At 38.4% G+C, this 144179-nt stretch overlaps 4 protein-coding genes across 6 annotated transcripts in view; 2 read left to right on the plus strand and 2 right to left on the minus strand.

Annotated features, from left to right (window-relative positions):
* Window positions 1-27844: 27844 nt before the first annotated feature.
* Window positions 27845-42337, minus strand: LOC133517112 (protein MAK16 homolog A). The gene is made up of 8 exons (XM_061850273.1): window positions 42187-42337; window positions 42058-42104; window positions 41832-41975; window positions 35117-35299; window positions 34016-34145; window positions 33125-33325; window positions 31746-31817; window positions 27845-27952 (listed from the first exon to the last, which is right to left on the minus strand). The coding sequence occupies exons 1-8, from the start codon at window positions 42199-42201 to the stop codon at window positions 27854-27856; spliced, it is 891 nt and encodes a 296-aa protein (XP_061706257.1). The 5' UTR covers window positions 42202-42337; the 3' UTR covers window positions 27845-27853.
* A 72-nt stretch (window positions 42338-42409) lies between these two features.
* Window positions 42410-90973, plus strand: LOC133517106 (kinesin-related protein 4-like). 3 transcript variants are annotated; one of them, XM_061850258.1, is made up of 28 exons: window positions 42410-42974; window positions 43049-43283; window positions 44853-45009; window positions 45282-45356; window positions 46662-46867; window positions 48067-48192; window positions 48379-48514; window positions 48636-48838; window positions 51413-51555; window positions 53969-54028; window positions 54375-54487; window positions 57517-57684; window positions 57877-58030; window positions 58106-64337; window positions 64413-64587; window positions 68044-68179; window positions 68461-68566; window positions 69393-69423; window positions 71026-71122; window positions 74166-74217; window positions 75278-75443; window positions 76729-76834; window positions 78245-78425; window positions 81503-81668; window positions 82913-83063; window positions 84060-84136; window positions 88513-88608; window positions 89282-90973. In XM_061850258.1, exons 1-28 carry the CDS (start codon window positions 42824-42826, stop codon window positions 89420-89422), a joined length of 9840 nt encoding a protein of 3279 aa, XP_061706242.1. In that variant the 5' UTR covers window positions 42410-42823; the 3' UTR covers window positions 89423-90973. The 3 variants fall into 3 exon arrangements, with proteins under 3 accessions (XP_061706242.1, XP_061706244.1, XP_061706243.1); XM_061850260.1 differs by lacking the exons at window positions 42410-42974; window positions 43049-43283; window positions 44853-45009; ... (3 more) ...; window positions 48379-48514; window positions 48636-48838 and adding an exon at window positions 49824-49918; XM_061850259.1 differs by lacking the exons at window positions 42410-42974; window positions 43049-43283; window positions 44853-45009; ... (3 more) ...; window positions 48379-48514; window positions 48636-48838 and adding an exon at window positions 49999-50098.
* Window positions 90974-95493: 4520 nt separating this feature from the next.
* LOC133517107 (gem-associated protein 5-like) lies at window positions 95494-135231 on the minus strand. The gene is made up of 19 exons (XM_061850261.1): window positions 134744-135231; window positions 134479-134638; window positions 134011-134227; window positions 132929-133616; window positions 132014-132187; window positions 130104-130328; window positions 129119-129305; window positions 120389-120545; window positions 119577-119733; window positions 115729-115868; window positions 115098-115222; window positions 113823-113997; window positions 110981-111316; window positions 110155-110302; window positions 107526-107605; window positions 106212-106344; window positions 105614-105700; window positions 99333-99463; window positions 95494-98049 (listed from the first exon to the last, which is right to left on the minus strand). Exons 1-19 carry the CDS (start codon window positions 134941-134943, stop codon window positions 97910-97912), a joined length of 3660 nt encoding a protein of 1219 aa, XP_061706245.1. The 5' UTR covers window positions 134944-135231; the 3' UTR covers window positions 95494-97909.
* Window positions 135232-137191: 1960 nt separating this feature from the next.
* Window positions 137192-144179, plus strand: part of LOC133517110 (protein FAM50 homolog) — a 10492-nt gene continuing 3504 nt past the window's right edge. The window contains exons 1-4 of the mRNA XM_061850270.1: window positions 137192-137718; window positions 139154-139270; window positions 143267-143471; window positions 143591-143745. Of these exons, the coding sequence (XP_061706254.1) occupies window positions 137374-137718; window positions 139154-139270; window positions 143267-143471; window positions 143591-143745 (822 nt within the window). The 5' untranslated portion in view covers window positions 137192-137373. The remainder of the gene's footprint in view (window positions 137719-139153; window positions 139271-143266; window positions 143472-143590; window positions 143746-144179) is intronic.

Here is a 144179-nt window from a genome sequence, read left to right on the forward strand (position 1 = left end):
ACCTAAGCAAAGTTTTAGATCGATACGGCTATATAAAAAGTAGGTAATACGGAATGGAGAGATCTAATTATATTGTTACTACGAAACTTCCGATATAAGTAATTTAACGGTCACGGTTAGTTTCACTAGACTTAAATTGACCGGGATATAAACCATGATTACCTTTTATATTGTTTTAAAAATAATATAAAACCGGTCAATTAAAGTCTAATTCAACCGTCTCCTAGCCTAGACGGTATTGAGCCTGCTTACAAAGCAAGAGGTCCCAGGTTGGGCAATTATTTGTGTGTTCATCACGAATATTTGTTCCCGAGTTATGGATGTTATCTATGCACCTAAGTATGAATTTATCTATACAAGTCTGTGTATCGTCGCCTAATACCCCAAGCACAAGTTTTTTCTGAATTTGGGACTAGGTCGACCTGTGTGAGATTTTTATGGACTCACGAGCTCTCACCACGTACCAGCCTCATTCCTATCGAACACGTCTGTCAAATGGGACTATAAGAACAGTAAAGTTCGTAAGCATGATCCTGCACCACCCATCCACGAGGACTTAAAACGGGTTTGCTGAAGGAATGTGTCATCGTGTCACATAATAATTTCTAGAATGTAATAAATTCAATGAAATAGGTACCAATTCACATGTGTCAGAAGGTCAGAGGTTGGCAGTTTTTTAAAAGACAAGGAATTTTGAATATAAAGGATATACCTATTTTTTTCAAATGATTTTTGTCAAACAGTGTCTAATAAGAAAAATAAAAATATGTTTTACGGTTAGCTTTCATTTGATACCATTTTCTTCAGAGTGGCATGAAAATTGGAAAAGTTATTGAGTGAAGAACCAAATATGTGAAGTATTTAAGAAGATAAAGTGCTTGCTGTTTCAATGCTAAACAAGAGATACTTGAATTTGTGTAGAATGCTTCTGAGATTTTCGGGCAGTAATCTACACAGAAAACTATTTTTCGCCTGTACAAAGTTTAATATCTAAAAATATCAAAAAGTAAGCTCTGCTTAAACTGAATATTATCGCCCTTAGTACAATGGCATGAACATATGATATATTTTAGACGAAATACCTACAAATTACGTTTTCTTGCTCTCCTCAAAAATTGGTTAAAACCGAGATACAGCAGCACTCCTCTCTGACAGCAGCAAATGCGACATGCCGTGGCCTCGTACGTCTGAACTTTTTCTTACTGCACGTTAAATGGGCACGTTGACCGGTCGAAGTATTTTACAGATGGCGCCAGCATAGGTTTTGTCAGTCCTAACGAATAGTATCAGATTCTTGATTTTATTGTACTTTAAAACACTTTAAGCCAAATTTCAGAACAAAACTAGAGACAATTTAATAGTAAATATTTCATAAATGTTAGAAAATGTAAAAAATGGAATTGCCACCTGAGGGCGAAACTCCAAACGCAACATTTCACTCGACAACTCTCGAGTGACTAATTTAACTATTGAGTTTAGGTTTCGAAACGTTTACGAATGTCATATTTGAATTTACACTCGCCCGCAGTCAGCGCGTTTGAAAACGGATACATAATATTCTTGTTCAGGGGTCGGCAACAGGCGGCCAGCGAACCTTCCTGGTTATTTTGTATATAAAATTTATATCAGGTCTACGTCTCTCAAGTCGGCGCGTTCGGAACGCAAATGATCATGACATAACATGACATGACAGGGACAACATGATTCGTGGCCTCGCGCTTACAAACATCGATTTTGTTCGTAGTACTACATATAGTAAACACCCCTATAATGGAACAGGCACTAGTAATGGAATGGTATAGACAAATCCTGTAAAACAAGTATTTACCATCAGTTTTTAATCGCTGGCAACATTTTATCATAAACAAGAGCCAAAGAGCTGCTTAAGTTTAATTTTTCATTGATACTTGTTATTTTGAAAATTAATGGCGCCACAAAAAACCACAGTTTTTATTGGTAAATAATATTGAAACCAATTGCAGTAGCTTTCATTAAATACATAGAAAACATAAAGGACGAATTGGACATTCAACTTTTAAAGCGTAAAGCGGTAGAAATTTTACAGGTGTCGGTGAAATTACAAAAACACTCCAAATTTTCTCTTAAATGTTCCATGATTGGTGCCGTTAACATATTATAATTGTACCTTCTGTACCTAATCTATGGTCTATTCAGATTTACTATATAAGTATCGCGAACCACGAAGAAAGGGTGCATATTTTTAAACAGCTTGATTGTAGATTTTCAATATCGAAAAGTATTACTATCAAGTAAAAGGCAAGCGCAAGCCCGTGCGGCATTTGAACTTGAGAGTACTACCGCTGTCGGGAACTTTTTTTGTATCCTTTAAAATAGGTATTTGTTGACAATTGTTGTCGTTGTCAGTCGTCGTTGACATTGTCGAGTGCTCTTTGCATAATAATAAATTATCAGATATAGTGATAAAGTTGCAAATTATAAACAAAGTGCATTGGCTGCTTAAAGGCTGCCGACCACTGCATTTATTCAACGGAAATATAACGCGAACCAATTAAGTGGTGATCTTAATACGCTCAAAGATCCCACATGGGCTGTACTTCGTAATTTGGCCACCTATAACACCCAGTTCTACCAACATACGAAAAAGGTAAATTACTGTCAAAATGAGCTATCTTTCGTAAAGGACGAGTTTGAGGTTGCATATCACACTCGCATGTTAACTAAAAAGTATAGGTTTTTAGTTTCCGAGTAGTTTTCTCACCTAACGTCATCGAATAGTTAACGAATATTTTGCTTTCATGTTACACTAGACCTTCTGTGCATCGTTCGTCCTCAAATATAAATTGTATAAAAATTTAAGCAGGTAACTATATTATTTCGGCCGGGTTTGACGGGTATCCTAAAAATATTGCAAGGTATTGTGTGCGCTTTCTAACGAGTATTTTATCAATTCCGACTATCGGCCCCATCAGAAGTATAACGAACTAGAAAAATGTGACCAGTCGATTGTAAAATAAGAGTAGAGCGGACCGCGTCAAGCCAAAAGGTCGCTGCACTCGCTGCGGTCAGTCGAGAGACTCGAGAGTGGATGGTTAACTCAAACTGTTTTATGATTTGTGTAGGTACATTAAAATAATGTATCTTTTCATGTCTTAAAGTGATGAGGACGCCAATCTGATGGTGCTCGTCCGCGACTGGCTATACCTATATGTAAATAATTTACCATAACTAGCAACCGTCTTGAAAACAAACATACCGTGAAAATAACTTCGGTACAAAATTTGGCTCGCAAGTTTCCATATAAAATATATAGGTAAGTGTTGTACCCTCATCATATTAAAATGTAGAAAAGTGTGAGGGTCGGGTCCAGGGAATTGTGTTAGCACGATAACGCGCCGAATAGCATTATGTCACTTGAAGACCGGCGTAATGTTTGTTTCTTTCATTAAGTATCTTTGTGTAGCGCCAAGTCTCTGCAAATTCCTAAAGCCTTTTATAATGGAATTCGATGACGGTTATTAGGTACGTCTACGAAATAATGAAAGGCGTCTTGAGTTTCAAGAGGAAAAGTGCGCACGAAGGAGGCATAATACTTGTCTAAAATTTGATCTGTAAAGACGAATTAATCGATTTTACTTAACTTCAGCGGCAAAATTATAGATGACACTTTTATAAAAATACAGCGTAATAATAGATAGTCTACATCAGCACCCTAATAATCTTAGTGCTCTTTATAGCGGGCCTATGATGCTCACTAATCTCATTTGTCATACTAGTTTTTAACTATAGCTATTTTAAGGAAACAAAACAAAGAAACCCGATAGTGGACAAACTATTTACTGGGCGGTCTAATTAAAGTTAATCTAAGTATTTACCTATATAGGTACTTAACAGCTATTTTAACAGGAACAATTTATTAGTTGGGCTAATTGAGCTTAAACTGTGTATACTCAATTCCTATTTAAAAGGATTCAAATTGGTTACACTTAGTCGATTGCGCAATGGTAAATTTATTCAATGAGAGGTAAAAAGTAAGAGGCAAGTAGTTTAAATTTAAGTTTAGATAAAGGTGAAAGGCTTAGCTGCTCAGTAGCGGCAGTCAACGACGGCTAACCGGAAGTTCTAATACTTCTAATAGGTCCGCCTCGGACGGAGCCAGCTGTACAGGTTGACTGATACGAGATGTGGCCTACCAAAGGCCGCACCCCTAGTAAATCGGTGTACACTGCATTTAAAGCACAATATTTCAGATATTTCGCTAAAAGAAAGGCCATACAATTTTAGGTCACGGTAGAATGCGCAAGGAGAGCAGCAATTCGCGAAGAGTGGCTTGAAAGGCCTTGGAAGGCATCGTTGCGACCAAACACGACCACTTGCGCCAATAGTAGATAAGGTATGCCAATAGCTATTCCTCCAAAGAGGAAGTGGTTTCCGAAATTAAATAAAAAAAAGCACCTACAAAGGTTACAACTACACAATATCAAGGATGGCGCCCTATTGATTCTACGAGAAAATACGCCGATTATCGTTTCGCCGACAACGATTCGCAGAGGGTTCTTTGGCCGAGTAACGATTGGAAGAAAGTCATTACGCATAATAGTCGTTTGCACGAGTAGTCAATACGCAGAACATTGATACACTTATTTAATTTTCATCGAATAATTATTTAACTGAGAAACTATTGGTTAAAACACCATAGGTCGAATGAACATTTGGCATTAATATTGATTAGCAATACTTCCCTCTTTTTATGGCTAGACTAGGCCATGATCATGACTAGTTTTCGGGGGGCGAACAATCGATCTAGCTAGGTCGAAACATTACACACCATAAACATTAAATACACCTTTTTTCAAATAAAAAATCTATTTTTGAGATCGGTTTACATGCTAGGGAATTTATCCTCGATAAACCAATATACGTGCATAATTACATCGCACAAGTTAGAAAATTTGCCGATAGATGACGCTGTACACGTTATACTTAGTATAGGTACTTCTGGTCTTCTGGTCTTTCGCCTTTATAGTTACACGAGATAATTCAAAGTTTGTACGGAACCCTCGGTGCGCGAGTAAAACGAACTTGCACCTGACCGGTTTTTTTTAAGTCGGTTTTCTTTTTTATATAAAAAGTTTTTATTTAGAAAACAACTATGTATTCAATGTGAAATGTTATTCAACTAAACATTCCTTAAAGGAAATGATTACTCTGCCAAATGAAAATCGTCCAATAATAGTTCTGCTAATTTACACAGAAGCGAACTGAACTGTATGTGAAACAAGAGTCTGCGTAACGTCAGTCGACCAAAAGTTACAGATATTACTTTTGTAGATACAAATAAATCACTCTGCAAAACGATGTTCGGCGAATCGTTGTCCGCGAATCGATAATCTGCGAAATAATTGTCGCAGAATCATCAGGTACCCATCAAGGATTGCGACTAAAGCACAAAGCTGGGTTATTGTTGAAGCGTTATATTTTTTTACACAAAGGGGAGCTGCTAGGGCACTGTGCCAAAGTCAAGTGTTTTTATTAAAGCCTAACAAGATTTTATTTGCCTTTCGACATATTGCGGATTTTCAGTGGTAGGTACTAATTTATTTTACTGGCAAGGAGTAAGTATTCTTTGACAATTACCGTTGACAATGACGCCAAGCTCCAATTAGAGCGTCAGCGTTGTCAGATCCAAATATAATTGTCAGCGCTGCAGCGTACAGTCCACGGCAGAGAAAAACTACCCGCCCACCCCCTGCCTATAAATTTGTACACACAGATGCTAAGCAATTAGTACTGCTGACTGTACATACTGCTGCAGCATTGAGGCGACCGATTTCACTGTCAATCTCCTTGATAAGTATAATAATAAGTACCCACTAACCAATGCACGTAGTACGAGTATGCAGATCCCTTTTGCCTTAAGTATATTTTGTAAAAAAATAATACGGTTTTGACTTTAAATATTTTCTTATTTGTGCAAAAACGCTTGGACTTATTTGCTTTTAGTTATACGCGAAGCACCCATAGAGGACTGAAATTTAGGAGTATTTGTCAATTTAGTTAATTGTACTGACAACAAATTTACATTAATAATTTGGTCACGTTGAAACACCTACAAAGAACCCTTAATAATAGAATGGGCAATCAAATAATTATTCCGAAAACATTTATGCGTCGCGACAAAACTCAATTTTCGGCGGTCTGCCAATGAAATTTTCTCGTCAAGTCTTCGGAATTCCGACCGTGATACAATTAATTACCAATGTATTCAAGAATCGTTGATAAAATTAAAACTAAGTACCTAAATCAAAATTGATGTTTACGCCGAGGATCCATCCCAAAAAACACCATAGCAGCAAAAGAGCGACCCATCGCTTTTTTGAAAAATGATCGTATTCAGAATAATTTTCATGGAAAGTATTTATTAAGTTTTGTTTTGTAAAAAATTAGGAAAATTGTTTTGCATGCTCGGTTCAAAAGTCAGAGGGGGAGGGGGAGACACCATATTTTAGAGGTTCGGAGCGATTATTTCCAAAAGTATACACTGAATCAAGAGCTGTATGATGGTTATATGTCAGTGCGCGCATATAGTAGAACAAAATCGCAGCGATTTTAAAATTGTAAACTGTCCCATTTCCCCGCGTGCACTGCGTTAATTAAATTAAATTAAATTAAAATTCGTTTATTTCGAGTAACATAATGACTCATACATATTAATTTGGAACACTAGACTTAAACACTATACTACAAATACGAGTACACATGCATTAATACCTACAATAAAATTATACAAAGAAAATTAAAGTTTTTTTAACACATTGACAGTTATCACCTATCTCAATGTGTTAACCACAGCGCTGCTGGGCGCATGGAGTCCACAGCAAAATGTCATGTACGGGCAAAACTTGTCCGCAATCATTGCCAGGACGCTGTTGGAGCTGGCGCGCACGCGTCGCACCAGAGATGCGGCTCGCAAGCGCATGGTAGCTTTAAAACACGCCACCTGCGCCTCCGCAAACATCCCTGATGCGCTGCAGTATCGCGGCAGCCCCATCAGTGCCCTGAACGCGTTATTATATTGTACTTGTAGGGCCCTATACGATCTCAAGGTGTACCTTCTCCATAGACTGCAAGTGTAGAATGTTGTGCAAAAAGCTCTGAATAAAGTCACCTTACTTTCTTTTGAGCATCGAGAAAATCTGCGTGCAATCATGTTAGCTCTGACCGATAAGGCCCTACGTTCCCGTTCTATATCAGCATCGTCCTTGAGGTCGGTAGTAACGATATGACCTAGATACTTGAACTGGTATACCCTTTGCAGGGCAACCGTGTTAAGTTTGATAGGTGGTATTACAGATGGTATTTTAGACTCGACCCCAAAAACCATATACTGACTTTTATCAACATTATACTTGAGTCCGTGCGTGTGTGCGTAATCCTCACATACTTTAAGCAACCTTCTGATGCCGCAGACTGACGCACTCAACAGCACCATGTCGTCGGCATAGCTCACATTGTTCATATTAACCCCGTCTATGTGACAGCCCGCATGCATGCTGCTGAGCGCGACAATAAGCTCATTCATATATAGGTTGAAAAGCGATGGTGAGCTCAACCCCCCCTGCCTCACCCCACATTGCAACCCATAGGTACGTCTCAGACAATGTACCTGCCCATCTCACGTTGTTGATCTGGTTTTCATACCAATATCTAAATATACCTATCAAATCGGGCGCTAAGTTAATTCCCTCAAGTTTCTTCCAAAGTATATCGTAGGAAACCAGATCAAACGCTTTTGATAAATCTAGGTAACAGGCATAAACTGGCGTATTTCTATCAACATAATATGCTGCGGTATGCTTAAGGCACAGGATAGCACTTTCAGTTGACAGCCCGGGCCTAAACCCGAACTGGTTGTCATGCAATGAAAGGTTTTTATTCAACTGCGCATTAAGCACACCGTCCAGTACCTTTGCCATAACAGTAGCGAGCGATATCGGTCTATAGTTATTTTTACTAGTTAGGTCTCCTGTCTTGTTTTTCGCCACTGGTATGACCAAGGTTTTTATTAAGTCGAGGGGCAGGTAAGAATGGGATATGCACAGAGAATAAAACATTGCAAGTACACGCAGGATATGACGACCAGCAAACCGTAGATGCTCCACACTGAGACCATCGTGACCAGGCGACTTGCCACCAGACATGGATTTAATGGCTTTGGCTATCTCTGAGACTGATATCCTTGTGTAATAAAATCGCACCCCGGAGATGCTGCTGCTGTTCGCAGTAAGCCCTCTGACATGTTTTGGCTGTTGCTATAATATCGGCACCACAAAATTGACAAATGTCATCGAAAAATACCGTAAAAGTAGTAAGTATAATCAAAGATACATTGATTGAGTAAGATGCGTAAAATTTAAGACAATTTCTTGCTTCGACTTTGATAGATAAACGAGATGGCGCTGAACAGCTCTATACAGTTTGCGGTAACTCTGATTGTCTGATGTATAAGAAGACGTTTGAAAATTCAGTGACCGCAAAACAGTGCAGTACCATCTGTGTTGGATGTCAAACTAAGGGACACGTTTCTTTCTTAAGCGAAGCGTAAACTAGCAAGAACTTGCATGCAATTTACGTTAAATTACCGACTTAGTAGTAGGTAACTGCATTTAAAAGTTAGATTAGATACCGCAATGTAACTAATGAAAATTGCATGCAAGTTCTTGCTAATCTAAACCTCGCTTTAGACTTTAATTACCTCTCTATTTCAATCAATTGTCTTTGGTATAATATAAAAAAAGAGAGCCCTCTTGAAGCATTTCATGGGAAATCATTTGACAGCGCCATCTCTGATTTTTTTAGTATTTAGTATAATTTATTTACTAATTATTTAGTACTTGGGAGGTTTACAAGTATTTTTTATTTATTTCATTTCTTGCAAATTATAAAAGATTTTTATTCGCAAGATTCAAACAAACAAATACCTACTTGTAAACTGTCCCAGTAGACCTAACCTAATGATATTATACAGAAAAGTTTTAAATAATAGAATGAAAATAACAAAACGTAATAGCAAAGTATTTTTATTGCTTTCAATTTGGTTTACAAAGATAGTATAAGAGGAGGCAAGTAACAAGAAGCTTGAATCCAGCGCTTACACGACTTCTGCTGACTATGTCCATTTTGTCCATAAATTAATATTGTAGGACATTATTACACAAATTGATTAAGTCCCACAGTAAGCACAATAAGCCTTGGGTTGTGGGTACAGTCAAGATATTAAATATCGGCACGGACAAAGTGCCAAAAATATGTATACACGGCCTTATTGTCTTATTATAAAACACACAGTGTATATAATATACTTACTTACATCACACAAATAAATGCCCTTACCAGGATTTGAACCCGGAACCATCGGTTTCATAGGCAGGGTCACAACCCCTAGGCCAGACAGGTCGTAAAATTATGTAGAATTATTATGATGAAAGATAAATAAAAATACATTTGTATTTTTTATTAAAGATATACATAAAAAATCCATCAACTGAAATAGATCAAATTTTTTTTGTAGTACAGAAATAGAACAGAATCCCTCTTCTCCCGCTGGAATAGGTATAAGTACCTCGGCGGATATTCTCTGATCAGATCAAATCGTGGAAATCCCGAAGAAAGGCCAGGTCAAGCAAGAGCACCCTACACGAAAGTGAAGGAAGCGAAAGTGGTACGCCAGGATCGTAGCAAGTGTAAATCCGTGGCTAATACACCTTCGGGAAATAGGCGTGATTATATATATATATATATATGTATGTGCGTGTATACATGTACTGTTTCTTGAATTGAGCCTTAATTCTTATGTAACTTCCACATGCATATCTTCGAACGATCTTCTATATGCGCTGGATGCCATCTGGGTATAAAAGGATATTTTGTTTTCAATCATACTGAGAAAGAAAAAACTGATCGTAATGTGATCTTCGCAAATGTAAATAAATAGGAGAAACGGGAAATCATGACCTCAAACCTCATACTCAGATTTATTTACCTTTGTATCAAATCAGCCTTTTTCGAGCTACTGATTGATTTCTCCCTAAAATATTTGCTTGAACTTCACGTACTGTTATAGATTAATAAATATTACGTTGAGAATTTGCTAGGATAATTGTCAAAATTCTGTGAAGACATGACATGAATTTAGACGTTATTGACGGAGTGAAGTGCGCTGTCAGTGATTTGAGAATTTTCATCAAAGTCAAAAATTATTTAAGGAATTTTGATGGACACTTTTCATAGACATAGATTGTTCTCCTTACTTCTACCCTCCATAGTAATGAGATTTTACTATTGACACTAGAATAATTCTGGCTCAGCTTTCTTTATATAGTTAGAAAGAGAGCGCTTTAGGTGTAAAGTTAGGCACGTATCGAAAACTAGACGAACAATAAAGTAAAAACGTTAGTGACTCATGGTACCAATTAAAAATTTAGTACCATATGTAACCGCTTGGAGCTCTGTACACTTTCTCCATACATTTTCCGTAACGTTCTCGATATCGAGTAACGTATTCCGATCTCATGGTAGCCACACAGATGAAGGTTTGTTAATATAGGCCATTAGTTTATCTCTGTTAAACATATTATAGGGAAATTATGATATAGGAGTAGATAAAAATTGGTATCATTTTTAATGGTGCATTTTAGACCTATATTTTATTTTATCAAGCGAAAGTTGATTAATTGGTTTCGAATGAATGAAGTTCCTAGAGTAAATCCTCGAGATTGTTATTCATATTCATTGCTAATCGTATTATGATCTGAAAAAGCGCCAAGATTTTTCAAAAACTGCACTGCACAGTTAGGCTAAACCCACTGCACCTTAACTCCTTGGGTATCGAAACATTTTATGTCTACAAATATATAGGTATTTAAATCTTACAAGGTTGACGCGATACAAAACAAAAGCGGATTATTGTATTATTAAGAAAAGCTTTAGAAGATTAAAGCATTACTTATTAAAACAACTTTCTTCATTAGCAGGTGTGAACAAAAGGGAAGAATTTCATTAATTTTAAATAACTCAAAGTGGCTGTTATTACAATAAGAAATTTTTCGAATTCTCCATCTCAAAGGGAACTTTGTTTTTTTGGAATTGGTAAAGAAAGAAAGAAATATTTTTCATCACACTTGCTAGAAAAAAATCTTATTTCAGGGTGTGCAACGTTTTCAATAATAACATTTAGCGAAATTTCATTTTGCATAATTTGAATTGCATAATCTTGAAATGCAGAAATGATGATTTGGTATATAAACAAACGAAATAAAAACGAATTGCATAATATCGAAAGTAATTATACTTTAGTAGCATAATAATAATAGAACCAGCTTGTTCAGCGGCAAAATTTTGTCGAAGTTCATCGAGCTATAACATCAAAATGGTGCATCATAAAAAAAAAGAATATGACCATATTTGTTAAGAATTTATTCAGGATGATTTTTTACATTGACATTTTTTTTCTAATTCTAATACTTCTCTCAAAAATTAAAATAAACTATCAACCGAGACATATTTCATGCTAAAAGGGGGAGGGGAGGAGAGTGGACGCCAGGGTGCGTAAAGCACCATACCCGAAGGGGCCAAAGGTATCATACTACATTCGTTTTAAGCTGGATATAATTTGTTCGTCTTTGACCGAATCAATTGTTAGTATTTTTTGTAATGTTCATTAAAGTAATATTTTTCTACGTTTAAGCCTGCGGCTTTCGTGCATCTAAAGCCCTCGTTTGCAAGATTTCATTTACCCCCGTCGTTGCACAATGTACCTACTTTTAGGTACCCAGTCCCTAAGGGATACAGTAGCGAATCAAAGCAAAGATTCCAAGGGACATAACTTTCTTAATTAACTGATGAGTATAATTAAGCCGGCGCCAGCCCTAACTTTAGCCTCGGAAGGAATTCTATTCAATTGAAAATCGCTTCTCATTAAAATTTTAACTAAGTGCACAGTCGCGTTAACGAATAGGTATGACATTGTCTGAACTTCGTCGATATACTTAGATAAAACATCGACGCTGAGTTACCGATTTTTAACCGCCTTCAAAAAAAAACAAATGATAACAGCATTGCAGGCCATGCTCAGTGTGGACCAAAGAGTAAAGTAAGTATATAGGAAGTGTAGACCTTAGTAGTTGCCCGTTCGCCCCATCGATCTAGAATAAGTAGTGGCTTACATAGTTAAATAGGGGAGAGTCGGATATATCGTACCAGTTTTTACATAAACTTGGATATTTTGTTTTTGGAGGTAGTTACAAATATGTCTTACTGTGCATACAAAAGTTCAATTACTTGGTTACATTCATTATGAACATGACCATTCTGAGATTAAATTAACAAAGTCAAAATGCATTTCTTCGGAAGCACTGCCATCGGTACGATTTACCCGACCAGTTGGTTAAATCGTACCACCCATAATAAAATTGTATCTATGAAACGTTTTGCAAGTTTATTGCTATTTTAGGTTTGAATAACAAATATTTATTACGGGAATCCGAAATCATACTTACACGACTCAAACATACTTGGTCGTTTAAATCGTACCTATGCCAGTATGCTATAGTACGATTTAAACGACTAGCTTTTTTTATTAAATAATCAGTATAATAACCAAAGTATAAAAATTAGACAATTTTTAACACCTACACAGTAAACCCGTTTATATTTATAGTAATATACTTTTAATTTGGAATTTTTAACTTATCTTGATCATAAGTTTACACATTAAAAGTTAGATCAAGTCCAACGAAAAACATATTTCTTCTCTCTTTTGTTCGATGGTATATAGTCATATGCCATATCTGATTCGATTATTGAGCTTAATTCTAATATAGCACTGTTTGGAGCACTTTGTGTAAATATACGTTGTTTAGTGGGAAAACTATAGGTGGTACGATTTAACCGGCGGTACGATATAGCACGATACAACTCTCCCCTACTAGAAACATAATAAGCAAAAGGGGCGAGCGTATTCGCTACAATTATTTACATTATGTTATCTTCTTCAGATATTACTTTTGCGTGAACTAATACCAGTAATAGTGTTGAGTTGCTCACTCGTGAGGCACCTCATTTGTACCACTCATTTTGTTAAATTGTCGCAGAACTTCACACCGCATAAATGGCATACATCACTCCTCAATTAATTTTACTCATTTACTCGCGCGCATCACACACAGCTCTTACCACTCAAACCATTCAAACACTTCAAATTTAAAAAAAAACTCTCAGCCTTTCAAACTCACTCGCGTTCCTCACAACTCGCAAGAGAGTCGCGAGGCGCTCGGTGCTCGCCGATATTCAAATGAAGAAATGAGTCATTGACGTCATAGTACTCATCGCTCCACTATCAACTGCCCAACTACAAACCTTATTGCAAGGACAAAAGGTCCACCGAGAAATGCGTTGTGTTTGTACCATTCGCTCGCCTCACTGTGACATCCCCTCAAAAATCCTTTCAAAATGAAACAATGAATTAGATTTACCGAAAGAGGGAGTGAGACAGACACGCGCCGTGCTTCAATAACACCTCATCGAAAATACGTTAAAAATGAAACACGAAAGAAAACAAGCGTAAGCGTCCGCAAGCTTACATACATATTACGCCATTTTGATCCTAGCATTGCTAAGTTACTTGTCAAAAGCGAAAAATCTAAGTCATCAAAGAACCTACCGAAGAAAGTTTTTTCTCTCTGTCGCACTTGTAATTTCATACGTAAGTGCGACAGCAAAGCAAAACTTCGTGGTTCGCGGTAGGCCTCCATATTTGTTAGCTATTATTGTACTAACGCGCATACCAGTATAACCTGAGCTCAAGACTCATATTGCTGGTGTCATGTATAATCTGAATCAATTAGACTGGACTTTGAAATGGTTACTTGATAAGCGATTGAAATGCCAACCAAGTCTCACTGGGCATTTACGAAGGTTGCTTAGAAACAGTTATCGTTAAAGAGACCAAAATATTATTTAAATAATATAGTAGTATAATATAGTGGCGTACACAAAATATGATATTTTACATTAGTTTATTAATAAAACAGTAAATATAATTTGTATAGGTGAAATAAACATGTACATTTTAACGATTTGAATTTGTAATACTTTTTGTTAACGTGCTTCGTATAGTATTTCGATCATTTATGATTTTGACATATTTATAGTACGAGAAACTCGAAAAAGTTGTTCGTAATCTTTAGTTGTGTTTTATAAATAGTGACCATTCTTATAATTATGCCAAAATAACAATATATTAACATTGTTTTCGCGATAAAATATACCTGTGGGTCTTTCTTTGTGTCTTTTGCATACAAAAATCAAGTGTATATTACACGCCGGTGGCATTACCGCGCGAACGTTATTGAGGTTTTCGTTTGTTATCATATTACAATGATATTATTACTGATAAATTATGAGGTGGTAAGTTAGTAATTTCTATATAATAATGGTACAAAAAATATTGGATTTGTTCTCCTTAGTTTGTTAATTGTTTGTTTGGTAGTTTATGGTTAGTATTTATTTCAATATATGAATGTTAAACTTAAAATGATATCAAGTAGCAAGGATTGATACTGAACAATCTAACAATAAAAATAATAAACTGCTAAATTAGAACAAGTTTCATAAAAGCATCAAATTAAGTTGCAATAGGATGTATGTACTTTAACTCTTTAGTTTGATTCTTAAATGTATGTCTTCTGTTGTTAAAGTTCTGTTTTAAACCTCCAGGATTGCACTCCAATTAAATATTTAAAAGGAAGTTTAGCAATGCCTAAATATGTATTTACATTAAATATGGTTTGCTACCGTTGGAGTTGATGGAATAGTCGATGCTGCAAAACTGCTAGTACCTCTCCTCATTTGAAGTAAGACATTGTAACACCTCATTTTAGAGAATGAGGTACTCATACAAACTCATTTTAAATTGATGTCCTACCCATCACTAACCAGTAATACGAAGGTGGGTTGATAAATAATTAGCCTTTAACTATTTAAAAAAATTGATATTTAAAAATACTACCTTATTTTTAATATCAGTACCCCTAGTGTAAATTTGATCGACATCATAACGTGACGAACGAGTTTGCGTTAAGTCTCATTTTGTATAGGATTTTGAGTTTCCAAAACGTCCCGCTTGGCGCGCTCTTTCTAAATCCAATACAATATGAGACTAAACGCAAACGCGTACGTCACGTTTCGAAATCGAATTTATTTACACTAGGGGTACGGGGTCTGGGAATCTGTGTTCGAAATTAGAATTTGTTGGCGTGAATATTTTATTGGTTATCTGCCATTTAATTATTATATATTGTGTCAATTGGTTTCAAAATGGATAAAATTGAACAAAGAGCTGTGATAAAGTTTTCTTTATACATATAAAGAGGGTATGAAGGAGATAGACATATGTATATGTATATGAAGAATTAAAGAATTTTTGGGTATGTTTTCTTTCTTACACTACTGTAAAATACTGGGTGGCTTAGTTTAAACGCGGTCGTACAAGTACAAGTTTTAAAACAAACATTGATATGGCGCAGGGATATGATTAAAACAGAGATTTGAACAAATCTCTAAGGGATATCAAAGCACGCAGGATGTTAAAATGGCGAATCCATATCATCATTTTCCTAGAAAAATTCAGTAATTTGACCAAATCACTGATTCTGTTTAGTTAAAAGACAAAATCGGCCAATAAACGGAACACGTACGACTTCAGGTTAATTTGCCTATAGTCTATGAAAACAATAGTTCCATTTTAATGCCAGAAGAAAAATTTGTGCTGGTTGCCCGTTAAACGTGTCGAACGAACTGTCTCAGAACAATTGCTGCGCGGCCTGCGCGCTGCGCTATCTCCCCGCCTCGCGCGCCCCGCGCCGCGTGCTGCCACTGCCACCCACCCTCGCTTGCAGTTCGTTGCGATTAATTCTTTTTACTTTTTGACAAACTTCCGGTAAAAAAAAAAACTATTTTTTATTTAGTGCAAATGTAATGTCTTTAGATAAGTACTGTTTTTGAAATTTTCACGTCTCTCTTAATTTCCTCCGAAGCACAATATATAAAAGAATTAAAAATATATATTCCATAATTTGCCCAGGCGTGCAAAGTTAATTGAATGTGTATAATGCTTTAAAAAGCTTAACTTGAGATCGCACCAACCGACTGACTTATCCTCGAGCCGCAATAGACAAAAAAAATGTTTTTAGGGTATCATACACGTAGACACGTACTTTCATTTCACTATATTTGTTAAGGAATTTGACAAAATCCCTAACCATGACAGTAAGTTGACGAAACGAACTCAAAAAATAAACTAGTTTTATCATTTCGTTTAACGAGTTTAGCGAAATGATTAAATCCATGAATTGGTTTAGTGAAATGACGAGAGCAAGTAACCGAATACAACATTTTACTCTACCGTTAAGCGATTTGATCAAATCTCTGACTAGATTAAGTGAAATGGTAAAATAAAATGTCAAAAGTAGGTATCAGTTGTTGTAATTTCACCAAATCACTGAAATTTTCTAGGGAGATGATGATATGGATTCGCCTTTGGGGGTAGCGAACGGGGCAACCGCCCGGGGCCTCGCGCTTTAGGGGGCCTCGCGCTTTAGGGGGCCTCGCGCTTGCGGGTGCCCTCGCGCAACAGGTTGAGTAGTTTTTTTACGTAAAAAACATGAGTAGAGTCAAAGTCGATGTAGAAGTTATTTAAGACGGACTCTTAAACGTCTGTAAAAAGATCTAAGAGGGTTTAATTGCAAAAAAACAGTTGTAAAAAAGTGTCATGGACGTTCGCTTATTATATTTTTGCAATCCTTTTTAATGAAGTTAAAATTTTGTTTTGCTGTGCCGCCGTATGCAATTTGGTATATCTGATATAAAACTGGCCTGCTAAAATCGGACAGTGAGTGACATTCCAGCCCTCGAGAACCCACCACCTTGGGGCGAGGCCCTAGGCTAGCTACAGAAGGGTTGAATTCGGAAATAACAATGATTAATTGTTTAGTAATGACCCGAAAGGCCGAAGGGCGATATGCAGGACAGCAGAGCTCGGACACAAACAAAAGATGATGTGTTTGGCGGATCGCAAGAATAAGCTTCAAGGCCCTAGATGGCCGATAACCGCGCTTCACATCAGGCCTAAAGCCCGAAATGTGCAGCCCGAGGCCAAGGTGATCTTATGACTCAAATATGAAAAAAAAGTGCATACGGCTGAAGGCTTTTCTGTTTGTTTTGGCAAAATTTTAAATAAAAAGACATTTTGGTAAGTTTATTACTTTGTGTTGATTAGTTTGAAGTTTTTTAGTATAATAAAAGCAAATTAATCAAGTTACGATGTATTTCTCATATAAGTATATGTTATAATTCTAAACAGGTTTCTTGGTTCAACAGGTGGTGGAAACAGGTACTTGAACTTATTGCAAACCGTTATGTTGTACTAAATGAAAAATCGAGGGCCAAAGAAACGCGCTTCAAAGTGCATCTTAGGCCTAAATTTTGTGAAACAAAAAAAAACTTAGTGGTTGATTTATTAAGTCTTACGTATATGCATGAATTGATTATAACCACAACTAAATACCTATGCCTACAAAAAAGTCATAATGCGATTTAAATTGAAGAACTCCCACTAGAAGATGAATGTTTGTTATATATAGATATATTTTATTTTTTGTATACTGACTTGTCAAAAGTGCTTATTTTTAAGCCTACTTGAATAAACGATTTTTGAAGTTTGAAGTTTTTGAATTAAAAAGCATCATGATTTTGGGATCAAGTAGGTACCCCGATGTTAGGGTATTTGACGTTCACTGTATCCACATAAACAAACGCAAGATTTAGATTGCTTATCTCAGATTAATATAAATCAACGCATCCCAACAATCTGGAGACAAATAATGTCAAGGCTGGTGGGATATTTTATTACGGAGCGCATACAAACCGTAAACAATGCGTATGACAAGAGACAACTAAATAAAAATACTGATCATAGTCTCCATACAAATTGCGTCGTTTCTCGTCATTATCCTGTATTTTATTGCGTGAATATAAAAATATAACTTAAACAAAATAGACCGCGGGCCAGGAGCATATTTCGTCAGTCATCGCCTCCCGGCTGGTACTTTGTCAGATGATAGTTTAGATGCTGTTTTAAACTAAAAAAAACCGTCAGCCGGTTCTATCGCGGTGGAATGACCGTCAGCTGTAAAATGAACATGTAAAAAATATGCGCCTTATCACTTTATGTGGGGCAAAGTATGCGTAATGTGTAAATTGCGTAATCTGTTGATGGATAAAATGCTATATGCAAATTTTCATGATTTGTTACTGCTATCATAAAAAGGTATGTCGCTTATTTTTTACATGTTCATGCGACCGCCTGATGTTCTTACCACCACGATTTAACCGGCTGATGATTTTTTTAAGTTAACAATAGCATCTGAACCATTGACGTATTAAGAGTAGGTACGCCCAATGCGAAAGAAATATATCAAAATATATGGAGCAAACTGACATTAGGCAATGCGCTCTGGTAGATGCTAATTACGCTTCATTATAATTTTACTCATGATAAGTATTTCATACAAAAGTAAACTTAATGCAATACAGTTTAAGTGTCAAATTTGCAAACGGAAATTTCAAAACATTGAATACTTTATGGTTAAATGACGTTTTCGTAAGTTGATCATTGTATAAACGTCAAAATGAATAGCGAGTGAATGGAGTAGCTTTATGTATACAAATTATTTTAATATTATTGACTTTAAATAAAAATATCAAATCGGAAATAGAACATTTATATATTTTTTGATAACTAGATTGAGATAGTTGTATGGTCTTTGTTTTGAATGACAACATGCAGTCTGCGATTGTCCTGCAGGAATATACTACTTTAGGAGAACATTTTACTACGTACATATATATAAAATAAAACGACTTAAAAAACACCTAGTTTCCTTGAAATAAATTTGTATAATTGTCTTTTTGATCTAAATTTACTTTTGGAGCTTTCTTTTTTCGCATTTTAATATAAACGTACAGTACGTACGTACGTCAGTTGTCGATGTCGACGGCCGAGACGAGATTAGGAGCAAAACTCATGCTCAACCCGTTCGAGCATTATTTTTGTGGGACCATTTTTTCGGCTGATTGTGAATTCAGTTGTTATATGTACTTACATCAATGATCTGAACTATCATTTGAAAAAGTATCAAACGGGAGGCGATGAATTTTTTTTTTGCAGCCATTCCTCAACCCGTCAACGGAGCGGCAGCTGACGTCCACGAGCGTTCATCATTCCTAGCCGTTAACCAATACACGAGTTTTTAGCCGAGAGGCGATTGGTCATGGAAATCTGTTCCTGGCTTGCGGTCTAAAAATACATAAAACTAAATAAGGGGTAAGGATTAAGAGCCCTTAATCCTTGGAGCTTTATCCGATTTCACGAAATAACGCTCGATAGATGGCGTTGGCGCTCGGTACGCGAGCGCCGGCAACGCGACGCGCGTTTCAATGCAGACTAGAATAATCTTGATAGTTTTCAATATAATTTCAAGCAACATTAATTTTAGTGTCATATGATATCATATGGGCACTCTTTATTTTATTGTATATGCACAGTAGTGTTTTTTTTTATGTACACTACTACTAAGTGTACAGACTACAGAGTGTACTATAACCCTTGCTCTTTATTCTGTCTCTTTCACACCAATGGAAAATGAAGAAGTTACTAAATGACTGCAGGTATAAATAAAGTATATTAGTGCGATAGAGAGACAGATAGTGTTTCGTTGTCGTATCGTAAACGATTGGCATGTTGGCCACACACTTGCTTAGTGCCTAGCCAAAATACCAATCGTTTGCGTATATTAGTACGATAGAGAGAGAGTAGTGTTTCGTTGTCGTATCGTAAACGATTGGCATGTTGGCTACGCACCCATGATACCTAACCAAGAAGCCAATCGATTGCGCATATTAGTGCGATAGAGAGACAGATAGTGTTTCCTTGTCGTATCGTAAACGTTTGGCATGTTGGCTACGCACCCATGCTGCCCAGCCAAGATGCCAATCGTTTGTGCATATTAGTACGAGAGAGAGACAGATAGTGTTTCGTTGTCGTATCGATTGGCATGGTGGCTACGCACCCATGCTGCCTAGTCAAGATGCCAATCGTTTGCGCACATTAGTGCTATAGAGTTTCAGTGTTATTTGAAATCACGTTAGGGTTTGTATTATTATTTATGACCCGAATGAAGTCCATCCAGGTTCTTATGATGGAGTCAGGAGTTGGTCACCAGAACTCCTAATCTACTCATTATAATTCCATCGTGCTTGGGCTCAAAAGATTTGCCCTGACGAACACCATCGATCTAGATGAAGTCCAGGGTCTCATGATGGAGTCAGGAGTAGGTCACTAGAACTCCTAATCTACTCATTATAATTCCATCGTGTTTGGGCTCAAAAGATTTGCCCTGACGAGTACCATCGATCTAGATGAAGTCCAGGGTCTCATGATGGAGTCAGGAGTTGGTCACCATAATTCCTAATCTACTCATCATAACTCCATCGTGTTTGGGCTCAATAGATTTGCCCTCACGAGCACCATCAATCTAGATGATGTTCAGGGTCTCATGACGGAGTCAGGAGTTGGTCACCAGAACTCCCCAGAACTCCTAATCTACTCATCATAACTCCATCGAGTTTGGGCTCAATAGATTTACCCTGATGAGCACCATCAATCTAGATGAAGTCCAGGGTCTCATGATGGAGTCAGGAGTAGGTCACTAGAACTCCTAATCTACTCATTATAATTCCATCGTGTTTGGGCTCAAAAGATTTGCCCTGACGAGTACCATCGATCTAGATGAAGTCCAGGGTCTCATGATGGAGTCAGGAGTTGGTCACCATAATTCCTAATCTACTCATCATAACTCCATCGTGTTTGGGCTCAATAGATTTGCCCTCACGAGCACCATCAATCTAGATGATGTTCAGGGTCTCATGATGGAGTCAGGAGTTGGTCACTAGAACTCCTAATCTACTCATTATAATTCCATCGTGTTTGGGCTCAAAAGATTTGCCCTGACGAGTACCATCGATCTAGATGAAGTCCAGGGTCTCATGATGGAGTCAGGAGTTGGTCACCAGAACTCGTAATCTATTTATCATAACTCCATCGTGTTTGGGCTCAATAGATTTACCCCGACAAGCACCATCAAATTACCATTATGAAACCCTCGACTTAATCTAGATCGATGGTACTCGTCAGGGCAAATCTTTTGAGCCCAAACACGATGGAGTTATGATGAATAGACTAGGAGTTCTGGTGACCAACTCCTGAGTCCATCATGAGACCCTGGACCTGATCTAGATTGATGGTGCTCGTCAGGGCAACTCTATTGAGCCCAAACACGATGGAGTTATGATGAGTAGATTAGGAGTTCTGGTGACCAACTCCTGACTCCATCATGAGACCCTGGACCTCATCTAGGTCGATGGTGCTCGTCATGGCAAATCTCATGAGCCCAAACACGTTGGAATTATAATGGGTAGATTAGGAGTTCTAGTGACCAACTCCTGACTCCATCATGAGACCCTGGACTTTATCTAGATTGATGATGCTCGTCAGGGCAAATCTATTGAGCCCAAACAGGATGAGGTTATGATGAGTAGTTTAGGAGTTCTGGTGACCAACTCCTGACTTCATCATGAGACCCTGGACCTCATCTAGATCGATGGTGTTCATCAGGGCAAATCTATTGAGCCCAAACACGATGGAGTTATGATCAGTAGATTAGGAGTTCTGGTGACCAACTCCTGACTCCATCATGAGACCCTGGACCTCATCTAGGTCGATGGTGTTCGTCAGGGCAAATCTATTGAGCCCAAACACGATGGAGTTATGATGAGTAGATTAGGAGTTCTGGTGACCAACTCCTGACTCCATCATGAGACCCTGGGCCTCATCTAGATCTATGGTGCTCGTCAGGGCAAATCTTTTGAGCCAAAACACGATGGAATTATAATGAGTAGATTAGGAGTTCTAGTGACCAACTCCTGACTCCATCATGAGACCGTGGACTTTATCTAGATTGATGGTGCTCGTCAGGGCAAATCTATTGAGCCCAAACACGATGGCGTTATGATAAGTAGATTAAGAGTCCTGGTGACCAACTCCTGACTCCATCATGAGACCCTGGACCTCATCTAGATCGATGGTGTTCGTCAGGGCAAATCTTTTGAGCCCAAACACGATGGGATTATAATGAGTAGATTAGGAGTTCTGGTGACCAACTCCTGACTCCATCATGAGAACTTGGACTTCATCCGGGGCAAAAATAATAATGCAAATGCAAACCCTAACGTAATTTCAAGTAAAAATGCGTTTTTCAGAAAATCGCAGCCAAATAACACTAGACCCTACTCATAGTGTTGTGTTCCTGCCGGTGAGTAAGGTTGCCAGAGCTCAACGAGGGGCGGGAGGGGGTTAGAGTCGGCAACGCGCATGTAACTCCTCTGGAGTTGCAGGCGTACATAGGCTACGGATACTGCTTACCATCAGGCGGGCCGTAAGCTTGTTTGCCACCGACGTAGTATAAAAAAAAGGACCACTGAAAATCCATCAATAAGCGAGAGTCTGTTAAGCATAGTGTAAAAAATGATTTTTTATTAAGATTTTCTAATCGCAGTATATAGCACTTCTCGGAACTCCGTAGCTGATTACGATCGCAACGAATGCCTGAGAATCGAGCACAGGTCCGTCCTCTAAAAGCGCTCCGCGCGGACTGAGAGCGGGGCGTCGCTGCTGCGTGATTTATACGTGTTTTAAAAAAATATAAATTTACGGCAATGTAGGTCCCATAGTTATGATTTTTTTTTATAGGTTAACATAAAGTTACAGTTTGCTATAATATTATTTTTAAAGCAAAATATGCGTACAATTTGCGGAAAGAAAATATAATAAAACCCTGTTTTCGCCAAAAAAATGAAGAAAACTCGGAAGGTATTTTATCAGTTTTTTCAAATGAATCTTCGATTGTTAATCATTCCAGCCCCTCGTACAACATATGTTGAATCAAATTGTAGTCATTCATGTACCAAATGATTCTTGTTTACAGCAAAATTGAGAACCGAAACGCCACATCTCACTGCAAAATTTGGAAAAGACTCCCAAAAAAACTCATTAAAAAAGAGGTTTAAAAGAGAAAATGAAAATTTGAACTGTTGGAGCCGCTAGTTTAGGAAACGATTATTTAAGTACGTTACCAGTTTTTGAATAAATACTAATAGTTACGTCGTAATCTTGAATGGAAAAGGAAGCATTTTACAAAATACGCTCGTCTGTAGGAATAAGGACTCTTAAAATAAAACTTAAGCAACGACTTAAGTTATTAATAAATAGTACATTATGATACAAGTGTGCTAATTAAGGTCCGACCGAGATCTCGGTCTCGGTCTCGGTCTCGGCATTCTCGGCCAAAAATCGGGCCGAGATCTCGGTCTCGGCTCTCGGCCAAAATGGGCCGAGATTCTTGCCGAGACCGAGACTAGGCAATAAGTTATCATTGGTGGATTTGAATTTACCGCGCACGAGCGCCCGTTTCTAAGCCACCCGTTGGTTGTATCGCCCGCGTGGTGGGATGTTTTTTGTGATTTTAATTGGTTTCGTACCCACATTTTAAGCCAATTACTTATCAAATACGGTGTTGGGTTGGGATCGGATAGGCTCGGTTGCCAGTAATGACCTGTTCTGTGGTTCTTTTCGTTTTGTGGTTGTTGTTATTGCGGAAGAGTTAATAAATAAGTGTATATTGTTATTGAGATGTAACTTAAATTTACTTGATGTGGGTGTAAGATGACACTGGGTATTTTGATACTTAATATATTTTTATTTACATGAAAAGGCAGTAGGTAAGTACAAAACAATACCTGTGGCCGATTACTGTTGTGGAATATTGGACATAATTTCATGCTAACTTTGCGGATGCTTCTATGCAATTTTGACGAAACTCGCGGTGTGGTTGTTGAGACATATGTTGATTTTCATTTAATGTGGGTTAGCTTAGTAGCAAGTCACTAACTGACCAGTTTGAACCCAGGTACGTCCTTAAACTACGTCCAAAAGAGAGGTATGGGCATTGTGAATGTCATCTCGCTTTGTGTGGTAGGGCACAGCCAGTGGATGTAGATCTAGAGCAGAGCCCAACTGGAGAAGTACCTCCACCTTACAGAAAACAGCAGCCAAATAACACTAGACCCTACTCATAGTGTTGTGTTCCTGCCGGTGAGTAAGGTTGCCAGAGCTCAATGAGGGGGGGCGGGTCTAGGGTCGGCAACGCGCATGTAACTCCTCTGGAGTTGCAGGCGTACATAGGCTACGGATACTGCTTACCATCAGGCGGGCCGTATGCTTGTTTGCCACCGACGTAGTATTAAAAAAAAAAAAGTTAAACGACGAGCATTGTCACAATTTAACGGACCATAACGCTGAAAAAATACGTTTTTTGGGTTACAATATATAACTATAATTTTGATTATTGTACCTCTTTTTGTGCACATCCGTACTAGAAAAACCGACCAAGTGCGTGTCGGGCAACGCATAATGGAGGGTTCCGTGCCTTATTCATACAATACAAAAAGCCAGACAAGCAATAGAGAGAATGTTCGTGGAACTTACTTCGTTTTAATAAGAAGATATTCAAAATATTTTTCCTGAAAAAGTATTTATTACAGCTTAATTATTTACCTTACTAAGATGCGAGTTACATTATATATTACACCTTCGTTCCTTATATCGTGTAGTTTTCGAGTAAAATGCTTGTGACATACGGACAGACGCAGACAGACTTCAATGGCGAAACTATAAGGGTTTTTGCCATTTTGGCTACGGAACCCTAAAAAGACCATTTAATAGCGCTACGAATTGATCATGATAACTTTTTCTGATAAATCGTCGAATTTCGACTATTAAAACATTTTGATTGCAAAAATCGTTTTTTTTCTTCTATTTTATAAATTCTCGGTTTCGGTCTCGGTCTCGGCCGAGAATCCCATTGAATCTCGGTCTCGGTCTCGTTCTCGGCCGAGACAGAAAAAGCATTCTCGGTCGGACCTTAGTGCTAATTCGGTCATTACCATACATCGGGGTTTTTGGTGCAGGGATGATTTCGTGTATTTATATCTTTGTTTATTTTAAAGTGATTACCAAACTATGAATGAAATATAGGCAGTAATTTCCATATGTGCGTAGCAATGTTAAAGAGTATCGAATTTTACAGTTTTTACGAATTTTTTGCCTGGTGTTAAACATTCCCGCACCAAAAACCCCGATGTATGGTCATTACTCACGAGGCGATATCGTGCGCGCGAGCTGTAAGCGAACGCGCAATAAGAAAGCCGATGTGGGTAAAAGCCAATGCACACACGTTTCATACGACGTTTTTCAACACACTTGCGAGGAAAAACAAAACTTTATTTAGACAAAACAATTTTCAAAATGGTGGCTTACAGTTTTAACATCGACGGATGGAGATCAAATCGATAAAATATTATGTTTATTCATTAATGTAATTTACGAGATAATTTAATATATAAATATGTTTGGTGTGATAAACCCTCTTTGATCTAGCATTTGAAACCTAATAGTTGGTTAAAAAAAATGTATTACTCGACCAAATTAAGAAGGCTCTGTTTCCATGCATATTATTAGCAATGAAAAAGCACGAGTGTTATAATATACCTACTGAAAAAGCACGCGTGTTTTAATATCGGATTATGAGCCAAAAATCGGTGGAATAAAAACGTCGTTTTGAGCAAGTGTGTTGAAATAGTACATTACGATACAAGTGCGAAAAATAGGAAATTTGCAACGAGTGGCGATAAATTTAAAACACGACCGACGGGAGTGTTTTAAATCGACACGAGTTGCGAATTACCTATTCGCACATGTATCGTACAACGTTTTACAGTACATATGGCCCTTTAAATTTTCGACATAGTTACGTAATATGCTAATTATTGCACTAGTGCGGTAATGTAGCATCATATGTACTGTAAAGTATTTTATACACTTTTAAATAACTTTTAGACAGCTCTCTTTGGTATTACATTGTTAACCGGACCGGAAATGAAAATGCTGTACCACTGAATAAATCAATAAATAATGCAGCTGTACAAAATTTTAAACCTCGCTAAGTTAGTGCGCCATTTAACAATAACGACGAGAAAGGTGACTTGCAAGTCATTAAAATTTACTTGTCTCTGATAATACGTACGAGAAGGAAACGGGCTCATAACGCAAGTTATGGCAACAATAACACGATGCTTGTAGCGGCTGTGCTCGAGTCCCATTCCAATTGCTCACTGAGCACGGACTAGCAGCCAGTATAAGGTTCGATTCGTAGTACCTACCTGAACGGCTGGAGTGGGGACGCGGTTTACTAGTCAAAGGTATTTTAATCTTCTATACAATTTTCATGCTTGAATGGCGCCGAAATGTATGTAGGTAACTACTGTACAGATAGACGGTTGAAGGCGCTTTAAATATTCTTGCAGTAGTAAAACGATTTATTGTAAAAAAAGAATCAAAACAGGAAAATGCACACATCATTAGTACAAAGGCGAAATTATCCCTTTCAGGGATTGGAACTTGAGGATCGCTAAAGGGGAAGTCGTTCATGAAAACCACGCCAATCACCAAGGTCATATCAAAACCTGTTTAAAGCCATAATAACAAATTGTTAAATTAGAATGTACTCGCCTAACTGGGGAAATACCTACAATCTGCGTCGCGAAACAAATTCGAGGCGGACATGACGGCTTGAACATGACTTTATATCGCACCCGCGCGACAAATCTTGACGCACATTACCTATTGCAAATATGAATCTATTTTTCACGCGATATGATGCCCAATAACGTATTAACTAACGTAACGTATTATAAATAATGAATACACTAACACAGAATAAGTAATAGTACTACCGTACAGAAAATGAACTTCCTGCAAAACCGAAGTTTGATAGCGATTCAGGGACGAATCATGCTGTCCCTTACTTATGTATGGTACTATCCCTTTCGGCTATTTAGGGTTGACAAAATTCAAGTTATTATCTTATCTGTGGTCGTACACGCAAAGGGAAGTCAAGTTGTGCCAACCCTAATATTAGCTCTGAGCAATGCTGAGCCGAATATAGCCGAGAATAACCGAAAGGAACAGTTTCCCTGACACTAGTAGCGGTCAAGCGTCAAGCAATACTTACATACAATAATACATTACAAAAGGGAAACTGGAACTGTGAGAAAAAAAGAGAAGTCAAAAAGGAAGCACAGGATAGAGTCAGACCAAAAAATACGTATATTTTAAATTTTTGAGTGTTGTATAGAATAAATAAGAATGATTAATACAAAATAATTTCATCATCATTTCTCCTCTCCTCCCTTCGGTCGTGTTTTAATTTATCACCACTCGTTGCGAATTTCCTATTTTCTGCACTTGTATCGTAAATAACTATTTAGGTACTGGCTAATAATACCCAATTTTACCCAGTATTTAATTGAATTGGCCGACTTTAAAACTTTTAACACAAATTTAAGGCTACGAGGGATGTGCTTGTGAAGGACCAATAGAATCACTTAATTTACCTATCATCGCTCAGCGTGAAGTGACTCCATTGGTTCTTAACAAACGTATCCCTCGCTATGCACCCTCGCACATCTCTGGTGGAAACGCAGCCTTAGTGATAGTCGTAACTTACGCAAAACAAGTTTTACAAGTGTTTGACACTAAGGTCAAAACAGCTTATTTCATAAATAAAAGGCAAAATAAATTGCATCAATGTTTTATTTTCTTCTTAGACAAACTGGGAACTTCAGTTTCGTATTCTATTTCGACGCGCGGCTTCTTCCTGGATACAATCTTCTCAGCAACGTCCTAAAAATATATAGCTATTATATAAATACCATTCCCAAAAATATATCGTGCAGAAATGTTGACAGCTGAATTAAGTGGGACAGCTGCCGTTTGATAAAGGTAAGTAAGCAAGTAAATATTATTTTCGCCACTCCAACTGGTAAAGGCCCTCTTGATTGTTCAAAAACTAATGAGTTGCGTTTTATCCACATGTGCGGCAAAATAATCAAATGCAAATTTTGAGTTGTTTCCTGATGTTAGCCGGTAGAATGGACTTTTGAATGATTTTTTTATTACGTTAATTTGGATTGCACTCACATGCTTCATATTTTTCAGTGACTTCTATTATTATAATAAAATAAGGGTGACAGCTGGTAGCTACAGTTACCAAAAGCAAGTGAGTGGGTAGTTAGTATTTTCCTCGTGTTAGTGTGGTGAAAAATGTTGTGTTTCATTCGGAGGCTAAGTTTGTTTAAACCTCGTGCATTGGAACTCTCGCAACGCTCAAAATTCCAGATGAATCTTTCGCTGGCTCGGGTAAACGAGCGGTTAAGTTTAAAAATTAAACAACGTTGCCCCTTTGTAAAACAAATAACTATTATTGCACCACCAATAAAATTATACATTTTACATATATGTAAAAGTACAAACAAATTTTCAAGGAAAATAGGACCAGGTGTCAACAGGCCGTCTTATCGCTAAAAAGCTATCTCTTCCAGACAACCTTTGGGTAGCAGGAAATGTAGAACTCATGCAAAAGTCTAAGTAATATATATTTATACTTATATATATACAACATACATATAAAACGGCAACTTAAGGCAAAGATAGAAAGTATAGAGTGGCCGCATAAACATCTACACGCGAGTGATATTTAGTGTTGGGTAAACTGAACTCTGCTCTTATTTATGCATTTATTACTACTTTTTGCATTTATTTATGTTCTGCCTCTTTCTATATTATCAAAATTTCAGTGAAGGGTAAACCTAAATCACCTCAATCCAAACTACCCATTTAGTTTATGTCAATGTTCTGTCTGTGTCTCTCTTATGAAAACCTTTTGTTATTTTCATTGTTAAGTAGATCTAAATTATCTTATACCTTTAAACGAGCAATTCTTGTATATATATATTTCTGTGATCTCGGAATCGGCTCTAACGATTTCGCAGAAATTTGGTATATGGGGGTTTTTGTGGGTATACAATCGATCTAGATTAGTCTTATGTTTGGGAAAACGCGTGTTTTCGAGTTTTCATGCGTTTTTCTTTCGACGCAGAATATGGTCGCTAATTTCGTGTTGCCGGCCACTGTCCGTCTGGTCCAGCGGTTTAAGACGCGGACGGCTAGAAACGAGTGTTACGGGTTCGAATCTCGCCCGGTGACTTACTTTTTTTTTTATATGGTTAAGTTTATATATAATTTTTTTAATTTTTATTGTTTTAGACAAGTTTAATTTAGTAAAAAAATATAGGTAAGATTATCACCTATACACCACCATATTACAATAAATAGTTAATCTAAACTACCCTTTTTCCAGCATACTTATATTCTTACTTCTTCTCTTATGTAAAGGCCCTCTTGCTCAGTATGTTTGTTGCATGTCCAAATTTTTTTATGTAAGTACCATGGTTCCCTAAATAAATAACTCTAAATCTCGTTTTATTCGCAACACCCTAGCCACAGAAGCTCCTACCTCAACATATAGTTTCAGCTGTTTTTTTAAATGGGGAGAGATTTAACTAATCTTAATTCTACTGACAAAGCTGATAGAAGAGAGATACTTGAAACGCTCTTTGAGATAAGTTGGTGTATCGGAGTTAAAGAGAATGCCATAAAGAAGCGTGAGGACATGAGTCACGGCGAAGACGGATAGGAAGCCACTTGACCTGAGAATGAAACTATGACACATGGTCATATTTGCGCAAGCCTTATACAAATATTCTGGAGGCGCTCAAGCTTATTCAACTGGCCCTGCGTAAGGTCCAGATAGCAAATGTCAGCATAATCTAATATGGGCAGTAAGAGAGATTGAGCTAGCGCAATCTTAGTGGCGTAAGACAAGAAATTTCGAAGTCTACGGAGTGATGCAATTGCAGCAAACATTTTCCTGCTAACCTCACTCACCTGAGGTGCCCAAAAGAGACTCTGTTCCATCATGACACCGAGATTCTTTATCTGTAGGGAACGGAATCTGAATGCCGTCAAACACAATGGCAGGTAGAGAACCAAAACCAATCCGGGCAGTAAGCTTTGAGCCACCAATATACCATAACCTGAGTTTTAGTTGGGTTTACATTGAGACCGTAACGTTTACTCCAATTTAAAATGCTCTCCAATTCAGTGTTTATGGCGCATATAGTCTGTGGTAGATCGGCAACAGAGCCGTAAGAGTATATTTGAAGGTCGTCAGCGTAAAGGAGTACAAAATATTGGAAGTGATAGAGTTTATAAAGATAGAAAAAATAAGAGGAGACAACATGCCGTACTGTGAAACCAGTCAACTATTGAAGGAGATACATTAAGTGAACGCAATATACCTAGCAGGATATCGAAGTCAACCATGCTGAAAGCATTACTGAAACCCAGAAGCGACAATATCGTGATTTTACGATATCCATACCAGCCCGGATATCGTCAGTCATTTTTACAAGAGCGGTAGTTATGCTGTGGTCTGAACGGAAACCGGATTGGTATGGGTTCATGAGCGCCTGTCTGTTCAAAAAAGAAGTAAGCTGCTGATATACTAGACGCTCTAGAACTTTTGAAAGGAAAGGAAGAATGGATTGGATGGGAATGGAATAGATAAGACGGTAGTCTGAGATGGACTAGGGACTGGACTTTTTAGGCAGTGGAATAACATCGACATCTTTCCAAAGCGACGGGAAAGCATTAGAAGACGTGGAGCTATTGAGGATAAAGGTGCATGATAATAGGAGCTGAGGTCAATGAGAGGCTCATGTTTCGGCTCAGGGCACCAACGGTATTAGACGAGATGGCTATTACGTTCTTCTTAACGTCACTGTCAGTAAATTTAGCAAGAGAAAACGGGGGATAGTTGGGATATTTGAAAGAAAGTTAAGGGTGTCCAACTTAACTGGACCCAGACAAAGTGGCAGAAGAAGAGAAATTCAGGTTAAGCTAGTCGAGGTCAACGCTATCACTGATTGAGTTTTGATGTTGCTTCCCAACTCCATGTGACTTTAGAAACTTCTAAACTTTGGCGGAGAACCCATTTTCTACGGAATTGTGAATATGTCGCCTCTGAGCATCACGGCATATTGTACCTACTGCAAATATTCTGCAAAGTATAGTACTTAGCCTTATTTTTGTCTGAACGGTATCCCTTGAATTTAGATTTAGCCAAAATCTTTTTTGCTATTAGTAACCTAATGTCCTCGGCTTCTAAAAAAGATGAAAAAGTTTTTTTGTTTGCAAAAAGTCACTGACTTATCAAACCACCCTCGTATTTCTATGCTAACAAAGGCGTTACAATATATTTGGCTACCTTGGCCGTTACTATCTATTCGAAGCTGACTGTACAATTAAACCAAAACGATAATGCCTTCTAGGGCGGTGATTTACAAACGTTTGAAATTCGCAATGTGTTTGTAGGTAAGGTTCATTCAAACAGCTTTAAAGATTTCTCGTCGTGGTGTTAGATTTTGGCCCAATTATGCGAGATATGTATTTATGTGGTCAATAAGTTTCTTATTAAATTTACTTGCTAGATGAATGCACTAACAAACTTCGAAAGTAAAAAGTTGTGTTATAATACTAAACTTGTTCGAAGATAATATACGTTTACATGTCTTACCTCAATATCAGATGTCTCCGACTCAAAATCACTTCCAACATCTGCACCTTCTCTATGACCTGAATCACTTTCCTGCATTTGGGAAATATTAAATTAGACAAATTATGGATGCAATAAACTTAATATATGGAAGGACTGAAATATAGTCCTTGAGATGAAAATATAGCCCAACAACTTTGTATTTGGCCCTAAGATAGTGTCGCTATATTCAGCTTACATACATATTATAGCAATAATGTGCGTACGTCATGAATAGTCGGTTTAGTGTGTAATGGCTTCGTGTTGATAGTTGTATATTGTTATCAAAACACTGTTTTCACAGAATCGAATTCGTATAATATATTCGTTTGATAGAGACCAAAATCTGATTCTAAATATTCAATTCTTTACATCCTGACTCTGATGAATTTTGATTTTCATTAGTTGTTGTAGACCGCTTTCAGGACCATCAACCTTGATTATACCTTTATTCCTACATTCGTCTTCATTTTTTTTATTGGTCTCGGAAGAAAATAATAATTAATAACACTTATTAAGTTTGACACAAACAACTAAACCAGTTAAATACAACCGCACTATAAAATGTCAGTACGGGTCATATCACTTATGTCAAAGATAAATTTAAATGCACTGTTTATTAAAATCCTACGCGATTCTTCGTCCTTTTGTTGATGCAAATATTTTATTGTATTCAAAATATTGAAGTGAAAACTTCTTTAGCGACGCTGTGCACTTTTTGTGATGGGGAAAAAATGTTAAACTCGCGACAGGTCTCGTGACCGACAGATTCGTCAGATTGAAATTTTTTCTGAGAGATAAACTTTTTGATGTTAAATAATTGTAATAGTTCTGAAGTGTTAAATTTTTAATGTAATATAAATTGTCATGTTTGTGTTCAATAGCACAATAAATAAATATTTTATTTTACCACATAAATGATAGTACTTTTATACTGATAATTAAAGCAATTCATGCAAATTTATTCCCTAACCATTCGAAAATATCAAAAATGCACAAAGTTAATATTCAAGTTTTCACTTCTGCCGGCACTCCCGGAGTGCAACCTGTTGTTTTTATTTCTTGCATCTTTAGGAATCTTTTTTGGCATTATTGTGGTATAATATTTTCTTTTTGTTTACATAGGTGGCATTCAATGACTTTGAACGTCTGGTTGTTAAGGAGTACTCGATGCCAGTAAAATAAATTAGTACCACTGAAAATCCGCAACCTGATGAGGGCCACATACAAAGTTGTTGTGCTTTAAATACATATTTCAACGAAAATCTTAGCGTCATATTTTGAAGCTATCAACACAGTTTTATCTCTAGACTTGCAAGCGTTTCTATGGCTATGGTATTTTAGGTAATCTTAAAACTTACCTCATCACTGTCCATGTCACTATCTCCTTCTACAAATTCATCTGTCTCCTCAACAGCTTGCAGTTCTCTCTCCAATTCCGGCTCCATTTCCACCTCTCGGTCGTCCTCGTCTTCCCTCTCACTCTCACTTTCGTCAGATACTTCCTCGGCTTTCAGTGCTGCGTCGAACGCCATTTGCGGGAAGTTGTAGATGTCATTGTACTGAAATTGTGGATGCTTACTTTGAATACCTAATTAATTGCCAATAAATTCGTTTCATAAATCTTTAAGTAAAAATTATATAAGTCATGTCATATGATTGATACGCGGTAAATCAATGATGAGAGTAAGCTCCTTGCAAAATTGTAACCTATAGCATTGTTTCTAATTAGCCGGGTCCACACAGTGCGAGCATACGCGTGTGACAATTTCCTTGCGCACAAACCGGCCAGTATAGACGTGCCTCGGCCGTATTGTGCGTGAGGAAATTGCCTCGCGCGTATGCTCGCTCTGTGTGGACCCGGCTAATGAGTAATAAAATTTCACACTTTTTGAACCCATGGTTCAAAAATGAGAGGGGTGTGGACACATTTATTTTCTTTCAGAACGATTATTTCTGAAAATATACACTTTATCAAAAAATTACCCTTATTCGTTTTGAAAGCCCAATCCAACGATACCCTAAACCATTGGCTTAAAGCCTGTTTCTTAAAAAAAAAAAACGTTTTTTATGGGACCCAAAATTTTTTTTGACATTTTTGGTGCACATATATAACGAAGTCCTATTGTCCTGCTCGCGCACAGGAACGGCCTGCGGATCCACATCCAATGTGAAGACTGCCTTTCAGGTACAGAAGGGGTAATTTTTGTTTTAAGAGAGGTGTAGTAGGCCCAGTAGAGGTAAGTACTCACAGTGCCCTTCTTAAGTCTCTCCAGCAGTTGTTTCTCTATGGCGTTGTCTATTCTCGCGGCGACAAGAGCCTTCTCTTCGCGTCTCCGCTCCCGCCTCTCAATTTTACGTTGTATGGGCACTATCTCCTTACTGAAAGTATACATAAGAACACATAATTTTACAATAATATTACACATATTTTTTTTACAACCTGTCTGGTTCAGTGGGTAGTGACCATGCCTATGAAGCCGGATGGTCCCGGGTTCAAATACTGGTAAGGGCATTTATTTGTGTCATGAGCACAAGAGCATGAGAATGATATATATAATATATAAATATTATTTATAAATACTTAAATACATAGAAAACACCCATGACTTAGGAACAAATATCCGTGCTCATCACACGAATAAATGTCCTTACCAGGATTATTATTATGTAATTTTTAACGGTTCTGTACCAAAAAAGGTACAAAAAGTGTCCGTCCGTCTGTCTGTCATATCGACAAAGCTAACCCAGACACATTGAAAGTATTATTTTTTTTTTATTAATTATGGGAAATGTCCAAAATGAAGAGGGGGCAAAATTCCAAAGTCTAGTGAGTAGGCCAAGTGGGTTATCATTTGAAAGAGCTCAAATTGTTCATTCCAAAACATTTTTTTCTTTTTTTCATAGAGAAAAAAAATATTTATGAAGGAAAAGGAATACAATACAGGAAAAATATAATTAGACCTCTATCTTGGTAACTTCTTTTTTAATTAACAAAAAACTGTTCCGAATTCAGTTTGCAATTTAACCAACTTTAAGTGTATTACACCTGAAATTTCTGGGATTACATTTAATACACCTTTTTTCAAATAAAAGATCGGATCGAAATCGGTCCACATGATAGAGAATTATCCTCGAAAAACCAACATACGTGCATCGGTCAAATTAGTTAGACAATTTGCCGATAGATGGCGTTGTACACAAAAATACTTAGTATAGGTACTTCTGTTCAAGTCTTTCGCCTTTATAGTTAATTCAAAGTTTGTACGGAACCCTCGGTGCGCGTGTTTAACGAACTCTCACTTGAGCGGTTTTTTTTATTACTAAGTAGATTATTATGTCCAGTAACTCACACGCGTCTAAGCTTAAGTTTTCTCATCCGAATGAGATACTGAGTTATTTTGACAAATCTCTGTTTACACTTGGCCTTGATGAAGCCAGGCCAGTACAATAAGTTCTCATTTATCTGGTGGATGGCCTTCTCAAAGTTCCGTGACAGTTTCACTTTCTCCCATTGCTTGGCAGGAAACATGACTCTGGAATGCAAGATATTTATAAATCATTAATGGAAAGTTTACTTATGACTGATTGACAGGAAAGGAGACTGACAAAAAAAAAATTATAATATAAACTGCCTAGTGACTATCCTTAGGGTAGATGTCAGTAACCTTGAAAGTACATGGATTTTTATTTTAAACAGCAGTTATTTAAAAATCATGAATATGGAAAAATATCTGCTGCCATTGACATATATCTAAGGATGGGCCTTACGGGCAATAAGAATGGGGCCAGTACAGCGGTGTCACACACACGGATTCGAACCAATCATGCAGCCTAACGCCACAACGGGATTGGTTGATGAGTTCACATCACATTTGTCGCTAGTTGCGTTAGACTGCATGATTGGCTCGCATTCATGAGTGACACTGCTGAACTGGTACCATTCTTAGTGCTCGAAAGGCCCGTCCTTAGATAAAGATATATATTATTTCAACTTAATTTATTCTTAAAGTCATTGACACTTTGGGTCGATTTAAATTGTATTAACAATCACATTAAACATCAATCCTCTCTTATTCCCCTTTTCATATAGTTGGGATCTCTAGCATCCCATTTCATGTATTTGCTGCGTAAATGATATTTTTCTCCAATATGCTCGGAAATGTTCACCTTATTGTAGCAAATATAGTATGGGAAGTTCTTCATTATGGTCAAACTCATATTAAAAAAAATCAAACCATTATTGTCGTGTCTTAGCAGATGGGAAGTAATTACAGGATTGTTTTTTACTTTTTAAAATAAATAAATATTATAGGACATTAGTACACAAATTGACTAAGTCCCACAGTAAGCTCAATAAGGCTTGTGTTGGTACTTAGACAACGATATATATAATATATAAATATTTATCAATTTAAATTAAATTAAATAAGCCTTTAATCCACATATGAATCACTTGTAAATACAAATATTAAGTTGTCTTGTTATAAAATGTCTCTTAGTGTGGTGTGCCTGTCGGCATAGGCCTCTTCCAACTCTTTCCAGTGCTGTCTGTCTAAAGCAACTCTGGTCCAGCGGGGTCCTAGAGTAAACTGGATGTCATCTTCCCATCTGGTTATTTGTTGACCTTTTTTGCGCTTGCAACCGAATGGGTACCAGTGGGTCACTTGCTTGCTCCATTTTTCTTTGTTGTCTCGCAGCATGTGGCCTGTCCAACTCCACTTTTGTTGGTCAATACGCTCGAGTATGTCCTTTACTTTTGTTCTTCGCCTTATTTCCTCGTTCCAGATTCTGTCCCTTAGTACAAACCAAGCATACTTCTCTCCATAGCTCGTTGGCATTTATATTTATAAATACTTAAATACATAGAAAACACCCATGACTCAGGAACAAATATCCATGCTCATCACACGAATAAATGCCCTCACCAGGATTTGAACCTGGGACCATCGGCTTCATAGGCAGGGTCACTACCCACTAGGCCAAAGTGGTTGTCAGAAACATGTATGAACTAAGAAAAATCCAAACAGCCAATTAATATAGCTTAATAAAATCAAACACTATATAAAAGTTTTATATTTTTTTAAAGATCTCATGCGTGCAAATACAGCTTATATTGCACAACTATATTGAATGGTACTGAATGGCAGAGTAGTTGTTCCTTTAACTTGTTAAAAATAATTAAAGAGGGAAATTGTTTTTGACGTTTTTGATGTGAAGGATTGATTTGAGTGCTGGTTGATACTTAAATTATGATTATTTTAGCTTTTTTCGTCCCATGTTTGGAGAAAAGCACTATATACGCTTCGGCAGGAAAAGCAATTCAGGGATTCGTCTGCTTTGTCTAACTCTGCTTCACATGGTCCGACAAATTTGAAACTCATCCATGAATTGCCGTTTCCCGGCCTCTGCAATAATGTACTATTTTTTCAACACCTCTCTTCTTTGTTCGGTTTAAAGAATTTTTTATTTCTCATAAGAATTTTTTACAATTCACTTACATGAGAATTAGGAGTAAATAAGTTAACAATGTACGGGTGAGCGTATGCATGCGTATTTACATTCACACAATACTAACAAGTGCCTTAAATTACCTTAAAATATATACATATCTACAGTTTTCATTTAGTGTAACTACGCAAAAGGCAAAACATTATTTCTGCACTAAATGCGGGTCATTGACAAACAACAAACTCATTAATTTACCTTAGTAGGATTAATCTTAGGTGTAAGAAAATAAATCTAGCCATACGCGACCATATACTCTCTGGCTCAGTACAAAATATAATTAGCGCAATTTTAGTATTTTTTGTAAATTTTTATTGGTAAAAAATGTGATCATATAATGTTATTTACTTTAGCGTATTCGATACATGTACTTACATTAGTGGGTAGACTAACAAAATATGGAGTGAGTTGATGCTTAGCTGATGTGTTTACGCCGAGCGTGCTGCACACTTACAGCGATAAGAGTGTACACAGATTAAGTAGAATGGAAGTGGCTTAGAGCGCGCTGTGGACATCAGAGCGCACTTGGTTAGTTACAAAAGATTTTAGTAATTTTTTTTGAAAGTGGGCATAGTGGGCATCCTCATATTTTCCATTTTGAAAGAACATAGCCACACGCACCAAACAAACACTGCATGAGGACTGAGAAGACTTTGATGCATGAAGAAATACTGACACCAAGCGGTTCAGCCAAGGCCATGTTCGGTTGAGGGAAACTCACGTGCTGTTTGGCCAGGGAATGTCTACACTGGCAGGACATTTTCTCGCGAGGCTATTTGTTCTGTGCTTTCTTCCAATAGCCTTACTCATTTTGGATTTCATTAGCAAAGAAACTACATTGACCTCATTTTGCAAACTATCCAAGCACCATAGTCAACAGAGTAGCATTCGCTCGCTCCGTATATCCCTTACATTTCATTATAGTGTTAAAAGGGCCTCTACATGTTGGCTTTGCTACATGCCTCCCAAAGGTCCAGAACACCATTGTTCAGTATTTTTTTTTATTGGTTCACCAACAATTGTTTACACTTTTTAAGTGATAACCCTCCAGTAAGACATAAAGAAAATAATAAAAAAGAAAATAGTAAATCAAAAGAAATTTTTACTTATTGCACCACCACCCCTGAAGAACAGCGAAACAAAAAACATTCAAAAATCTATGTAGCAGCGCTAAATGTACTTACATTAAGAACAGATGACAACCTAGAAGAGCTAGTTTCAAGCTTAAAAAATGTGAATTGGGACATCCTAGGATTGAGCGAGATAAGACGAATGGGTGAACATATCGCTAAATATGATGATTTTGTGTTCTACTACATTGGCGAGACTCCAGGCAGACACGGTGTGGGCTTTATGGTTAAAAATCATCTAGCAAAGCAAATAATAGAGTTCCGAGGTATGTCTGAGCGCATTGCACTGCTACGCCTGAATTTACCTGAATACAAAGATCCTTGGACCATAATACAAGTCTACTCACCTACTGAGCAAGCAGAGGGAGAGAGAATTGACAAATTCTACTCAGACCTAAACGAACTGGTAAACTCTTATCCACATAAAAACTTGGTCATTATGGGTGACTTCAACGGACAGATTGGGCAAAGACAACCCGATGAAGATAAAGTAACTGGGCTTTTTACCTACAGTACAAAACCTAGGAGCAGGAACGGGCAGAAGCTTATAGATTTTGCCAAAGAAAATAACCTGTATGTCATCAATACAAAGTTTAAAAAGAAAAAGGACAAAATGTGGACATGGATATCACCAGATGGCAAATCAAGAAATGAAATAGATTTCATACTGTCTAACAAATCAAAATGCTTTAATAACTTGAGTGTCATTAATAACTTGAATTTCAACACCAATCATCGAATGGTCAGGGCAGAACTTAAAACATGTCCACCAAAAAATGCTAGACCAAAAATAAACCCAGAAAATAAAGGAATTAACAAATATGACAGAAAGCAAATCACCACATCACTCACAAATAAACTCATTGAATACAAAAACAAAACAAGTGTTAATGTGCAAGAAACCTATGATTGGCTAGAAAGAATCATCATAGATACCACTGAGCAGAACAACAAGACTAACAAAGTAAGAGAGAAATGGATGTCAACAAGAACTACCAACCTTCTGAATGAAAGAGCCACTTACATAAATTCTAAACCTACCAAAGAGAAAAGGAGAGAAATAACAAGGTTAAGCAAAGAAATTAAAGAAAGCATAAGAAAAGATAGAAAACAGCATAGAATGGCAACCATAGAGAAGCATATATTACAAACAGGAGGCATCAAAAAGGCATATAAAGAATTAAACAACAAAAAAGATTGGATAGTAAAAATGGAAAATGACAACGGGATAAAGAAAAGTGGCAGACAGGATATACTACAAATAGCAACATCTTACTATACAAAATTATATGAACAGAACGAGAGTGAAATAGAAATTGACCTTCAAGAGACCCAATCTGTACCCCACATCATGCCTGAAGAAACGGAAGCGGCTATAAATACGCAAAAAATAGACAAATCTCCAGGCCCTGACGGAATAAGCAATGAAGTTCTTAAACTTGTTAAAATATCACTAGTACCTGTTCTCACAAAAATTTTCAACAAAATATTAGACACGGAACACATCCCAAAACAATGGACCAAATCTAACATAATTCTTTTATTCAAAAAGGGAAACCACCTAGACATTGGAAACTACCGACCCATTAGCCTTATGTCAAACATTTACAAAATATTTGCAAAGATCATTCTCAGAAGAATTGAAAAAAGACTCGACGAGCAACAACCAATAGAACAGGCGGGTTTCCGCAAAGACTATTCAGTCCTCGACCACATCCACACAGTACGGCAAATATTGGAAAGATACGAAGAATATCAACTTACATACTATATGGCATTCATTGACTATCGGAAAGCCTTTGATTCGCTTATACATACACAAATTTGGAAAGCTTTAAAAGAACAGGGAATAGAACACAAATACATACGAATAATAAGAAACATCTACAAGCACAGCTCAGCATGCATCCAATTAGAGAGGAAGGGAAGCACATTTCGAATTCAAAAAGGTGTGAGGCAAGGAGACCCACTCTCCCCTAGACTCTTTCTGGCTGCATTGGAAATGATCTTCAAGAATCTTGAATGGGACAACCTAGGACTAAAAATTGACGGTCGCACACTAACACATCTGCGATTTGCAGACGATATTGTGCTTTTTGCTAACACATCAGAAGAACTTGAAAAGATGATAAACGGACTAGCAGCAGAAAGTATCAAGGTTGGACTGAAGCTAAATCCTGATAAAACAAAGATTATGACCAACAATAAAAAAAATCCCATAACAGTGGCAGAAGCCCCAATAAGCTATGTGGATGAATATATCTATCTCGGACAGTTAATGGCCACGAAGGACCCTATTGACAAAGAAATAGACAGAAGAGTAACAAACGGATGGAAAAGGTACTGGAACCTGAAAGAAGTGATGAAAGACAAAAGTCTCCACATCGCAACAAAATCGAAACTGTTTAACACCTGCATTTTGCCAGTTCTAGTATATGGAAGCGAAACTTGGAGCTTAACAACAGAAAACACTGAAAAACTGGCCACTTGCCAAAGAGCGATGGAAAGGAGTATGATAGGACTAAGGCGAGCAGACAAAGTTAAAAACACCATCATCAGAAAGAAAACAAAAGTGCAGGACATAACCAGAAAGATCAAAAGGCAGAAGTGGAAATGGGCAGGTCACATAGTCCGAGGAAAAGACAAGAGGAGCAAAATAGTCAGCCTATGGTATCCACGAATAGGAAACAGAAAGCAATGCAGGCCCCAAAAAAGATGGGTTGACGACATAAGAGAGGTGGCAGGTTTAACTTGGTGCAGAGTAGCCACAGACAGACGAGAATGGAGAAGACTGGAGGAGGCCTTTGCCAATTGGCAACCAGATGAGCAACAGTGGAATAAGAACGAAATTTACGAGTATTGAACGGCATCTGTCAAAAAAGGCTTATAATAATAATAATAAAAGTGATAAATACAAACGTTTTGACTATTAACGTGTCGCATAACAATTACTTATAGGTAAACACCACATGAATGAATTTACAGTAAGTATATATATATTTTTTTAATTACATTTGTATTCGTATTCCTGGAAAGTATTTATTAATCCTGGAAAGTATGCAAATTATGTTCTAGCAACCAAACACAAAATCAGGATGTTTCACAGGCACATAAATAGATATATTTTGGCTTCACAGTCTGGGCTTTACGGAAAGAAGTTTCTGGGTCTAAAGATTCTCCGACATACACTATGCAATAGCCGGGCCCACACAGAGCAAGCATATGCGCGAGGTAATTTCCTCACACACAATGCGGCCAGTGTAGCCGTGCCTCGGCCGAGGCGGCGCGCGCGTTTTCCTCGCCCGAGTGCGCCGGAAGTTGCCTCGCACATATGCTCACTCTGTATGGACCCGGCTATTCACTTTCTACAATACTTAGCTTTAATTTAGTGGCTTAACATTGCAAAAATTATAGGTACATAAAAACATACCTTTCTGCTGTCTTCATGTACAAGTAAATAATACCATTTTCTTCCCTAATCGTCGCATACTTGCTGTTTGCGAGCGGGCAGGAAGCCCGCGTACATAGACCAGTGAGGTTATATTCATTGCGGCAAAAATGTTGGGTCTGTGTCCTGAAAAACGTGAAAAAATGACTTTAATAGCTTTCAACGAAATTATTAGTTAATAAAATACTATTGCAATCCAAAAACTTACGTTACTTTGTGGGAACAATGGGTCTTGTTGATGATGGCCCAAACAACCTAAATATTAAAAGAATATACATATTAATCTGCACGTAGTATGATTTTTATTTAATTTTCTTGCATATAAGTATTTACGTACATCATCATGCTGCATTTTGAGTGATTATGCGTTATAATATAGCTATTATATTAAAACATCGACGCACATGTGCATTTTTTTTACATTGAAATGACGACTGACCGGACTGACGAGTGACAGTGACGTGACGTGATGACATGTGATAGTTAATACTGAACGTTTTTTTATTTACCTCAAACAGTAAAAATAAAACATAGCCATAAGCCATAGACATTTGCTACACCTTTAAGACTTGTTTAGATTCAACGAAAAAGATCTTCTCTTAAATTAAAGTTGTGGTTAATTTTACAAAAAAGATATATAACCATGTCGTTTAAATTAATACTAGAGAAAAATGCTGTTTTGTATTTTTTTATTTACCCGCATATTAATGCTCTTCAATTCGTATGACTCGATTCATGCGTTGTAAATAATCAAGCATTTGAACATTTTAAAAATTAACGAGTGATGAGCGATTTTTTATTTCAAAATTTTCTTATTGTCGGTTATTTTGGTAACTGTATGTTTATATATCGCAGCACAACTCAAATTTGAAACGCTTTGCTGACTCTTGCAGTATTTGATCATGCCATTGTGAAAGTTCTGTTTTCCGCTTACGGAATAGGTAATTTGTAAATGTGTTCATTAACGAATAGAAATGAGTGACAACATAAAAGTTGTTGTCAAAGTTAGGCCGCTGATTTCTCGCGAAATAGAGGACAAGCTTTCGTTCCAATGGAAAGTAAAAAACAATACACTGTATCAGCTGGACTCCAGCGGAAAAGAATCTGGAGTACAATACACTTTCGGTAAGTGAGAGTATTTGGGGTTACCTTGTCATTCATTGAGCCAACAGAACGTATTGTTATGGGCAATCTTTCAGATAAAGTATATGATGTGACGACCAAGACCGCAGATGTCTACAAAGATGTTGCCAAGCCAATTGTGGAGGCAGCTATTGCTGGCTTCAATGGGACTATATTTGCCTATGGGCAGACATCCTCGGGAAAAACCTACACTATGTCTGGAACGGAGACTTCTCCAGGCATCATTCAGTTGGCTGTGCTGAATTTATTTGAACAAATCAAATGCATTCCGGATAGAGATTTCCTGGTTAGGTAAAGTATTAGCACATCTCCATTTTTTGTCCGATCTATGTATGTAATTCTAATTTGAAACAATAAAACATATGTACAATAAATATGCAACCTTGTTTTTGCATATCTCATTATCCTTGACCTTGTTATGTAATAAATAAAAAATAAAATAAATAAAATAGCCTTTATTTACAGGACAAAGAACAGTAAGACCTTGTTATGTATGTTATCTAATTATGTCAATCTATTATCTAATACACTCGTAACAAAATCAACATAGTATTAGCTGATTTTTTTTTTGGATTTTGCATAAATTTAACTTACTCATGTGTATCCAATGTATCTATCTATCTGAAGAATTATACAAAAACATTTGAAATGATTTTGTACTCACATAAGTTATTCTGAGGGGCCTATTTTGTAACTACTTTTTTTTATTAAAGGACATTATTATAAAAATTGACTAAGTCCCACAGTAAGCTCAATAAAGCTTGTGTTGTGGGTAGTTAGACAGCAATGAATGTAATATATAAATATTTATAAATACTTAAATACATAGAAAACACCCATGACTCAGGAACAAATATTCATGCTCATCACACAAATAAATGCCCTTACTGGGATTTGAACCCATCGGCTTCATAAGCAGGGTCACTACCCACTATGCCAGACAGGTAAGGACAGGTACTTGATAGAATAGGTTGAAACTTTCAGCTATTCAACTATTTCATAGTTTTTTTTCTGCTCTATCTGGTTAATACCACTTGAAAACTATGAATAATGTGCGTAATGTACTGTTACTATTATATTGGTATCATAAGTAATCAGAACACACTTGCAAACATTAAGACTTATTGACAATGAACATTTTTAGACCTAGCCTTTCTGACACATCAACACATGGGTGAATAAACTTTTTAGTGTCACTTATTGCCTTGGTTATGTTCTGTGGGGTCCTGATTTTGTGGTATTTCTATTGAGCAAATATGCATCTTTGTGAAAGTTGTAGGTCCTTTTCATAGGGGGCATCTATTAAGCATATAAGTACAACATAATAACTACATTTCTTCTTACAAACTACCACTATTGTCCCCTGGTGCATTCACCATTCCCATTGGACAGAACAACAATAAAAAAAATGTATCTATGCCATATATACCCCTAGTGGACGAATTAGACATATAATAATATCTGGGACCAAGCTTTACTTGGAAAACTTGGATAAGACTTCACTAGATCGAGTTTTTGCCCCTGAAAACCCCCCATACAGCAAATTTCATCAAAATTGTTAGACCCGTTTCCGTGATCACCGATATATATATATATATTATATATACTAGAATTGCTTGTTTAAATAATAAAATAGAATAAATAAATAATACTCAAGAAGGCTTATGTTGTGGGTACCCACAACATAAACATACATCTAAGTAAATAATTAAAAGATGAATACACATATTTTTATTGCATAATATAATATCTACAATATGATAAAATATTTAGTGAAGGGTGCTGAATAATAGAAGACAAAATAAGTATTTCTATAATTCAAAGACAATTTTCATTGTCTGCTTTTTCTTGCACTTTCAGAGTTTCATTCATAGAAATTTATAATGAAACGCTAAAGGACCTATTAAATTGTGAGAATGACAAGGTTAAGATCCGAGACACCCTGCAGGGTGTCAAGCTGGATGCCACAGAGAAGTTCACATCTTCTCCAGAAGAAGTCCTAGATATTATGAAAGAGGTAATGTCTTAGGGAATGTGCCTTATACTCTGTGACAGAATATTTAAATTGACATAAATAGTTTTGATTAAAGTTTAGATTTTTTGTAATTATTTATTTATTTTTAATTAATTGTAACACCATGTATTACACATATCACTTTTTGCTTAAAAATAAAATTTTAATTGTTATGTGGATATTTGATTGTCAAGCAGATATATTATATTAAAAAGTTGGCATACGAAAGCAAATGACATTTTGTTTAACTTTAAATTTCAAACTTTTATTTGCAGGGTGAGGCAAACCGGCAAACTGGTGCCACAAATATGAATGAAGAAAGTAGCAGGTCTCATTCTATATTCCAGATTGTGAGTGCATATCATTCTCTTTTCTATTTTTTTTTATTTCTTTTTACACCTTCTACATTTATCTAGGGATAGTTTGCTTCTTATTTATCACCTTAATCTCTCCAGAAAACACATGCCTTAACAAACATGTAATTTTTTTACGTATAAAGCAAAATTCCCATATTTTCTCTCATATTGCCATAGTTGCCATATTTTGTCTCATATAAATATATCGCTACAAAGAACACTACTCAACAATCGACTTTATTCGTGTTTCGAACTTGAACAATGCAACGTGGTCACGCAAAAGAAATCTGTAAATTAGAAGCAGTCGAAATATTTATGTATGAGAAGTGTGTGAGTGATTTAATGGCCGTTTTTTCTGTCTAATGCTATTAATGCACTCAAAACTTTCAATTTAGTTTTAAGTTTTGAAATAGCTAACCTCAATATTGTTTTAGTCGGAAAGTCCGTCATATAATTATTATGAGTTTAAAGGAAGACAGTCATATGTAGACCGGTCTTGTGTTAAACCAGAAGTTGCCAACCTTTTGACGTATTTTTGGAGGAAGGTACCTACCTCTTATAGTGAAGAATATTTTATGCCGAGTATAAACATCCTATTTGTGTTTTTGGCTTATGATTATTTCAGGGTTTTATTGTATTGTTTTTTTGGGGATTTTTTGGATTTGCTCCAAATTTCGAAGTGATGTTAGTTATTTAGATTTGCATCATCACATCACCCAAAAGAGTATTATTCATTATCATTTAAAAAATAACAAAAACAGATGACAGGTAATATTTGAACTTTAAAAGGTTTTGAACCCCATCTACGCGACATATGCCGACCTTACCTTAAAAACAGAAAAATGCTCATATGTTGAAATTCCAACGTTTCCCTGAATAGCAAACAAACTTCACTGGTTGGTATAAGGAAAGATAAAAATAAAAATGATGAGACCAGAGACCTTACTTAGCGTGAGAGGACCACCCAGCCGCAGAGTAAAAAAATCCTTTTTTTTAACGTACGTATGTAACGTACTTATTTTGCCAATTTATTATAACAACATCGTGAAGTATGATATGTTTATCCTAGACTCATAGAATACCCTAGTATTTTAATTAAACTATGCCTGTCTTGCCCGCATTAACCATAGTTCATAATCCAGCCTTAATCTACACAACTAATATGCACTTGTTTCTGCACAAAAGTGTTAAAAGTGAAATTTTTTCTTCAAATTAGGCACATATGAATGTTAAAAAACGACCACGGTTCTAACCCTATTATTTATTAGTTAGTATCAGTTACAATATTATCTTTACCAGACAATAGAATCTCGAGAGCACACAGAAGACGAGGAGACAGGGGGCTGCGTGAACGTGTCGCAGCTGAACCTCGTGGACCTGGCGGGCTCCGAGCGCGCCGGCCAGACCGGCGCCACCGGCAAGCGCTTCAAGGAGGGCACGCACATCAACAAATCGCTGTCTGTGCTGGCACTGGTCATCAAGCAGCTGTCTGAGGGTTCGAATAAGTATGTTCATGTTGTCTTTCAGCAGTCTATTCTGTAGGCACTGGTGCCACTTGCAAGTTTTTTAAGGAAGGATCATACATACATTAACAAGTCTTTTTATTTATATATTTTATTATTTGGGATTGGGCATAAACAGCAATGTTGTTTAGTGACTATTAAAATACACTTTCTAAGAGACCAGGCTGGTGCCAATGGAAAGTTGTTCATAGAAGGCTCGTAAGTCGCATTTCATTACATTGAACAAATATTCAGTAATTATTTGGAATGCTAATTCGGCGATTCTAATGCCGAATATTTAATAAATCATTTTTAATGAGTTTTTTCTGTGGCAGTAAAATTCTGTAAAATAGTAAATAATAATAAAATAGTAAATAATAATGTAAAATTAAGCATGAATATTAAGCATTATTTTAATTTGGCATTAAGTCCGCCATTTGTACATTGTTGTATATATTTTGTGCAATAAAGTTTAAAATAATAATAATAATAAAAGGTATTTTACAATGTTTATTACTGAAACTATTATCTAATTGTCTTCCCTGAATTTATGAGTTGGTAGATCGAAATTTGGTGAATTGAACCGAACTGAATTGTCAATAAGTAGTTAACATTATAGTAGTTCAAAATCTTTCGAACAAATAAGCTTAGAATAAATTTAAAAGTGGAAAAATTACTGTCTTGTGTGAGACTTGAACTCACGGCCTCTGGATCGATACTCCAGCTCTCTGCCATCTGAGCCACCAAGACCTCATCCCTAGGTAGCAAATTTTTCCACTATATGGGTCTAGGGGACCCTAGCGACATCTACCGTAAGAGCGACATCTACGTATAGCATCGTTCGCAGACGTTTCTGCTTGTTAAAAATGAATTTAGTATGGGTAGCATCGTTACTGGTGAATTTCCAATATGACTTGGAACTCCGGTAGCCATCTAAGAAGTGTAACGTCTTCGTTCTTACGGTAGATGTCGTTAGGGTCCCCTAGACCCATATGGTGGAAAAATTTGCTGCCTAGGGATGACGTCTTTGTGGCTCAGATGGCAGAGCGCTGGAGTATCTATCCAGAGGCCGTGAGTTCAATTTTTCCACTTTTAAATTTATTCTGAGCTTAATAGCATCGTTCGCCGACGTTTCTGCTTGTTAAAAATTAATTTAATTTTCTACTCTCTTCTATCTCCTACTCATTGTTTTAAACTTACAGGCACATAAACTACCGAGACAGCAAGCTTACGCGTATCCTGCAAAACTCGCTCGGTGGAAACGCAAAGACCAGTATCATATGTGCCGTTACTCCCGCCGCCGTTGAAGAAACGATCTCCACCTTACAGTAAGTTACCAGTATAAAATATATATTGTCTAATGGGTACTGTAGATACGATTTTACAAGGTAATCTAACTTTGGTTATGGTTGGTTGCTTGATTTATATAAAAAGTTAGTACGAATGTTGATTCATACTAACTTCTTATATAATCCAAGTATGTTCTTTGATATGATCATACGATAATGTTCCAGGTTCGCCAACAGAGCTAAAGCAATCAAGAATAAGCCGGAAGTGAACGCGGTGGCTACGGATGCTACAAAATTACAGGATTTGACCAAGCAACTATCCAAGTTGCAGTCGGAATTGGCTATCAAAAATAATATTGAAGTAAGTCCCCGAACATATTAAAATAATTGTGTAAAACACCAGCTAGCTTCGGTAGACTTGGGACAGTTGACAGAAATTTTGATTGGTGTAAAATTCACAGTTAAATATTGTTGCATTGCAGGAAGACAATCGAATCCTTATGAGCAAGATAAAGAGCCTCCGGAAGATGATTCTAAACGGTTTCGGCGCGTGCAGTGTCGGCGAGGGCGGCGCGCGCAGGAAGACGTGGTGCGCGCCGCGCCGCATGACCATCGCCGCCGCCGAGCTGCGCCCGCACGATGAAACCGCCGTGCAAAGGTTCTGCACGCCCAGCCTCAAGTACAAGTGAGTCGACATGACCGTGTCCTCCGCCGAGTTGCGCCCGCACGATGAAACCGCCGTGCAAAGGTTCTGCACGCCCAGCCTCAAGTACAAGTGAGTCGACATAACCGTGTCCTCCGCCGAGCTGCGCCCGCACGATGAAACCGCCGTGCAAAGGTTCTGCACGCCCAGCCTCAAGTACAAGTGAGTCGACATGACCGTGTCCTCCGCCGAGCTGCGCCCGCACGATGAAACCGCCGTGCAAAGGTTCTGCACGCCCAGCCTCAAGTACAAGTGAGTCGACATGACCGTGTCCTCCGCCGAGCTGCGCCCGCACGATGAAACCGCCGTGCAAAGGTTCTGCACGCCCAGCCTCAAGTACAAGTGAGTCGACATGACCGTGTCCTCCGCCGAGCTGCGCCCGCACGATGAAACCGCCGTGCAAAGGTTCTGCACGCCCAGCCTCAAGTACAAGTGAGTCGACATGACCGTGTCCTCCGCCGAGCTGCGCCCGCACGATGAAACCGCCGTGCAAAGGTTCTGCACGCCCAGCCTCAAGTACAAGTGAGTCGACATGACCGTGTCCTCCGCCGAGCTGCGCCCGCACGATGAAACCGCCGTGCAAAGGTTCTGCACGCCCAGCCTCAAGTACAAGTGAGTCGACATGACCGTGTCCTCCGCCGAGCTGCGCCCGCACGATGAAACCGCCGTGCAAAGGTTCTGCACGCCCAGCCTCAAGTACAAGTGAGTCGACATGACCGTGTCCTCCGCCGAGCTGCGCCCGCGCGATGAAACCGCCGTGCAAAGGTTCTGCACGCCCAGCCTCAAGTACAAGTGAGTCGACATGACCGTGTCCTCCGCCGAGCTGCGCCCGCACGATGAAACCGCCGTGCAAAGGTTCTGCACGCCCAGCCTCAAGTACAAGTGAGTCGACATGACCGTGTCCTCCGCCGAGCTGCGCCCGCACGATGAAACCGCCGTGCAAAGGTTCTGCACGCCCAGCCTCAAGTACGAGTGAGTCGACATGACCGTGTCCTCCGCCGAGCTGCGCCCGCACGATGAAACCGCCGTGCAAAGGTTCTGCACGCCCAGCCTCAAGTACAAGTGAGTCGACATGACCGTGTCCTCCGCCGAGCTGCGCCCGCACGATGAAACCGCCGTGCAAAGGTTCTGCACGCCCAGCCTCAAGTACGAGTGAGTCGACATGACCGTGTCCTCCGCCGAGCTGCGCCCGCGCGATGAAACCGCCGTGCAAAGGTTCTGCACGCCCAGCCTCAAGTACAAGTGAGTCGACATGATCGTGTGTTAAATCATACCACCCATAATAAAATTGTATCTATGAAGCGTTTTACAAGTTTATTGCTTATTTTAGGTTTGAATAACGAATATTTATTACGGGAATCCGAAATCATATTTACACGACTCAAAAATACTTGGTCGTTTAAATTGTACCTATGCCAGTATGCTATAGTATGATGTAAACGACTATTTTTATTAAATAATAAAAATTAAACAATTTTTAACACCTACACTATAAACCCGTTTATATTTATAGTTATATACTTTTATCTTGAATATAAATTATGGTATTATAAACCCACATTAAAAGTTAGATCAAGTCCAACGAATAACATATTCCTTCTCTCTTGTTCTATGGTAGTCATATGCCATATCTGATTAGATTATTGAGCTTAATTCCATTAGAGGACTATTTGGTGCATTATGTGTAAATAATCTATGTTGTTTAGTGGGAAAACTAGAGGTGGTACGATTTAACCGGCGGTACGATATAGCCGACTCTCCCCTACATCGAGCTATATAATTGGAATCTGCAAGCTCCATTTGTGAGAAACAAGTGTGATGTGATTTAGTTCGAAGACCCCTAACATTTTGACTTAAACCACTTACCCCCTTATTCATAAACGTGTACTAAAGTTAGGATGCCGCTGATCATTTTTTGGTCCTTTCCGATGTATGGGTATGATGGAAAGGGACAAACGATGATCAGCGGCATCGTAACTTTAGTACAGGTTTATGAATAAGGGAGTTACTATTCATTGTCAATAATAAATGCATTTATTTGTAACAACACATGCATGTTTAATATTTTGAGGTAGTGTTGCGTTGTAGTTAAATTTGTGGTTAATTAGCGGCACTAATGCAGTCGGCAGCAGTATTGTAGCGCGACATTACTGCTTTACTGTTGCAAATGTCTAAATTGATATTGCAGCCAGGATTTTTGACACTCGGTAGTAATGCAGTCGGCAGCAGTATTAAAGCGCCACATGACACTGCCAGGATTTTTTACATTTGCGGCAGTAATGCAGTCGGCAGTATTTTCCTGCTGCATTACTGCAGGAAATGTTAGGTAGGTACATAGGTATTAGGTAATTTGCCTACTACAAAATCTATCAAATTTGGTTACATACAAATGTATCAAACATACGTTCCGTGGTGCACACACGTGACTTCTTTTAGGGAAATCTCAATTCCAGATACAAGTTTATTTCGGCTCTCAATGATAAAACTAACTTCTAATTTCCGAAAGTTTAAAGTGATGTACTGTGTATTATTTTGAATTGTATAATTCATTTCCAGTCCTTCAGCCTTTCCTAATCCACGAGAGTTCCAACCGATCCAGCGGCCGAGCCAGCTGCCGTCCGTGTCGGAGGAAAGGGCTATGGTGACGCCGCCGCCCAAAGACAAGAAGGTTAACTTTAGCGACGAGATTATCGACCTCGGTGAGTTTATACACTGTAGCAGGGATTAGGGTACTGTAGCATCTCATTCGTTCCGTGCGTCATGCACGCGGCACTGGCGGCGCCCTATTTGGTGTGGATGTATCAGCATCGCTTGTCTCATTCGTTTTTCATTTATTTCCGTATTCCATATTCGTTACAATATTCACTCTATGTTATAATCTTCTTTAGTCATATTCTGTAACTTGTCTTTCTCTTAATATGTCTTATTCGTTTTTCGTATTATTCGCAGGTTATTTTTAGTATCATTCGTTTTACGTCATTCTCTTTTTTTGCCCTCATTTGTAATTCGTTTCGTTCTTTTTGGACATATTTTCTAGCCCGTTAGTTGTACGACTTGTACGTCTAATGATATAGATAGATAATGATAGATCTACATATCATATAGCTGAATCCGACTGTAGAGGATCACGCTGTCTCATGCCTCATTCCCTAGCCCTAATAGGTTTGTTTACCAGATCTGTTATTATTAGTAGTTACAATTCTAATAAAATTGTGTATTTCCAGCTTTTGCCTATTTTTTTAACAGTTTAGTTTCAAAACTCGCCATATCTACTCCCATCGGATAGTTAATTGAGACCAAGTCTACGTTTCCAAGGAACGTAATGCAGTTAACAAAATATTAAATAGGTTCTGAGACTTGTGAAAAAAAATTAAATAGGTTAATGATTTACTTAATTAAGTGTGATGTGAATTTTTTTTAATAAAAAGGCAAATGAACGAGGCAAAAAACAAACGTGATGAATTTAGAATGTGACCAAAAATTAAAGAGACGAATTACGAATATGACCAGAAACAAACTTGTCAGTTATTTTTCGGCGAAAAACTAAATGAGATAAAAACCGAAAGATACGAATGACGATTGAGATTATTAAGGAAAACCATGACGAAAAACAAATCAGACATATTAAGAGATAGATAAGTTATAAATTATGACCAAAGACGATTATGAAAAAGAGCAATCAAGATGAATAAAGAATCTAGTGAGGAATACAGAATGATACGAAATAAGAAAAAAAACGAAAAACGAATGAGACGAGCGATGATGATACCGGTATGGGACATATTGCTTATATGACAGTTGGCAGCTGTCAAATTCCTATGAAGATTTGGGCCGATTTGGCATAAAGAGTGTCGAGTTATGTTTTCTTTTTTTTTTAAATGTATGGAGCAGGAACAATAGTACATTGTGCAACGAGGGGGGTAAATGAAATTTTGGAAGCGAAGGTGGTAATTCCCGACACCCGCAGGCTGGAGGGAATTAAATACTCGAGTTTGCAATATTCTAACCCCCGCAGTTACACACAATGTTTTCCATCACACTTGCAAAGAAAAAACTAAATTTTAAGTAGAATTATTCTTAAATACGGTGACATATCAAACATTCGTCCGCCATATCTCATTTGTTGAAAGGTTAGGCATCGAAGGCACAGACCTATTCGGCATTCAGCCACAATTGAAAATTATGTACCTATAAATATTTGAAACAGCTATTAAATTAATCAAATTAGATATTTTTAAACATAAACAAACATATTAAATTACTAATGTCAGTATTTTTAAAGTAAAACTCATTTACGCTACTTGGTTTGTACTAATTACTGATATAATAAAAAAATATATATAACTCCCTATAGGATTTATAGCTTTTTTTTCACAATCCATAACTCCCGCGGGAACAATATAGGCATTTGTCCTTCAGTACACCTGCATGAAATAAGATCTTTTGCGAGTAAGTTTGATGAAAAAAATATATATTTCCAAACCCGCGAAACAAACCGTAATATCCTCGCAGATCTTTATACTACGAATTACTATTTTTTTTAATACTACGTCGGTGGCAAACAAGCATGATGGTAAGCAGTTGGTGACATAATTAAGACCAATGTGGAGGAGAGGCGTCCGAAATCGCCTATTCAAACAAACGTAAAACGCAGTCCTTTTTTTCCTCTCTGGATATTATCATAATTGAAAACATTTTGACGCAATTTGTTGTATATCAAGTATCAACCACAGCCACGCTCCTACCTATGATATATTTCGAATTTTTAATTATTGTAAGTTTAGGAGCATTTATAAATATGTATAAAAACTTTAACTTACTTTTATACTTCATAATAAAAAAATCGAAAAAGTCAAACGTATGGGCATAGCTATGGTTATTATACATCAGTGTAAAAATATTTTCCATAATGTCAATATTCAGAGAGGAAAATCGGGATTACGTTTATGGAGAACGGGTCGTCCCCATTCCTCTAAAGATAAGTGAGTGAACTAGTTTTTACTGCAATGCTGTGTATTTTTTAAATAGTTAATTTCTACTTGACTAAGATTTTGTTTTACTTTAAACTATAGAAAATAAAAGACTAGAACTATGTTACATTGTGTATTGCAGATAGCGATGAAGACACCGCATCTAACACTTCACATTGTTCGCCATACCACAAATGCTACAGTGAGTATTATGATTGCCGTATTGAGGCCATTCTCAACGAACTTTACTGTGTTTAATCTTAGACCATTGACGATTTTCAATAGAAATGATGCTTACTCTGCGAGCTCTTTCCCTCAGTTTTATTTATTAAACACCAGAAACTGAGCCATAATTTTTATGTCAAGGGATGGTGTTAGTTCGTGTACGACTCTCTCTTACTAGTCTGCTTAATCTTTATGTATTTTAATAATATACACATTGCACTCACTGTCATACGGCCTTTTCGAACTTGGCTGGCACTGCCGTGTGTCTTGATTTTTCGGATTTAATTTATTTTCAATTATTAATACCGGTTTTTGTTCGATAGATGCATCGAAAACACCTCCTTGTGTGTTAAGGAAGAAAGCACAAACTGCAGAAAAGGATCTTAAGGATATCGTAGAATTAACGAAACGAGAAAAACTTTATAATCCAGAAGTGGTGAGTATAAGTTTTTGTTGCCATTTAACAAATTTGGCTTTGTCTAATTAATGAACTGCAGTCATATTTTTTTTCTGATAGATTGTGTCGCTCTGATAACACGTCGCCATACAAATGCCATATCCAAAATTAGATTCTGAAATTGGACCTATAGTTGATTTTATTTTGTTTGAAAATTGATGTAAACTATACAGAGACTGTTCTTGACGAGTATATGTACTTATAGCGATATATTAAAACCTAAGAAATTTCCAACGTCCTTACAGGAACTGTTAAGGTATTTTGAGTCGCGTAAGGCTATTTTGATTTTGTTAAACATACTTTCAGCCTTTTATAGTTTATATGTGACTTCTTTTATTTGTCTTTTTGTATAGTTTTAAGTTGTGTTTTTGTAAGTTGTTACTAAAGGTCATGTTTGTACTGATGTACTTATTTCATGATTGAGCTGATGGCCCTGTTGCTAATGGTTCAAATAAGTAAAAAAACAAAAAGATACAAAATAAAGGCGGCTCTGTTCCATTTGAACATGATTTAAATTTCATCGAACTGAATAAGTACTATAACTACCTAACCTATATACTTGTAGATACGAGGGTTGTTTGAAAAGTCGCAAATCAGTGCGCAAATTAAAGGTTTTTCAAAATCAGGGTACTGTAAAATTGGGTCATTTGTAATCAAATTTTGACAGTGTTTAAAACCATTTATATATTCTGGGCTTAGTTCAATTTTTGAAATTTTTTTCAAGCTCGACGTCAATGCTTTGGTCAATTTCGCGAATTGTGGGAAATTTTTTCGGTAATAACTGAGTAATCTCAGGAATGACTTTCGTTTCTTTGGTTGTTTTTGGAATGGGAAATTGCTGAACTGCTTTGATTTTATTAGGGTCAGGTTTAATACCCTCTGTAGTTACTACATGTCCTAAGAGAGGGGTCTCGCGTTTCATGAACTCTAATTTATTTAGCTATATCTTGAAATTGGATTCCCGGAGTCTTTGGAAGACGTCTTCTAAATTCTGGATGTGTTCTTGGAGGGAAGTGCTGTATACGATTATATCATCCATGTATACCATTATGTTCTTCAAACCGCGTAACACGTTGTCCATAACGCGTTGAAACGTTGACGGTGCGGTTCTCAGACCGAATGGCATTCGAAGATAGGCATAGTGCTCACGATATCCTTCATTGTCTGTGTCTACACTAAATGATGTTTTATCTACGTTATCGGGATGCATTTCTATTCGGTGGAATCTGGAATCTGGATGCGAGGTCTAATTTTGTGAAATATTAGCATCTCCCTAATTTGCCTAAAATATCAACTTTAGCTCGTAAATTAGCTCGTAAGTTTGGGGTACTTGCCTTTTTTGGAGATAATGTATGTTTTGTTCCTTTTTAATAAATTGCTAGGCTGTCGGCATGTCCACGGGACGCATGGTTCTGATTGTTACGCCTAGAGGGTCCTTAAGACCAGTCAGAAAAGCTTTCAAGGTTTGGGATGCAAAGAACTCTCGCTTGCAAGCTTTCTTGCTTTCGTTCGTTTCGTGTAAATTAACATAATTTATTATAGTACTGAGTAAATGCATGCACCGGTTATAAAATTCCTGGGGTATCTCGTTCTCTTTACGCGAATGAATTAAGTCCATATTAAGACAGTTTTCGTCCCGCTGTTCAGCGAATTTTTTTAATAAGACCTGTTTTATCTCATTCCATGATGTGACACAATTTATAGTAACGACGCGATTGCAGCTATTTGGATAGCTCAGACTGCAAGTGTTCTAATAACAGTCTGCCGTGCTGTCAAAATCGTTGCAGAGTTATCTTGGTCTAACTCTAAATTTTAAGACAAAAGTAAGTTTTATTTCCACTGTTACTGTCTATCCTTCGGACCTCCCTTAGGATGGGGGACTCTGGGCACAGGCCTCGTGTGCCCTGATGGTAAAGACGGTGCTGGGTATGAATACTTGTTCAAATGAATCATTATATTTTAATTTGTTCGAATCTGTAAGATGTCAGGTCAATTTTCCATTTTTAGGGTTCCGTAGCCAAATGGCATAAAACGGAACCCTTATAGTTTCGCCATGTCCGTCTGTCTGTCTGTCTGTCTGTCTGTCTGTCTGTCTGTCCGAGGCTTTGCTCCGTGGTCGTTAGTGCTAGAAAGCTGAAATTTGGCATGGATATATAAATCAATAAAGCCGACAAAGTCGTACAATAAAATCTAAAAATTTAATTTTTTTTAGGGTACCTCCCCTACACGTAAAGTGGGGGTGAATTTTTTTTTTCGCTTCAACCCTAGAGTGTGGGGTATCGTTGGAAAGGTCTTTCAAAACTAATAGGGGTTTTCAAGAAACATTTTTTGATAAAGTGAATAAATTCGGAGATAATCACTCCGGAAGAAAAAAAAAATGTGTCCCCCCCCCCTCTAACTTTTGAACCATAGGTCCAAAAAATATGAAAAAAATCGTGGAAGTAGAGCTTAAGAAAGACATTAAATGAAAACTATAGCGGACATGATCAGTTTAGCTGTTTTTGAGTTATCGCAAAAAGTTTTCCCTTCATAGTAAAAAGATTTACTTTAATTAGGTACTGATTATGCAAATTTGCCTATTTGTTTAACTCGGGTGAAAGGTACCGTTTCATCCCTTGGTTAACAATTTACTATACTTTAAGCTCCAGTTAAGCTTATTGTGACGGAAGAGTAACTACGGAACCCTACACTGAGCGTGGCCCGACATGCTCTTGGCCGGTTTTATTTTTTAGATCCGGTGAGATACTACTCTCTGTATTATATAGGAAAAGTACGGTTTGTCCCCTGCTCTCTTCTACGAGAAAAAAATGACTTGCAAATATACATAGAAGAGTTGTTTCGATAAAAATATCGTATAATTAGATACAAAATTTACATTTATGTCGTGCCACTTTTTCTATGTAAGCGATTACCTCTTAACATAGAATGAACCAGTTACATTCGTCATACGTATTTGATCCGTTCTGAAGTTTCAGTGATTCTGGTTTGTGAAAATTTATTTGTCTTAGGTGGAATATATGGAGAAATTAGAACAAAGCACAAACAAAATATCCAAGTTGGAAGATGAAATTAAGACACTCAATGCCATAAACATAGAAAAAGACTCAGAAATGGAAATATTGAAGGACAAGATAACGCAGACTAAAAAAGAAGTTCAGACATTTACATTTGCCAAGGTAGGTATGAATTAATATTTAAGTACATATTTGTATACAGACCAGCTATGCAATTAACTTAAAAACTTTGAAAAATGTGTTATGGTATGGAACTCTTGGGGCGCGAGTCTGTCTCCCCCTAGTACAAATATGTATTGTAAAGAAACATAGAGTATGTAACATTATTTATTTAGATTGTTCCTCACGTTCCAGGTGGAATTAGAAACACGATGTAAAGAGTACAATACCAAATTGACTGATTTAGAAGTAAGTTATGAAACTCTCAAAACAAAAGCCAAATTAAGAGAAGATGAGCTGTTATCCCTAATAAATGAACAAAATGACAGCAGAAAAATTAAAGAAAGCAGTGAGTAAACGTTGAACATAAAGAATATCTTACCTTTTGGGCTATGGGCATAATTTTTTTAAAATTGTCTTCCAGTTTCAGGTAAATCACTGTCTAGAACATTTGAAAAAGATTTCGGTAATTTTATGGATATGTCTAAAGACATATCTTTGGTAAGTGACAATGACAGCAGTATAGATTCATCTAATAACGAGCCTTCAGGTAAACTGCAGCGGATGGTAGATGAAATGCGAACCGATGTCAACGCCAAAAATGAAGTTATTGCTAATTTAGAAACTGATATTTTACAACAAAAACTAAAAATGGAATCACTTGAGAGTATCTGCACAGAATTACGTGACCAAATTAATAAAGCAAATAGCCTTTTAAAATATACTGAAGAGGAGAATATTTTGCTAAAATCATCTATAGATACTTTAAATTCCACTATAAACTGCCAAAAACAAAACTTAGAATCTGCTAATATTGACATCCAATCGTATAAAACAGTTATCAAGGAATTACAAACTAAACTCGCGGACAAAAAAATTGACTTGGTGGATTTCTATACTAATGATATTTCTCTAGAAAAAATGATTGATAACGAAGAAAAAATTATAGCTAATAATGAGAACATGAGAAATATTATTCATTCCTTTAAAAATGTGCTTGAGGCACGCAACAAAGAGATTGAACAATTAAAGTCGAATCATACTTCTGAAACATGTTCTTCTGATATTGAGCTGTTGACAAAACTACTCGAAGAAAAAGAAAATGAGGTCATGAGGCTCGGTGATGAAGCAAATACGTCGAAAGAGCAAATACAGGAAAACATAAATGTAATAAACAAACTCATGGAAGACAACAAGGAATTGGTAAAAAATACTAATGAACTCTCTGATAAGTTATTGAATGCTGAAAAACAGACTTGTGAACTAGAAAAACGTGTTAAGGATTTAGAGAAAGAAAATAAAGAATATACCCATCAGTTACGCGATCTCAATGAGAATCAGGACAAATTCCTGAATGCATTTTCTGATAATGAATTATTGAAAAAACGACTTGCAGAAAAAGAGGAAGAGATTAGAAGACTCACTGAGGAGGCAACCAAGTCAAAAGAGCAAATACAGGAAAACATATATATTCTAAATAAATTACTGCCTGCTTCGTCTGATACAGATTTACGGAAGAAACGACTTGAAGAAAAAGTAGAAGAGATTGTCAGACTCGTTGAGGCGTCACATAACACTAAAATGCAAATCCAGGAAAATATGAATGTAATAAAGAAATTGATGGAAGATAACACGAACTTAGTCAAGGATGCAGATGACCTAACTAATAAATTATTGAATGCTGAAAAACAAAGCTGTGAGTTAGAAAAACGTGTTATAGAATTAGAGAAACAAAATCAAAAATATACCCATCAGTTGCAGGAGTTTAACGAAAATCATGATAAATTGTTGACAAACTTGAATGAATTTAAGAACAACATAAGTGTATTAGAAAAAGAAAAAGAGACATATCAAGAACTACAGCATAAAGTTCAAAGTAAAGACAATCTTATAGATGAATTAAAAAGCGAAATATGTACAAAAGAGAGTCTTATACATTCTCTTAGTAGTGAGCAAGTAGAATATAAGGATTATCTATGCAAATGGAAATCCTCTGTAAAGAAAGTACAGCTACTATTGTTGTCACATATAGCAGACACGAATGAACAGGAATATTTACCTGACAACGAGTTTACTTTCGACGAGCTTTGCAGCCAGTTAAACTCAGTCGCAAATGCCGCCAACAATATCATATATCAAAAAGAAACTATGGTGAAGCATTACAACAAACTACAGGTAGAAATTGAAGAGCTTCGATCACGGGTGAAATGTTTAATTTGTGATAATAACAACCTTGAACATGAAAGAGAACAACAAAATGGTTTGGTTTCTAAACTAACTACAGAACTTGAAGACATTAAAAAGGAATTACATGAAATTAACGAACAAAATTGTGATCTTAATGAAAAACTGCAGCTAGCCAGTGAAAGTTATGAAATTTTAAAACGTGGTATTATTGATAAAGAAGAGTTAATAACTTCAATCAAAACCGAAGAAAATAATTTGCGTTTACAGTTAAAAAATGTCTTACAAGAAGTGGTATCCAGAAATGAAGTCGAAAGTGTTCAGTGTACAGTTCAAAATAGTCAAACTGAATTCGATGAAATTTTACAGACTAAGAGAGACGAAATTACAAACTTAAAACGAGACTTCGCAGAGAAAGAGAAGTTGTTAGATGAAAAGTGTTTACAATTGCAGCAGCTTTCCAAAAAACTTGAAGAAACAATTTGTAATCGAGATTATCTTTTAGATAACATACATAAGGCCGCTGCTAGTTTGTTAAGAAAGATAGATAGCCAAAGTGACGAATATCAATTTGAAAATATTACTCATAGCGATGTTTACAGTAAAATAATTAATATTTTGGAGAGGGCTACGAATGACGTCGTGATATCTAAATCTAACAACGCAACCAATAATACTGAAGAAATCAAGGAAACCATTGAATTACTTGGAGTAATGAAAGGAGAAAATCAACAGCTGATAAGGAAATTATCCTATACAGAAAATGAAAATAGATGGTTAATGGCTGAATTAGAAAGAATGAAAATAGATAACAATAAAACAAGTGTTGACTTACTGAAAAGTGATGAAATACTAAAACAACTTCAAATAGAGTTACGAGAAAAACTGTTTATAATAGAAAATTTGGAATTAAAAATTGAAGAATGGAAGAATAATTTCTCTGTATTAGAGGATGCAATGAAGCAACAACTATTGGAATTACAGCTCAGCAATAGTGAACTTGAGCCACAATCACAAAACTTGGTCAAAAGATCTCTATCAATAAAAAGTAATGAGTCATTTGCTGTTGGCCCAGACTTTAATGACCTAGAAACTGATCAGAAAGAGACAATTCGTCGATCTCTAAGTAATTTATTAGTTGAGCCAGGGAATTACTCACCACAAAGCCTGTTGACTTTATGCTGTAACAAAATCATAGATGCTATCCAGCCAAGCGAAGCTGAGTTGCATTCAGTTTCAAGGTCTACCACTAATTTTAGAACTGCAAGTGCTGAAACACAAACTAACGTCTGCGACTGTGACAAATTGTTAACGGAAAAAGGCATAGCCTTAGATGAAAACTTGGAACTGAAGGCAAAAATAGATTATCTTGAGGGTGTTAATGTTAACTTGTTAAAAGAACAAGAAGAAATTCGTAAAGAACTTAAATTATTAATGGGGCCTGCACAAGAATTGCAAAAGAAAATTTCTGGTCACAAAACAAATTTATCAACCTTAACTGCTACAACATATGCTGAAAACAAACTGCTCAAGTCTCAGGTCAAAGTTTTGCAGCATCACAACAATCGAATCTATAATGTTTGCCAGAGAGACTTGCCCGGCTTCAAAAAATCATTGCAGGAACTAAGCTCAATATTGAAAAATACTGCTTTGGTAAATAGGCTGGAAGCTAATATAAAAAGATTCTCTCTACCTGAAGTTTTAGATAGTAATAACTCTGCTTTCAAAGATGAATCTACTTTAGACGGAGATCTTTTGATGCTTGACACTAATATGACATTAGCATCCTTTGACAATACTTTACTGCCCCATGAACAAACCTGTTTAGACGGCACACAAGTATATTTAGAAACCGATATTAATACCGACCTAATTGAAACTATAGACCCTAATATATTACACACGCAAATACAAATGCTTTCTATTCAAAATGAACAAATGACAGAAACGTTAACCGCATTAAAAGCAGAAAATTTGTCACTGCAAGAAAAAGTCGAACAACTTTCAAATAATGTGAAACCTGATATTCATAAAATGAATGCTCAAAATTGTCCAATTAAACTTCATAGTGCTTTACATGATGTTACACAAGAAATAATTATCAATAACCATTCAAACAGTAACTTGTGTGAGTACTGTAAGAATGGCAACATTAAGCCGAGCTACGAAAAAATGACTGAAGATATAGAGAAATTAACACAAGAATTGCTTGAAGTTAAGCTACAAAAATCAGCCTTAGAAAAAAGATATAACGGCCTTAATGAAGGCATTTTAGCCAATGATCAATTAGCTTTAAAAATGAGTACATTGGAAAAGGATAATAATAAACAATTAATCTTGATAGATCAGTTGACAAATAAACTTTCCTCTAAAAATGAAGAATATGTTAAGCTGCAAGAGGAAAATGATCTTCTTTCAACACAAGTAATGGAGGCTATTGACGAATCTGACCTTCTAAGAAAAGAAGTTGAGACTCTAAAAGAGAACAATACGGCGCTAAGTGTTAAATGTGCCGACCTAGAAGAAGTGATCAAAGGGAACACAGCGACGTGTACTCGATGTGTTCAAAATACCAGCGCTCCTGGTAGTCCATCTGCACCTAAATCGGTGCTAAATAGGAATCGCAATGATTCTGAGAGTTCTTCGCGCTGCAATAAGTTGTCTACGCTTCAAAATGAACTAATGGCGGGCAGAGAAGATTGTAGAACTATTTCTGAAGACGTAGCTAGCATTAAAAGCCACCTCGAACGTGGGGAATTATCCATGACTCATGATATGGATCTTGACGAGAGTATGGGAGAATCTAGCGTCTTCTCATTTTCCAAAGAATTACACGTAGTCAGTCCAAAGCCAAATAAATTCAAATTAGCGTCTGAAATACCTGAAGAACGGTCTATTGACTTTTATGCTCTGGATAAAGCAGATTGCTTTAATTATTACATAGAGAAAACCGGCACCGTAAACCACTTAAGTGAGGAAATTAAAATCATTGATATAATGAAAATGTTTTATGATAAACTTGTTGCAAGACATGGGAACGAAGTGGAAAACCTAGTCAACAAATTAAAATATTTTGAAGAACTTAGAAATCAATTAAATGAAAAAAATAATCAAGTGGTCTTTGATTATTCTAAAATTAACGAGGAAATAAAAGAAAAAGACAATCGTCTCGTTAGCATAGCTCATACGTTACAACACATAAGGAATAATATACATTCTATGAATGAAGAAATATCTGGTTGTGATGCAGACAAAAATACAGTATTAGTTACACAGTTCAAAAACAATATATTGAGTATTATGGATAAAGAATTCGACATATCCAGTGTAAGCGTATTTGAAAACCTTATAGACAAAGTAGTAAACAAACATAAAAATGACTTGTTAGAAATAATGAATCGGTACTCGGAGTTACAGGAACACATGGAGCTTCTAACCACAGAATTTAGTAGTGTTACTGATAACCTTCATCAAATGAAATGCCAGCTAAGTGAAAAGGAAAACGCGTACAATCTGCTCAAAGCTCAGAAGGAAAAAGTGCACGAAATAACTAGTGCAGTTACTCTGGATATAGTTCAAAGAGAAAATGACATAGCTAAATTAATTAGCAATTGCTGCCAGAAACTAATTGAGCATAACATTTTGACACAGAATGACATTGACGAAAATTGGGCAATAGATAAAAAAATTATAATTGTGATTGAAAAGCTTATAGATCAATCGAATCAAAGAGATATAGCTTTGCAAGAAAAACACAACCTTGCCCTAGAAGTTACAAAATCTAAAACTATATTAAATGAAAACGACCAAGAAATAGAGTCTTTAAAGTCGCAAGTTGAACAATTGCGTGAGCTCTGCAAAAATGCTACAAATGAGTTACTGATTAAAAACGCAGACCTAGGAACTCTGAAATCATTACACGAGCAACTTGATGCAGTTTACAAAAGAAAAGTGGAGGAAAATGACACCAATGCAAAAACTGTAGAAATCTTAACGCAAGAATTAAATATCTTCAAGACTACTGTGAATGAAAAAGATAGTTTACTACAGAATTTGCAGCTCCAGAATACCGAACACAATAGTAAAGATTCTGAAACTAAAGCTAAAATTGCAGAGCTTATGGAATCTATAAACAACTTGCAACATGAAAACAAGAACCTAAAATCCGTTAATTACGTAATCACTAATGAAAGCGAACAGACCGCTTTACAACTAGCTAAAGCCGATGACACTATAAAAAAGAATAGAACCGAACTAGATAAATTAACGGCCGAAATACTAACTCTGAATCAGTCTATGAAAGAAAGCATGAATGTAATCGAGGGTTTGAAAATGGAAGCAAAGTCGTTGTTAGAACAAAATGCCGTGTTGAAAAAACAGTTTGAGGAGGCCACTGAACTCTGTTCTCAATTGAAATTGAATATGAAGACCCATGAAAAGACGGCTGAGATACAGTGCAAGATAATAAGCAGGTAACTATTAGCAATTATAATCCTTACCACACTACTAGTTACACTAAAATAATCATTTTGCTTACACTTTTCCAGACTCAAAGAAGAAAAGGAAACAAGCAGTTCTTCCACTAATGCAAAAGACAAAGAGTTAAAGGAGTTGTCCCAGCAATGTGAAACTCTGCGAAAAGAACTTGAATCGCTCACTGAAGACAAGAACAAGTGCCAGCAAGAAGCTCAAGATTTGAGAGAGGCGAAGGAGTCTTTAGAGGTAAATTATTTTACACATATCATAAACCCTCTATGATGCCTTCAAAATCCGAAAATAATGACCAACATTACGATAAACTGTTTTGTTACAACAAATTTCTTATTTGTGATAATGTTGTAATTGCTTCATAACTACATCAAAATTGATTTGGTTGACATTCAAATTTGGAACACATCTAAAAAAAAGCAATTCGATTTGACCTCTATTCTAATATCAGTCGAAATGCCATTTTCATCACGCATTCGAAGTTTTTAAAAACTGCGAATGCGTGACATGCGTGAAAAAGTTTTCATTTACCGCCATTTGACGTACAGTTTATCTTTTAATTAGTTTTAAGTATATATAAAATAAATATGTTTTGTTGTTTTTAAAGTAATTATAGGAAAAGTTGTAAAATGAGCGATAAAAATATTTCGGTGACGCCACCACATATCCGCGAGTTCCTCCAAGAGAGCAACGATGCCCCAACGTTAGTTGTAATTTGGGTTAGTGAATATATCATAGAAAGTTTATAAAATGTGTGTAGATAAAATAATGTATGTAACTACATAATTAGGCATTAAAACACACGAGTGTTTTAGTGCCTTTTATTATGTAGCAGTCACATGAACTACTATTTCACCACACCAACTGGTAAAGGCCTTGATTGTTCAAAAACTAATGAGAAAGTTACATTATATCCACACGTGGGGAAAAGTATAGTCTGTCCGTTTTTCTAAGATCAAGTACGCCATTGATGCTAATTTTGAGTTGTTTCCTTATGTTAGCTGGTAGAATTGATTATTGAATGTTGATTTAGAATTACAATTTTTGAAGTGAAAACTTCTTTACCGGCGCTGTGCACTTTTTGTGATGGGGAAAAAATGTTAAGTCGCGACGGGTCACGTGACCGACAGATTCGTCAGATTGAAAATTCGTAAGACGGACACGTGGCCTGATCGAAAAACTGTTACAATATAATTTAAGCCAGCGAGTAGACCGCCGGCGCGGCGGGATAAAAATCAATTATTAATTGAATTTTTAAGTAATGATGATGGTGTAATAGTCGTTGAAATTGACAACATTTCATTTTTATAAAACCTGAAATTTTACATATGATTTGGAAGTATTTTGCTTCCTGAACACTGCAATATATTAATATAAATTTAATATGGCTTATTACAAAAAATACAAAAGAATTAAAAAAATGTTGTGATTTCACCAACTGTACGGCACAGTAGGTGAAATGCCATTGCCATCATCACGAAAACAAATTAAATACGACGTATTGATTGAATTCCAAAACAAAGAGAAATTTATTCATATAATTAAGTTACTATCTACTAGTCGTTTTTAAAATGGAGAAAACCATATGGATCGATGAGGTATATACACCTCCGAAGTATACCAAATACTGTTTCGTCCCTTGTAGCCGGCTAACTAAAGCGGTAATAACTAAATGAAAACAGGTTCTTATAGTAAAAATATAATTGTAAAAAATATGTACAATAAAATAAACTAATATCTGTCAGTACGCGACTCTACTCTAAAACAATAAAATATCGTCACTGGCCTTAACGTTCTTGAATCTTCATCGAGCCAAACGATGAATCCTGGCAGCAGGTGCTACTGAGGGCTACGCGGGCCCACCAGGCGCAAGCAGATGAAAACTTCAGCAGCGATTGTCAAGAAATAACTAGTCTTCAATTTTAAACGAGAAGAAAGGGCTGCAACAATCGTTCGTTCTTAAATTTCGGGTCGGAACCTAACCCAAGCCTCATTCAGTTACAAGAACCAGTGACGTACAAATAAGACTTGAATTAGGTTAAAACACAAGCAGAACTTAAACTATTATACATATATACAAACTTTACCTGCGTTAGAGGCAGCCCATTAAGTAAGAAATCTTTTTTAAATAACAATACAGCGTTTAAGCTTTAATAACATTAGATAAATGTAATTTGATTTGTGCGATTCGCCTTCAAATTGTCGAGAAAATTTCACCCGAAGAAAACAAAAGACGAACGAAAAAGGGCATACCGGGCAGTGCGCGCGGTGATTGCACCATGCAAGTTTGCCATGTTACAACCTACCAGTGGCGGATCGTTCAAAGAACTCGATTCCCACCGGCTTGTCTAATTTCAGCCCGTTGAGTATTTTCACGATCGGTTTATGGACAAAAGGAAAGCAAAATTAGCTCCGGGTTCCCTACGAATATTTGTGACGCGCCGCCACTGCAACCTACTGCAAAAATTTCAAATTATTTGTCGAAGATATCGGTAAAAACATTGAATTACTTTACATTTGTTAGTGTTTATCCGTCGATCCGTCGTATCCGTATGAAAGCCTGGTATCGTATTCGTGTATCAGTATCCTTTATAATATCCAAATAGTCGCAGAAATCTGATATTTTATCAAAATTGTTTTAAAACAACGAACCAGTTAAAACATATTGACAATGACAGACAACGTCAGATTAATTAAGTCATGTTTTTTTTTCTATCGAGATAAGACCTAGCTTCTAGCGTAGAACTGGAGTTACGCCATTTTAGAATAAGTACACATTAAAAAAATTATAATAAATTAAATACAAATCCTAGTGGAAAAAATAAACTATTAGCGTTTTCCTCGTTTCAATTTAAATGTAGAGAACCAATAAAATGATAGGGTCAGAAAATTGTAATGTTGTCAATTATGGATGGAAGTTGATTTCTCTGAGAGATAAACTTTTCAATGTTAAATAATTGTAATAGTTCTGAAGTGTTAAATGTTTAATGTAATATAAATTGTCATGTTTGTGTACGATAGCGCAATAAATGAATATTGTATTTTACCACATCAATGATAGTACTTTTATACTGATAATTAAATATTCCAAAATATCAACAATGCACAACGTTAATATTCAAGTTTTCACTTCTGCCGGCACTCCCGGAGTGCAACCCGTTGTTTTTTTTATTACGTTCATTTGGATTTGATTTGGATTGATTTTTTTAGTATTTCATAGTTAGTATTTTCCTCGCATACTAACGGTAACAAATTTCGCGTTTCACTCGGAGGTAAAGTTTGTTCAACCCTCGTCCCTTGAAACCCTCGCTACGCTCAAGATCGCACTTCTCGAACCACTCACTACACTCGAGGTTCAATTTTGGAATCTTTCGCTTGCTCGGGGTATGAATATTAGCACGAGCGGTTGAACAATAAATGCCCCCTTGAAAACAAATAACTATTAATTCCATGCGGCATGTCTAAGGGCCGGTACAGACGGACTGCAACTCGACTGCAACTTGTATGGGAACTGCATGCCGACTGCACTCCAACTGCAACGTCGACGTGCAGTTCCCATACAAGTTGCAGTCGAGTTGCAGTCCGTCTGTACCGGCCCTAAGTCATTTACACTATAAATAATATTGCAAATACACTGAATCTTCTGAGTATAATAATTGAATAATAAAGTATTGAATATTTTTCCTGTAGCGACGCGTCATCGAGTTGGAGAGCTCCGTGGAGTCGGCGCGGGCGCGCGGCTCGCCGGGCGGCACGGGCGACGCGCGCCGCCGCCGCCAGAGCTTGCTCGACTCCAAGCGGCTCTTCGGACCTGACCAACCACCAGGTGGGCAGGACTTCCAATTTACCGAGCCTTGTGTTTAACATACGCCTCGGTACACCTCGAATACCACTCCCGGACATAGTTGTAACTCGTAAACTAGTCAATATCATACACTCCTGCACTTATTTATGGAATCTATGCCATTTGGTATGTCATTGTCGTCGCAGTGAACTTAATTAACTTAGTGTGTACAACTTAATCACTGAAAAGAACTCGCTAAGTCCAAGCATTAGCTGCGTCTAGTACATGGTTTTCATAACTGAAAGTTTACCGTAATGTTTCAGACCACAAGAAAATGGAAGCCTATTTCAGTACGCAGGAGAAGCCCGACGACATGTTTATGGATGTAGATGACCATTCCAACCGCAGCACTCCTGCCAGAAATAGAAGGTAAAATTTTGTGACAATTTAATAGTACATACATTATTGCAGAGGCCGGGAAAGGGCAATTGGTGGATGATTCGATTGTCGACAAAGCACTAATAAAAACGCAAACAGCGAATTAATATAGCCGCGAGCCGTGTCTACACGACCTGGTCAGCATGATTTCAAGCTATAGGATAGAGTGAGATGATAAGATAAATGACCTTATATGTCTCGTTTTTACAAGACCGTCGTGTATGATCGTGCGAATACTGCATCAAAGACTATATAACTTTTATATTTTTTAAGTATCTCATGCGTGCACATACAGCTTATAAAGCACAATTTTATTGAATGAACGAATACTGAATGGCAGAATAAGTTATGCCTTTAACTTTTTTTTTAATAATTAAAGAGGAAATTGTTTTGCAATTTGAGTGATGGTTGATGCTTAAATCATGATTATTTTATCTTATTTCCCCTTATTCCTTTATGTTTGGAAAAAAGCACTATATGCCTCGGCAGGAACAGCAATTCGTTAATTCGTCTTCTTTGTCGGACAACGCAAAAGCAAAGAGGAGCAAATCATAACTCATCCACGAATATGCCCTTTCCCGGCCTCTGCAATAATATACTATTAAAAAGTAAAAAACAATACAGTAATAACTTCCCGTCCGCTAAAACACGACAATAATGGTTTGTTTTTTATTTTTATTTGAGTTTAACCATAATGAGTTATTACAATAAGGTGAATAAGCTTGATATTGGAGAAAATTAAAAATACAATAGTTGTTCTTTTTTCTTTTTTGAAGTAATATGAACAAAATAACTACTAAGATACATTTGTTTGCAGATCTGACAGCTTTCAATCTCGACTTGACGAGGTAAGTAACAATAAACTAAGCGCCACGTGCACCATCCCAGTAACCCAGGGTTAACCAATCGTTAACCCAGTGTCAAATTGTACAGGTCACCATGGTAACTCCAGGTTTAACCGGTTAGACCTTGGTTACCCGGTTAAACCGTTAACCCATTGTCAAATTGTACTGTTAACCACGGTATCTCCAGGTTTAACGGTTAACCCCGGGCTACTGATTGGTGCAAATGGCCCTAAGAGTCTTAACACATATTTATATGAGGGGATATAATTATTCTCGGTCTTATTGCACTGGTCAACAGTGGTTTTGTTGCCTTTGATATAAGATTGATTTCCGATGTATTTATGCTCACAATTTATGAAACTATCAATGATTTTGAAAGATTTGCTCTACTTTTTTTAAGTCTTTATTTTCATTTTACATAAAAAATCAAATACGCTAAAATCATAAAAAACTAGAGCACATTCAATACTATTATGAATATATTCGTAAACTGTGCACTTGAAAATATAGAAATTCGCAGAGATACCCAGGGCAACAAAAAAAAATTTTTTTTTTGAGCTGTGTAGTAATTCTATAGTCCATTTTTTGCCGTGCGATTTTGACTTTTTTATTGAAAAACACTAACTTGATAAAAATGTGTATCAATTATAAATCATATAAGTACGATCTTTTTTTTTTTCATAAGTAATAGGGCCACTTGCACCAATCACTAACCAGGGGTTAACTGGTTAAACCTGGAGTTACCATATTAGTTACCAGTACAATTTGACACTGGGTTAATGGTTTAACCGGTAAACCCCGGGTTAGTGGGATAGTGCAAGTGGCCCTTACTGATTTTTTAAAACCGGTTTTGTTTTTTCAATAAAAATACATACAAGGATTGTTTACCTTTTTAACCGACTTCATTTTCATAGAAGGAGGACGTTCCGTATTCGGTTGTGGCAATTTTTTTTTATGTACATTCACCGGTTACTCCGACACTCATGGTCCGATTTGAGTAATTATTTTTTGTTTGAAAGAAGTTTACTCCAAGTTGGTACCATTTTAATTTGGTTCTGATCTGATGATGGGATCCATGGGGAATTGAGGGATCTCCTCATTTTTTAAAGGCACATGTATGGTGATTTGACTGTATTCTTACAGCTCGCGCGCACAATGTCGCCTCGTGTGTAATGACCAACTTAGTTTGTTTTACACAATATTTTACAAAATAAACACTTTTGACTTTGACTTTGAAATCAGTTTACTTTTTTTGTAAAAAGTTTTTATTTCTAATGCTAAATAACGAACTATAATAACGTCACGTTCGACGTTCGAACTGATCATCCCTTCAGGCTAATGATGCCCTTGAAGCGTGCAATGTCACATATTGTCTATGTGCGCACAACATGTTGTCTGGTCAATTTGCATTAAGTCAGCCAGCCAGTCGTTATTATATATTGCTCAATACATAGGCATTTGGAACGTTCCGTTATCAGTTGCCAATTGAACTGCGATTTGCTCAAGTTTCAGTCACAGTGCCACTGACACACACGTGAAGTTAGTCTAGATGAGTGAGTGTACACTACACATGAACGGATGTAACGAAAACTTACCTTATTTCAGAGCGAGGAGTTACCGCGGCCGTCCAGCGCGCAGGAGCGGCGCCGGCGCCGCCAGAGCCTGCACGACATGCACCGCACCACGCACATTGATATACAAGGTTATTCTTACTAGCTTATGGATTAATAAATATAACATATTTTGGGGTCATTTGCGTGGGTAAGTCGAGGCCCTTTTTTACAAGATCGTAATCAAGTTAAAATAACTATATTTTGTTTTTTTTTGTTTGAAGATATGACAAAAAAATTATTATTTTAGCCAATCAAAATGTACGGTCGTTTATGCTTATATTTCACGCATAACCAACATGAATTTCACATATACCATTACCTTACATTTTATGATTTTAATTTACTTTTGTGTTTATATAGTTTGGCAAACACAACTTGTCAGTAAGTAAGAACAATGAAAACTATACTCATCCCTTTCCTATGGGTGCTAGCTCTAGCGTAAAACAAAGACAGTATGATTCTCTCTATGTTTGAAAAGAGACAGCCCTGGGCCAAACTACCATACATTCTCAATCATATTTCTACTCAGTGGCGGTACTTCCATACAAGCCCAAAAGCCGGGCTTGCCTTAGTTGTCTTACCGAAATTACGTAGTGATAAGATCAATATAGATTATTTTTAAACCGCGCGCCAAAAGAACTCGTATTATTGAATTCAAGCCACCGCGGCGCGAGCGTATTGCAAATTTTTGCCGTGCCGCCTCGTCCGCGCGAAAGAAATTAGTCGTATGATCTATAATCCTGCTCGCGTTTGTGGGCTTGCAACCGGGTTTGCTTTTTCGTCCCGCTCTGGACCCTCTAGCCTACAAACTGCCATATAACGAATGTAACTATTTGTCGGTATGTATAGCAATCTTATGTTACGGCGAATTAAGCCGGGCTTTTAGTGTGAAGTTCACTGCATAATTGTGCACGAGCGCGCGTTTACTAAACAACTTCAAGTGTATTATTATTTGACTAGTCGAAATACTATTATATTCTGTGTCGAAAGTTTAATTTGTTTTAAGTGAATCGGAGAGTGTGGACCTGTTTGTTTGTTGTTAAAGTGTCTAATTCGTTAACAATATAAGAAGTTGTTCCTTGTGTGTTATTTTCAAATTGCTGTCAATTTATGCCTCCAAATTCTGTATATTAAGATGCGACCGAGATCTCGGTCTCGGCATTCTCGGCCAAAATGGGATTATGGAATATTAGACAAAATTTTGTGCGAACCTTACGGATGCTATTCTGTGCAGTTTTGACGTAACTGACGACGTTGGTGTGGTTGTGTCATGGGTTGGTTCTCATTTAATATGGCTTATCAGGCTAGTGAACAACTTTTAAACGAGGCTGACTGACGAACGTCGTCACAATTTAACGGGCCATAAAATTAAAAATTACTGTTTTCGGGTTGTAATTAAGGTCCGACCGAGACCGAGATTCAATGGGATTCTCGGCCGAGACCGAGACCGAGAATTTATACAATACGAATTTTGCATTCAAAATCTTTTTAGAATCGAAATTCGACGATTTACCAGAAAAGTTATCATAATCAATTCGTAGCGCTATTAAATAGTATTTTTAGGGTTCCGTAGCCAAAATGGAAAAAATGGAACCCTTATAGTTTCGTCATGTCCTTATATCTGTCGGTCTGTGCGTATGTCACAGCCAGTTTTACTCATAAACTATACGATATATTGTATAACCAAATTTGGAACGTAGGTGTAGATGTATTATGAAAGTCGTTTCTTAGTTTAGAAAAAAAATTAAAATATATTTTAAAATATTTACTCCATATAAATGTAACTAAAAGTTTAAAAAAAAATATCCTCATTAGATAGCTCTTTAAAAATACATAAAGGTTGCTAAAAAGGTTTTTTTGATTACGTAAATACTTTTGGAAATAATCACTCCAAAAAATAGTGTGATCCCCTCTAACTTTTGAACCGGCGGAGCAAAACCATTTTAAAATATTAATAATAAAGCTTAATAAGCAAATAATTTTTCAGGAAAATTATTTTGAATATGGTCGGCTAAGCCATTTAAGAGTTATATAAAAAAGCTGATCTTCTTAATAAAACGACGAAAGTGCCACTAACATACGCTCGTTTGCTTATACGGCTTTTTTGTATTGTGTGAAGGTACGGAACCTTCCATTATGCGTGGTCCGACACACACTTGGCCGTTTTTTTTTTTCAGTACGGATGTGCACAAAAAGAGGTACAATAACAATAATCAAAAAAAGAGTTCTATATTGTAACTCAAAAAATCCGCCACAGGTGTCGTTTTGTACTTACCTACTGCTTTGCTTTTTCCCGTTAACACAAATATATTTAGTATCAAAATATCTATCCAGTGTCATCTTCCACTCACAACAAGTTACATCCCGATAACAATATACACTCATTTATTCATCAATAACATCAACCACAAAACAAAAAGAATGATTTGATAAGTATTGCCTAATTGGCTTAAAATGTGGAGACGAAACTAATCAAAATCCCAAAAAAAAGTCACACCAACCGGGCGATGCAACCAACGGGTGGCTTAGACACCGGCGCTCGTGCGCGGAAAATTCAAATTCACCAATGATAACTGATTGCCGAATCTCGGTCTCGGCAAGAATATCGGCCCATTTTGGCCGAGAGCCGAGACCGAGATCTCGGCTAGATTTTTGGCCGAGAATGCCGAAACCGAGACCGAGATCTCGGTCGGACTTTAGTTGTAATATATAAATGTTTAACTTTGATTACTGTTATTGAACCCCTTTTTGTGCACATCCGTACTGGAAAAATACTATTTTAGGGTATTATACAATTTGTTGATTATGATATATTTGTTGATTTATTTTCACCTGAGTATTTTATTGCTAACATGTAAAATTGTATATTTTACCAATAAAAGAATATGAGTATGAGTATAAGTAATAACTCTTTTCTGATAAATCATCGAACTTTGTTTTTTAAAACATTTTTAGTTCAAAGTCGTGTTTTTTCCTATATTTCATACATTATCGGTCATGGGCGAGACAATAAAGGCGTCCTCGGTCGGACCTTATTGCATGTCAGTATAATCTAAGCCATATGTTAGTTTGTTAATTATATTGTTTCGTTAACTATTCCACTGTCGTTCAGTTACCAATATAACTTTTCAGAACCCATGAAAACGCTGAACGAACTCAAGACTAACGGCGGAGATCATGACAGGTAAGAAATAGATCACATCAATACGTTGATGCACAAGTAGCAAAAATACAACGGACAAACTTTGCGACGTTGTGCTATGCATAATAGATGAGGAGCTGGCCCCAAAGAATTAAAATAAAAATATCCGTTTATTACCAAAACGTCCAAAACACAAAAATAGTACAATAATGTAAGAAACAAAAAAAAGAAAGCTATGGTGTAGGTAACTTAAACTAAATAGGTATATTATTAGTAATTGTATATGATACGTAATAAAATAATATTATTTTTCTCCATTATGCTTAGAAATGTTCACTTCATTGTAGCAAAAATAGAACGGGAACTTCTTCTTTATGGTCAAATCAAATTTGTCCTATTTTAGCGGACGGGAAGTTATTACTGTATAGTTTATACCTTTTAAAGAAATGTACCCACTAAGAAAAATAAATGTAAACAGTCAATTATTATTATAGCCGCGTCTACACGGGTCAGTAGCCATTTCAAGCTATAGGATAGAGTGAGATAGGAAGATAAACCAACTTACACGTATCGTTCTTACAAGTCCGTCGTGTATGATAATGCGAATACTGCTTAATAAAATCAAACACTAGTTGAGTGGACCTTTACTTTTTTTAAATAATTAAATAGGGAATTTGTGCCTTTAGTTTTTTTTTAAAGATTTAAATAAAGAAATTGTTTTTGAAGTGAAAGTTCGATTCAAGTGGCTTAAATAATATCGCATCGCATGTTTGGAGAAAAGCACGCACTTCGTTTCGCATCGTCCGACAAAATCGAAATTCATCCACGAATTGCCGTTTCCCGACTTCTGCAGTAATGTACTAATAACTTGATCGAGGAATCCAGCAAAAAATTTGTAAACGTTTGTACTCTTATTTGGCGCGTGTATATTATTCCCCCTCCCTTTGTTTCTCCTGAATCAGAAGTTCTGTTGTTTAGTTTAGAAAATACAAGAAAACCAATCGATTGACATAAAACAGACAGAAATTTTGCCTACCTGTTGTCTCGTACACATTGTGTACATTGGGTTTCTCCATAATAATACTGCAATTTGTCTGTACAGTGAAGTGGTGTCACTGAAAGAGCGTCTCCAACTCTGCCTGCAAGAATTGGAAGAGCTAAGAGAGAGGTATCGGGAAGTGGATGAAGAGTGCGAGATCTGTGCTGAGTACCTGCGAGAAAGGGACGAACAGTGCATTCAGCTAAGGGCCGAGAATAAAAACTTACAGGTAAAATGAAATAGGTAATTTTAACTTTAATATATACGGTGCTTACGAGGAACCCGAAAGATTTTACCAGTGTATTCTTAATCATGTTTAAAGATTAAAATGTCCGATATACTTTTCTAGAATTCGCCTAGTTTCAGAGTTAAATTAATAGGAAGTTGATATGAATCGTGAATATATAACATGTTATGTTTTTACCATAGTAAGGAATATTAGAATACTGAAAATCATATTCTGGAAGTGTAAATATGTGTAACAAATTTTAAAAATAATAACAAATAAATTAAAAATAATCATAATTATTTAAAATAATGCCCAATATCACGTGACTGCAAACGCCAACCGGAGCGCGTGACGTCACGGTGAAAAGTGTCCCACAGACAAGTTGTCAAACCTGACCGTCACCACCAAAGTTTGGATGTTCAAAAACTGTATGTATTTTTTATTTCGCCATTAGACATAACGCACAAAAATATTATTACACGATATAAAGATGACTAAAAATAACCTGCGAATGATACGAAAAACGAGGAAGGCAAACAACGAATGAAACCTAGGAAGAGCGCGAAAAACCTATAAGACATCTTAAGATAGAGTAAGAATACGAACAACTAACTACTCCAGTTTCGTGATTGTTGTTCTTTTACACATAGGCACTGCGCAACACTTGTAAAACTAGTTATTTATTATTTTATCTTATAAATGTACTTATTATCTTTTATAAACAGTAGGTAATTAAATACTACAGCTTTTGATCTGCTCTATGACTGACAGTTTGACAGCAGTTTGTTTATTTATCACATCGTGACATCATCAAGATTAGATTGTATATGTGCCAATTCATAAAAAAAAACCTTCTTTTGGCCTCAGAAATACGTGGTTATATTCCTTCGGGTTCCTCGTGAGCACCGTGTATAGGTAGCGAACCTAAAGTACAAGTAATATAATTTCGAGTAATAGTAGAATTATCTAAAATAACACAATTTTTTAAGGAATGGTGGAAAAATTCATCGCTTCGGGCAATATTCGAACTTACGACCGCTTGGAACACCGGTCCCATGGCTCTATAACTAACTAAGCTACCGAAGTTTACCAAAAGAGTGCGAATCTATCCATTCCTTCCTTGTTATTTCAGATTGTCGTATTAAAATGAGAGCGTAATTTCAATTATATAGTGGCGGTTAGGTGACTCTTACAGGCCAATTCTAGTTTTAATTATTCGATATGTTTCCGATATGATATTGATCTGTCAGTGTCAAAAGTGAAATTTCTTCAACATTCTTTGCAGCAACAAATCGCCAAGATCAATGACAAGCTACAAAACGCGAGTATCGTCCGCGGTCAAAAGGACGCTCAACGCAGTTTCGCGAACGCTTCAGTCAACACGGATGAAGGTACATGTTGGTTAACTATTAGAGGTTCCTAACTGGTTTTGTATTCACACTCTATTACAATATAATAACGGATTTAGAGCGTTGTTAACCTTTTGCCCGCCACCGTCGGCTCTGGCCGACATCTGAAAAACTTGCCAACGACGACTACAGCCGACAGTTTCGCCAATGCAATAGGGACTAACGCGGGACTCCGTAAAGTTCAATTTCGCTTAAATAATCGTGATCGCCTCCGTCCGGCGCACGGCATGTTCCTTCGCCGTCTGGCGCTCAAAAGGTTAAGACTGCCGCGCTTCTGTAGCGCTTCTTCGATGTTAGCTGAAGCATGTACCAATAGTTTCAAGCTATCCAGCCAAAGAAGGTAGCATTACGAGTACTAATAAGCAGACTGTGGGGCAGTAACAATCTTTTCTAAAGACTGTTACGGACAGATTTGACTGTCCCATAATATTTGATTTAGTCAACCTTGTCAAAACAAATTTAGAACTTAAGTTTAAATTTAGTAATTTATTTATTTTTAGATCTATGAACAACTTAATTAATGTGTGCTATCAAAACTGGATCAATTGCTATCCGAAAATAAAGAAACTTGTATTTGTATAACAAGCAAAGATTTATTGACTGTATCAAAGTTGTTTAGGAAATAATCGTGCCCCGATTTTGATAGCTGAAGAGGATTAACGGGCCATGTTTTGTAGTAACTGGCCTGTCAAATGTTAACTTTCGACCACAATAGTTACCGCACAGAGCCGCATAATGAAAGCGCAAGAAGTTATTCTCTTTTTCCCGTGCATTTGCGTTAAACTAATTGCTTGGGTGCTGTAGTACAATAATTTATCTTTAGTAAATAAACTAGCTTATATAGTCTGTGAAACCATTTTCGTCAGTAGAAAGAAGTGTCAAATATAAAAAATGTAGGCGCGAAGATTTATCGTCCCGTAGGAAATTAGAATTTTGCGCCTTTTTCTACTGAAAAAGTTTTCTGACGGACTATAGTAATGTTTCAACTACTAAAGCTACCATATAAAATGTATTAAAAACGGGTCAATCACGTATTTGAAAACGCTCGACATGTTTAAATATATTTAAATTATTTAATGTCCGTGTCTCACGAATATTTTTAGGGTTCCGTACCCAAAGGGTCAAACGGGACCCTATTACTGAGACTTCGCTGTCCGTCCGTCCGTCCGTCCGTCTGTCACCAGGCTGTATCTCATGAACCGTGATAGCTAGACAGTTGAAATTTTCACAGATGTTGTATTTCTGTTGCCGCTATAACAACAAATACTAAAAACAGAATAAAATAAATATTTAAGGGTTTTTATAAATAATGGTACGGAACCCTTCGTGCGCGAGTCCGACTAGCACTAGACCGGTTTTCTGTTATACTAAAGCTACGACTCGATTGTACAGATTGGGCAAACCTGCACTCGGTGGTAGTGGACCGAATGTCGTTCGATCGCGAAGTTGAAAAGAACAAATCGCTACAGCGATCCGTGGACGAGCTGCGCTTCAAGAACGGCGAGCTGAAGGCGGCCGTCGCCAAGGCGCACAAGGCCGTCGAGCGCGCCGCCGCCAACAGGGCCGACTCACAGTCAGTACTTGTCCGTCACATCCTTATACACGATGAACTCAAACACCTGTATTCTCTCTGTGTTATGTACTTGTTTTGTGCAACAAAGTGTTTACTACTACTACTTCTGGAGCTAAACGAATCATCTCCATCTATTATGGTGCATCCATATTGGCATTTATGTATTACATAGGGTTTGTATGTGTAACATGATGAAACCGAAAGATTGTAACAGTGTTTTCCTGATCACATTTAGAGACTAGAATGTCATATAAACTTTCCTGGATTTCGCCTAGTTTCAGAGTTAAAACCAATAAAAAAAAAAACAAAAAAAACATCTTATTGTAACTTAGTGCCTTTCTGATGGCGATGATGCCATTATGGGGCGTAAGTCTAAATATCCTTATTGATAGATGTCAAAAAGTGTCAAGTAACCTTTCCAAAAACTTGGTTTTACAAAAGAAACGTAAAAATTCATTTTTAGTGCCAGTTTTACCAAAACATTCACTTTTTATGTTCAAATTTTAATGTATACATTTAAAAATTAAAAATTTTTTTTTTTTTTTTTGCTAAATTTACTTCAATTTATATAGGTATAACATTTTTCTGTCTTTTGGCCTCAGAAGTGTGTGGTTAGAATCTTTCGGGTTCCTCGTGTTACACCGTGTATAAATGCCCCAATTCTAAGACATTAAGGAAGAAGTCACTGTCTCAGATGAGTCTTGATTTTGCGACTACTAGATACCAGCCCGCCAATCTACCAACTGATCTACCGAGACGTACCCGTTGACAGCGAATATTTCCATCATATTCTTTATACCTTAGCGACACCTACCTTAAGTCTCACTTTTTAATCGTATCGGAGGGTATCATCAACGCTTGCTTACGACAAAAACGACTAAGACATGTTACGAGTATCATGTTAACAGAGAGAAAAGTCCCAGAAAATGACCTAGAAGCAGTGAACGGAAATAAAGTAAGGAACCTGCGTTTGAGAACATTACCGTTCAAATTCTCGGGACAATTGGGACACATACACGATTACGCCTACATTTAAATAAGACGATACGTTTACAGAGCCTGTAATCAAAACTGGTAAACGAAGTAATAGTCATCTCTATTACACTAATGTACACTAAATAAGTGTAGATTAAATGCATATAATGTCAATAACGACCAATTAGCGACATTAATCCGCTAACCTTCTTGCTGTACGTACTGGCAGCTGAGAATTCGCGGTTCATTATTTTGATTAGAATTTGACCTAGACAGGTACTTATAGGTTTATATAGTTTGAAGAACCAGTCAAATAATTCAGGTGTAATAATTTTGTGCAGATTAAAAGATAACTAGATAAAATGTTGTTATGAAATGATAGACTAACCCAACATAAGTAAATATTCATTGTTGTGTAAACATATATTACGTTACAATATTTTTATCTACACACATATCATAAACCCTCTATGATGCTTTCAAAATCCGTAAATAATGGCCAACATTGCGATAAACTGTTTTGTTACAACAAATTTCTTATCTGTGATGATATTGTAATTGCTTCATAACTACATCAAAATCGATTTGGTTATGACAGGAACATCTCTGGAAAAAGAGCAATTCCATTTGACCTCTATTCTAATATCAGTCGAGATGCCTTTTTGTTCGAAATGAAATGTCAATTGCATACAATTTTGACATATCTCGCATGTTAGTTTGTATCGAATGATACGGAAATAGGCCCCCGACTCTAGTTTGTCTGTGAATTACAAAAAACTAGGAATGCGTGACATGCGTGAAAAAAGTTTTCATTTACCGCCATTTGACGTACAGTTTATCTTTTAATTAGTTTGAAGTATAAAATGAATATGTTTTGTTGTTTTTAAAGTAACTATAGCAAAAGTTTCGTGTAAAATGAGCGATAAAAATATTTCGGTGACGCCACCACATATCCGCGAGTTCCGCCAAGAGAGCAACGATGCTCTGTGATTTGGGTTAGTGAATATATCATAGAAAGTTTATAATATGTGTGCATAAAATAGTGTATGTAACTGGACATAATTAGGCATTAAAACACTCGTGTGATCTTATTAAGAAACTCACTTTGTTCGTTTCTTAAACCCACACTCGTGTATTTTAATGCCTTTTATTATGTAGCAGTCACATAAACTACTATTATGGCTAGATACAATTTATTATCAATCTGTATGGCATTGGCAGTGCGTACTTGCATAGTCTCGTTCAGGTACAGCCAGCGAAATTTAGATGGGGTACACGAATCGGGTCAAAAATATTTTAACAGGCGGAGTGACAAATTGTCACTCTGACAATAAAGGCTCATCCCCAGTTTCAGTTTCAACGGAAATATTTTTGCGCTGTGTAAATGCAAGACGGAGGAAAGATTTCTGGGCAATTGCAAGTGAAAATACAAAACAGAAGAAAGATTCGATAAAAAGTCTTAGCCATACAGGGATATACCAGTAAATACATATGTGACAGTAGAGGGTGGATTCAAATGATCGACAGTTTCAGATAATGTGTGTATTTGTTAAACTAATTCATAGAAGCAGTCAGAGTAAAAACATATATTACATACCGCACCTCCCGCCAAAGAAACAAAGTTCATCCTCACTTTCTCGCCACGTGGCAAACCAAGAACAAGTTGGCATCTCGCTCGTTTTTGCCCAGAACATGCAAGTTGTGGAATGAGCTTCCTTCTGAGGCTAGCACGGTAGTATTGGAAACATGTCATATTTATTCAAAAATTTACTGAAGCTCCACCGCCCACCTTAGGGTAGTTTACGTTAGGGTATTCAGCGGACAGAATGCTTCCATGTTTTATCTCCATTCACTGCGTAGAAGATACAAATACCTAAGACAAGACAAAGAACGAACAAGACGAATAAATAACAAGTGACCAATACAGAATTAGACGTAATAAGAAATAAACGAAAAACCAATGAGACAAGCGATTATGATACCCTATCGGGGGATAGCACATATTGTGGAATCATTCGAGACGTTTCAGCTTAGTACAAAATGAATATAACTGCCCGTCTGAGAATCCGTTCACAACCTTTCAGCATTTTTTTTACGTATAGGGCGCTGGAAGCAACCAAGCTAGAGTTGGAGACATGCAAACGTGAGCTGGAAGAGTACAAGGAACGGTGCAGGGAGCTAGACGAGGAGTGCGAGACGTGCGGCGAGTACCTGCGCGAGCGAGACGACCAGCTGTGTCGGCTGAAGGAGGAGAAGGTCGCTCTCGAGGTGCGCATGAATATTCTATCGTTCAATTTAATTAGTAACTAGCGTTTGCCCGCAACTTCTGTGTGGGATGATGATGATAAAACCTTCCTATGTCCTTCCTAAAACACTATCTCCATACCAAATACATTCTAAATCGGTTTAGCGGTTTAAACGTAAAGCGGTAACAGACAGACAGCTACTTTCACGTTTATAATATTAGAACTGGATGGATATCTGTTCATTTGTTGTATTACATTATTAGTTAAACAAAAATATAATTGTTCAATCAAACAACAAAAACATCACACACTCGCACATCTCCCTGTACACGGGTCCAGAGTTCGGTCTGCCGTGCACTAACCAACTCCCAAAACAAAGCCGAGCCTTCTCGTGAGCACTTACGTACTTATTCCATCCAGTGACATGTCTACGTACATACAAAAAACCTGAGTGAAACGGAAATTGGGATGAGACGAAAATACTTGGATGTCTTGTTTCGGAATTGTAATGATTAAGAGTAAGTTAACTGAAGTTTTACTGGTGATAGACAGATATAGATGTAAGTGACAATAATACATGCATCTACAAACCTACAATAATGCAATAATATCTGTAATTTTGTGCAACTAACTGCAAACTAGTGTGTAGTTGGCGATAAAACTTTTGATCGACATGTTGTAAGTACGTACAAATTTCAATAATAAGTGTATTGAAACTCGACCAAGTGTTGTATCTAGAATTAGTCGACAATAACCGATGTTTGAGATATAACTATTTTAAAATGCTAAATTGCGACGAAAATACATGTTTATACTAAATTTCTTCCAAAAACAGTGCGACGCAGAACAAAATAACAAAGCATTGTGTTTCGCTTATTAGCATTTCGCGCGCATTTTTTGTACTTTTTATTTATTATTTTAAGCAATTAAATGATAATTTAATAACGGAAATGTTATGAAGAACTCATTTGTATACCGTAGATAAAGTGTTTCTTGTATTTTTTAGTCAAACACAATTTACACTATCCAATTACGCAAGTATTTTCCGATCCCGCCGTTTTTACTTCTTTGAGGCGTTTTTCTGTTGTTTGCATCAAACCGACTCTAAATTTAGAAGCGTTATTGCTAAAAAACCACAAACAGCTACAAAAGTAAAAACGCCTTAACCGTGAACTGAATGGTTTTGACGTATCTTTTTTTTAATGTTTTTATGTTTGTTGGAAAAATATTTCGTTGCCTCTGCCATGACATATATTTGCCCGCCAGGCTAAGCTCTCGGCCCTCGTGGAGAAAGAAGCCGACAGCAAGGTGCAGTCGGTGCGCAAGAAGCGGCAGAGCGCGCACGACCACAACCGGCACTCCGCCGCGTGCGGCGCCGCCGCCGCCGCCGGGAAGGCCACGCCTCATGTCAGCCAAGGCAAGCCTTTACTGTAGGACTAGACCATTTGTATAAGTAGCCCATTTAATGCTTTGCTTTCATTGCACTTTTACAAAATGCCTGAATCTCAGAATGACTAGCTTTTTTTCTTCTCAAAACACCACATTCCCAAAATGCCTAAACTTCAAATCTACATCGTGTCATAATACCTAAATCTCAATTTACCGTCATGAATGAGTGCTATTTTATACTAATTTATCGTCTCTGGTTCCAGCAGATTGTTAAAAAAGTATTAGTAATACGACATAAGTTATAAAAATGCACTTAAGACATTTTCATTTTAAAAATAAGTCCATCAAAAATTCGGCATTTGATGAATTGTACTTTTTGACTGACTGTCTGAATAAAAGTCATAATGAGATTCGGCCATTTTCAGAAGCAGTTCGATATTTAGGCATTTTGGGGGTAAGTTGTTTTGAAACTTAGGACATAATAAATCCAATATCATTACGATATTTAGGTGCAATAAAACAAAAACCATTTAATTGATACATTCCTCCTTGCCTATGGTTTCTGCTCGTGAATTCTCGAGAAATATGTCCTTCTTCTAGGCGGGAAAAAAAATCTCAATGCCTCGAGAACTCGAGAAATAAATCTCTTGTTAACGGTAAAAATAAATCTTTATTTCATACAGAAATCACTCAAAAATATAACGTTTTTGTTCTAAGCCTGCACGTCACAATAATTGCATTTCGCTGACTTTACTACCTATTTCAATTTCAACATGTCTCAAATTACAATAAAAAGAAAATTAAAAATACACACCTTACACTAAATTAAAAATACAAAAACCACATGAAATACAATATAATATATACAAATATTAAAAAAAAATAGAAAAATACTGATGTCAATAATTTTGAATATCATTTTATATTAAATTTATTATACATTTACATATTTTACTATGCTGTGCGGTTTCTTGACTATTTAATGGCTAAGCTAAGGATTATTGTTATATTATTTAATTTGCAGATCTGCACCCGGAAAACGACAGCTCGAAGCTAATCAACGCATCTTTGCAAAACAGTGAAATCGAACAACTCAAAATGGTATGTTTCGCGACTCACGACTAAAATATTGTAAAGGGTTAGACAATTTTGCATAAGAAAGTACACTCAAGTCGGGGTTACTATGATTAGCATTCTGTTACGCTTACGGCGAAACCCTTGTTAATGTTAATTAGAAAAGATTTGTTCACCACACCAACTGGTAAAGGTACTCTTGATTGTTCAAAAACTAATTAAAGTTGCATTTCATCCACATGTGGGGCAAAGTAATCAGATTTTGAGCTGTTTCCTTATGTTATCTGGTAGAAAAGACTTTTAATTTATGATTTTGAATAATTTGAATGATAGTTTTTTATTACGTTCATTTGGATTTGATTAGATTTGATTTTTTTGGTATGTCATAGTTATTATTTTTCTCACGTTGGTGAGGTGAAAAATGTTGTGTTTCACTCGGGGCAGTTTTTTTTTAACCCTCGTGCCCTGAAACCCTCGCAACGCTCAAGATTCCACTTCTCGAACCACTTTTTGGAATCGCACAAATTTTGGAATCTTTCGCTTAACAATATTAGCATGAGCGGTTAAACAACTTGCTTTGCCTGCTTGTAATAGTACATTACTATAGAGGCCGGGAAACAAAGGGTTGCCAAGTAGATATAGACGGCCGAGCGTAACGAGGACGGTTAGGGAATGCCTTTTCTTGCCGAAATTTGTATAGTGCTTTTCTCAAACTTGCAATGAAATAATAATAAGAATAGGATGATAATGATTGTTTCATGCCCTAATGAGATAGGTTATTCAGTGCGGGTATTGAAGCGGAACAAAAAATTTGATTATTGTGGCGCTACGACGCACGCCATTACGCTTTTTTTTCTATTTTGTGTTTTTTTTATTGATACTTTGGGGTAATCGAAAGGGGGACAAAAATTTGATTATTTTTGCGCTACGACGCACGGTTTAGGAGATACTGCCCTATAAAGATTTGTTTTTACAGTCTCTGCTTCTCCATGCGTCTTGATCTGCTTAACCATGCGTCGTAGGCCAAAAATAATGAAAATTTTGTTCCCCTTTGAAACCGTGAAGTAATATTTAACAAACACAAAAAAGAAAAAAAAAAAAGGAAAAACGACAAAAAAAAGAAAAAAAGGCAGGCTGCAACAATGGCAGAATTTTGCTTATAGGTTTTTATGGTTGAATGCCAAAACGTGTCACAATTTGACGTTTAAAAACAAAAGAAGGTTGCCTTACAGGCCTAGGTGTGTAAGGCTGTATGAAATTCCTTTACATATCATCTTCACTCATCGCACCTGGTATGTAGTATTTCCGGACCTACTTTGAAGTAAGTCATGTCAACATTTCATTACAAGTTTGAGAAAAAGCAATTCGTGGATGAGTTTCGATGTTGTTTCGACAAAGAAGACGAATCCACAAATTGTTGTACATGCCGAGGCATATATAGTACTTTTGTCCAAATATGCGAGGAAATAACGTAAAATAATCATAATTTTAAACATCAACCAGCACTCAAATCGAACCTCCACATCAAGAACGTCAAAAGAAATCCCTCTTTAATTATTTGAAAAAAGTTAAAGGCACAACTTATTCTGCCATTCAGTACCATTCAATATAAATAATTGTGCAATATAAAGTTGCATGGCATGCACGAGATCCTATTGGTAGTGATGAAATAGTAATGACAAATCGAAGTTTTCCACCTCGAAAGCCCTTCGGATCATTGTGTTTTTTTTATACTACGTCGGCAAACAAGCATACGGCCCGCCTGGTGGTAAGCAGTCTCCGTAGCCTATGTACGCCTGCAACTCCAGAGGAGTTACATGCGCGTTGCCGAGCCTAATAACCCTCCCTCCCCTCGTTGAGCTCTGGCAACCTTACTCACCGGCAGGAACACAACACTATGAGTAGGGTCTAGTGTTATTTGGCTGCGGTTTTCTGTAAGGTGGAGGTACTTCCCCAGTTGGGCTCTGCTCTGATCTGGAATAACATCTGCTGTGCTGTGCCCTACCACACAAAGCGAGATGACATTCACAATGCCCATACCTCTCTTGTGGACGTAGTTTAAGGACGTACCCGGGTCCAAAAATATGTGTGTATAATATACAGTACAGCGAGGGAAATTGTTATAACTCGTATCTCTTGTATATCGTTGATGAATCAGGCTGGTCCTCTGTATCCACAGCACTCCTTTTGGGGCCAGCATGTGTGGTAGCATTTCTTCGTCAACCTGATCAGGCCGGTCGAAATTGTAATTTGATGGTGGATTATCAATGAATGGTTTTTCAATGAATTATTTTTCAATGTCGGCACACTTCCGGCCCTGTATATTCTCGCACGATTGACCATTGCTGTAGTTGCAAACAGCTGAGCATTTGAGTCCTGCTTTCTTGTAACCACAGCTGCTGGTACAACCTTTTATGAGTTACAGTTCAAAATTTAACAAACCTTTGAGAAGCCGTATCTTATGAACCATTTGGCCTTACTAAGAAAAATTACCTACTAAGGCCTTACAATTAATTGCAAATTTCTTCTTCTTAAAAGGTGGCAAAAAATTACAACAACTGAAAAATGTCCTAAAATTTAATCGATTTTCGTGTACTTTTCAATGATCCCAAGAGAGAAGAGAGGGCTTTCGAGGTCGAAAACTTGTATTTGTTATTACCACTACCAACTTATTAAAAAAACAGAACTTCCTCATTTGATGTTAGGTAAAATGTACCAATTCCATGGGCTACTTTCCGTCCGCTAAAACACGACAGTAATGGTTTGATTTTTTTTTTTTTTGAGTTTGACTATAATGAACTTCCCGTACTATTTTTACTACAATAAGGTGAACATTTCCAAGCATATTGGAGTAAAACAAATATAATACATTACTACAGAGGCCAGTAGGGCTAAGATGGTCGGCTCTTTATCATTTGTCACCATGCCTGTCACGTTCTAACAAGTATGTAAGCGCGAAAGTGACAGGCATAGTGACAAGTGTTAAAAATGGAACCATGATGCTACCGCAGGACGAAAGGGGTTGCCGGCCCAAGACATATAGACGTCTGAGGCGGGCAACCCCATATTTCCCGCCGAGGTATGTATAGTGCTTTTCTCAAACATGCAATGAAATAAACAACAAAAAATCAAAGCTTTATTTTTAAATAAATTATAAGTAAACCTAACGTGTGTATATTACTATTTCGCTATATTTTAACTCGGTTTTAATAGAAAACAGATACTTCATACTTACATTTATATTTATTGTCATGTTATTTCAAAAAAGTACGAATGCACGTTTCTGAACGAACCTTCTAAATTTCAATTTGTTGCAACCAAAATTAAATTATAACCTCTTCTCGTTCTCAATCTCAATAATCAATCAGAACTCAATAGCAATAGGTATTTGTCGCTAGATATATAGATAAACTAAACTTATATATTAAGCGTTGTAGTCTAAACTGTCGAGTTACAGTTTAAAATACTAAAACACAATGCATTTCGGATTAAAAGATGCTTAGTAAACAAAACATTAAGCATGGAGTACAATGCCCACAATGTTGAAGACTTTTTAGTTTCTGCGAGTTTTCTAATATGCCAAAAACACGTGTTCTGAGTAACTGTGGGCATTTTTGTTGGTTTTCCAATTTATAAAATTGTCATAAGTAACCATATATTTCGCCTTCGGGTTTGCCGGCAGCAAGTTCTGTATAACCAATTCTGCTTCGGCTCTTAATTCAGGTGGGGTGCAATCAATAATCATTTCATCGTCGGTAGTTTCGTCCGAACTCACATTGAATTATTTATAACAAAACAAGATTATAAACAATAAAACTAAATCCGATAAAATATAACAGAATTACAGCGAAAAATTATCAAGTTTTTTTTCCCCGCCAAACCTTTTTTTTCTATACGGTTAGAGACGTTTGAGTAGACATTTTTACCGCTACCTAATATTTAGATGAAATATTAATAATTCAATGTGTATATGTATAGTTAAGAAAAAAATTGATAATAATGTGTTATTTGTTATGTTCATGTGGATTGATTATGTACATAAATAAAACTGCACTAAGTACATACCAAATCGTTTATTGTTTTTTTTAATACGCATAGTGGCAGAATGTCATGACGCATGTGCCACAAATTTATGTGGAATAGAAATTAAAAAAGAGGACTTTGCCGGCCTATAGACCTGCAAGATTTGTATGAAATTCCATTAACGACCTCTTGTCCTAGCCGCACCTGAAACGTCATACTTCCCAGCCTATTACTTATAAGTCTAATAAATAACATAACATCAATATTTCATTGCATGTTTAAGAAAAGTATATTGTAATCGCCGTACGCCGTTCGGATAGTTTCTGTCTTGTCAGATAGAGCAGGTACCCGGGTCGGAAGTAATGCGGTATTGGTTGCAGGCGCTGGAAGCGGTGGCGAGGCAGAAGCGCGCACTGGAGCTGCAGCTGCGCGCCGCGCCGCCCGCGCTGGCGGCCACCGGCAGCGCCGTCGTGCAGGTCGCTACTGGGCCCTCGGCCCGCTCTGCTCGGCCGAGCAGGTCGCTACTGGGCCCTCGGCCCGCTCTGCTCGGCCGAGCAGGTCGCTACTGGGCCCTCGGCCCGCTCTGCTCGGCCGAGCAGGTCGCTACTGGGCCCTCGGCCCGCTCTGCTCGGCCGAGCAGGTCGCTACTGGGCCCTCGGCCCGCTCTGCTCGGCCGAGCAGGTCGCTACTGGGCCCTCGGCCCGCTCTGCTCGGCCGAGCAGGTCGCTACTGGGCCCGCGGCCCGCTCCGCAAGGGCGAGGCGAGCTAACCTTTTGAACGCGAGGCGGCTAAAACATGCCGGGCTCCGGACGCCAGGCGATCGCGCTTATTTAAGAGTCCCGGCGGAGGTGCATTGGCGAAACTGTTGGCTGTAGCCGTTTTCGGCGTCCTTGGCAACGCTTTCTGAGGACGCCCCAGCCTACTGTGGCGGTCAAAAGATTAAATAGGGATGTTGACTGACAACTCGAAAATACTTATTTTTTCGAACTGTCGAAAGGATAGCCCGCATGGAGATTTTTATGAAATACTAGCCGGTGACATTCCTCGCCTTGTCAGATTGGCTTCTCTTTATATATTTTTCCGATATATGGCTTTTTAAATGATAATTTGTCCCTAATAAAAAGTCTTATGTTTCTATTTCTTTTTCAGAACCAACACTTAACTGAAGTAATGAAAGAAAACCAGAAACTGAAAAGGATGAACGCTAAATTAATAACCATCTGTAAGAAGAGAGGCAAGCCCCTCGGCGAGTCCAACCGTGAGAACGACGACCCCGCGGAGCTGGCGTAGGCGGTGAGTCGCGACCGGCATTATGGTGCTTAGTATTATAGTTATTTTAACAAAATAAAAGTTACTATTTTACCGATGTCTGCGTCAAAGACGCCTATTCTCTTAATATGTACGACGGGATTTGAGGCTCCTGGCTCAAACTAAAAGTTGCGAATTTGTTAATTGTGTATGTATTTGTGTAGCAAGTAAATAAACAAAGAGATGAAGCTTCAGTAAAATATATATGTATTCAGTACGTTAATTATGTCGCGCAACATTTCGTGTTACTGGCCTCGTCGTATTTATTTAACATTTTAGTCACAAACTCAGTTGTGGCCCTTTGCCGCGTCTGTTACATTGCTAGGAATTATGTGTTTAGGATAATTTTGATATGTCCTTATTTTACATTTTAGTCCATAATTGAAACTAATTAAATTAACCAAATTTTTAATTGATCAATGCATGACAAAATTATTACAATATTTCAATATTAATAATGTATCATTTAATTACTTGGGAAGCTTAAACAATAGGAGGCTATCCCTTCTTGCAACGATCATGAACATAAATTAACTCTTCGAAATTGAAGACTGAATGTTAATTCACATTCCAAAAGCATTTTTGCTATGCACGGACCGATCTGCTAGTATAAAATATTGTGATTGCTTTGACTGAAATGTCTAGAACGAGTCAGTGCCATTGTAGGTATTATGTAGTATTTATTACGTTGACCTGTATTTAAATGGTACAATAATTAGTAATATATTAGCGTACTTAATTTGATGTGTCTATAGAAATTCAGACTGTGTTAATGTAAATTATAATGCTCTGGAAGCAACGCACACGTTTCACTGAATGAGTATAATAGTAAAATAATGATATTCTTGAGCCGTGGGTTTTAACTAATTGTTAGTCGTTGTCGCCACAATTTTTTCGCCTTTTTCCCGAATTCGTAGGTATGTTTCATCTACAATCGTATGTAACTGTTATTGATACTCACGTTCTTTCGCGCAAACTCTGTATTAATTGTAAACAAAACTACTCCTGCCCTCATATTATTTGCAAGAGGTAGATAAGAGCGTCCAGGAGCGTATTCTAACGTAAGCCTTTTTTTAAACGGCAGCCTTCTGTCCCAGAACCATGGTTCCTTTTGACTCTAGAATCCCACAAACCATAACTTTTGTATTCTGATATCTGTTGTGGCGACTGCGATATGAATCCAGCACAAACATGCTATTTAGGATAGGTATCCTAAATAGCATGGTGTTAATTATGAAGGATGCCGACTTTAGGGCAGGCGCCCTAAAGTCGGCATCCCTCATAATTTATTATTTCATAGTATCTGTGATTGCCGATATTTGGGGTAATGGCACTAATGGCTGACATGAGCATGTTTTTGTAATTATGTAGACAAGAAATGCCGCAAGAAACTCATAATTTACGTAGATAATGGCAACGAATATTTTATGATTAATCCTATTTGACGCACAATAATAACATTAATAACTTGCATTTGAATTATTCCTTAAATGTAGTATTTTCATTGTGTTAATAAATATTTTAATATCATAACTGTTTTTATTTTCTTAAACTATTTTCGGTATTCAGTTCTACTTGTAAAAGAGTAAAGTTTTACGCAGGTACCTATTAAATAACCCGAACTCCCTACGATTTTCCCAGCGAAGTAAATTGAAAGTTGCTGAGCTAAAAGGTGATTTTACCTAAGACATTTTCACTTCAAATGTTGCCAAAATGAAACCATAAGGCTCGCAGGCTCGCAGTGTCAAAAAGTTATCAGATCTCATGTAGAGCCTAGCTTCGAACTCTACACCGTAGTCAAAATATGTGGCTTGACCGTTTCGCTACCGTGTGCATATTCGTATTCCTACAATATTCTTTCTATAGTTTAGTGAAAGAACCATATCACTATTAATGAGGTAATGGCGTCATGCTACAATCGCTACGTCGGCAATAGGCAACGGGGGCGTCGAAGACAGGTTATTGAGATAATGTCAGGGTTGAGTGTTGGGAATAATGATCTAGTGCATAAAGGTCGTAGTTGACGGTGAATGCTCACTGTGGCGTGACTGAATGCTGGTGTCCCACAAGGCTGTGTGCTATCACTCACGCTATTCCTCTTGCATATCAATGATACGCTGCAACAGGCGCGGATACAAGGGGGGGGCATAGGGGCAATGGCCCCCCCCTAAAACCCTGGCTCTCACATTACTAAATTGAGTAACATTTTTTTTTACCTTATTTTCTGTGCAAAAATATATGATTTTCTCAAAATGGCCCCCCCCTAAGCCAAATCTTGTATCCGCGCCTGCGCTGCAAACTGTTATAGTAGGGGTGATGCCTAACTACCCCGGCCGCACCAATATTTCTCGGGAAAGCGCAATTGATCGCCGAAGCAAAGTTGTCTGAAATTGAGACTTCCCTAAAAAAATCTTACAATGGGGTCGACTTAATTTAGTCCGTTCGAATCTTGCAAAGACACAGGTTTGCGTTTACCGAAACAAGCTGGCATTTGTCGTGTCACCTCGTTTTGAGACCACTCCCTTAACTGCCACGGGCCAGTATCGGTATCCTTGGCGTCGACTTCTCGAGTGAAGTCCGGTTCCGCGGCCATTTAGAGGGTAAGTCCAAATTAGCCTTGAAATAGCTCGGTGTGCTCAACAGATCGAGACAGTATTTCACACCGGCCCACCGCCTACAGCTTTATAAGGCGCAGGTCCACCCACATATGGAATAGAAGTAGGTCCTGTTCTCATCATGTGAGGGCAGGGACACCACAATACCAGCTATAGAGTCTAGACCGCATCCAGCGGAGAGAGACTAATTGTTGACTGCCAGCGTATATCAGATCGGCATAACTCCTTGCTGCTGCGTAGAGATGTAGTGTCGCTCTGCATTTACTATTGCATATAGATATGACGGCGAGTGTTCCGGAAATTGTTCGGATTAATCCCCTGTCGCGTCTTTCCACTATCGCTCTACGGCCGGGGTCGTTTTCACCCGCCGCCCGCGGCCGACAGCGGGTGTTTGGTCGTTTTGAGAACGTAGCCGCGGCGGCCAGTCGCGGCAGTTTCCGAGGGTTTTTGCTTGCGAACGGACGTGTGTGTGTAGGTTCGTGAAATGGAAAAAACTCTAGCATATTTATTGCTTCAGGAGGAAGAGGATGAGGATTTCTTAATAATATTGAGGAAGCAAAAGAAAAAGAAGAACAAGATATTTAAAGCTAGACAAATAGTATCCTGTGCTGTGCATCGTACAAGATACTATTACATTTGACTAACTCGATCAAAAGTTCGTCCTTTTCTTTGGTGAATTTCTCCATATTAAGCCAGCGTCCACCCGCCGCAATACTTCAAAATAACTAAAGACGGCGGGCGAAAACGACCACTCCCGAGCATTCCCGAACATACCATTCAGACGCCGCGGGCGGCGGGTGAAAACTACCCCGGCCTACGCGACATTTCCATCTTCACGACTTAGATGGTTGTCAGTCCTCAATTGTGCGTTTCTCCAGAAACTTCCAACTGTGGAATGAACTGTTCAAACCAGAAAAGAGCCTACTCCTATCTTAACCCTTAAATGCATAATTTTCATATTTTTGGTAGAAAAAAAATGTTTTTGTTTAGTTCACACCAAGAACGCAAGCCTTTTTTTTTATCTGTGTGCTGTCTAATGCTTTGTAGACATTTGGCATTTTATGCATTTAAGGGTTAAAGGCTGGCAACGCACTTACAATCCCTCTGGTGTCTCGGGTCTCCATGGGCGAAGGTAATAGCTTACCATCAGGCGATTAGTCTGCTAGTTTGGCTCCTATATCATAAAATAGTACATTACGATACAAGTGCGAAAAATAGGAAATTCGAAACGAGTGGCGATAAATTAAAACACGACCGAAGGGAGTGTTTTAAATCGACACGAGTTGCGAATTACCTATTCGCACATGTATCGTACAACGTTTTACAGTACATATGGCCCTTTAAATGTTCGACACAGTAACATAATATGCTACTTCTCGCACTAGTGCTATAAAGTAGCCCCATATGTACTGTAAAAGATATTTTAGCGAATGTCAGCTTTTGCAAATAACTGACCGATCAGGCCGATATCGTCCGGCGAACTGGTAATCAGTGGCCCCTTAGGCCATATCTTTATTTGTAAATAGCATGTGTTATACCTATTTAGAATCAGTATTAGAAACTTATGCTAGGAAGCGCTGGTGGACTAGCGGTAAGAGCGTTGCGACTTGCAATTCGGAGATCGCGGGTTCAAAGTTTCAAACCCCGACTCGTGCCAACGAGTTTCGGAACTTATGTACGACATATCACTCAAAATTCAAATATTTATTCTGCAAGTAGGCCTCAAGGGCTCTTTTACAGCACTGATATTTATACCAGTGGCTTGTCGGTGAAGGAAAACATCGTGAGAAAACGGGACTAATCCCAATAACGCCTAGTTAACCCTCTGGGTTGGAAGGTCAGATGGCAATCGCTTTCGTAAAAACTAGTGCCTACGCCATTTCTTGGGATTAGCTGCCAAGCAGACCCCAGGCTCCCATGTGCCCTGTCAAAATGCCGGGGCAACGAGAGGAAGATGATCATGATTAGAAACTTAAGCTAGGTTCACACGGCGTTAATTTTCCCGTATACCATATACGGGATTTCATCGAATACTGTAGTGACAGTAAAATTTGTATGGCTACTTACAAAACTTCATACGGCTAGATGGCTTTCCCGCATAGGCACCGTTAAGTTAAGAATTTTATCTGGACATACATCATAAACTCTCTATGATGCCTTCAAAATCCGTAAATAATGGCGAACATTACGATAAACTTTATACTACGTCGGTGGCAAACAAGCATACGGCCTGCCTGATGGTAAGCAGTCTCCGTAGCCTATGTACACCTGCAACTCCAGAGGAGTTACATGCGCGTTGCCGACCTTAACCCCACCCCCCTCGTTAAATGTTTTGTTACAACAAATTTCTTATCTGTGATAATGTAGTTGGGAGAATCAACTTTTTACGTCACTCGTTGCCATGGTTACGATTATTTGTCCACGGGACAAAAGTTCATTGAAATACTGATTTTATGGTACTTAAATGTATTAAACTTGCGTTTTTGTGGTCGTTATAACCAATGTCCATAATGGGCCCCCTACTAAGCATGTTAATAGAACGGCATACAACGTCTCTTCAAACAAACTGTGCCACTGTTGTCCCTTGGACAACGGGACAGGATAACAAAACAAAAAAAGTTGATTCACCCAGTTATCACGTAGTTATTGCTTCATAAGTACATCAAAATCGATTTGGTTATTTATGCACTCAAATATGGAGCATCTCTGGAAAAAAAGCAATTCGATTTGACCTCTATTCTACTATCAGTCGAGATGCCTTTTTGTTCGAATGAAATGTCAATTGTGTACAATTTTGACATATCTCGCATGTTAGTTTGTATCGAATGATACGGAAATAGGCCCCCGACTCTAGTTTGTCTCTGAATTTAAAAAAAACTACATGTGAAACACAATATGAAAAAAGTTTTCATTTACCGCCATTTGCCGTACAGTTTATCTTTTAATTAGTTTTAAGTATAAAATGAATGTTTTTTTTTTGTTTTCAAGGTAACTATAGAAAAAAAATCGTGTAAAATAAGCGATAAAAATATTTCGGTGACGCCACCACATATCCGCGAGTTCCGCCAAGAGAGCAACGATTTGGCAACGAAGCCCTAACGGAGGCTGTAATTTGCGTTAGTGAATATTTCATAGAAAGTTAATAATATGGGTGTAAATAAAATAGTGTATGTAACTGTAACTAACTTCGTTCGTTTCTTAAACCCACACTCGTGTATTTTAATGCCTTTTATTACGTAGCAGTCACATAAACTACTATTATCTACCCACATAACATAAACCTTCTATGATGCCTTAAAAATCCGTAAATAATGGCCAACATTAAGATAAAGCTGCTTCATTGCTTCAACGAGTAAAGTAAGTATATAGGAAGTCTCAGTTGGTCAGTAATTTCTTATTGCCTGTGCACTACAAAGGTTTCCAACAAAACAAAGTCAATAAAATTAAAATGAGAAACATTATTTTATTCACAAACTGAACAATGCCTTCATAGCCCTAGTTTAACATGAATTACATACCATAAAGCTCATACAGTCAGCGTCAAATACTTTGTAGCAACCAAAGTAGCCAAATAGTTCGGTACACCATATATTTAGTATGGTGTACCGAACTATTTGGCCACTTTCACTGCTACAAAGTATTTGACGCTGACTGTACATTTAACAATACAACAATAGGCACGTGTTTTCAACAAGTATAAATAGATGAAATATAAAACTGATTCCTGCTTTACATTTTAAGGCAAAATGTGCCTTATGTAGTTTGTTAAAAAAAAAAAATTACAATCAATAGAGGTACCTGTTTCCTCAGAATAACATATTTGAGGCACGTTAACACTTATTATGTTTACATACAATCCCACAAGAAAAAGTAGACATTAATTGGGAACGCAACTGGGCTTCAACAGGAAACACAGTAATCCTAAATAAGTATTCTGATTTCTTTTATAAAAATTAATATCTGGGAGACCGAGCTTAGCTCGGAAAACATAAAAAAACTAAAAAATCGCATTTACCCAGAGATAAGACCTAGCTAGGTCGATTCTTCGCCCCACAAAACCCCTATATAGGCAATTTCATCGAAATCGTTAGAGCCGTTTACGAGGTCCCTGAAATATAGACATATATACAAGAATTGGTCGTTTAAAGGTAAAAGATTAACAATTATTCGTAAGCATGCCTAGAGGTATTCAGGAAAGGACGAGTAAATATATCATGTCCTCGTTCCTTTGGTGCTTTAGAGAGCAACTTATTATGCTGTTCAATTTTAGCATTTTAGTCTAAAATATCACCTACAGCCACTTCCGTTAGAAGTTTGTCTTTCTGTATCGTTATCAGTAAACGCGCGCTACAAGGTTAACGTTAATCGTTAGTCTTAATCAGTCATTTTGTAAGAGAGGGGTTAAAATACTTGAGGCTTGTTTTATGTGTAGTACTAGATTCTGGAACTGAACCTACTGAAGCACAGATATCCCAATCAGTGTGCGACCAAACGTGATGCAAATATCCATACATACATCTATTTTCTGCTGCATAAGGGCGTCCTGTACTGTAAGTTTGCTGTTGACATACTGTCATTTTCAAGTAACCTCAAAACTTACAATTGATAAATATTAAAACTACATCTGAAATGAAAAAAAATATATAATAATAATTCAGCCTATATACGTCCCACTGCTGGGCACAGGCCTCCTCTCATACGCGAAAGGGCTCGGGCTATAGTCCCCACGCTGGCCCAATGCGGATTGGGGACTTCACATACACCTTTGAATTTCTTCGCAGATGTATGCAGGTTTCCTCACGATGTTTTCCTTCACCGAAAAGCTAGTGGTAAATATCAAATGACATTACGTACATAAGTTCGGAAAAACTCATTGGTACGAGCCAGGATTTGAACCCGCGACCTCCGGATTGAAAGTCAGACGTCATATCCACTCGGCGACCACCGCAAAAAAAAATATATATAAAAAACTTAGAAGAATTTGATTATTATGACGGAATAACTGGAGTTGCTACTGTGTCGTTATACTCCCATTTTATGTGACGGATTACCCTGTTAATTTTCGACGCTAAATGTGAAATTAGTCTAGGTATCCGTTATAGTTCGTGTCATCCACGATGACGCGTAGATTTGCCAAACCTAACCTTTAATAGCATGACATTACAAGTCAAGGCACGCGTCTTCGTGAATGACACGATCTATAACAGGTTAAATATTAATAATATAATTGTGTTTGTCCTAGGGTGTAATTGTTTTCGTAATATAAATAATGCAAATGACTGAAATGACACGGTTATTCACTTAACCATGACACATGCAATATTCATAAGTAAAACTGGAGAATCTTTCTTAATATTACGGTGTGGTGTAATGTAAATATTAAAACTAGAACAAAGACTTAAGCGGCCTTTAGATATCGGCCTTTATATTTAAAATTAGGTGGGAAATATATTCCCTCTGCCTTATAAAAGCTTAAGAGGGAAGAATAGCTTTTTGAATCTAACGAAGTAACGGTAATTTTTCGGTTTTTCATTGTGTCACTAACATACTAAAAATCATGAAGAAAGGAAAATACTTAGAAGTGGAATAACGTTTTCTCTTTTTGTATGGACGATCACGTGGTATACTTCCCTCTTAATGTAGCTTGAGTGTCAATACTTATTTTAAAAATCACATAGGTAGCATTCATATTAGATTACCGGTATTGGAAGCCGGTTCAGAAAAATGTACAACGAGCTGCAAATTTTCATGGACACATTATAAATGGCACTTTTTTTTGTGCTCATGCTCTTTTGCAGGTGGCTGTAAATGCGGTTCGCGTTCTTGTCGCAACCAGTGTATTTTAATAACCTAACTATTCATCATGATCTCTCCCGTTCCCGTCGTCTCCGTTGTGTTGGGCTCCGTCCGACTGCGTCCCTTGCAAGAATAACTCGGCCCTGGACGGCAGTCTGTCGAGGTCCGCCGCCACGTCCTCGGTGTTCAGCGTCCTGCCTTTTAAATAAACGAGAACAAATTTATCGAGGAAGCTACATTACTGATCATTCACACATATAGGCTCAACTTCAACGGCATGTAGCAAGGGACGTGTTGCGCTTTATTTCGACAAATGACACTTTCTATCTCTATAAAACACTATTAACCCTTTGAGCGCCAAAGATATCAACTGACGTGGCTACAGCTTAATATCAACTTTCTTTAATTCCGACAGGGTTCACTATGCCGCGTCGCACACGATAAGCGTGGCGTTCACAGGGTTAAGTGCGACAAGGATTCTTAATCGTGTCTTCCGATTTCCATCAGTTGTCACAACACTATAATGATTAAATCTATTTATTCTAGTGCAGGAGTCGACAAAATTTGAAGAGTCACAAATGTTGATTTTAGTGATCTCAGTAGTCTTCGACTATTAGGGTTATTCGGTTATTCCCACTAGTTCCCACCAAACCGAGTTGGTAAAACTTGATAGGAAGTGTACGAATAGTACCTGATGAGAGGGTAGTGTTATTACCATCTCGCTGGCGTGGGTGATTAATCAATCGAGCCAACCAGCGTAAAATGACCGAGCGATGTACAACCCACGCGTTATTGGAATGCGAGCATATGCTGGTTAGTCCGGGCAACAAGCCCATCTGAAGCGCTCTCTAAGCGGTTTTAATAACAGCCATGCCGTTTACTTATTTAGCCTGACTAAAAAATATGAAGAATCCAGCTCTGCATCGTGTTATAATAGAACCAAATGAAGTAGTTGTAATAATAGGACGAAATCAGTTCTATCGGTTTTGACTGATTTGTTTGTACGTTTGTATAAATAATTATATTTAGAGTTAATAAGAGAAATTTCATTCAGACGTTAAGCTAATTTCTACTTAACTAGGACGAGACTCTTCTATTTTTAGTTTTTACACCTATACCGATAAAATTGTTATAATATTTTTGATCACTTTTAAACAGTTTACTGAATCGCTAATTGACACATAATTATTTATTAAAGCACGCTATATTTATACTATACTATTTATACTGTTATATTAGTATTAAATTCTAACAAAATTTTGGTGGTAACTACTGGGGAAAAAATCCCACTTTTTATCAGTGGTAAATGGTGGGTAAAAAAAAACAGTTTATAACATGGTAACAACTCGGTGGTAACTAGCGGGAATAACCCGACTATTAATGTTTGGGTGACTCGACGAGACGAAATGTTTGAAACCTACGAAAAGCCGCCGCTTTGTGAGCCCTGATTTAGTATGATACAAGAATGATGGGCGCTGTACCCATGAGGTTGTCGGCGAGGATGGTCTGGCCGGCGGCGCGGGCGGCCGCGGCGGCGAGGCGCAGGCTGCCCGCGTCGAGGCACTGGCCGAGGCACGTGGCCGCCTCCAGCAGGTTCCCCAGCGCGAGGTGGCTGCAAACGATAACGTTTTACAACTATCTTTAAATAACCGGCCAAGAGCATGTCGGGCCACGCTCAGTGTAGGGTTCCGTAGTTACTCTTCCGTCACAATAAGCTAAATTGGAGCTTAAAGTATAGTAAATTGTTAACCAAGGGATGAAACGGTACCTTTCACCCGAGTTAAACAAATAGGCAAATTTGATGCATAATCAGTACCTAATTAAAGTAAGTCTTTTTACTATGAAGGGAAAACTTTTTGCGATAACTCAAAAACAGCTAAACTGATCATATCCGCTAGTTTTCATTTGATGTCTTTCTTTAGCTCTACTTTCACAATTTTTTTCATATTTTTGGACCTATGGTTCAAAAGTTAGAGGGGGGGGGACACATTTTTTTTTTCGGAGCGATTATCTCCGAATATATTCACTTTATCAAAAAATGTTTCTTGAAAACCCCTATTCGTTTTGAAACACCTTTCCAACGATACCCCACACTTTAGGGTTAGAGCGAAAAAAAAAATTCACCCCCACTTTACGTGTAGGGGAGGTACCCTAAAAAAATTAAATTTTTAGATTTTATTGTACGACTTTGTCGGCTTTATTGATTTATATATCCATGCCAAATTTCAGCTTTCTAGCACTAACGACCACGGAGCAAAGCCTCGGACAGACAGACAGACAGACAGACAGACAGACGGACATGGCGAAACTATAAGGAGTATAAGGGTTCCTAGTTGACTACGGAACCCTAAAAAGAGGTTTTCTATTCGTGTTTTTTGATCTTGTTATATGAAATGTTCCAAGATATCTAGAAGACGGCTAACCGATTTGGACAATTCAATTTTTTTGTTTTAAAGGCATCACGTCAGGTTCAGATAACGGGATCCTGATAAAATCAGGAGAACTTGTTAAAATAATTAACCGCAACCTGGCAACACTTTTTAAAAATAAATCTCTTCTTGTCTATGTCTTACATCCGATGGTTTCATTGTGCTTTTCCCTAAGCCCTTAAATAATAATTAAAACATTAATCCGATTTACATTAGAGGATTCTAAGAGGTCATGGGCCATTTGTTCCTCAAATAATTAAAATTAGTGTTTTACCGATAAGTTTCGCGGCTCAGTTGTCAAAAAAGTTAACTTAACCTAAAAGTGCCCACGCGCTGCGTGGCAAGTTTTTATCTTTTCAGCCATTTCAGCCTAAATTATCATTAAATCATGGCCTCGCAAATATCAATGGGCACAATTGAGAAGTTAATTGGCAGGGAAAACTATCCGACATGGAAATTTGCGGTCAAGAACTACTTGGAACACGAAGACTTGTGGGATACTATCGAACCAAGTGCCGATTATGTAGCAGACAACAAGAAGGATATAAAGGCGAAGTCGAAAATAATACTTCTGATTGATCCAATTAACTACGTTCATGTACAGGAGGCCACCACGGCGAAACAGGTATGGTCAAAATTGGAACAAGTGTTTGACGACTCCGGGCTCAGTAGAAAAGTAGGTTTGTTACGAGATCTGATTTCAACAACTTTGGATGACAGCTCTGGTGTTGAAGAGTATGTAAATAAAGTAATGACAACAGCTCATAAGCTTACGAATATTAATTTTGTAGTCGGAGACGAGTGGCTTGGTACTTTGCTTCTCGCTGGCCTCCCTGATGTCTACAAACCGATGATAATGGCTATTGAGAGCTCAGGTGTGTCTATTACAGCTGATTTTGTCAAAACAAAGCTGCTCCAGGAGGTGAAAGTGTCAGATTCTGCAGCATTATATGTAAACCATAATAAAGCTAAAAATATACCTAAGTCTCAGAAAAGTTCACATGGTAATCAACAAAAGAAGGGGCCAAGATGTTATAATTGCAATAAATACGGCCATTTCAGTAGTTTCTGTCACTTCCAGAAGAAGAATAAAACAAATACCCAAAATAATGGTTATTTTGCCGCTTTTTCTGTTGCAGACACTTTGGATGAGAATCGCTGGTATATTGACTCTGGCTGTTCTTACCACATGTGTAGGGACAGAAACTGGATGTACAATGTTACTCCGGCAACAATAAGTAGCATTAAAGTGGCAGATAAGAAGACTTTAAAAGTGGAAGGATGTGGCAATGTTAACTTGCAAATAACAGACTCCGAAGGCAAACCTCAGACAATTCAGGTTAGAAATGTGTTATATGTACCTACTCTGGCAACCAATTTACTTTCTGTAAGTGAGATGACAAATAATGGCTGTGTGCTTCAATTTGAAAAAGATGTCTGTACAGTCTACCAAAATAAAAGACTGATTTTGACAGCTTTTAAGTGCAATAACATGTATCTTTTGAAAGAAATTTCTGTAGCACCGGCATTTTTATCAACTGTTGAAGAACAAGATATAAATATTTGGCACCTTCGAATGGCTCATCTGAACTTCACTGATTTACAAAAAATAGTTGATTGTACAGAGGGTGTTAAATTATCAAAGAAAGGCAGCCAAGTCTGTACAACCTGTATGGCAGGTAAAATGAAACGACAACCATTTAAAAATGTTGGAACCAGGGCTACCGAACCTTTGCAACTAATTCACACCGATGTTTGTGGACCGATGGAAACTAGCTCTATAGGAGGTTCCAAATATTATGTCAATTTTATCGACGATTATAGTAGGAAAGTTTATGTGTATTTTATGAAAAATAAATCTGAAACTTTACAGAGCTTTAAGGATTTTAAAAACCTAGTAGAGAATGAGACTGGAAAAAGAATAAAAATGATCCGTTCTGACAATGGAACAGAATATATTAATAAGGAATTTAAAAATTTTTTGAATAAATTTGGCATACAACATCAAACAACTAATCCTTACTGCAGTGAACAGAATGGGATGGCTGAAAGAATGCATCAAAATCTGGTGCAAAAAGCTAAATGTTTGATTCTAAATTCCAGGTTAGAAAAGGCATTTTGGGCCGAAGCAGTATCTGCGGCTGCTTACATAATTAATCGGTCACCAACGAAAGCTCTGGACTACAAAACACCATATGAAATGTGGTCTGGTAAGAAGCCTAATATTGAAAATTTAAGAATATTTGGTTGTCAAGCCATGGTTCATGTGCCTAAAGAGAAAAGACAAAAATGGGACCCCAAGTCAGTCAAAATGTTATTTGTCGGATATTGTGAATACACAAAGGGGTACAGATTTTATGATTTAAAGCAGAGAAGAATATACAAAAGCAGGGATGCCGTTTTTCTTGAGCACACAGTTCAAAATAATAGCGTTATTGTACCATTATCAGAATTACAAGAAAAGGAGACAGAAGACTTGTCCCAAACAGCTGATACTTCCAGTGAATCTCCTGACACATCTGAGCCTCAAAGTCCAGCAGATACAACTCTAAATGGGAGCCTTAAGAAAGAAATATCTGAGGATGAGGATACTTACTTCACTGATAATGCCGATGAGGAGTACATACCAGATGAAAAAGTAAGTGATGAATTATCTCGTAAAATGACGCTAAGGCCAAGAAATAACAAGCCTGTCACCTACTTATGTCAAGAAAGCATGAATGGTTCAAACCAAGCAGTAGCTTTTCTCGCAAAAGAGCCAGAAACCCTACAAGAAGCTCTTTCAGGCCCGAATGCAAAAGAATGGAAAGATGCCATGAGTAATGAATATGAGTCACTCCTGCAAAATAATACATGGACGTTAGTACCCTTACCAGAAGGCAAGAGAGCCATTCCGTGTAAATGGGTCTTTAAAATAAAGACTGATGCTAAGGGCGAGATTGTACGATACAAAGCAAGACTTGTCATTAAAGGTTTTATTCAGAGAAAAGGAATGGAATATAATGAAATATTTGCTCCAGTTGTTCGTCATACTTCAATCAGATATTTATTAGCATTGGCTGTTAAGTACAATTTATTCATTGAACAAATGGATGCAGTTACGGCTTTCTTACAAGGGGATATAGATACCGAAATATACATGTACCAACCACCGACTTATGAACATGGAGAAGAAGTATGTAAGTTGAATAAATCTATTTATGGCCTGAAGCAGGCGAGTCGTCAATGGAACTTGAAACTTACATCTGTTTTAAAGGAATTGGGGCTGAAAAGTTCATCAGTGGACCCCTGTATATTTTACAAAACATTTGAAACAAACATTTTAATTGTACTCATTTATGTTGATGATATATTGATATTTTATAACAATGAACACATGGGTCAAGAAATAAAAAAAAAATTAAAAAGTAAATTCGACATGAAGGAGCTTGGTTACATACATCATTTTGTCGGTTGGAGAATTGAACAAAACTCGTCAAGAAGCGAAATTTATATTGATCAGACCGCTTATATAGAAAAAATTCTGCAAAGATTCAAGATGACAGATTGTAATCCTGTGCATTCACCATGTGACCCTAGCATTAAATTGATCAGCACAGAAGATGAGAAAAATATACTAACAGACATACCTTACCAAGAAGCAATTGGAAGCCTGTTATATTTATCCCAAGGGACCAGGCCGGATATATGTTTTATAGTAAACAAATTAAGTAGCTTTAATAACAAGCCAGAACAGCAGCACTGGCTAGCTTTGAAAAGAGTGCTGCGATATATTAAAGGTACTAAGGAAATGAAATTAATATATAGCCAAAATACTGAAGAAAAAAGAACATCTGGCTACTGTGACTCTGACTGGGCTTCAGACATTAACAGCCGAAGATCTTGCTCCGGCTACACTTTTTTGTTTCAGGGTGCAGCAATATCATGGTGCTCTAAACGTCAAAACACCATTGCCCTTTCGACTATGGAAGCAGAATTTATGTCGCTTGCTGCTGCTGTACAAGAAGCAATGTGGCTCCGACACTTGGAGTCAGAATTACATCATGATGTTGGGACATCATCGACTGTTATATATTGTGATAATCAAAGTGCCATTAAATTTGCAGGTACAGAATCCTATTGTGCCCGCAGCAAACATATAGACATCAGGTACCACTTTGTTCGAGAGAAAGTAGCCAAAAAGGAAATAGAAGTCATCTACCTTGGAACCGAGGACATGGTGGCTGATATCCTGACCAAATCCACTTCACAAGTGAAGATTCACAAATGCTCCAGTGCCATGGGTTTGCGCTTAAAGGGAGGATGTTAAAATAATTAACCGCAACCTGGCAACACTTTTTAAAAATAAATCTCTTCTTGTCTATGTCTTACATCCGATAGTTTCATTGTGCTTTTCCCTAAGCCCTTAAATAATAATTAAAACATTAATCCGATTTACATTAGAGGATTCTAAGAGAACTATTGATTAATAGTAGTAGTCATATAATTTTTAAGAACAAAAAAACAGACTTCACTGAGGGAGACCGGTGAAAGCACGATTATTATTGATTTTGGATTTCATACAATGAAATTAAAAAGGCAGCATCCTACGCCTAATTATGTAGAAATGGAGGTAACATGTTTTTTTTGTCACTGTACCCACCTTGGCACATTTCAGATTTGCCCTATGGTTGACTGGTAAGATACCCGCAATAGGGTATTCGACTTTATTTAAGATAAATTATTTCACACCATGCATGAAATAAAGCACCAGATAATTATTTAAAAAACTAAATAGGATAGAAATATAAGTTAAGTTCCCTCGATTCCTCATGGACCCCATCGTCAGAACTCGAACTTGACAAAAGTTTGTCTTGAAAATCTAATTTACTTAACAAACACAGGGAAGAGAACAAAACGCCAAACGTGTACTATGCATCGTTGAAGAGTTCCATTCTGATCATCATCAGCAGTTCCATTTCATCAAATGTCACTTTTTTTAATGTAAATGCTTGATTTGTTAAAGAAAATACAAAAATCACTGTATGTATGCCTTTCACATTTGAAGAGTCATCAGAACTGAGTTTTGGGACCAATCTGTATATATATAAATTCAAACAAAAAAATAATTTTCAAAATTGGTTCAGAAATGACGGAGTTATGGAGTAACAAACATTAAAAAAAAAAAAAAACATACATCCGAATTGATAACCTCCTCCTTTTGAAATCTTGAAGTCCGTTAAAAACTATCGAAACTCATAAGAAAATACGGTTAAATAAGTAAACAATAAGATTCAAAATTGTATATAAAGTAAATGAATCAAAGGCAAAACAAGCATAATAAGTATTCTCACCAAACAGCAGCCATGTCGAACACGCCGGATTGGAGGCAATTCTTGGCCCACGACTCCAGGACTTCGTCTCCAATCGTGTCCATATACCTCAAAATAACATGTATTACATAAGAAAATTATTAAACGAGTCACATGGTAGCAAAATTATTTTCACTTTCTTCAGGATTCAAGGTAGGTACGCCCTCGGTGTAAATATATTTTTATTATGTATGTACCGGTAATATTAATACACCCGTATATCGGATGCCTCATTTTCGGGTTAAAGATATTTATTATTCTCAAAAGAAATTAACATTTCACTTCATGAGACTTAAAAACTATTTACATACATGCCATGCAATTGCGCCCGTGAGCTGTGATTTTATACTTAAATTATTAACAAATATCACAATAACAACATTCACAAAGGCAATAGTGGGTAGTTATTGCACTACGACATACGGAATACAAGTCGAGTGACGATTACAAAAAACATTATAATATTTCGATCTAGTAAACACGATAAAGATAAAATAAACACAAAGGGGAGAGGAATAATTTATGGAGGATAGAGAAATATGCTGGAAAATGTTTCTACATATTGGTAAGTAGTGGATACCTAATCCGGCACAGCATGTAGGCCTCCTTGTAGAGTTTGTTCTCGACGAGCGTCTTAACCGCGCCAATCGCGTCCTGGAGGCTCAGCAGCGTCAGCACCTTGCGGTATACGGGTCCGCCGTAGTTCTTATTCACTAGAAAAACGTTCGGTCAGTTATCACACTGGTGCGAATCTGTATGCCGCTCCGCTGTGTGAGCGAAATAGCGTATATAGCGACGACGACGTCGATGACACCAGACCGGCGTGCGGATCTGAATCAAATTTTCTTTCTTTCAATGCGACGACCTCACGAAATTTCCTCAATATTCTCATGGCTGATTTGATTGGTTGATTATAAAAAATTTTTGATAATTATCAATAACTACTTCTACGCGGGCAAAAGCTAGTCCAATAAATTCCAAAGGTTCTTAGTAGTAAGTACATGTAGAGCAAGATCCCAGAGCCGACAGACCTTACTTATTTTTTCATGAATATAATGTATGGGATAATATAGTGTTAGTATGTGCTTTTAATGTCTGCATACTTCCTATTTTGGCCCGACGGCCATTTGTCCGGTACAAGGTGCTAAAGTTAGGTAAAAATATTACTAACTTTTCTTAAATTCCGATGGCTGATTTTAATGTATGTTTTAGAAAATATTGTTAAAAATTTATAATCAACCAATCAAATCAGCCATGAGAATATTGAGGAAATTTAGTAAAATATTTACCAACCTTTAGCACCTTGTACCGGACAAATGGCCTTCGGACCAATATAGCAAGTATGCAGACATTAAATGTACATACTAACACTATATTATCCCATACACTTTATTCATGAGAAAAGTAAGGTCTGGCAGCTCTGGGATTTTGGACTAATGTGAAAACCTAGTTCGGGTCCAGAGACAGTTACCAACTCTTTCAACGTTTCCATACTTATTATGGAAACGAATAATAGTATATTTAAACTGTTTGCATGTAATAACCCATACGTGTAGATATATAAATACGCTAAATAGGTACATAGTTTGGGGGTCATAGAGTCCGTCTAAGCTAAGACTGCGCCGACTTTGTGACAAAGTTAGGGCTTGTGCACAAATCACGCGTGGTTCAATAACGGGGGTCGGGGTCACGAAAAAATGGTGATAAAGTGAAAAAGTAGTCAAAAAAACCTCGAGTGATTTGTGCACAAGCCCTTAGTGCGTGCCACTATAAGAGTCATATTTCCGTAGGATATAGACATGGTATATCTTCCAAAATATATTAAATTTGTAATTAAAGTTCCACATTTGCTATCGCAAAGTCGGTGGCGACATGTATTCGGCATCACACTTACCGACTAATTTATCTTCCTCCCCGTTAGCGACAAGTCGATCTAGTTGAGCCAAATATGATTTAGACGCGTCTTTCCAGTACCTGCAATCCAAACAGGAAATTATGAGTGCTGCCTCAACCGAAATAACGTCCTATATGATGATATTGATGTCCTCACAGATTCAATCGTCGATGTCGTCAGTAAGGGCCCGTTGCACCAACCAAAGTTGGCAAACTGATCAACGTCACACAGCAGAGTACTATGAAACTTCCCATATAATAAAACAACGGTGACGGATAGTTTGGTGCAACCGACCCTAAGTCGTGGCGACCAGTGTTGATCGCAGTTCGTCAGCCTGATTTGCGAGTTGCAAGCGCCTTCCACGACTTACATGATACGAGTATGTCGGTGTTCAATAGGTAGTGCGAATAATAATATCCAGGTGGGGTAAGTAATATTAATGGGGCATACGGAAAACGTGTCCGCAGGTGTGAAGCGTGTAGTGGGCGTATATACATGTATCGTTATTTTGAATATCGTAATTAATGGTATACTACCGTAATACCTAATTAAAGTCATACGTAATGTTATTATTGGTTTAATGATCATAAGGTATATTTACACTTCGTCTAATATACATTGCCATAATTATTACATACTCTAAAGCTATTTGTTCGAACAAGTTACATCACATCATTATTTGTGTGGCATAATTAGTTGCATGACAGAAAAGGGGTAGGTTAGGTTGGAACTGCGACTCCGCACAAACGGATAACTGAGTCAACAATCTTTTCGTTAAGTATCTCGTTTTTTGTCCCCAGAAAATGTGACGGAGTGGAGCTTTTTGTAAGAGATGAAAAACGTAAAATATAATCTACAGCTAGAAAGACAATAGCACTAGCCTTTTTTCATTAATTTGATAGAAGGCATACATACAAGCGTGACAGAGTGGTCAAAAACAAGACAACGAAAATAATTTTCACCCAACTACTTAGTAGGAGGGTTAGGTTAGAACTTTGACCCTCCGTAGAATAAAATACCTAGCAAAAAAAAGTGGTTTAGGTTAAGGTTTGAACTGCGGCCCCCGCAGAATCAATAACCTTGAAAAAATAGGTAAGGTTGGGTAAGATGGAATGATAATCTGTACTTAATTATACGGCCTGCATACTACTTGTTATAAAAAATATGTACAACTTTACGTTATCATTAAATTATATATGACAAAATATTGTATACAATATATGTAGTATACTTGATAAAATTGTATAAAGTATTACGTTAAACAAAAATATATCATTACGATACAAGTGCGAAAAATAGGAAATTCGAAACGAGTGGCGATAAATGAAAACACGACCGAAGGGAGGGTTTTAAATCGACACGAGTTGCGAATTATCTATTCGCGCATATAAGCGTCTATCGCTTAAAATTTTTATTTCATTAATTAATTCTAATTGTTAATTTTTAAATTTAATGTCTAATGTGTGAGATTTTACTTGTGGTTGTTGAAATAGTACAGATTTGTTTTTGATAAATTAATAATTAAACTGTTGTTCTCAAGCCATTGCGTTGCATTTTGTAATGCAGTGGTCACTTCTTTTTCTAACGAGTTTAGATCAGAGCATTGAACGATTATTTTACAGTCGTCTGCAAATAGTACTGCTGGTTGATGGAGGTGTCTCGGAAGGTCGTTTATATTGGTAAGGAACAGCAACGGCCCAAGTATACCGTATCGTTTTTATGTGAGACTGATGTACAGTTTTAGCCTTTGTTTTTACTTATTTCAAATAGCTGTTTAAGATATGTTGAAAAGAGATCCCTTGAACCAGTGATTGCTCTAGAGATCCCATGCAGTAGTTTTGCTTGTAGAAATATAATAGATTATAGGGTAGGCATCGAATTTTTGAAGCCGAAATGAAGAAATTATTTCAAAGTAGTGACGATAGACGAGATATTAGGGTATGTCTCACTTGGAGGAGACGCCGGGCGCGAAGCTCAGTAGGCAGGGGCAGAGCAGGTCGCGCTCGGCGGCGAGGCGCAGCACCGCGTCGATGTGTCCACGAGTATGTACGTGTGTGTGTGAGTGTGAGTGTGTGCGTGTGTGAGTGTGTGCGTGTGTGTGTGTGTGTGTGTGCGTGTGCGTGTAGTTTGGACTCACTTGGAGGCAACGCCGGGAGCGAGGCTCAGCAGGTCGGGGCAGAGCAGGTCGCGCTCGGCGGCGAGGCGCAGCGCCGCGTCGATGTGTCCGCGAGTATGTACGTGTGTGCGTGTGCGTGTGCGCGTGCGCGTGTGCGTGTGCGGGTGTGTGTAGTTTGGACTCACTTGGAGGAGACGCCGGGCGCGAGGCTCAGCAGGTAGGGGCAGAGCAGGTCGCGCTCGGCGGCGAGGCGCAGCGCCGCGTCGATGTGTCCGCGAGTATGTACGTGTGTGCGTGTGCGTGTGCGTGTGCGCGTGCGCGTGTGCGTGGGCGGGGGTGTGTAGTTTGGACTCACTTGGTGGAGACGCCGGGCGCGAGGCTCAGCAGGTAGGGGCAGAACAGGTCGCGCTCGGCGGCGAGGAGCAGCGCCGCGTCGATGTGTCCGCGAGTATGTACGTGTGTGCGTGTGCGCGTGCGCGTGTGCGTGTGCGGGGGTGTGTAGTTTGGACTCACTTGGTGGAGACGCCGGGCGCGAGGCTCAGCAGGTAGGGGCAGAGCAGGTCGCGCTCGGCGGCGAGGCGCAGCGCCGCGTCGATGTGTCCGCGCAGCACGCACAGCACCAGCCACGACTCCGTGTTGCCCACGCGCAGGTGGTGTTCCACTGCAATCATTGATTTTTATCAGTTCACCCTGTCCATCAGTGTTGGCCGAATCGTTAATGCAAATGACAATTAACCATTACAAATTGAACCGCAAACTGTAACCGTCCGTTACGATTTACGGTTCAATTTGTAATGGTTACTGGTCATTTGCAATTAACGTTCGACGGTGTCTTACTAAAAATATCTGAACCGAGAAAAAAGTCTAGGTATATCTGGTATTTTTTTTTGTTGCTAGGCCTACACGAATACAGTAATATTTGAACTGAACTAAAATACCCGGACCCGGGTACGTCCTTAAACTACGTCCACAAGAGAGGTATGGGCATTGTGAATGTCATCTCGCTTTGTGTGGTAGGGCACAGCCAGTGGATGTCATTCCAGATCTAGAGCAGAGCCCTTCTGCGCAAGTACCTCCACCTTACAGAAAACAGCAGCCAAATAACACTAGACCCTACTCATAGTGTTGTGTTCCTGCTGGTGAGTAAGGTCTTAACGAGGCCAGAGCTCAACGAGGGGGAGGGGTTTAGGGTCGGCAACGCGTATGTAACTCCTCTGGAGTTGCCGGCGTACATTGGCTACGCAGACTGCTTACCATCAGGCGGGCCGTATGCTTGTTTGCCACCGACGTAGTATTAAAAAAAACTAAGATCGTACCGCTGAATGAACATAATACTTACTCTCCATGTCAAACAATTCATTGACCTCCTTCGAATTACCGAACATCTTGATATAATCGAGATCGTATTCCTCAGTCTCCTCTACTTCCGTCTCCAAATTCTTCTTCACCATAAACTTATGCAGCATCCTTTTGGCTCCCTTCGTCTTTGGCTTTTGCATCTGTTTGGTGATCGTTGGCAGTAAAAACTTCTTAGAAATCTTTACTGTCGATTCTAAGGTTGCTAAACCGTTGCTTTCACAGTCTGCAGTTTCTGTATCTTTGGTGGCTTCAGTTTTGATTTCTTTTTTGTCTTTCTTTTTTTTCTTGTCTTTCTTAGGCGCCAATTCCTGCGTTTCTGTCAGAAGATATGAATATATTATATATATTAATTTGAGAGTGTTAAAATTAAAGGGGGCTATGCTTTAGAATACAGGATATAATATGCTTTCATTTTATGAATGTGATGGCAACCAAGTAAATACTTAAGTTTCAAAGTTATAAAATAGCAGTATTTAAGTTAACAGTTTTAGACGCGCACAGCTATAGTCTGGCAAATCAATTTGTGGTTGTAAATTGGGCAGCATAGTAAATTTTAAAACATAGTGGACGAGAACGACCCTCGCGAAATCACCTTTTCATACAAACGTAGTCCTCATTTTCCTCTCTGGATATTAACATTATTTAAAATATTTTTAATTTTTTTTTATTACTTTAAGAGTCAGACAGCGATTGATAATAAACATAGATGACGAACTAGCTCTGCAAAATGACCCCACATACATTGTGCCGAAGCGGGCGGGGCGTCAACTTTGTGCCGCGGAGATATTTAGTTCGCAAATGGCGGCCCGTTGTTACAGTCAGAGTAAGAAGTATTCAAATTATATCTTTAACGAAAGGAATATGCCTTATTGTGCGGATAAATGAAGTGCTAGTCGTTTCAACAAACACTGGAAAAAATATGGGATTACTTTTCACGTATAGTTAAGCTAGGATCAAAATAATTTTTGATTTCTCTTGATCACAACAGGCTTTATATGGGGATGATGTTATGCATTTTAAACAACCATTGATATTAAGAAACTTTCATTTTTAATTTGTTCAGGTTGTTATTTTAATAATTTAAATTTGTGATAGTAAATACGAATCGCCGTTCTAGGTGGAGGTTTTTTATGTGTACTTTCTTACTAAGTCCCGGTATCTCGCTGCTATTTATAACTTTTCGTTAAGTTCGCGGACGGCTGAACCGATTTGGCTAATTTTGGTATTAGAATATTTCTAGGTCCAGGGAAGGTTTGAACGGTGAAAAAATATAGATAGAATGCGAGGAAAATAGTAAAAACAATAATGATATTTTCCCACACAAACTGTTCCTATGACGACGTGTTCAATACGAATTTCTGCATGTTTGCTCTGATCAAGATGAAAATCGATATCTGAGGATCGTAGAGGACCTTTATAATGAATATGAGGTCAAAATGAAACAAACGCCCGCCATCTTGGATTTCTGCATTTTGGCTCTGATCGAGATGAAAATCCGCCGCCGCCCGACAGCACGTGGTGCGGGAGGCAGGGTTGTGTCGAGTATACAGCACATACCTCGGTAGGCCTCGGGGGGGTGTCGGCGGGTGTCCCACAGCCGCAGGCAGCAGTCGGCGCCGCCCGACAGCACGTGGTGCGGGAGGCAGGGTTGTGTCGAGTACACAGCACATACCTCGGTAGGCCTCGGCGGGGTGTCGGCGGGTGTCCCACAGCCGCAGGCAGCAGTCGGCGCCGCCCGACAGCACGTGGTGCGGGAGGCAGGGTTGTGTCGAGTACACAGCACATACCTCGGTAGGCCTCGGCGGGGTGTCGGCGGGTGTCCCACAGCCGCAGGCAGCAGTCGGCGCCGCCCGACAGCACGTGGTGCGGGAGGCAGGGTTGTGTCGAGTACACAGCACATACCTCGGTAGGCCTCGGCGGGGTGTCGGCGGGTGTCCCACAGCCGCAGGCAGCAGTCGGCGCCGCCCGACAGCACGTGGTGCGGGAGGCAGGGTTGTGTCGAGTACACAGCACATACCTCGGTAGGCCTCGGCGGGGTGTCGGCGGGTGTCCCACAGCCGCAGGCAGCAGTCGGCGCCGCCCGACAGCACGTGGTGCGGGAGGCAGGGTTGTGTCGAGTACACAGCACATACCTCGGTAGGCCTCGGCGGGGTGTCGGCGGGTGTCCCACAGCCGCAGGCAGCAGTCGGCGCCGCCCGACAGCACGTGGTGCGGGAGGCAGGGTTGTGTCGAGTACACAGCACATACCTCGGTAGGCCTCGGCGGGGTGTCGGCGGGTGTCCCACAGCCGCAGGCAGCAGTCGGCGCCGCCCGACAGCACGTGGTGCGGGAGGCAGGGTTGTGTCGAGTACACAGCACATACCTCGGTAGGCCTCGGCGGGGTGTCGGCGGGTGTCCCACAGCCGCAGGCAGCAGTCGGCGCCGCCCGACAGCACGTGGTGCGGGAGGCAGGGTTGTGTCGAGTACACAGCACATACCTCGGTAGGCCTCGGCGGGGTGTCGGCGGGTGTCCCACAGCCGCAGGCAGCAGTCGGCGCCGCCCGACAGCACGTGGTGCGGGAGGCAGGGTTGTGTCGAGTACACAGCACATACCTCGGTAGGCCTCGGCGGGGTGTCGGCGGGTGTCCCACAGCCGCAGGCAGCAGTCGGCGCCGCCCGACAGCACGTGGTGCGGGAGGCAGGGTTGTGTCGAGTACACAGCACATACCTCGGTAGGCCTCGGCGGGGTGTCGGCGGGTGTCCCACAGCCGCAGGCAGCAGTCGGCGCCGCCCGACAGCACGTGGTGCGGGAGGCAGGGTTGTGTCGAGTACACAGCACATACCTCGGTAGGCCTCGGCGGGGTGTCGGCGGGTGTCCCACAGCCGCAGGCAGCAGTCGGCGCCGCCTGACAGCACGTGGTGCGGGAGGCAGGGTTGTGCGACCCACGCCGCGCCCAGCGTCGTGCCGCCGTGCCCGCCGAATATCGACACGCAGGTGCCCGCCTCTACGTCCCATACCTGACCGTAAACATCATGCTTAATGCTAATGTAATTTAGAAAGGAATATCAACTCGAAACTACCCAAAAATCGACGAATAATACATGTAACCCTTTAAAGGGAAGACATGATGGACGTTAGAAATTATGATAAAGATAATAATTTCTGTTGTAACGACGATAGAAACTATAATGGACAAGCTACAAAACATTTTCATCACACTTCAGCAAGTGTAAATGGTGTTTTTGTATGCCAGCATACTGAGATGGAATGGGGGCGGTAAGGGATTTTTTATTTATTTCATTACGTCCTTGCACTGAAAGAAATGTTTGCATAACTGTAACAAAATTTTGGTTACTGTTTACACAAAAATTGGGACTTGCGAACTATGTGTTATATGTTACAAAACCGTGTTTGGCTATCAGTGTTCAGGTACTGGGTATACACTACAAAATAAGTTTGTAAATTTATGCAAAGTTTATTTTCTTATAACCGTAGGTTAGTTATTTAGTAAAGTTACAAAACCAGTTCGGCTATCTATTTTTTTCAGTGTGGCCTTATTGGGCATAATGTTTTTTTCAAGTAATAAATGAGTTTTACTTTTAAAATACTGACGTATATATATATATTGTGTATGTATATATAAATATTTAATTAAATATACTAGAAAAGACTAAAATGTGAAAAAATAGATTAATTTAATAGCCATTTAATATATTTTTACTCAATTTTCAATCGTGGCTGAATGCCGGATAAGACCGTGCGCGTTGGAGGGTCTGCCATCTTGTGGTGTGAATCGGAACCATAAACAGGCACATTTACACGTCAAGTGTTTTCTTGTAGTAGGTTCTGCCATCTTGTGGGCTACATCGGAACAATAAACATCACATTTACGCTTTGCGCCAAAAATCTGACAGCTCCTGTGCTGCCTCCTACAGTTCATGCACGCTCCCTATAGGTCTGTGTCTGCGATGCCTAACCTATCATAAATGACAATATGGCGGACGAATGATTGAAATTTTGGTTTTGCCTCACAAGTGTGATGAAAAACGTGTGATGACTCGTCTTCGGCTTCGGGCTTAAAATTAACAGTTTTTCGTCGCCACAAGAGCCGCCTTACCCTCACGGTGCCATCGTGCGAAGTCGACAACAATTTCATTTCATGATGTGGGCTCCAAGCCAGTTGCAGGACCGTGTTCGTGTGTCCGGTGAGCTTCTTGAATTCAATCAACTTCGGATGGTTTTCTGACAGAAAATATATCGCTTGTGAGTCGCACACAAATACCTAACATATACATAAAAGGAGTAATACTCGTATTTCCATCATATATTTACAGGGAACAACGATTCAATCGACTTCCAAAAATTATTGTATTTAAATAAGTGTAAAATTATATTGATTTGTAAAAATTTGGACCTCTTATAACCATAATTTTGTTATATTTTTACTATTTTATTATTAATTATAGTTCGTGTCATCCAGTGTGACGCGCAAATTTACCAAATCTAACCTCTAATAACATGACAATACGAGTCAAGGCACGCGTCGTCGTGAATGACACGATCTATAATATTTCATCGTTTTTAGGAACATATGCGTTTTATTAATTAGATAGTGTAAATATATAGTACTATTGTTTGTAATGCTATCTTATTGTCCAAATCTTATAATATATTTGCAAATGTAAAATAACAGTCAATCTTGCAATCGCGAATGTACAATCAAGCACCCAGACCTTTAAGTGATTTACCTTCTTTATCGACAAACTCCAATATAACGACCGAATTCGCCTTATCCTGTGAGCACACTGCGATTAAATTTTTGTGCTGAGACTCCTCGTTGGAGAAGGAGGTCTGCTGTGGATGCCATTCGATGGTGTGTATAATTTTACTGAAACAAAACACGTTAATAAATTAAACTAGTAGCTCTGTGAGCTGTAGACCTCGCGAGCATAATAGCTCAAAAGTGAATAAATGTATGGCTCTACTGTTTAGAAAAATTTATAAAAACTAAATTGACAAAAATACATCATTATCGAATAGGGTCCAACTTTACTTTGTATGTAGAAAAAAAGTGGAATAGATTTTATCTTCACAAGGCTCCCTTTATTATATTATAGAATAGTAATACTTTTTTGCAGATGATTTAGTGGTCTCTGTACTGTACTCACTAAGATTTTGTGATTTGCAATATTTTCAATATCTTCATACAATAAAAAAAATGCAAAGTAACCTAAAAGTAAAAATAAATCGACCGCCTTATTTTTAACATACTTATAACTAATAAATAAAACGTATAAAATTTATTTCAACACAAATGGGTGGAAAAACAATGAAACACAAAATTAAAAACTTATCCCAAGTCGAGACCGTTTGGTAGGGTGCCCAGAAGGCTGGCTGCATTGCCCCTCTGGATAGCAATGCTTATCCGCTGGGCAAAATACAGGCCAGCCCTCTGGTCACCCGAAGCCTCTATAAGGCGCTTTGCTATCTCCTTATAGAGGCGGCGCGCGCTGGGCCCCCACGGCCCACGGTATGTAACTACTGCCGAGGTTGACATATTTGCGACGCTTGAGACTTTCAGCAGAGGATGCGGCCGCACCAGCGTCAACTTTGGTGCCTGGAATATGGGACGGTGCCAGGGTATCTACGCAAGTAACATCCCATACAAGGGGCCGTCCCATACTCCAAGGCACCAACGTCATTCCGTCAGGCCTCTTGCCATCATACCTGACCAGGCCGTTGGGCTCGAGGACCGCCGGCACCTTGGCACTGACAAAGGCCCTACGGATGACGTCATTGATGCTGGCGTGCCGAGTTATCCTCCCAGCACTCCGGCTGCATGAGAGGCCGTGGCAAGTGTTATAACGTGCAGAGGTATTCGACTTATATATACAACGCGCCTCAGGCCTATTTAGGACAGAGTTAAGAGAAAAAGGCATCATATATATTACCTATATGAGAAGAATTTACATAACCGAAATTTTGCACTATTGCTGAAGATATACAACAACAAGCGGAAAAAATATACATAGAAACAACCGGACTGGTCTAATCCGAACAGGAATTTACGAAAACTAGGAAAGGGCACCGATTGACGCTAACTCCGAGTCGGACGAGAACGAGGGACTAGTGATTGAACAATCCACGTGAGAATTACAACCAACTATTCTATAAACCTCCGAGCAATGAACGCAACTCAAATCGCAGTCAACATCCCTTCGTATTTATTTACACTAGTATTTATCTATCTTCCTTACACTGGGCACGATGCTAGTATTCGGTCTGGTTGTTCTACTCCCGTCAACTCCTATCCATGACTGCACGAGCCTCACACTCCCCACCTGTATTATTGGCTCACCGGTGTCTCGGGCAGGAGGGCCAGTTGAGCATGCCGGGGCGGCAGATGATGGAACTCCACGTACTCCACGAGTAGGCCCGGATAAACGTTCTAGCTCGGAACAGGTTTGTCTGGACGGAGGTTGTTGGCGTCCCGTAGCATACGCCTCTGACCGACGGTCTGTATCGTACCAGCGCGTGTATTTGAGCAAGCTCGATGAGCTTCTCCGTCCCTCCCTCCCCTTTGTGACCAACGCCTCTGCGTCCTTGCAGCAGTAGCTGCTGGCTGGTGTAGTCACTGAACGGAACGGAACGGAGAATATGGTCACAAAATTTCACGCGAATCGGTAGAGAATTGCGACCTGTAGAGGAGAACATCCGGACATACGAAAGCAGATTGAACGAGTCAAAACGTAGACCTTCGCTACGCTTCGGTCAATTATTATTTAAAAAACTGTGTATTTGACTGGCAGTTATTTTTTTTTTGTAATAAAAGTACAGAGAGAGAGGAACCGACCAAAGATGTACGTTAAACCACACTTGTATTTGAATGCCTTTCATTATGTTTCAGTTACATAAATAAAATACTATTATTTCAGGCTTCTAGACCATAACACATTGAGACAAACACATAAACGACACAATGGCATACTATATACATTAAAATAAAAGCAAATTTACAATACAATAAAAATAATAATCATTAAAAATGAATAGCTCAAGATTAATAAATGTCAACCATAATGAATTTTAAAATCTTACTTAACCAGCCCATCTCATTTAGCCCAGTTATAGGACAATGGTGCATGCAATGACAACCAGTGTCCCATAAATGGACCGTCACGCCTGTCGGCGACGGCTGCCAGCAGGGCGCTGCCGCTGGCGCGCACACGTCGCGCTGCTGAGGTTGTTCTCTTGCGTATGGTGGTGTGAACGCAATCCACACGCGCCTCGGCGAGCATTCCCGAGGCGCTGCAAAACCTCGGCAAACGCAACGGCACCCTTAACGCATTATTGTATTGAACCACATGAGGCAGTCTTTACACACCTGCCGACGAAGGTCGCAGCCAGCAGCCGCGCTCCTTGCTCGCGGAGCACGGCCACGCCGCCCGCGTCGCTGCCGACACACATGAGGCCGTCTCTACACACCTGCCGACGAAGGTCGCAGCCAGCAGCCGCGCTCCTTGCTCGCGGAGCACGGCCACGCCGCCCGCGTCGCTGCCGACACACATGAGGCCGTCTCTACACACCTGCCGACGAAGGTCGCAGCCAGCAGCCGCGCTCCTTGCTCGCGGAGCACGGCCACGCCGCCCGCGTCGCTGCCGACACACATGAGGCCGTCTCTACACACCTGCCGACGAAGGTCGCCACCAGCAGCGGCGCTCCTTGCTCGCGGAGCACGGCCACGCCGCCCGCGTCGCTGCCGACACACATGAGGCCGTCTCTACACACCTGCCGACGAAGGTCGCGGCCAGCAGCCGCGCTCCTTGCTCGCGGAGCACGGCCACGCCGCCCGTGTCGCTGCCGACACACATGAGGCCGTCTCTACACACCTGCCGACGAAGGTCGCGGCCAGCAGCCGCGCTCCTTGCTCGCGGAGCACGGCCACGCCGCCCGCGTCGCTGCCGACACACATGAGGCCGTCTCTACACACCTGCCGACGAAGGTCGCAGCCAGCAGCCGCGCTCCTTGCTCGCGGAGCACGGCCACGCCGCCCGCGTCGCTGCCGACACACATGAGGCCGTCTCTACACACCTGCCGACGAAGGTCGCAGCCAGCAGCCGCGCTCCTTGCTCGCGGAGCACGGCCACGCCGCCCGCGTCGCTGCCGACACACATGAGGCCGTCTCTACACACCTGCCGACGAAGGTCGCCACCAGCAGCGGCGCTCCTTGCTCGCGGAGCACGGCCACGCCGCCCGCGTCGCTGCCGACACACATGAGGCCGTCTCTACACACCTGCCGACGAAGGTCGCGGCCAGCAGCCGCGCTCCTTGCTCGCGGAGCACGGCCACGCCGCCCGTGTCGCTGCCGACACACATGAGGCCGTCTCTACACACCTGCCGACGAAGGTCGCGGCCAGCAGCCGCGCTCCTTGCTCGCGGAGCACGGCCACGCCGCCCGCGTCGCTGCCGACACACATGAGGCCGTCTCTACACACCTGCCGACGAAGGTCGCGGCCAGCAGCCGCGCTCCTTGCTCGCGGAGCACGGCCACGCCGCCCGTGTCGCTGCCGACACACATGAGGCCGTCTCTACACACCTGCCGACGAAGGTCGCGGCCAGCAGCCGCGCTCCTTGCTCGCGGAGCACGGCCACGCCGCCCGCGTCGCTGCCGACACACATGAGGCCGCCGCGCACGCGCACGGCGCTCACGCCCCACGCCGCACCCTCCACCGACACCGGCACCGGCGTCCCGGCTGCAACACAACCATAAGCAGTCGGTTACGGATCGGATTACTCGATGAAATACTCTGGAAAGCCTATTTTGTCAGTAGAAACGGCGGAAATTCAAAATCTGTATGGGAGACCATACGTACACGCCTACATTTTTAAATTTCGGCCGTTTACTACTAAGAACGCTAGCTTGCCTTTCTTATAAAAAATTCAAGTGAAGTAGAAAAGGGACTTTAGGGCCACCATCTTTACATGGACAAAGGGCCATCAAACACACGGCCTTATTCCCTGAACATGAATAATAAATTATACTAATTGTGGATATTTTGGCTGGTAGCCTAGCGGCATTGCGACATTGAATCCACGGTTGCTGGTTCTAACCCCAGCTTTCGGCAGTCACCCGTCACTTTTCGGTGAAGGAACCGGACTAATCCTAATAAGGCCCAAGGAAACTAGGGTTGGGAGGTCAGATGGCAGTAGCTGTCGTAAAAACTAGTGCCTATGCCAATTCTTGGGATTAGTTACCAAGTGGACCCGAGCCTCCTTTGAGCCGTAGTAAAAAAACGGGACAACTCAAGGAAGATGATGTGCATATTTTTGGCCCTTCATCCATATCGATATTTTAGTCCTTGAAATAAGAGTATTATTCTACAAATCAGCGTCACTAGCAGTGCTTACGTTCGTCTGGGCGCTCCTGGCAGTAGGCCCTGAGCTCCTGGCGCGCGGCCGCGTACAGACGGGCGGCGCCCCAGCCCAGCGCGTACACGCCGCCCGCCAGCCCCGAGCCCAGCGCGCGCGCCGGCCGCTCGTCCGAGCCCGCCTCGATCAGCCCCACCTGCAGCCGACCAACCATAGCTTGAAGGCCACAGAACACGTTACGAGCGTGCACGCAGGACGCTTTCGTTGATCACCTTTGGTTAAAACAAATGTATGACGGTTGACGTCAGCGTCGAAGTGCGCGCTCGAAGCGTGCGTTTGACTGTTATAGAGAATAAGCTCACAACTGACGTTTGCGAGCGCCGTGTTTCACGAGTTTCCCGTGTTATCTGTTTGTTTATCTACACACATATCATAAACCTTCTATGATGCCTTAAAAATCCGTAAATAATGGCCAACATTAAGATACGAGGGCTGCCTTTTAAGTTCAGTCGTTTGGTAAAACTAAAGACAATATAAGTGTTAATTGGCATTTATTGTTTTTTAAAGTAATCACACTTTTTCATTCGATCGAACCAGTTTTCGAAACACTTATTAAAGTCCGAAGTCGGGGTCTCCAAAATGACCGTTTTGTATGCCGCAACCGCTTCTTCAAGCGTTCGGTACCGTTGACCACGAAGTCGTTCCTTGATTTTAAGAAAACTGAAGAAGTCATTGGGGCTTAACCTTTTGACCGCTAAAGACGTCATATGACGCGCGCGGCTACAGCCCAATATCAACCTTCATGCGTACCGACAAGGTTCCCGATTACGCGCCGCGTGTGATAGGCGTGGCGTTCAAAAGATTAAAAACTGAATTGTCTGCCTGGCGGTGTGCGAGCTCGCATTATCGTGGTGCAGTACTACACGACGTCTGGGGTTGTTTTTTCGGAACTCGCTGATAACTTCTGGTAAACAAACATTGGTATACCAGTCAGCATTGACCGTTTTACGATCCTCTAGCATGGTGCTGGCAACGTGGCCACTTTTCGCTACAAACGTTGCGACCATTTTTTTTGAAGTGCTCTGGGAGCGTATTACTTTGGTCGATTTTGGCTCATCTTGGAACACCCAAACAGTCGACTGCTGTTTAGAATCCGGATCGTAGGCATATGTCTAAGACTCGTCACCACTGATAATGTCGTAAACGTGTTCAGAGTTTCCACCTGCGCAGACTGCGGGTTGCAGCTCTCCGTTGACATATATCTAAAGACGGGCCTTAAGGGCAATAAGAATGGGGTCAGTACAGCGGTATCACGCATACGAATTCAAGCGAATCGCGCAGTCTAACGCAACAACACGATTGGTTGATAAGTTCGCATCACGCGCGCGATTAGTTGCAACTTCATAATTTATTCAGCAAATAGGCCACAAGGGCACTTTTACACGTCAACATGCAATTTACATAGAAGCAAAAAAAAAAAGCATATCAACAATTATAAAATACAATTAACTGAAAAAATCAAAGCAAACTAAATTATTACGATTACTTAGAGATGTGTAAAGTAGAGATGCAACGGATATTTGGCCACTATTCGGTATCTGGCCTATTCGGCCATACTTTCACTATTCGGCCATATTAACACGTAGATAATGGTAATACTACCTTTTTATTCATAGATAGTACGAAACATGAGAAGAATAAATTTTTTACATACACGATGAAACTAACGCACCGCAATGTCAACAATTCAATATTCGCTGCGTGCAGAATAAGCGCCATTTCTGTCAAAGACTGCCTACAGCAAGAAACAAGTTGCAACTTGCACAGCGCACGCACGCGCTCGTTCGAATTCGAATATACTTCATTTTAGGGAAAACTTCTAGCCGAATATTCGGCTATTCGGCCGATGGCTTCGCCGGAAATTCGTTATTAGGTATTCGGCCGGGCTACTATTCGTTGCATCTCTAGCATAATGTCTCTTAATGTCGAATTACAAAAAAAAAATACTAAAATAATATAAAAAAAAAACAGATACAAAAAAATCACGGTTGGTCCGAATTCGCGAGTGACACCACTGAACTAGCACCATTCTTAGTGTTAAAATTATATTAACTCCCATCCTAATGGCGATTGCTCTGACAAACTGTCAGGCGTTTATAATTTATTGCTCTCTCTGTATGTGTCACATTCGACATTACACGTGTGCTAAGATAGAAAGCCGTTTTTAATTTTTACTCCTGTAATACTCCACAACATGGTCCTGGAACGAACCGGATTGAAGATTTACAGTCAATTATCCAGACTATATATTAAACGGAGCTGACGAGTGAAAAAATTAAGAAATTCGTCCGACAAGAACAAGAGATCAAGCTGACTTTGGAAAGGAGGTTTCTGAGATCGTGTTCATGTGGGATTGCTGGACTTGAAGACAGAGTTAAGCCTCCAGTGTTCTTAATTTTCACCCATCACTCGTTATACAGGTAGTAATTAAGTATAAGGATACGATTTAATACGGTTAGTATCATTTTAATTGTTTAACTTAACCACGTACCTAACCGAGAGGTTAACTTTTGTCACGTCAGATTGCTACTTCACTTTAATTTCATTTCGTAATTAGTTAATCTGTATTAGTTATTCACTGATATTTGCTTAGGCTTTAATTAACTAATAAATCTACGAACTGTGAAGTTAGTAAATCATTATTTAACTCGACGATTAGACATAAGTAGGTGTTAAATAAAACAATAGGTTAGCTTTCATCACGAATGTTATAAATAATTGTTACGAAACATTCAATTTATATACGATTATTTGTGTTAAAACTTAAACGAAGCAAATAAAATAAAATAACTGTTAACTTTAAAAAACCTTAGGCAACAACTGTACATTCATATATTGCGTATACATTTAAGTTAATCTTGCATTGTATAACATTCCAGTTGACAACACACGCCTCTCAAAATGACCGAAGAAAAGGATTTAATCAAAAAACGTGGCAGCTACAAGGGCCGCCTAACTAACTTTTCAAACTACATGAATTCTTTGGAAAGTACATCACTTACCTCTGTTGCCGCCAATGAGTTGCAGTTAAGAGTCAATAGAATGGAAACGTTATTTAGTGAGTACGATGAAGTGCAGTTAAAGTAAGAATGTTTAGCGACAAGCATTGACATTCAGTTATCTGAGCGAACTGAGTTCGAAACCCAGTACTTCAGTGCAATTGCTAAAGCACAAGATATTTTAAATTCATTCCACAAAAAGCAAGAAGACCTGGGTAACGAACGTGCAAGTATTTCCAGTGCTAGCAATCATAAGCTAGTTAAACTTCCCGTCATACAATTGCCAAAATTTTCAGGCTCTTATGAAAACTGGCTCGAGTTTCACGATACATTCCTAAGCTTAATTCATTCCAATGATGAAATTGACGAGATAAATAAGTTTCACTATTTGAGATCGTCATTGGAGGGTTCCGCAGCAGTGGTTGTTATTTCGGTCGAATTTTGTTCTAAAAATTACCAAACTGCATGGAAACTTCTGTGTGATCGTTTCGATAACAAGCGTTTATTGCTACAAAATCATGTTTCAGCAATCTTTAACATCGAAACAATTACCAAGGAGTCTTCATTTGCGTTAAAACGTATGATCGACCAATTAAACAAAAACTTGCTTGCCTTAGAATCACTCGGCGAACCCGTAAAACAATGGGACACATTACTTATTTACATTGTATCACATAAGTTAGACGCTAAGTCGTATCGGGAATGGGAAGAATACAAAGGCCGCTTAGATAAAGATAAGCCAATTACTCTAGAAGCGTTTTTAACATTCATGAGAAATCGTTCTGATTTATTAGAAACGTTGGAACTGTCTGCAAATAACACTGCCGGTCGAATTAACACTTCGCACAAAAACACTCCAAAACTGAAAACCATGTCCGTACAAGATTCGAAACAGAATACTGTCGCTAAGTGCCCTAAATGCAGCGGTGATCATTATTTACCTAGTTGTTTACAGTTTCTCGCCCTTAGTAACGCTGCGCGATTGGAATTGTTACCTAGTTTAAAGGTTTGCTATAATTGTTTACGCGGTGGCCATTATGCTAATCATTGCAAAAAGCCGGGATGCAAGTTATGTAAGCGAAAACATAACACGTTAGTTCATGTTACCGATTGCAAATCTAGATCGAGCGGTGACTGCGCGTCCGGCCGCGGCGAGGAGGATAATGCAACTAAAAATAATAAATCGATTTTTCCTGGTAATCAATTATCACCTGCCGCGCCCGTCGCATCTCATTCTGGTTTAGGTAATGTTTCATATGATTCCTCGCCCGCCTCTGTACAGACATTATCGGCTCAAATGGTTTCAAATTCGCGACAAAGTAAACATGGTATGCTTGCGACTGCATTAGTAAAGGTTTACGATAGCAACAACAAAGAGCATGTCGCTCGCGCCATGTTAGACAATGGTAGTTTTGCATGTCTAATATCTCAGAATTTCTGTGACAAATTAAATTTACCAATGAATCAAATTAACACATCTGTTCTTGGTATAAATAAACAGACTACTAAAATAGGAGAAATGTGTCTTCTTCCTATTAAATCTTTAAATGACACATATTCAGTAACAGTAAATTGCTTCGTTCTGCCATCTCTTACTGATGACGTCCCATGTCGTCAAATTGATTTGACGGATCTTAAGATCCCTAGCGACATTTGTTTGGCCGATCCAAACTTTTATAAACCTGCACCTGTCGATATAATATTAGGATCTGAAGTTTTTTGGGACTCGTTTCCTACACAGCCTCAGATCATCAGACTAGGTACCGGACTGCCCATGCTCTGCGAAACTCGCTTTGGCTTTTTGGTTGCTGGTCGGGCAATTACCGACCATCTGCCTTCCAGTATGCAGTGCTTCTTTGCTTCTGGTCTCTCGCACACAGGTAATAATGATTTAAAATGTAATGACGACATCCAAACCCAATTAACGCGGTTTTGGCAACTTGAAGAGGTTAGCCATAAGTCGTCTCATTATTCACCTGAGGAGAAAAAGTGCGAAGAACACTTCGTTGAAAATGCTACGCGGCTAGCCGACGGACGATTCTGTGTCAGGCTTCCTTTAAAACAAAACGAAAGTGTCTTAGGCAATTCATTTAAACGCGCAAAGTATTGCATGCTGTCATTAGAACGTAGAATTAAAACCAAGCCCTCATTTAAAGCTTTATATACTGATTTCATGGCAGAGTATGAAAGTTTGGGTCACATGTCGCAAGGTAAGCAGGTCTCAAGGGAAGAAAAGGGTTACATAATCCCCCACCATGGAATTTTGCGTGAAAGCTCCACGACAAAGCTCCGTGTTGTATTCCATGCCAGTAGCCCGTCTACCTCAGGTGTCAGTCTGAATGACATTCAGATGGTCGGACCCACTGTGCAAGACGACCTTCTGTCTATTCTTATTAGATTCAGGCAGCATCGGTACATTATTTCTTCGGACGTGGAGAAAATGTACCGTCAGATATGGGTGCATCCTGACGACCGCCACCTTCAAAAAATTCTCTGGCGCAGCTCAGAGACCAAGCCACTATTAGTGCACGAGCTCAATACTGTCTCCTATGGGACAGCCAGTGCTCCCTTCCTGGCTACCAGGTGTCTGAAGCAAATAGGCCTGGATTGTGACGATGAGAAAGTCAAAGAAGTCATCGTTCACGATTTTTATGTAGACGACCTGCTGACCGGAGGAGATAAGCTTACTGAGGTGGAAGATATTCGTCATAAAGTGACTCACGCACTTTCTTCAGCGGGAATGAACCTGCGCAAATGGAGGTCAAATGAGCCTCGCCTTCTACGTGAACTCTCTCAATCCTCTGTGGATTTAAATATCGGATCAAATGAGCCCAGCAAAACTTTAGGCTTAGGCTGGCACCCCGAGTCTGATGAGCTGTATTTTCCAATAGGAAATCTAGTTCCCAAAGGAAATACCAAACGCGATATGCTCTCAGTCATTGCTCAGATCTTCGATCCGTTAGGACTTTTGTCTCCATTCGTGATCACTATGAAGATGCTACTTCAGCGGTTGTGGCTTCAAAAGATTTCATGGGAAGAAGAACTGTCTCCAGAGATCACCAAACAATGGCTAGAACTCTTGGAAGGATTGCCGGCACTGAATGATATTAGAGTCCCTCGTCATGTAATTTGCCACTCCCACGTAGCCTTTGATTTACACATTTTCTCAGACGCATCTGAACGCGCGTACGGCGCTTGTGTGTACGTACGTAGTGTAGACAAGGAAGGTCAGGTGTTAGTCAGGTTATTGATCGCAAAAAGTCGAGTTAGTCCGATTAAACCTACGACTACGCCTAGACTTGAATTATGTGGAGCTCTCGTTAGTGCTCATCTGTATGAAAAGGTCAAGACTTCACTTCGAGCTCAGGTCAGAAGCACAACATTTTGGACCGACTCGACTATAGTGCTAGGTTGGCTTAAGATGATGCCAAGTAGGTTGCAGCCCTTTGTGCGGAATCGAGTGTCGGACATTTTAGAAATTACCGGCAGTTGTACTTGGAGGCATGTTCCAACGGACCAAAACCCAGCGGACTTAATATCCCGTGGATTGCATGCAAGCGTTATCGACTCGTTAGATTTGTGGTGGTCAGGTCCTAGTTTCTTACAACAAGATGTGACCTACTGGCCCTCAAATCCTATTACAAAACAATGCGATGACCTGCCTGAAACCCGCGTTGAGGTTTCATTGCACGTTAATCTAAATCATGAGCCATTAATAGACTTCAATCGTTTCTCCAATCTCTCGCGGCTCATTCGTGCTTTCGCCTATGCTCTGCGTTTCATTACAAAATGCCGCAAAAATGCAACGTCTTCGTCGTCCACATACCTCAATCATGACGAATTAAGTGATTCATTAAAGATGATTACCAAACTCAGTCAGAGCGAATCATTTTCAGACTATGATATATTAGCAAAAAAACAAAACTTACCAAAAAAGAGTAAGCTTTTAAAATTCAACCCATTCCTAGATAACGACAACTTAATGCGTGTGGGAGGCCGTCTTTCCAATTCAAAATTTCCGTATGAGAAAAAACATCCCATTATTTTACAGTCCACACATCGATTCACAAAATTATTATTTAATCTGGAACATAAAAGGCTTCTCCATGCACCGCCCCAGCTGTTGTTAGCAACAATTAAAGAAACCTACTGGCCCATAGGAGGTCGTAATTTGGCAAAGGCTTGCTACCATCAATGTGTGCGATGTAAAATCATGAAGGGACAAGTAATTGCTCCATTGATGGGCAATTTGCCAAATTCTCGGTTGACACCTGGAGGCTACCCGTTTAGGAATGTAGGCGTGGACTACGCAGGTCCACTCATGGCAGCCAGCCGTCAAGGTCGTGGTTGCGCACTAGTTAAAGTCTATGTTGCTATTTTTATATGCTTCACAACCAAGGCGATACATTTAGAATTGGTGGGAGATTTAACTAGTAAAACTTACTTGTTAGCACTGTCTCGCTTTATGTCTCGACGGGGACAGCCAGACAACATTTACTCCGATAACGGCACTGCATTTGTAGGAGCCTATAATGAAATTACAAAGTTCCTGAAGGAAAACTGCAACTCTTTGGCTGAGACGTTGGCTAGTGAGAAAACTAAATTTCATTTTCTGCCTGCTTATGCACCTCACTTCGGGGGTCTTTGGGAGGCGGGTGTCAAATCAGTCAAATTTCATTTGCAACGAGTGTTGGGAAATTGTAACTTAACTTATGAACAGCTTAACTCTACACTCATCAGTATTGAAGCCCTATTGAATTCTCGGCCACTCACGCCTCTGTCATCACACCCGGACGACCTCTCAGCGCTCACCCCTGGACATTTTCTTGTCGGACGCTCACTCACTTCGTTGCCGGTACAGGATCTGCGGGACCACACTTATCAGCATCTGTCCCGATTCCACAGAATCGAACAACTTCGTCAACATTTCTGGGCTCGGTGGACTAAGGAGTATGTCCCAGAACTGCAACAGCGAAACAAGTGGAGACTCAACCACGATTCCCTCAAGAATAATAGCCTCGTTGTTCTGAAAGAGGACAACCTTCCTCCATTGAAATGGAGACTGGGACGCATCGTAGCCATTCACTCAGGACAGGATGGCATATCTCGAGTGGCTGATGTGAAGACAGCTGGAGGAGTCGTTCGTCGCGCCTTTAGCAAGATTTGTCCTCTTCCTGTGGCTACCGATTCCGTTTGAAAGGCTTCCTTTCAACCCCGGGGGCATGTTAAAATTATATTAACTCCCATCCTAATGGCAATTGCTCTGACAAACTGTCAGGCGTTTATAATTTATTGCTCTCTCTGTATGTGTCACATTCGACATTACACGTGTGCTAAGATAGAAAGCCGTTTTTAATTTTTACTCCTGTAATACTCCACAACACTTAGTGCCTGTAAGGCCCGTCCTTGGATATAGATCATTGACCGACTCATGTTACAAGAGACAACAAAACAAACGCGAGGCCCCAGGCGGCTGCCCCGTTCGGAAGCCCCGAAAGGCCGCCTCTGGGAGTATACATGTATATACACGTTGTACGTTTTACAATGCATTCTGTGAGAATAAGATTTTTTTTCTGAATGCTTCTAAATGATTATTCAAAATTCAAAATTATAGAAGTAAGCTTCTAATGATTTTCAAATCCCTATTCCATGATACCACACTCACATAGTAGTCGACATACATAAATGTGTACTCCTATCTAAAGTTTACCCTAGATTCAGCCGTTCCGAACGCCAGCAAGTTCTCCCTAGTAGGATGCCAGGCCACGGTGAGCACCTTGCCCTGCACGTGCTGCCAGTAGGTGGCGACGCGGCCGGCCGCCAGCCGGCCCTCCGCGTGCGCGGCCTCCTCGGCCGACCACACGCGGACCGCGCCGTCGCCTACGCTCACCGCTACCCTGAAAATATTTTATTAACTTAATCTACCTACACACTAGTACATAAGCACCTTTGTGCCTATTATGCCTATGACAGCGGTCAGAGAAGTCCAATATTAGGTACATTCCGAAATTGTAAATAGGTAGCAGTAAGGTGACAGTTTTCATACTCAAAAAACTAACCCCCTTATTCATAAACGTGTACTAAAGTTACGAAGCCGCTAATAATCGTTTGCCACTTTCCATCATACCGATACGTCGGAAAGGGACAAACTATTATTAGTGGCTTCGTAACTTTAGTACACGTTTATGAATAAGGGGGTAAATAAATAAAACAATATTTCGGTTGTAAGTCTTAGACTTACTTTCGTAAAACTTAAAGTTAAGAACATACGATTATCGTAACACGAAAAAAAATATATCAACAATAATAACTCAAATTATATCGTATGCAATGAGCTCGAAAATGATTCCTGTTTAGTGAGTAGCTGGGTATAATTAAGATTCTAAGGGTCACTTGCACCATCCCACTAACCCAGGGTTAACTGGTTAAACCTGGAGTTACCATGATTACCAGTGCAATATGACACTGAGTTAACAATTTAACTGGTTTAACCCGGGTTAGAGGAATGGCGCAAGTGGCGCTAAGTAATTTCGTAGCGTCAGGTTAATAAAATAACTAACGGTAGGCACTATATTTTTGACATAAAAAGAGCTGATCGTCTATAAATTACTAAATCAATTTACACGTTTACTAGTGAGGGGTCCTAATACAAGTTCTGAGTGAGTTGCAGCATCGTCAACTGTTTAGCTACTCACTTGTTGACATCATACGGACAATACTGCACGTTGTAGATGAAGCCCCCACACGTGTTGTACACGGTAGTAGACCGGTCGCACAGGCTGTAGCGGACAAGCGAGCGATCCTGCGACACGCTCCAGGCGACGGGCGCGGCGGCGCTCGCCCGCCAAGCGTTGGTGGCCACGCAGTGCAACCCGCGCTTATGCAGAGTGTGAACCAGCTTCGTTTCGAGCTTGTTCTTACTGTTTCAAAAATTCAAAAAAAAATACATAAATGCACGCGATATCTGCATGGAACTCATTAACATGGGGTACCTAATGATTCTCCGAAAATTGATTCGCAGATTATCGATTCGCAGACAACGATTCGCCGAATATCATTTCGCAGAGTGATTCATTTGTAGATGTAACTTTCGGTCGACTACGTTACGCAGACTCTTGATTCACATACAGTTCAGTTCGCTTCTGTGTAAATTAGCAGAACTATTATTGGACGATTTTCATTTAGCAGAGTAATCTTTTCGTTTAAGGAATGTTTAGTCGATTAACGTTTCACATTTTATACATCGTTATTTTCGAAATAAAGTTTTTGGTGCCCTATTGATTTTCCGACAAACAATACGCCGATTTTCGATTCGCCGACAACGATTCGCAGACGGGTTCTTTGGCCGAGTAACGATTGGCAGAATGTCATTACGCATAATAGTCGTTTGCACGAGTAGTTAATACGCAGAACATTGATACGCATATTTACGTTTCGTAGAATAAATATACTTACCCTTAATACTGATAAAACCAATTATATATGATTTGGCATCTATAATGATTCTCAGCCAAATGAAGACTTCCATCAAAATCCACAGCTGTTGCAATACCCCTAGCATAGGAAACTGTACCTGTCCTATTATCAAAAAGATAAGAACCACCAAATACCTAGGTATATTTCTAGACCAACGCCAACGCCTCTCCTGGTATCCACACCTCGAACATGTTTCTGGACGACTACATATACTGACTTGGATTTTCAAAACATTAAGAGAGGTTGTGCCAAGAACGAACTCTGAATCAAAGATATCCATTAGAGACCTTTTAAAAGAAATTTATATATCTTTAGTTCAATCAGTGTTGAGATATTGCATACCGGTTTGGGGAGGGGCAGCAAAACCCAAATATATTCAGGTAGAACGGTCACAGTGTGGCTTGATTAAAGTAATGTATTTTAAAAAACGAAGATTCTCCACAGAAAGACTGTACACCATATCTAACCTCCTAACTGTTAGGCAACTACATATAAGACTAGAACCATATTGGCAAGAAGACAATTTTACAAATTATCAAATCACGTGTATAATATAATAAATAGGTATCTCAATATATATGGAAAAAATTACCATCACTGTAAAACAGTTATTCCAAAATGGCTTTGTGGAAAAAATTATCATGTGACGGAGCGGCTACTCAATACAAGGCCGAGCTTTATTTGCCTCCATTTGTCATAAAAGGGGCAGTCAAACTTATACGCAAACAGTCCCAGGATGCTGTTGCTGCTGCTTCGAACGCTACTGAATAGGGAGGCCACTTTCTTGCGGATGATGGCGTGGAACCCATCCGTGTGCGCCTCCGAGAACATACTTGACGCGCTACAGAATCGGGGCAACTGCATCAGCATCCTGAAAATGTTGTTGTATTGGACGCGTAGAGCACTGGCAGCCTTACGGGTGTATGCTCCAGTGTAAACTCCATATGATGTCACTCGATATAATATAACGATTCACTCCCTATAATATCAACATTTGTTGGCTATACTTGGTTTACTTGAATATTAATATTTCTCTAAATAACGAAAACTCTCTATAGCGTTAAAAAAACGTCCTGTCCCTTGAGTGTCGCTATATAGAGTTTACACTGTATTAAGAAAGTAACCTTACCAATCAGGCTTCAATGGATTACACTCCAATAACTGGTTCTTCCCATCAGCTATGAGCAGCAACTCAGGCTGACACCAAGCCAGCGTGGCCCAAGAATTCCTGAAGCGGCCTTGTTGTTGCTTCAAGGCGCAGCTAGCGACAAGCTTGCCCGTCTTTGACCAGATGCGGACACCACTGGAAAAAATGCCTATCTGATAAAAATAAATACAAAAATGTACAGAGTATATGTAGGCATTGGAGTTTTTATAGCATGGTAAGACTAATAGCGAGCTATGGAGTCGACATTGGCAATAAAATTTAACTTATATATTTATTTAATTAGTGACTTTAATTTTATAGATTATAAAATTAAAATCACAAGAATGTTGACGAGTTTGTAAACATTTTGTCATTCAGGACAAATATTAGAAACAAGAATAATTACCATTTTTTTGTATTAGGCGGGTCCACACAGAGCGAGCATACGCACGAGGCAATTTCCTCGTCGTCGTCGGCCGAGAAAAACGCACGCGTATGCTCGCTCTGTGTAGACCTGCCTATTGATTATTTTATGAATTTACAAGGAATAAGTGATGTGATAATAATATGATATGATATATTCAATTTTTTTACCTCTTTTAATATACATATTGATTTATTTATGAAATTTCGTAATATAATCAATACAAAATGGTCATTATTTGTATTTGTAATATTTATAATCCAAGGACAAAATTAAAGGATTGTTTATAAAGTCGTCAACGTTCTTGTCCTTGATTATAAAACTAAAATCACTCATTAAATAGATGAATGACTATGAGTTGAATTTTATTGCTAATGTCGACTCCATAGCTTGCTTTTAGTCTTACCATGCAATTAAAACTTGAAGTCAAATTTTATTTGATTTTTGGACCTATAGATAAAAAAAAAATTTACCCTTGTTTCCCAATTGTTGCTAACAAATGCTTATGCATGTGCACACTAGACACAGAACTAGGTTCCTCTTGCTCATCCTTACTAGGAGTGGTTTCTTCTTGACTAGCATCACTCATTATCTTACTACCACTGGGTAACTCTCCTTTTGGACAACTTTCACTGTTTATATCACTTTTCTCAAGTGCCTCTACTAAGGACTCTATTGAGGGCTCTGGTTCATTCTTTTTCTTTAGTATAGCATCTTTAAGCTTCAGGCATTCAGCCAAATAATCATTCTGTTCCTTGGGTTCCTTAATTTTTACTAGTATATCCTCTGGTTCATATTTTTTGTGTCCAAATTCATCTGCTTCATGATCTTTATAGATATCAAACATGTCATCATCAGGAACAACTACAAAATCTTCAAAACTGTCTTGCGGAAGATCCTTTTTGATTCCGGATGTATAATTTTCTTCTAAGTCTAGTTGTTGCCTGATTTTTTCCATTCTATCAGAGGCACTAGACTTTTGAGACTCTTTCTGAGCCGCTCCCTTCTTTGATTTGGACTTAATAGTTTTATCAGTAACAATGCCAAATCTTTGGGATTCATCAACAGATTTCTCGACTTGAACTTCGTATTGGGGACACCAGCTCACATTCATGATTTCATCATCTTGGCTGCGTACTTTGTATATAAGATTACCAGCACCTTTGTTAAAAATAATTTAAAGAAATATAGATTGTGTTAATAGACACATAATCATTCATTAATGTTTTGGGTTTGGATTTTGCCAGTTATAAAGAATTATAAGTAATAAAGTAAAATAGCAAATAGATACAGACTTTCCCAAAAGTATTGGGCATGTGTTATTTCATTTAAAAATACAATTGGTACTTATCTAAATTTTTTTGGCTCAGTCCAGTTGCTATTCATAATACCCAAGGCATTAAAAGCTGTTATTTTTGTTTGAAATCACTGTTATTTATCATCAACTACTTTTTTAAAGAGAGTATTTGAAGGAAAATGGTAAACTTAATACTGTTGAAACAGTTCACACAGTTCTTATTAAATATACTATAGTCGGAATTTTAAACCATCTTACCATTCAAATCCACTACAAATAGAACTCCCTGCTTGGTACCAATGGCCACATTTAGCGTAATGTGATGGGAGCATGTCATGCATGTTGGCTTGAATGTCTTTAGCATGTTGTTGAACGTTTTTACCACATTGGCATTTAGGTCCCATTTTACAATGTTACCGAAACAGCCCACTGTTACAGCATACACCTCATTGCTGTATGCAACACCAACTATTTCCTGTGGAGACAGCAAAACATATAAGATAAAATCTCTAATATTGTTTATTAACATAGATTTAAGGTTAGTTGAAATATTAATTCCACCTTAAATCTATTTCAATATTATTTAAACAAGAATCTAACCTTTTTATGGCAAAATTTTTTTCTATAAGTTTTTTTTTCTTTTTCGAAGGTAGTTTTCAAGCAATTTTTTCTTATAAAGTGTTACAAAACCCTTAACTTAGTATTTCCTTCAAAATGATAGTATACCTCTTTCTCATGAGTGTGGATGTCATGACTAAGATTGGATTTGAATTTAATGCCTCCATTTGCATCCTCTAAACTCCATTGCTTTACAGAGCCGCTAGAACTTCCTGTCAGCACCAGCTTCCTCTCTGGCCACTCAGGCGATATATCAACACTTACAATCCTGCATAAATATACAAATCTATATCAAATTTGTCTAACAAAATATAGTGGCAATGTTTCTATTAAGTAATAATAGTGTACACTGCAATTAAATAAAAATTCTTACTTGTCAGGATGTGCTCTGTTTAAGACATGTGCGGTATATTGCTCGGCACCTACAACCACACCATTCGCATCAGCTGGCACAGGCTTTAAGACACAAAGACTTTTGCTTGGACCGCCGTAAGCTAGCCAACCGTCGTTGCTCACCGCTAAACCTGACACTTGAAACCAGTTAGGTGAGGGAAATAATACTGTTTCATCCATTTTTCGTAGTTAAGTGAAGAGTAATTTCACCAACTTAAGTTAAAAAGGCACATAGAAAAATTTACGCGCGCTACTGTAATCCGGTGCACGCTTTTTTGTTTTTCTTCCACGAAGTGACAGTTGCACCCATGGAGATATAAAGCTGGAGGACGCTTTACCCTTTGTGTCATACGAAATTGAACCTCATCACTGAACTGGAAAGGTATTCGTACCAGACTAAAGAAAACAGTTCACTTGAGATAGCAAAAGTGGGGCGCAGTGTCTCCACATTGTTGCCAACTTTAAAAAGATCATCATCATCATGATGATGCCACATTGTTGCCAACTTTAAAAAGATACGATTGTGGTAGTATTTATATCAATATACTATTGAAATTAAATACCTTCTTATAGTATTTTACTGCTGTATTCAGAGTGCGGTTCTGATATATTTTAAGTAATTTTTAAATCATTATGATGTCAATATTATTAACCGGTTAAACCAAGCACGTGCACAACAAAAAATAAAACATTAATTTTCATAAATAAACGTCATAATTTCATAAAAGTTTGACGTTTAAAATAACTTATCTTGGTCTGACTTTATATACGTAATCGATTCTATATAGGTTGACCATACATTCCCGGCAGTAGAAAAAGCTGCAAATTTGAAAAAATCACAGTTATCAATGTTTACAGTCAGCAAGGAGTAAAGTTACTGGTAATATTGGGAAATTTAACGGTAAAAACGGGAAACTTCCCAATTATTTTAGGAAAACTTTTTAATTTGTAAATTAGTAACAGTAAATGGTCTGGTACGTCTATCAGTAACAGCTTTTAGAACGACTAAATTAAGTAAGATTTTGTGAATCGTTTTGCATTTACAGAAGAGAAAAGATATCCATCCGTTTTCAGGGGCTATAATACTAGATACTAGCACAGCGAAAAGACAGTATGATTCCCACATACATAGAATTATATTCACCCTAATTAGAAAGTGATGCAACGGCCCACTTTGACTTCTCATGTGGATACACTTTTTTGGCCAATGTACACTATCCGGTTGATTCTCGAGGTTCGTGACCTACGGTGACAGCTGACTAAAGCGCCAATTACATCCACACTTCCCGATAACAGGCCCGAAATTAGTACCGATTTCAGGCTGATAATTGTTTTCCATTTCACGGAATATCAGCAAATGGTTAACAAAATTAGAAATGTAAAAATAATTTGTCCCCAATTACTAAAAATGTTCAATGTTTGATATTTTTGCATAATATGAACTATTTTTTTACCTTTCAAACATTGTAAACGATGTGCTGATGTTCCGTGAAACGGCAAATGATTATCAGGCCCGAAATCAGTCCCGATTTCGGGAAGTGTGGATGTAATTGGCGTTTTAGGAATATTTTACTGGCGCCTTTACATTCGCGTGCGAATGGCAAGCCGAAATCAAAGAGCATATAATCACTACGTGGCCGAAATAGTGGGCTTGTAGCTCGACTCGTGGCCACAGATGAATAATATGTAGATAGCTACAAGCCACGAATGTAAATCCGCGGTATCTTTCCCTTTCCCCCATAGAGTTATGGAAGGTAGAGTTAAGGAATAGAATCTCCATATTCCAAAAGTGTACGACAAAAAACCCAAAAAAACATAAATAGGTAGCGCTACAATACCTAGAATACTTGAAAAAAAAATCCAATCATAGACATCGCACTTCGCTCCGTCAACAACGCCTAGGTTATTATACTCTAGCGCTACTCTGAAGAGATTTGGAACTATTATTTATAGCTGACAGCTTGTCACTTTTTGCCTATGGAGATTCTATTCCTTGCCTCTACCTTCCATACATCGACTCTTACACTACTGATCTGCTGTTTGTGCACATTGTAATTTTGATGTATGTGATCTTGAACATATTTTTTTCCATTGTCCTTCATTTAATTTACAAAGGTTATTGTTTGTTGCTATGTGTATGGATACTGGTTTGCAAGTTCTGCCAAATTCAGTACAGGGCCTTATGAAATATCCACAATTATATCCTGTAATCTATCAATTTGTTACTCATACTATAGGTAGTTTGTAAATATTGTAAATATCTCATGTAACTATTAGATTCGTGTCTCATTTTTATGTGAATTAGTTATAAGTACTTATGTTACTTTTGTATTTCATGCTTGAGCTGATGGCCTAGTTGCCAATGCTCGTAACAAATTTAAAAAAAAAAAAAAAAAAAAATTACACTACTGACAGTGACATTGACATAGGCAATCATATCATATTGTCAAATTCATTGACTGTTGTTGACACTAATTCGCATTTTCTTTCTACAAATTTCTATTTACATTGCGTTCATTACTCGAAATACTTAGAATTTAGTTTAATATTGTGTTAAGACTGTAAGCGTAATCGTATTTCTCGAAGTGTATTAGTTAGAGAACAACAGTCATGGCACACTACAAAGGAGCAGCTTCGGAGGCTGGTAGAGCCATGCATCTCATGAAGAAGCGGGAGAAAGCTCAGCAGGAAATAGAGCTCCGTAAGAAGAAAATAGAGGAAGAACTTAAAATAGACAACATTGAGAACAAATTTGCAACACATTATGATGCTGTTGAGCAACAGTTGAAGAGCTCTACTATTGGTTTGGTAACTCTTGATGAAATGAAGGCAAAACAAGAGCATATTGTGCGAGAAAGAGAGAAAAAATTAGCTCAAAAGAAAGCTGAGAAGGAGAAAGAAAAACAGAAGGAAATTGAAGCCAAGTTGGCACAGAAAAACAAACAAAAACGACAGGTTTCTATCTTATTTTTTTTTTAATAATACGTCGGTGGCAAACAAGCACACGGCCCGCCTGATGGTAAGCAGTCTCCGTAGCTTATGGACGCCTGCAACTCCAGAGGAGTTACATGCGCGTTGCCGACCCTAAACCCGCCCCTTGTTGAGCTCTGGCAACCTTACTCACCGGCAGGAACACAACACTATCTAGTCTATCTAGTCTAGTGTTATTTGGCTGCTGTTTTCTGTAAGGTGGAGGTAGTTCCCCAGTTGGGCTCTGCTCTAGAACTGGAATCTTAAGTTCTATGTGGGGAAGACTGGCTATAACATTTAGTCATATATTGCTCGAAAAACCGTCACAGAGCAAGAACTCTCGTTTTGTATACATAGGTCGCTCAGACATAGAAAGGAAGAGCCTCTCTCCTGCTCTACCAACCTTATGAGTGAAAAGTGATGAAAGAACTTGTTGATGGTCTTACCGTGTATACAGTCTTCTCTACATTATCCTTAAATTCTTTGTTTTATTTGAATTTATTTGAGCTATTAGGGTTACACACCTCAACAGGAAGAATCTGTTTTCTTACCCTTATAGGATCACTTTGTTGTCCATTGATCCATTGGCAAGTAGTATTGTCTTACAATACAAGTATAGTTGTTCGATTTGAAGCTGGCCTTGAGCGGTTAATCTTTTGTCTATTGTTAACTGAAACAGTGCGTGCCACTACCTGCAAAAAAAGGGTCGTATAATTCTAATTGGTATCTGAGCGGGGGCTAGTCCAACGCCCAAAAAACCAATGTAGGTGTGCTCTCCGATAATGCGCCTTTGTGTCACATATCTAGGACACATTTTAGACTGGTTCAGTAGCGTTCGACTTGCGGGCACTGAGTAACTGTAGAAGGACCATACAAGAAATCGCAAATTATTTTTCTATTTTTTCATTTTGAATCTTATTCCAATTACCAAAGGAGTTGTAATTCAATAACCCTTCTTTTTTGCAGGTAGTGGCACGCGCGGTTTTAGTAAACAATAGACAAAGGATAAGCGCTCGGGGCCAGCTACAAATCTAACAACTATACAGGGGAAAATCTAAAAACTATAAATAAATAAAAATTAAAAATATGCTAACTGTGTACAGAACTCTTAGTGGGCAAGGCCAACTCGCACTTGTTTTATTTGAATGGCAATCATAAAGACAAAATACTGCTTAGTAATAAGAATTTGTCTTTACAAAATAAATTTAAAAAAATTGTGTAAGTCTGAAACTGTGGTAGTGCAAGTATTGCATTTAAAAAACCATATTCTGAGTAACTCAGCACAATGATTGGGCTTTTGCCCCTTGGGCCCACCTGCCATGTTTACAGTACCATCATGATATTTGTTGTTTTACCAAAATATATACATATTATGCACACTTTAACAATAAATCCTTATTGAACCAGTTATTGTTGACAGATCCAAGCCCTGTCCTTTGCCATGAATGATGAAGAAGAGGAAGAAGATAGTGGTCCTGAAACAAGTGGTATAAAGAAGGAGACAGAAGAAAAAGGATGGAGGGAGCAGGAAGAACCAGTAAGTGTAGTCTCAAGTTAATAAATTTTCATAATGTAACTTACTAATGGTTAATCAGGATTGTTTCTGAATTCACTAAACACCTATTTGCGATTAGTTAAAAGTAATTTATTATCAATTATCTAGGAAGTATGTGTTTAACAAGTTGTTTTTGATGGTCTAGTGTATAAAGTCTATTGCAACACCCTTATTGATATTTACCCTTCAGGGATATCACTACGTCGCATTCTTCACATTCGTGAATGCGGTTAAGGACAAGGGAAATAATAACATACACTCAAGCAAAGTGTAGCATGGTGTTGAAATTTTTTTGTATAAAATCTGAAAATAAATGTACTTAATTCATAATTCATAATTCATAATAATTTATTTGCGAAAAAAGGAGTTACAATAGTTGGTACATTATATTTTCAAGCAAGTCCATCCTCTTAGCCGTCCATACACAGCATGCAAATCTTACTAACTAGCCTAAATATGAAATATTTTATAAAATAACAATTTTATTTACAATTATACCTAAAACAACAACATAATTTAATAAATAATTTACAACGCCTTCAACACGAATTAAAAAATAAAATAAAGAAGGGGGTGCATAACCATATAAAATTTTAATTGAAATGTCTAACTCTAAGAACTAGAAACAATAATTTGATGTCAATTTTTATTAGATTTACTTTAATTTATGTTGTCTAAAAGAAACGTCCCTACATTATAGTACTGTTTTTTCCGCAACAGTTCTGCTACATTTTTTCGAAAGCTATTAAAAGGTAGCCGTTGAATTTCTGGCGGCAACTTGTTAAAAATTTTTATACACATTATATAGCACTGCTTTGAGAAAAATGAAGTCCTTGGAATGTAATCGTGTGCCAGTCTTTCGGGGTTTCTAGTGTTTCGAGGGTATACTTCTTTAGCCGTCTTAAAAAGATACATGTGTTTTTTAACAAAGACGCAAACCTCTAAAATATATAAACAAGGCAGGGGTAATATATTTAGTTTTATAAAAATGGGTTTACATGATTCGTCTGGGGCCACACCAAATATTGCCCTCACACATTTCTTTTGGGCTATGAACGCCCTTTCAAAGTTTGTACAGTTACCCCACAGAATAAGTCCATATCTTAGTTGAGAGCTAACATAACCATGGTAAGCAGCCAAAGTCGCTTCCATGGTGGCAGTGCGTCTTAACCTACTTAACACATACACAAATCTATGGACTTTGCTACAAACGCTTTCAATTTGAGAATCCCAATTTAAAGAGGAATCAAGTTTTAAACCTAAAAATGTAACGCCATTCACTTCATTAATTATTTCTTGATCATAATTCAAATTTAATTCATTATTTATTCCTTTTTTTACATAAAATTGTACGGCATTAGTTTTACTTATGTTAATTTCTAAATTTTGTTGTTTTAACCAATTAAATAATGATTCCAGAATTTTGTTTATTTTACTATTATATTCATCGTTTATTTCATTTTTTTCTGCGGTAATGATTATTGAGATATCATCTGCGAATAGAACTGATTTGCATGGAACCACGTCAGGCAATTCATTTATGTAGATGTTGAATAACAGGGGGCCCAATACACTTCCTTGAGGAACGCCATATTCGTTGAGTATAAATTCTGATCGATGTACAGTTTCCTTGTTTTGTTTATTGAGACTAGTTATTTCAACGCATTGGGTTCGGTTTTCTAGATATGTTTTTAACCAAGCTAGAGCAGGTCCTCTAATTCCGTACAGTTCTAATTTTTGCAATAGAATTGAATGATTAACAAAGTCAAACGCTTTAGTCATATCTATAAAGACCGCTGTTGTGCGGTTCGACTCATCTAAGCTTTTAGAAATATAATGGACCAAATTAAACCCTGCTAATGTCGTCGATTTGTTCTTTTGGAATCCGTTTTGTTCAAGTTTAATCACGTTAAACTTGTCAAAGTATTCCGTCAACCGAGTGTGCATACACTTTTCAAATATTTTAGAGAAGATCGGCACTAGTGTTATGGGTCGATAATTTTCCATATGCATTCGGTTATTTTTTTTATAAAGTGGTTTTATTATAGATGACTTCAAGACTTCTGGGAACTGTCCGCATTCTAATGACCAATTAGTAAGAAAGGTCAGAACAGGAATAAGGTGCCTTCTGCATTTTTTTATAATAGTTGTGCTGATTTCATCATATCCGACGGCCTTTGTGTCATTTAATGACGTAATTATTTTATTCATTTCGCTTTCAGAAACCGGATTAAAAAAAATACTGTTTTGATATGTTTTTATCTGTAAGCGACTGCGATTTATATTAGAACAGCGTCTAGTATGTGTAATATCAATGTAATATCTATTGAAGTTTAATGCTATATCAGCTGGGTTAGATATAACTTTGTCATTGACAATTATTTTATCAATATATTGAGGTAATCTAAAGTCTTCAGTTTCTCTTTTTATTATTTGCCATGATGCTCTACACTTATTTTTACTATAGATATACTTAGATTTTATGGTTCCGTAGTCAACTAGGAACCCTTATAGTTTCGCCATGTCTCTGTCCGCGGCTCCGTGATAGTTAGTGCTAGAAAGCTGGATATTATAGGAAATAATAGTTCCGAAATTAAAAAAATATATGTATTATGACCCCTCTAACTTTTGGAAGAATATGAAAAAATCGTAAAACAAGAGCTTAATAAATACTTCAAATAAAATCTACAGCGAACATGATCGGTCCAGCAGTTTTGAGTTATTACAAAAAGTCTTCTCTTCTTACCTTAACTTTTTAGCCACAGCGAAACTTACCATATTGTTTTTTCGGCCGGAGATGTAGCCTTTCAGTGTGTCTCTAGTCTGTACCGAATGTATAATATCGCGGTGCCGCAAACATAAGACAATCTGCTAGTAAGTGTACCTAAGCTAGTCAAGAGACTAGAGACTAGAGAGGAAGACCTTACCACAGGACAGGAGGCGTCTCTACTGATTATCATTATCTTAAGACGTCTATTGAGAGTGTTATAACCAGTAATGATACCTGTCAGTAGTCTCAGACTGCTCTTACCTAGTTTCAAAAGATACCTGGTTCTCCTGTGATCTATACCTTTAATCATCATCTTCGACTGCCTGCAACCAGTCTCTTCCTCCCATTCTCTCTGCGCGTCTTCTATCTCTTTTACCTGCTCTATAACTCCCTTCGTGACATTCGCTGACATAGGCAGAGCCGATTCCGGACCCATGTATTCATGCCACCGTAACACTTCTTTGCTTGCCTATCGAGTTAAGCTCCTCTCGACATTCTCTCACGAAAGAGGAGGTGACCGATATTTTCTTTAGTGCTTTCAGCGCTGCCTATCTGTGTATATTACAAGAGCGCCCCCTTGCTGCACACTCTCTTTGACTATATGTGCATAGCGCGCTATTGCACAAACCTCTGCTTGGAACACGCTAGCATATCTACCCAGTGATATTGATACTTTCTCTCCCAGTTTAGGGATCACTATGCCCGCTCCTGCTAGTTTCGTAGAGCTTCTTCTAGTGCCATCCCTAAAGCAGATAGTCGTTGGGTGTCTGACTTTCACCTTCCAGTTGTGTACTTCTTATCAAATATCTCCTGCCTTCTTATAAGGTCGTTATTGGCCATCAGCATCACAAATTTTGATAATGCCTCTCTTTGTATCAGCGCGTGTCTCTTGTCCACGCAGCTTCTTCTCTCCATTCTTAGATGCTTTCATTCTATACCATATGTTCAGTGGCTCTTTTGCCCACCTCAATCCAGAGTGGCTTCAAACTTAGCATTACCTCCATTGCATGTGTTTCGCCCGAAGGTTCAGTTTCGGCAACAACCAACTACATAAAACCACACCTACAACTACAGCAAAACCATAACTTCAGTTTCGGTGGGACACTACTTCATATTTTAAAGGTTCTTCTTTTATCCAATAAATAATTACTGAAGGTATATAATTAATGAAGCAATCAGGCAAAATACTTTGCAACTTTACATTTCAGGCTTTGAAGAAAATTCGCAAGAATCCAGATGTGGACACATCGTTTTTGCCAGACCGGGAGAGGGAGGAAGCAGATCTCAAGCTTCGAGAGGAGCTGCGGTTGGAGTGGGTCATGACTCAGGCCAGCCTTAAAGACGAGCCCATCACTGTTACATTCAGCTACTGGGACGGTTCAGGGCATAGACGAAATGTTACTTTAAAGAAAGGTGAAAGAAAGCTCAGATGACTCGTTGCGATCGGACAAATAAAACATGAGAAAAACTATTGATGCTTGTACATATATAAGCAATAAAAACTTTTATGATAGAGAATTTTTTTGTTTTAGGTAACTCAATATACCAGTTCCTTCAGCGTTGCCTAGACACATTAAGGCCGGAGTTCAGCGAGCTAAAGACAGTTTCGGCTGACCAACTTATGTATGTGAAGGAGGATCTCATTCTGCCCCACCATTATACTTTCTACGATTTCATCGTCACCAAGGTACCGTAGCTATGCTCAAACTTATGTTTATATTTTATAGTTATAATTCGATGTCGTTATAATGTTTTTACGACGCTGTTATTTAAATTCACTCTAGGTATATTCTATTTAAAAACACCAAATTACAACGGGCTAAACCGAATTTCCATCACCAAAACATTTTTAGTCGAAATTTGTCTAAAGCTGATATTTTAACTTGTGTTTTAATAAATAATTAAACTGTTAGCTGTAGACCTCGCGATAAGCTTAAAAATATGTAAAAAAAAAACTTTCCTTGAATCATTATCACAGACAACTCACAATGGCCTTAAGCGCTTACTGGCGCTTAAGTCATTTATGACAATTTCCGCCATTTTGAACATTTTCCAAAAAAAGGAACGGCTCTTTTTCTACAGGGTAATAAAACAATTAACACCCGGTCGTGCTTAAAGTAT

This window comes from Cydia pomonella, chromosome 4, assembly GCF_033807575.1.
Source record: "Cydia pomonella isolate Wapato2018A chromosome 4, ilCydPomo1, whole genome shotgun sequence".
Classification (NCBI taxonomy): Eukaryota; Metazoa; Arthropoda; class Insecta; order Lepidoptera; family Tortricidae; genus Cydia; species Cydia pomonella.

Coding starts and splice junctions, on each gene's coding strand:
- LOC133517112 (XM_061850273.1), bottom strand. Junction 34,146..35,116: donor AAACTTAAGCTTAGACGCGT/GTGAGTTACTGG, acceptor GTATACTTTCAG/TAAGGAGATAGTGCCCATAC. Junction 27,953..31,745: donor CGGAGACATCTGATATTGAG/GTAAGACATGTA, acceptor ATATATTTTTAG/GACGTTGCTGAGAAGATTGT.
- LOC133517106 (XM_061850258.1), top strand. CDS start 42,824: ATGAGTGACAACATAAAAGTTGTTGTCAAAGTTAGGCCGCTGATTTCT. Junction 42,975..43,048: donor TGGAGTACAATACACTTTCG/GTAAGTGAGAGT, acceptor GCAATCTTTCAG/ATAAAGTATATGATGTGACG. Junction 83,064..84,059: donor CACGCCTCATGTCAGCCAAG/GCAAGCCTTTAC, acceptor TTTAATTTGCAG/ATCTGCACCCGGAAAACGAC.
- LOC133517107 (XM_061850261.1), bottom strand. CDS start 134,943: ATGGATGAAACAGTATTATTTCCCTCACCTAACTGGTTTCAAGTGTCA. Junction 132,188..132,928: donor GCAACAATTGGGAAACAAGG/GTAAATTTTTTT, acceptor CATTTTTTCCAG/TGGTGTCCGCATCTGGTCAA. Junction 99,464..105,613: donor TTCGACATGGCTGCTGTTTG/GTGAGAATACTT, acceptor TATCGTTTGCAG/CCACCTCGCGCTGGGGAACC.